At 45.8% G+C, this 141,960-nt stretch overlaps 7 protein-coding genes across 7 annotated transcripts in view; 2 read left to right on the top strand and 5 right to left on the bottom strand.

Annotated features, from left to right (window-relative positions):
• The first annotated feature begins 26,283 nt into the window (after positions 1–26,283).
• On the top strand, positions 26,284–49,140 carry LOC117040592 (keratin, type II cytoskeletal cochleal-like). Its single transcript, XM_033138439.1, has 9 exons — positions 26,284–26,942; positions 28,370–28,578; positions 37,256–37,316; positions 40,268–40,363; positions 42,450–42,614; positions 43,448–43,573; positions 46,492–46,712; positions 47,996–48,030; positions 48,903–49,140. The coding sequence occupies exons 1-9, from the start codon at positions 26,532–26,534 to the stop codon at positions 49,091–49,093; spliced, it is 1,515 nt and encodes a 504-aa protein (XP_032994330.1). The 5' UTR covers positions 26,284–26,531; the 3' UTR covers positions 49,094–49,140.
• An 11,928-nt stretch (positions 49,141–61,068) lies between these two features.
• On the bottom strand, positions 61,069–76,148 carry LOC117043017 (keratin, type II cuticular Hb5-like). The gene is made up of 8 exons (XM_033142641.1): positions 76,133–76,148; positions 75,184–75,245; positions 67,008–67,216; positions 66,086–66,146; positions 65,549–65,644; positions 63,622–63,786; positions 62,816–62,941; positions 61,069–61,293 (listed from the first exon to the last, which is right to left on the bottom strand). Exons 1-8 carry the CDS (start codon positions 76,146–76,148, stop codon positions 61,069–61,071), a joined length of 960 nt encoding a protein of 319 aa, XP_032998532.1.
• Positions 76,149–76,167: 19 nt separating this feature from the next.
• On the bottom strand, positions 76,168–90,703 carry LOC117040591 (keratin, type II cuticular Hb5-like). Its single transcript, XM_033138438.1, has 9 exons — positions 90,242–90,703; positions 85,219–85,427; positions 84,141–84,201; positions 83,401–83,496; positions 81,919–82,083; positions 80,315–80,440; positions 79,185–79,405; positions 76,849–76,880; positions 76,168–76,724 (listed from the first exon to the last, which is right to left on the bottom strand). Exons 1-9 carry the CDS (start codon positions 90,701–90,703, stop codon positions 76,465–76,467), a joined length of 1,632 nt encoding a protein of 543 aa, XP_032994329.1. The 3' UTR covers positions 76,168–76,464.
• A 3,683-nt stretch (positions 90,704–94,386) lies between these two features.
• Positions 94,387–107,003, top strand: LOC117043016 (keratin, type II cytoskeletal cochleal-like). The gene is made up of 9 exons (XM_033142640.1): positions 94,387–94,836; positions 98,108–98,316; positions 98,892–98,952; positions 99,540–99,635; positions 100,961–101,125; positions 101,378–101,503; positions 102,655–102,875; positions 104,492–104,523; positions 106,720–107,003. The coding sequence occupies exons 1-9, from the start codon at positions 94,387–94,389 to the stop codon at positions 107,001–107,003; spliced, it is 1,644 nt and encodes a 547-aa protein (XP_032998531.1).
• Positions 107,004–109,694: 2,691 nt separating this feature from the next.
• On the bottom strand, positions 109,695–121,705 carry LOC117040589 (keratin, type II cytoskeletal cochleal-like). The gene is made up of 10 exons (XM_033138435.1): positions 121,235–121,705; positions 118,217–118,425; positions 116,584–116,644; positions 115,179–115,274; positions 113,386–113,550; positions 112,813–112,938; positions 111,268–111,488; positions 110,785–110,819; positions 110,045–110,672; positions 109,695–109,782 (listed from the first exon to the last, which is right to left on the bottom strand). Exons 1-9 carry the CDS (start codon positions 121,703–121,705, stop codon positions 110,434–110,436), a joined length of 1,623 nt encoding a protein of 540 aa, XP_032994326.1. The 3' UTR covers positions 109,695–109,782; positions 110,045–110,433.
• A 3,910-nt stretch (positions 121,706–125,615) lies between these two features.
• On the bottom strand, positions 125,616–131,343 carry LOC117040590 (keratin, type II cytoskeletal 5-like). Its single transcript, XM_033138437.1, has 4 exons — positions 130,832–131,343; positions 128,938–129,146; positions 126,383–126,417; positions 125,616–125,795 (listed from the first exon to the last, which is right to left on the bottom strand). Exons 1-4 carry the CDS (start codon positions 131,267–131,269, stop codon positions 125,713–125,715), a joined length of 765 nt encoding a protein of 254 aa, XP_032994328.1. The 5' UTR covers positions 131,270–131,343; the 3' UTR covers positions 125,616–125,712.
• A 4,282-nt stretch (positions 131,344–135,625) lies between these two features.
• Positions 135,626–141,960, bottom strand: part of LOC117040588 (keratin, type II cytoskeletal 5-like) — a 21,087-nt gene continuing 14,752 nt past the window's right edge. The window contains exons 5-9 of the mRNA XM_033138434.1: positions 138,795–138,959; positions 138,240–138,365; positions 137,775–137,995; positions 136,551–136,585; positions 135,626–136,296 (exon numbers count right to left, since the gene is read on the bottom strand). Coding sequence (XP_032994325.1) covers positions 136,070–136,296; positions 136,551–136,585; positions 137,775–137,995; positions 138,240–138,365; positions 138,795–138,959 — 774 coding nt within the window. The 3' untranslated portion in view covers positions 135,626–136,069. The remainder of the gene's footprint in view (positions 136,297–136,550; positions 136,586–137,774; positions 137,996–138,239; positions 138,366–138,794; positions 138,960–141,960) is intronic.

Here is a 141,960-nt window from a genome sequence, read left to right as displayed (position 1 = left end):
AAAATATAGAAGCATCCATCTCTCTTTCCTAGTGGGGGGAAAGCAGCTGGGTGTGTGTGTGCTTTCTCACAGGAAACAGACTGCAAAGGGAAAAACATTGCAAAGTCTTCCACTATGTTGATCTTCTGCTTCCGACCAGGGGCTTCGCTGGGGGGGGGGCAACCCCAGGTTCCAGGGGAAGGGGGTGACTCTCAGCATGCCCACCCCACAACTCATAAGTTGCTCAGTGCAGCAGCTGGCTTACACAGCACAAACTTTGCTTTTTCCTTCCTGCAGGGAAGAGCCACAGAAGCACAGCTCTGCCCAGCCAGGGCTCCACCCAGCAGCATGGCACATTTCACCAGGGCACTGTCCTTTCAGGGGGCACAAAGGTGCCATCTTCAAGGGGTGATATTTGGCACCTCCACCTAGAGCCTCAAGCACAAGCCAGAGCAAATCCAGTGGTTTTGGGCTTAGGACACACCACAGCACTGCAAAAGCATTAGCTGTGCTTGCTTTACTCAGTCCACCTGGACCTGGTGTACCATCCGCCCACACCCCTTCAAGTCACAGTGAGCGTTTTGCGCCCCCCCCCACAATGCTTTGCGGCACCTGAGGTGCCGCAAAGCATTGTGGGGGGGTGCAAAACGCTCACTGTGACTTGAAGGGGTGTGGGTGGATGTGGGGGGTTGACAAAAAAAAATCCGCACCGGGTACCACTTGGGCCTGCTACGCCTCTGCTTCCGACTGCAGCCTTATCACTTCCACTTAATTCAGGCATGTCCAAAGTCCATTTTGGGGGGCCTAATCTGGCCCGATGGTCGATTTAATCTGGCCCCCATGGCAGTATATATCCTAGGGTAAAATCCTAAAAAAAAGCTCAAAAGCTCAAAAACTTTGGGGTAAACTTCAATCCTTAAAAAAGCTCAACAACTCTGTCTGGTTGGCCCTCACACATGTTCAGATCCTCAAATCTGGCCCTCTTTGAAAAAAGTTTGGGCACCCCTGAGCCTTAATTTAAGGGGGAAATGCTGTCAAAGGAATCACAGAGCTACACCTAAACATATTGTTCTGCCTTCAGGCTCAACCATGGGTGAGTCCAGAGGAGAAGGGAGTTTCACCATTGTGGGTCAACCACAAAGAACAGCTGAGTTGTCAACATACTTTCTCAACTGACGGACTAGATCTTGATGGGAGATAGGATCAGAGGAGCACATTGCCTCAAATAATAATAATAATAATAATAATAATAATAATAATAATAATTTATTATTATTTGTACCCTGCCCATCTGGGGGGCTTCCAACAAATATTAAAATATATTAAAATATCACAGATTAAAAACTTCCCTAAACAGGGCTGCCTTCAGATGTCTTCTGAATGTAAGGTACCAGTTGTTTATCTCCTTTACCTCTGATGGGAGGGCGTTCCACTGAGCCAGCGCCACTACCAAGAAGGCCCTCTGCCTGGTTCCCTGTAGCTTTGCTTCTTGCAGTGAGGGAACCGCTAGAAGACCCTTGGCACTGGATCTCAGTGTCTGGGCTGAACGATGGGGGTGGAGACGCTCCTTCAGGTATACAGGACCGAGGCTGTTTAGGGCTTTAAAGGTCAGCACCAACACTTTGAATTGTGCTCAGAAACGTACTGGGAGCCAATGTAGATCTCTCAGGACCGGTGTAAGGAGCACCCAGTGAACTCTCCATTCTGCAACCTAAAGCCGACAACCAAGATAGGGAATTGACCGACCACCTGGTGGCTATCATACGTATTTGTTGGTGTGTTGAGTCCTCAGTTATGTCACAACAGTCTTTATAACAAATTCACCATGTTTGTAAGGTACACAAGTAAATCAGTCCCATATGTGTTTAAGTGAAGTCTACCTTTTCAACAGAAGTGCTTTACTCATGCATGTTTGCAGAGATACTTCCAAGCATTCTGCTTGAGTTGTTGCAGTTGTGACGCTGGACTGGAGAGGGGGCAGAGGAAGGGAGGTTGCTGCTGCTTCTCCTGTTTTTCATTCATCCTTTTCCCTGTAGCAATCTATGGCGCAGCTCTTCAGCTGGTGGAAACTGGTGTAGCTCTCCTAAAGATTAGTAGCTAACAGGGGCTTTAAAGTTACACAATATCAAAAACATTGCCATGTGTCTTGCTAATGGTCTGTGCCGTCCAGGGCTGTTTTCTAACAATCAACATCTAGATTTCTCAGGTAGGGTCCAAGCAGGGCATACGTCCTTTTCCTTTGTCAAGCACCGCCATCAGGTGATCGGTGATATACTGCCTGTCTCTGCAAATGGAGGTTGTGCTTTTGGATATCACATTCATAAAAAAGGTAAAGGACTCCTGACTGTTAAGTCCAGTCACAGATGACTCTGTGGTTGCGGCGCTCATCTTGGTTTACTGGCCGAGGGAGCCGACGTTTGTCCGCAGACAGTTTTTTCTGGGTCATGTGGCCAGCATGACTAAGCCACTTCTGGCAAAACCAGAGCAGCACATTGAAACGCCGTTTACCTTCCCGCCAGAGCGGTACCTATTTATCTACTTGCACTTTGACATGCTTTCAAACTGCTAGATTGGCAGGAGCTGGGACCGAGCAACAGGAGCTCATCCCGTCGCAGGGATTTGAACCGCCGACCTTCCGATGGGCAAGCCCAAGTGGCTCAGTGGTTTAGACCACAGTGCCACCTGCATCCACATTCATACACCTGTGTTATTTAGGCACTCACCTAATCCTCTTTGTCAAAAGGCTTTTTACACTGGTGCATTGCAGCCATACTGCTTCAGTGTGTTAAAAGGTTCTGTCTCTAGGCTTGGTGCAGAGAATTGACACTGAAATTCTGCATAAAATGAAATCATAGGTAACTGTTAGGGTTTCTCCTTCCATAAAAGGAGAATTTTTTAGTAGAACTTCAAAGGAGGAGCATCCCACACATCATTCGGCATCTTCACCCTTGATAGTCTAAAGTATTGTTATACTGTTCTTTGTCTTTGTTACGATACTTTGAGATATTCAGAAAACAGAAAACATAAGTGCCTCAGACTTCCTGCTTTACACCCACCCTTTTCTGTAATATCCAAAGCCGAACTACTACCTGCTTCTAGTGTACATCTTTCCTACTTGACTATAAAAATGCCAGAAATCTCTAGTGGTGTTTTTCTACAAAAGAAGCTTGCTTTGTTTTTCTAAAAAGGAAACTCACCCTGCAAAAATTTCCCCACTCTGAGAAATAAGAGTGCAAAACAATAGCATCTTCTGGCAATTATGAATTCCATCATTTAATGTTGCATACATCTCAATCTCAATCTTGCCAAACCTGTATACGTAAATTGCAATCCTTGGCAATTATGGAGTTAGCATATATGTAATTTATGTGCACGTTTACAGGCAAGGGTATGTGCCATCCCAGTCATTCTCTTTGGGTAAAAGGCCTAACATCTTTCCCAAGAGTTCAGGATAGATTTGCTTGCCCTAAATAGGTTTACAGTCTGTATTAGGTAGGCAAGGATGCGGGTGGTGCTGTGGTCTAAACCACAGAGCCTCTTGGGCTTTCTGATTGGTAGGTTGGCGGTTCGAGTCCCCGCAACAGGGTGAGCTCACATTGCTCTGTCCCAGCTCCTGCCAACCTAGCAGTTTGAAAGCACACCAGTGCAAGTAGATAAATAGGTACTGCTGTGGTGGGAAGGTAAACAGCATTTCAGTGTGCTTTGGTTTCCGTCACGGTGTCCCATTGTGCCAGAAGTGGTTTAGTCATGCTGGCCACATGACCCAGAAAGCTGTCTGTGGACAAATGTTGGCTCCCTTGGTCTGAAAGCGAGATGAGCGGCACAACCCCATTTGACTGGACTTAACTGTCCAGGGCTCCTTTACCTTTTACCTGGACAAAGTAGGGATGTGTCAGGAGAAGAAGAGGGAGAAGAGGTTGGCTTGAGAAAGAGTTTAAGTTATGTAGAGAATCCAATGGTCCAGCATAGCTGGTTTCGACTCCAGGGCATCTTTCAAGACTGAAGGGTTCCGGGAGACAGAGGAAGGAGGAAGAAAGACAGTGTTTGGGGACCCCATGGGAGTGAGTTTACTTGTCTATTTAAAAAATATATATTTGCCCCTCTTCCACCTTGGCTCACACCATAAGCCATTTTTCTTAAAAACACATACACCATAAAATAACAAACTGCAACAGCAAAATGAAACAAACAAAAATAGCCACACACGAGTCAAGATAAATGAATAAAGCACGAACTTAAACTGCCGGGCAAAGGAAACATTTTTTATCTAGCACTAAATAAGAACAGCATCAGGTCTGAGCCTCTGTGAAGGGAATCTCACAAATGAAGCAGGACAGCTGAGAAGGCCTCATTTCCCCTTACCACTTGCCTAATGCCAGGGTCGGGCACAGCATGTCTTCTGAGACCAATCCCAATGACCAGACAGGATTATGATGGAGCAAACAGCCATCTCCCAAACCACATTCTCCTTGTTGATAAGCTGAGGTCACTTTTGCAACAACACCAATATAGGACCATCAGGAAAGTATTATTTTAGTCATCAATTTGAAGGGCTGTCAGAGGACTATCCTTTGTTCAAAGGGTTGTCCAATCTTAAGTCCACTTTAAAGGTAAAGAAGTTGCCCATCAACAGTTAGCAAGTGGGCAGCAGGCTGAGTAGACACACAGCTCACCTGGTCATAGTCTTGCCCACTATGGTGAGACATAGAATCATAGAATCATAGAGTTGGAAGAGAGCACAAGGGCCATCCAGTCCAACCCCCTGCCAAGCAGGAAACACCATCAAAGCATTCCTGACAGATGGCTGTCAAGCCTCTGCTTAAAGACCTCCAAAGAAGGAGACTCCACCACACTCCTTGGCAGCAAATTCCACTGCCGAACAGCTCTCACTGTCACGAAGTTCTTCCTAATGTTTAGGTGGAATCTTCTTTCTTGTATTTTGAATCCATTGCTCCGTGTCCGCTTCTCTCGAGCAGCAGAAAACAACCTTTCACCCGCCTCTATATGACATCCTTTTATATATTTGAACATGGCTATCATATCACCCCTTAACCTTCTCTTCTCCAGGCTAAACATATGCTGTATTTCTACTCTCCCCCACACCAATTTGCATGCAAACTTTCAAGCAACTCAGCATCCTCTTTTGTGATGTGTGAGTGGATACCCTACAGGAAATGAAGCCCAAATGCCCCAAGTCTTGTCCAGATAAGGAGGCAGGATGACACAGATGATGATATCAGGAGTTGCAGGAGAGGTAGGCAGCAAAGAGACACCACCTTGCCGACAAAGGTCCATTTAGTTAAAGCCATGGTTTTCCCAGTAGTGACGTATGGAAGTGAGAGCTGGACCATAAAGAAGGCTGATCGCCAAAGAATGGATGCTTTTGAATTATGGTGCTGGAGGAGACTTTTGAGAGTCCCATGGACTGCAAGAAGATCAAACCTATCCATTCTGAAGGAAATCAGCCCTGAGTGCTCACTGGAAGGACAGATCCTGAAGTTGAGGCTCCAGTACTTTGGCCACCTCATGAGAAGGGAAGACTCCCTAGAAAAGACCCTGATGCTGGGAACGATTGAGGGCACAAGGAGAAGGGGATGACAGTGGATGAGATGGTTGGATGGTGTTCTCGAAGTGACTAGCATGAGTTTGGCCAAACTGTGGGAGGCAGTGAAAGACAGGTGTTAGAATGGACCTATGTGGTGCCATGGGTAGTGGTAACTGAGCAGAAGCCTTTGGTCAACCAAATAAGCGCAAGGTGCCAGGATAATAGCATGTATGTCATTCCTTGTCTGAATAAACACTTGCAAAAGTGTCATGGACCAGAAACAGATGGATCTGTCCATCTGTAATTGTTACCTCTCCCTTGAGTGGTAGAAAGTTCCAGGAGTGTTCTCTTATGGGCAGTGGCATAGCATGGGTTGCCAACACCCAGATTCACATGGAGGCGGGTGGGAGGGAGGGAGGAGAATGGATGTACACATGCACATTCAACTGCTTAACTGTGTCTGCATCACCCAGGAGATCACAGCCGCAGAGATAAGAAAAGAAGAGTAATTCCATTCTCTGGAGCGGTCACTTCCTGATTCGCATGGAGAAGCCATTTTCAATGGAGCCCAGCAACAGAAGCACGCTGTTGTATTGAGGCAGCACTGGGTGTTGAAATTTTGCACCCCTAACAATTTTGTGCCCTAGACAAGAGCCCCTGTGCCCCTCCAATGCCACGCAACTGCTTATAGGACTTAATTCCTTGCAGTGAACGAGACCACTAGAGACTGATGGTGCCTTTGTAATATCTGCGGAAAGCTGATAAATAAAAAAGGCTTATGTTATAATTTTTTTTAAAAGGGAGCATGCATTTTTTAAGGGATCATGTGTTTTTAAAAGGCATGGACATGGTCCCACCTTGCTCCATTGAAGAGCCTCCTTTGCTTATGCATAAGCAAGCAGAGTATTTTGGGAGCATATTATTTTCAAAAAGCACCAGCGTGAGCTCTGCAGACCTCACCCTTGGGTTGTTTCATGTTGAACTAGCCTGAACCGAACTCCTAGCTCTCTGTCTGACTTATTGTCTATGTAAATTCAAGCTGCTTCCAGGTGTCTCACTGGGTCCTCTCCAATATCTGATGGGCATGTTATTACAAAGGCTGGAGAGAAACCATTCACATTGTTTACCATCAGCTGCAAGGTTTTGCAACAACATTGTTGTTGTTGTTGTTTAGTCATGTCCAACTCTTCATGACCCCATGGACCAGAGCACACCAGGCACTCCTGTCTTCCACTGCCTCCCGCAGTTTGGTCAAACTCATGTTGGTAGCTTCGAGAACACTGTCCAACCATCTCATCCTCTCTCGTCCCCTTCTCCTTGTGCCCTCCATCTTTCCCAACAGCAGAGTCTTTTCCAGGGAGTCTTCTCTTCTCATGAGGGGGCCAAAGTATTGGAGCTTCAGCTTCAAGATCTGTCCTTCTAGTGAGCACTCAGGCCTGATTTCCTTAAGAATGGATAGGTTTGATCCTTTTGCAGTCCATGGGACTCTCAAGAGTCTCCTCCAGCACCATAATTCAAAAGCATCAATTCTTCGGCGATCAGCCTTCTTTATGGTCCAGCTCCCACTTCCATACATCACTACTGAGAAAACCATAGCTTTAACTATTCGGACCTTTGTCGGCAAGGTGATGTCTCTGCTTTTTAAGATGCTGTCTAGGTTTGTCACTGCTTTTCTCCCAAGAAGCAGGCGTCTTTTAATTTCGTGACTGCTATCACCATCTGCAGTGATCATGGAGCCCAAGAAAGTAAAATCTCTCACTGCCTCCATTTCTTCCCCTTCTATTTGCCAGGAGGTGATGGGACCAGTGGCCATGATCTTAGTTTTTTCGATGTTGAGCTTCAGACCATATTTTGCGCTCTCCTCTTTCACCCTCATTAAAAGGTCCTTTAATTCCTCCTCACTTTCTGCCATCAAGGTTGTGTCATCTGCATATCTGATTAGCTAATTCACAATAATCTGGAAAGCCAAACCCATAACAGTGTATTTGTGACAAGGCTTACTCCCAAGAGATGAAGGGATCATAGAACTGTAGAGCTGGAAGGAACCATAAGGGTCATCTAGTCCACCCTCCTGCAATGCAGGAATCTTTTCTGACATGGGGTTCGAACCCATGACCGTGGGATTAAGAGTCTCGTGCTCTCCCAACTGAGGGTTTTGCCACCTCAACTACTGCTACAGAGGCCTAATAGGAGGCTGATTATGTAAATAAAGAACACTTCTGTTCTTATTCTACAGTGAAGGGAAACAACTGATCCCAGGTCAAACAAGTGGAGCTGTAAACAGAGACCAGATCTTCAAGTTTATTGCATTCCAGAGCCTCTCCCTCTGTACCACACACTGTGTTTGTTATGTCCCTATAATACCTGGGAAAACATTTCTGAGATCCACACGCCTCTGCATCCACCCATTTGCACAGGAAAATCCACAGTGGAATCTTGCAGCACCCAAATGGCTGTGCTTCCGACTCCAAGGAAAAGAAACAAGAACACTCCTATAAAATAAAAAATGAACACTGGGTCAAGAAGAGCAGCATGGGGGCAGGTTATGGCACAGACCTGGGTGCGCCATTCCCACATTTGGAGTTTACTTTGGAGGAAAGGGTAGTGAAATCTTCTGATATTTCTCTAATTGGGTAGGCTATTTACAGATCAAGAAGATATTAAGAGGAGTGCTGGGGCGAGCACAAAGGCAACACCATCATCATGGGTCCTCGAAATGCAAAAAATACTGGCCAGAGTGTACAGGAGAGAGATTCCTGGGGTGACTGCATTGTGTTCTGTTTCCTTATACTGCCAAAGTGATAACCAACAAAGGAGTGGTTGCCTAGAGTTCTGGGTCAAAACCTTGGAGTTGTATTCAGTGCTAATCCTACTCAGGGTAGACCTGGTCAAGTTAATAAAGGTAAAGCTCATTGTCCAAGTGTGGATTCTTGTGTCACAAAATCCCACCATCCCCTTCCGAGAGGGGAGATATCAGCAGGCTTGTGGGACCCCTAAGGTGTTTTAAACATCATTTAAAAAAACTATTTAGAAAAAACCCTGCAGCCAAACCTCCCCCCCCCCCCAGTCCAATAAGAAAATAAAAAAATTCCTTCCAGTAGCACTATAGAGACCAACTAAGTTTGTTCTTGGTATAAGCTATCGTGTTCAGGCACACTTCTTCAGATACTGGACAATTTTTTTAAAAAATTAAATATATATTTCGACTGCGTCAGACCAACACGGCTACCTACCTGAATCTAGTCCAATACGAATTAAGCATGCACACTCGACACACGATGCTGACTAATATTTTTTACTTAGGGAGAGCAGGCAGAGAACAGATAACCAGGAGGAGGAGGATGGTGGAATGGAGTATCCTGGAACTCTGGTCAGGAGTAAGTCATATTGCTTTGTTTTGCTTCAGGCCCCATTTGTATTTTTAAAGATTCATTTGTACTCTACGGGTAAATGAAAGATGTTGGTACTAGAGACTATCCATCTTTTTCCTGCTTGTGAGGCAGAGAAACCTCTTCAGAGAGATGGTCAAAGTAGAATGGCAACACTGTACCACATATATTATTGTCTAACCATCTGTGGTTCCCTTTCAAGCAAGGAAGACTCCATTTTGTTGCCCATCTGTGGATATGCTTCTGGGAGGGGAGTTTCCTCTGTGGGTGTCATTAGCTTCTGTTTTCAGAATTTGCTGCACAGGTAATGATGGTTTTCCACTTAGTTGAGACATCTAGAGTCCCGGAGGCCTGTACATCCATATATTAGAATTAATTATCTCTAATTACTGCCCTTGCTATCTTAACAGTAACCACATACACAGAGTTTCCTTCTCTACCCTAGTTCACCTTGTGTGGAGGAATATCACACCCACCTCGTCCAGGGAGAAATGTCATTCCTGTGAAGAATCCTGTAGGGATCCACCTGGATAATCTCACAGATTGCCCTGGAAAGACGCCAGACCAGATTTTCCCCATGGCACGTAATTAGCTAATAGACTTCTGTAACGGATGTGGAGATAATGACCATGATCTCAAGTGGTTAGAAAAGAGTTTGAGAAACTTGCAGAAGACAACAATCATCATCAGCAACAATCCATTATAGTTAATGCAATCTCTTTATTTATAAGCAGTATACCAGTGAATGCCAGATTCCATGGACAAAAAGTGAAGGAGGGGCATCCGTTTCATGGTATGCATGTGAGCCTTCCCATGTGACTTTGCTGGCCAGTAATGAAAACAGAAAGATTTGTACAAGCTTTGGTCAAACTAATGCATTAGGGCTGGGTTTTGTTTTTTATCCTGGGGTTTCCAGTGTGGTGTTCATGGGCACAATGCACCCTGGCAGCCACAAGGCCCCTCACACCTTTTCATCAGGCATTGGGGTGGTCACCTTTTACTGAAGAAGGAAGCTGGAAGAGTGATGGTCTTGCCAACCTCCTCTTTCCGCTCTTTAGGTTTCTCAAGGCTCAGATTGGCACTTGAGAAGCTGCCAGGCAGGGGTGCCGACTTGGAAGAGAGAATGAAATGCCAGAGAAAGAAAGATGGGGTGGAGAGATGCAGTGATGAGAGAATGGTGTGCCAAAGAGAAAGAGAATGTGCATATACAAGTTATACAATATTATGGGTTTGCAGTGGGTCAACGATCCTCTAGAATTCTCTCACACCAAGACGTGGCAAGCTGGCAGGTTTATTACTCTTAGATTTATTTAGTAATTACACAGCAGTTTCAGTCTGAGCCCTCCTGGCTCAATCCTCCCCTGATGAGGCAGTTGGACCCACTGGTTGACACTGTCGACGCCAGCAGGATATCCTCCACTGGTTGCCTCACCTCCTGCTAGGCTGGTGTTGTGGCTTTACTCTACTCTTCCACTGCCCCTCCTCCTCCTCTTCCTCTTGAGCCAAATCCAACAGCGGCTGTTCCTCTGAAGCAAGCTCTGCCTGCTCTGTGCTGTCTTGAGGATTTATAGCCTGCATTTCCGAACGGGAGGGGCTGGGATCACTCTCAATATGGGAAGGAATCAACCCTCTACTCCTCTCAGCCTGCCCCCCTTCTTCTCTTGAGTCTTTACTGTCGCTTTGGGAAGGGACGTTCCTGATACCCAGGCCCTTTGGAAAGGCAAATAATGGCGCACACTCTCTCTGTGTGTATGCATGTGTGGACATATGTGCACTTTGCCTTTTGAGAATGGGGGGAAATTGACCCTGGAAAGGTGTAAGGGGAGCATTCAGAGACATGGTGCCCAAAAGGTTGGCAACCCTAATTGCAGCACAGCACCCACTGAACAGTATAGTACCATCACTGTGAAGCCAGTTATAATGCAGAGGACTGGAACAGTCTTGCAACATCTTATACCTAGGCTTTGCATTCATTACTCCATAGCAGCAGTGCTCAGGTGTGATCTCCAGGCTCCCCTGCCATAGCATCGAGACACTGCAGCTCCACCTACAGACACCACAAAATTAAAGGGACAAAGTTTGCCACTGAACACAGCCAAGGAAGTAGGCTCACCGGCAGGGGCGTACCCAGGATCTAAACTAGGGGGGGGGGGGGGAGCCATGGTCGTTCAGGTTCAAAAACAAAAGCATCTTCAAAAAAACAAAAACAGCTTTAAAAAACAGAAACCCCCCCCCCCCGGAAACAGAAAGCCCCTAGTGGCTGAAAAACTCAGTTTCCCAGGATCCTCAGTCCTCGCAAAGGAACTACTCACCATGCAAGGGAACTCGGTTTGCCAAGCTCCCTTGCAACGTTGAATCCCGGCAACGATGAATTCGCCCCCTGACACTGCCCAAGTCTCAGCCTGCATCCCCATTTGACCAAGCAGGGTGCAGGCTAGGATCCGGTCTCTGATAGGCACGCCAGCTCTTTGTCGGCATGAGGGAGGGGGAAACAGCCGGCGCAACACACACACACACACACACACACACACAGAGTGGCCAACTGCCTCGGCAAGAGTGGAAGTGCTCAATTGTTATTGAGATTTTGGGAGGGGGAGAAAGACCAGTCTTGAGCTTTTATTTTCCTTTTAGGCTGCCGATAACCATTTAATTTTATTTTTTTTTTGCTTCTGGGAGGGGGCAGCTGCCCCCCCTGCCCCCCCCGGGTACGCCCATGCTCACTGGGGCCATAAATAGACAATGTTAGAGTACTTGCACGTCACCTAGAGACCTGAAATTTGGTACGCATATTGAACAAGAACCTGCAATGGCTAGGAAATGGTGTCTCTCTCCAACTTGGGAGACTCAAAATGCACCCCAAAATGGTTCTCATCTCCAGGTCCCTGGGAGACCTGAAAAGGCTCTACTTATTCAGGATATAGAATTACAGCCTAAATAAATTATTTCTTACTTCATCTTTATTCCTTTCCCATTCCCCTTTATTGCCTGTTTTTTTAATTATAAAAAAATCCATTATCTTTTTTCTTTTATTCCTTTTTAAAGCAAATCATGTTAGAAAGGATTCCCAAACCCTAAGACTGGCTGCTTTCCAAGATAGCTTATCTAACGTATTGTATTTTCCCCATCAGTTTTCCTCAGCACTCTGGGGTCACATATCTGCTAGTCATCTTTGGCTTTTAAATTCATGTTAAAGTCTTGGCTTTGATTTCAAAAGGAAAACATTTGTTGTTATAGATGTGGATGAAAGCTTGGAAAACGAGGAGCAGCATGCTTTAGCATTTCCAGGCATGTATTTCTTAACCACATCCAACATATCGTTTATCACTTTATGTACACAAGTTTGAATAGATATTTGGCAGGGATCGTAAGTGTTTGAGTTTCCACGGAATTTTGCCTGGAGTAAAATTTCCAAATGAAAGTGGTGGTCCTGTGCAGATGAAATGTCCGAGGAGAACCAGTGTGTTGCAATGGTTAGAGAGTTGGACTAGGATCAGGATTACCAGGGTTCAAATTCTCACTGAGCCATGAAGCTCCCAGGGGGACCTTGTGCCAGCAGAGAATTTCATAAAGTAATTTTGTGTTGTAGTAAAGCACTCTGCACGTACCCAGAGGCACTTTCACATAAGCGAAATCTAAGCATTGATGGTATTGAGTTCCAGGTCCAGGGGCCCTCAGCCCACTTAAGATCTTCCCTTAATACAAGTGCCTTTGTTTAAATGTGGGCACATCTTTTTCTGGTGGTTCCCTCACTGTGAGAAGTGGAAAATAATAAACAAGTTCGGCAAAGTTTCAGGATTCAAATTGAATTTAGATAAGACTAAATTATTAGTTAAAAATTTAACATCGGACGAAAAGCAAGAATTGGAAAAAATAACACAAATTAAAATCTACCCCAAAATTAGATACCTTGGACTATGGATAACATCAAAGAATATAAATTTATACGATAACTACTCAAAATTCTGGAATGAAATAAAAAACAACTAGAGACTTGGAATAGATTACACCTATCATTTTTAGGCCGTATTTCGGTAATTAAAATGAATGTTTTGCCTAAATTACTTTACTTGTTCCAAACATTGCCAATCATAGGTAAGACGAGTAATATTGACAAATGGCAAAAAGAAATTTCAAAATTCCTATGGAGTGGCAAAAGACCCAGAGTAAAACATAAGATATTAATTGACACATTAGATAGAGGTGGATATGGTCTCCCTGACTTGAAATTATATTATGAAGCCTCTTGCCTACTCTGGGTGAAAGAATGGTGCACATTACAGAACTGGGACGTCTTAGATCTGGAAGGGTATGACACCCGTTTTGGGTGGCATGCCTACCTTAATGATGGCAAAACAAAAGTCCATAAAAGCTTCTCAAATCATCTAATAAGAAACACACTATATTTGGTGTGGAGCAAATATAAAAGATATCTGGAACCCAAAACACCAAGATGGATCTCTCCCTTAGAAGCTACCGCGGTAAAAAAAACAAATAATATAAAAGAGAAGTGGATAACATACAACATATTGTTAAAAGAAATGGAAGATCAGTCCAAATTGAAAAAAATATGAGGAGATAAAAAATTATCTTTTTAGCTGGCTAGATTACTTCCAAATTAACGAAGTTTACAAACAAGATAAACAAGTGGGTTTCGAAATCGAACCCTCAAGATTTGAAAGGGAATTATTAAATTGTAAAACTAAACTAACTTCTCAAATGTATAAACTCCTCTTAGACTTGGAAGTAATGGATGAGACAGTCAAAGTCTCCATGATAAAGTGGGCACAAGATGTGGGACATCCAATTATGTTTAAAGATTGGGAATTATTATGGAAGGTGAATTTGAAATTCACCGCCAACTATAACATAAGAGAAAATATGCTAAAAATGGCCCACCGTTGGTATCTCACACATGCCAGCCTGTCCAAAATGTATAAAAGTGTAGCAAAGGTGTGTTGGAGATCTGGTAAGAATAATGGGGACATGATTCATATGTGGTGGCGATGTGCAAAGATTAAGGTCTTTGGGGGGAAAATATATGAGGAGCTAAAAAAGATGATGGGGATATCCTTTACTAAAAAATCTGAGACATTCCTACTAAGTATGGTGGATAAAGAAATCCCAACCAAGTCAAAGGAAGTGTTCTTATATGCAATAGCGGCAGCCTGAATTTTGGTAGCGAAAGGATGGAAAGATCAGGAACTCCCAAAAATTTCAGAATGGCAGACTAAACTACAGTGGTACCTCGCAAGACGAATGCCTCGCACAACGAAAAACTCACTAGACGAAAGGCATTCGCTAACGAAAGGGTGACTCGTAAGACGAATTTTTCTATGGTCGTGCTTCGCAAGATGAAAATTTCAAGGCATTCCTATGGGAATTAAATTCCTATGCATTCCTATGTATTCCTATGGTCGTGCTTCGCAAGACGAATTTTTCGCAATACGAAACAACTCGCAGAACGAATTAATTTCGTCTTGCGAGGCACCACTGTACAAGAATATGCTGAAATGGCCTGGTTAACTAACAATCTTAGAGGAAAGTCTAAGCAGCAATTTGTGGGGAAATGGGAGATGTACACGAGATATGTACAACAATACAATAACAGCTATGCTTCCATGCCAGCTTTTGAGTGTTAAATGAAGGAAGACGAGTTGGGAAATTTCAGAGGTATAAAGTGTTAAGAATGTACTGGGAAATATATAGATGAAAGTGTATTGTTTGGATCACATTCTGCAACAAGAAATGTAGATGCAAAGGGACTTGACAGGAGGTCAGATTTGTGGAATTATTTTTTATACTTCCCCCCCTTCTTTTGTGAACAGGAAGGTACGCATGTATTATATGCATATATATAGGAGTGTTAAGAGGTGCTTTGATGGTTCCTCCCCCTCTTTTCATTTTCATTTTCTTTTTCTCTTTTTTCTTTTTTTGGTAAGGGATCATTTAAGACATAAAAAGACTAATTATAGACAAGATAATGTTGTATGTAAAACTTTATTTTGTAATGTCATACAATATAGTTGGATTCAGATGCTTTTTCTTTTTTTAACTAAAATAATCAATACAAATTATTCAAGAGAGAGAGAGAGAGAGAGAGAGAAGTGAGGTTACAGAGAATCAGGCAGAGGGCCTTCTCAGCAGTGGCTCCTGCCCTGTGGAATGCCCTCTCATCATATATCAAGGAAGTAAACAACTACCTGACTTTTAGAAGACATCTGAAGGCAAGTTTTTAATGTTTGATGTCTTGTCTTATGTCTTTAATATTCTATTGTGAGCCACCCAGAGTGGCTGGGGAAACCCAGCCAGATGGGTGGGGTATTTAATTTAATTTAAACCCCCCCCCCGCTTGTCCGCTATTTTTTGGAAGCACACCTGGCAACCCTATTCCCAGCCCCCCCAGCCGGGGAGCTGGGTAAATTCAGAGTTATCCAGCATGTGTGGGGATTGGGCTAGCTCTGCAGAACATATGTTCAAGCAGATAGCCCCCCCCCCGCCGTTCGCCGCTGCTGGAGGAGGAGGACAACGACAACCTCTGACAACCATTGCCTCCCCTTAAGACCCCTCTAACAGGAACCCTGGTATCGCCGTCGCAATGGGGGCGGGGGGGGGGTCACCGCCCCACGCCCCTCCCCATTTAGGTAGATGACTAAAGGTTTCCACCCAAGGCCTGCAACCGCCAAAGTTGTGACGAATTGCTACGGGAAAGGCGAAACCTGCCAATGCAGGGAAATTCCTTTCCGGCCCTTCAACAGTGGCCTTGACACGCCTGCGTGCGTGTGCGCCTGTGGAAGAAATGTTATCCTGCAAAGTAAGCGTTAATTGAGGGAGTGGAGGGTGGGGAAGCTCTGGAGCCGACTGCCGCTTCCCAGGTATGTCTCAGGTATGTCTCACCTTCCATTGTGTGCACTGTGTGGTCCCTCCTCCTACCTGGCCAATCCCCCTGGCAACACCTCCCCAGCCCAGATTGGACGGCTGGCTGGGTAGGCGGAGACCACAGGTATTTGACCTGGGAAGGTGGTGCCATCCCGAACTACCATGTGCTGCCCTGGGATCAAAGGGGGCTGCGCGCGACCATGCAAAATACGCACCCCGTTTGATGTGGGGAACGGTCACTGTGAAGGATGCTGGCAACTGTAGTTCTGGGGGGGTCTTCTAACACCTCTCAGCATGCATAACAAACTACAGTTCCCAGAATTCTTTAGTGTTAGCCATGACTGTTCTATAAGAGTGCTTTAAACGTATGTTGTGGGTGTGACAAAGGAAATAAATGGTTTCGAAAGAGACTGTGCCTATTTGGTATGAATCCTGGGTAGTGTTGCCTGAGTCATGAATGAAAATTGCATAGAACAGCCATTTACAAAGTTTGGTGCCTTCAGGGAACATTTTCTACACCAACTGGTCTGCCCATAACCTTTCAGTATCTGCTATTGAACCTTTCAGTGTTACAGAAGATTCTGGGACATACCCGGTATTTTAGGGTACACATCCCATTCCATAATGATAATTTTACTATTTATACCCCACATCTGACTGGGTTACCCCAGCCACTCTGAGCAGCTGCCAGCACATATAAAAGCATACTAAAACATTAAAAAAAAATTAATTCCCTATACATGATTGCCTTCTGATGGCTCAGGGGTCGGATAACTCCATACCCTCCAACATTTCTCCATTGAAAATAGGGACATCCTAAGGAAAAGTGGGACATTCTGGGATCAAATCAGAAACCAGGAAGGCTTCTCTAAATCAGAAATGTCCCTGGAAAATAGGGGCATTTGGAGCATCAGTATTTCAGAGGGATACGTCATAGTATGGAAAAGCTATCTATCTAGAGATGATTATCTGCCATTACTGGGCTTCTCATTGAGGGACCCTGGACCTATGATAAGCTTTCAGAGTTCCCCTTAAGAGGTGTGGTTCTGAGACACAAGAATTTCTCTAGATAAAGGCCTTGTTACTGGTTAATCACAGGCGTATCTAGGAGTGTTTGCTCTTCTATGGCCAATAGAAAATATTCAGTGACTTTCTGCCGTAAACCAAGGGCCATGCAATAGGCTTTGTTTTTACAAGGCTGTAATCTTTAAACACTGTTGCGGATGACGCTTGGCTATTTCACGGTTGAACGTTGATTTACTACCAACAGTTTTTGCTCAGGCACCTTCCTTCCTTTGTTCTCAACACCTTACACTACATTTCTTAGGGAAAACACAATACAACAAAGCAGGTGTGCAAAGAAGCTAAGGGATTTTAGCGCATGCCAAAGGGCTACACCTACCGCCCAACCAGATTTTGCCCCCAGATAAAACTCCCGTTTTGCGGTGGAGCATAACAAAAATTGGGCTGTCTTGCACTGGGCTGTGTTAATGCAGAGATCTGCAGGGCCCAGACTTCAGCTTGAATGCCTTGGTGTTTGCTTTAGCCAAGGTTGTATTGTCTCAGAGAGAGTTCCTGTTTTCTTCCATCCTCTCCTCCCAAACTCTTATGTTCATGGAAGGAACTAGGTGAAGGTAAAGGTAAAGGACTCCTGGACAGTTAAGTCCAGTCAAAGGCAACTATGGGGTTGCGGCGCTCATTTCACTTTCAGGCGAAGAGAGCCGGCGTTTGTCCACAGACAGTTTTCCGGGTCATGTGGCCAGCATGACTAAACCGCTTCTGGCGCAACGAAACACCGTGACGGAAACCAGAGCACACGGAAACACCATTTACCTTCCCGCCGCAGCGGTACCTATTTATCTACTTGCACTGGTGTGCTTTTGAACTGCTAGGTTGGCAGGAGCTGGGACCGAGCAACAGGAACTCACCCCGTCACGGGGATTCACACTGCCGACCTTCCGATTGGCAAGCCCAAGAGCAGGGGTCCCCAAACTAAGGCCCAGGGGCCAGATGCGGCCCAATTGCCTTCTAAATCTGGCCTGCGGACGGTCCAGGAATCCGTGTGTTTTTACATGAGTAGAATGTGTGCTTTTATTTAAAATGCATCTCTGGGTTATTTGTGGGGCCTGCCTGGTGTTTTTACATGAGTAGAATGTGTGCTTTTATTTAAAATGCATCTCTGGGTTATTTGTGGGGCATAGGAATTTGTTCATATATTTTTTTTTTCCAAAATATAGTTCCAGCCCCTCACAAGGTCTGAGGGACAGCCCCCTGCTGAAAAGGTTTGCTGACCCCTGCCCAAGAGGCTCAGTGGTTTAGACCACAGCACCACCCGCATCCCTAGTAAGGAACTAGGACTACAGAGGCGCCGGGGTGATGGGGGAGACGACTTTGTACGTGTGACGTTGCAACATCCCAGCGTCATGAACAGTATACCAGGACACCAGGAGGAGCTCAATGTGACGGCCACATGGCTCAATGGCCAGCAGCCACTGGAAGCATGCCGAGCTTGGCTCTGCACTATGGCTCTGTGCTTTTAGGACATTGGGGGCCACTGGCCCCTGTGGGAATACATTGCGGCGCCTCCCCGCACGCGGCTGTTATCTCCCCGATCTTGTGCTGCCGCGCGCGGGGGAGAAAAGAGGATCCGGCCGGAGTCAGAGCCGGGATCCCTCCATGCCTCTGCAGGCGCGCCAATTTAGCCCCTGTTAACGGTTTCTGCTCTGTTTTCCCGCCCGGAAGGGCTTGCTTTATTGAATTGTTATTGGTTAAGCCTGTTTAATGACGTTGTTTAATTGCTAAATAAATGGCCTCTGCCACTGTTCAGGGGCAGTTGGGAGAGCTCACTACTAGTGACTAAACCTGAACCATTGACTGCAGTCTCTTTTGTTTGGCCTCTTTTCTGCTTTCGGCCGCACCTTCTCCTTTACTTCTTGCCTTGCCTATCCTTTCCTATCTGAAAACCTTCAGAACTCACGACAACTAAACCTTCAGAACCTTCAGGAACCTTCAGAACTCACAACAATCATCTCACGACCTTCAGGATCATAGCCAGCGGACCCTTTCACGACGCAGGAGCTGGTCGTCCCATCTGCTGGCTATCCCCACAGGCCCCTATCCCAAAAATATAGAGGGGGGAGCAAAAGGACTTGGCTCCTAGGAGACAGTGCTGCTGCTCGGTTATGTATGAAGATACCACACTGTGGGGCAAAGCACACCTTTGCAAAGACATTCAAAAAGCTGTTCCTATAGCTTTGATATCTTATCTAAGTAAGCATTACTCTCTGTCTTCCAGGAGGAAGAGGCCTGCAAGGTCACATCTGTGGGGTGCTCTACTGCACAGCAGAGTTACCATGGCTTCTAAACAACACAGAGAAACATTGCTTCTGATAATGCCATTGGCCTGAGACTTCCCAGGGCAAATTCCTGTCTGATTTTTTTAATCTACCCAAGTGAGAATGACTTGATTTATGAGAGGAATGCACTGCTACCACATTCCACCTAAAGCAGGCCCACATCAGCTCAACCTGTCTCCAGGTGGTCTCTATTTTGTGGGTGGGATTCAAGCATATGCCCGAAAGTTAGCTTTGCACAGTTAAAATAGATTAAAGGGCTCATTTGAAAACAGCTATTTTTTTGTGGTTTGGAAAGTGACAGGGAAATGCATTGAAAAGTATGGAATAAACCAATTGCAAACGGGAAGGGTTGTGAATTTCTGCGCAAGCGAATTGGGATGAATACAGACAAATGCTGGTTGTCATATAACCTCCCCAGAAACAAATCAGAATGAATGAACAATAAAGACCAGTTATAATCTCATCAAGGGACCCAGGTGGCGCTGTGGGTTAAACCACAGAGTCTAGGACTTGCTGATCAGAAGGTCGGCGGTTCGAATCCCTGCCATGGGGTGAGCTCCCGTTGCTCGGTCCCAGCTCCTGCCCACCTAGCAGTTCGAAAGCACATCAAAGTGCAAGTAGATAAATAGGGACCGCTCCAGCGGGAAGGTAAACGGTGTTTCCGTGCGCTGCTCTGGTTAGCCAGAAGCGGCTTTGTCATGCTGGCCACATGACCCGGAAGCTGTCTGCGGACAAATGCCGGCTCCCTCGGCCTATAGAGCGAGATGAGCGCCGCAACCCCAGAGTCGGACACGACTGGACCTGATGGTCAGGGGTCCCTTTATCTTTTTTATAATCTCATCACCAGGTATAATCTCTTCTCATGAGGTGGCCAGTACTTTGGCCACCTCATGAGAAGAGAAGACTCCCTGGAAAAGACCCTGATGTTGGGGAAAAGTGTAGGGCACAAGGAGAAGGGGATGACAGAGGATGAGATGGTTGGACAGTGTTCTCGAAGCGACTAGCATGAGTTTGGCCCAACTGTGGGAGGCAGTGAAAGATAGGAGTGCCTGGCGTGCTCTGGTCCATGGGGTTACGAAGAGTCGGACACGACTAAACAACTGAACAACAACAACATAATCTCATCTCCGCTTACGCAATGGTCAAGTAAATCAAGATGATTACTCAATAAACAGGTCATCTGGAGGCAGGGCAGAGGAAGGGGGTGCAGTGGGGGTGTCTTTGCTGAGGGGGGTGACATTTGGTGCACCACCTGCCCGCAATTCCCAAGCCTACCCCGAGCCGTCTGGGGAAGGGGGGAGCTGTGCCGCTTTGCCGGTGGCGTTTCCCCCTTCCCCCTTGATTTTGACAGCTCAGGGGAGGCTTGGGAGTCATGGGCGTGCGGTGTGCCGAATGTCTGCCATTGGCGGCTCACTCCGCCCCTGGCTGTACACCTGAGCGGCTATTCCGTACCTGGGAGGGCACCCTCCGTGCCCTGTGCCCCTTGGGAGTGCTCCATCCCCCTCGGGAGCACGCTCGCCCTGGGCAGCGTGGGCATATGCTCTCCCGCTGTCTGGAGGGACACTTACCAAGGCAAAGACAAGCCATGAGAAGTGCAGTGGTACCGCAGGTTACATACGCTTCAGGTTACAGACTCTGCTAACCCAGAAATAACGCTTCAGGTTAGGAACTTTGCTTCAGGATAAGAACAGAAATCGTGCTCTGGTGGCGCTGCGGCAGCGGGAGGTCCCATTAGCTAAAGTGGTGCTTCAGGTTAAGAACGGACCTCCGGAACGAATTAAGTTCTTAACCCGAGGTACCACTGTATGTGTGGAAAGGTTGCAGCATTTGGGACTTATTCGTTTAGATAAAAGGTGAGTAAGAGGTGACATGACGATGGAAGTTTATAGAAAGTAAATGGAGAAAGGTTTCTCTCATAACGCTAGAATTTGTGAACATCCCATCAAGTAAAATGTTGGAAGCTTCAGGACAAACAGAAAGCACATCTTCATACAGCACATATTTAAGCTGTTCAGCCCACCCCTACAAGGAGCAGTGATGGTGCAAACCTGGGTGTCTTTTAGAGAGGACTGGACAAATTCATAGAGGCTGTCAATGGCTACAAATCATGATGGCTGTGTTCTGCCTTCATGGCTGAGGGCATTAATACTTCTGAATCCTAGTTCCTAGAAATTACAGGAGAGGAAAATGTTCTTGTGCCCAGGTTCTGCTTGCCACATGCATCTGGCCAGCCACTGTGAGAAAAGGATGCTAGACTCATACCTCTCAATTGTCCCCGTTAAAACGGGACATCCCGTTTTTTTCTAATGATAGCACTGCAGCTATTTTGGGCACCATGATCTCGGGTGATTTCACACCACATGGGAAAAATGCTTTCGGTGGGGCTGTGACCTTGTGCAGCAGCCCAAAATGTGTGTGTTTGAGGTCCTGTATCCAAAAAGTGCTGGGGGGGGGGGTTGTGGGGTTTTTTTTTTTGTTTTGTTTGTTTTTGAAACATAGCACGAAGTTGTGCAAAATCGCAGCTCCCCAAATGGCCACTGTGCTCACATGAGAAAAAAAATGGGAAGATGCTGTCTTGGTTTTCCACTTCGAGGTATTAGAGGGTATTTAGTCTAGATGGGTCATTGGCCTGATTTTTTCATGCTCTGACATCCTTATGACTGCTGGGTGTTTGCAAATGTTGTCAAGTGATCAGGAAAAGAAACCCGGCCTTTTTCAATACCTTATAGGTTGTCTAAATCTAAAGTTGTTAAGTAGTGGGTGGACACAGCAGACGACACAGTGATTTTCAAGCAGCTCTTATTTATTCTCAGGCTGGAACAGAAGTGAGCTGAAGGGCTCAGCAGCCTGCTTATATAGAACTCAGCTACAAGCAACAGTAACAACTTTCTGTAGTTACCCAATCCCTGAACGTCACTTTCAACCCCTCATTTGCATGTGCGGACCTGAGTGAAAACTGCAGCAGAATGAACTATATACACACACACCCCTAGTGGCCTAGGGTGAGAACTTCAATACATAACAAAAGTTTATTGGTCAACCAACTTCTGATTATAGCCAAAAAGAAAAAGAAAAAGATTAAAGATTAAAAAACAAAACAAAAAGGAGCAACAGATTTTAACAGACATGCAAAAAACAGCATAATAAAAGTCATGTAATAAAACACATATAATACATAAAACCTGCATTAACACATGGTATATATTTCAGGTCACAAGGGTATAATAATAATAATAATAATAATAATAATAATAATAATAATAATTTATTTATACCCCGCCCATCTGGCCGGGTTATTTATTATTATTTTTTCATAAGATTTACCACAAACTTAGTTGTGATGTTTAGCTTATTTCTTAGTTCTTGCTTTGTTAGCAGTGTTTTATAATTGTTTCACTGAAGATTTGTAAATTATTCTACATGATTCATGCTGTATTTGTGACGTTGCATTACGTTCTATCGTGTTGTTGTTATTTATGGTTTGTAAGCTGCTTTAGGATTCACTTGAATGAAAAGTGCCATGGAAATAGAATAAATCAAATCAAATCATAGAATCCTAGAGTTGGAAGGGACACTGAGGATCATGTTGTCCAACCTTGTGCAATGCACGGATATGCAGCTGTCCCACACGGGGATTGAACCTGCAGCCTTGGCATTATCAGCACCACGCTCCAAACAACTGAGCTATCCTTGTCAAATCACTCAGCTCTAGGATTTTCTTTAAACAGTTTGCCCTTGGAATTTCATATAACTTCCAGTGTAGCATATAATGAATGATATCCCTTGGCACACGAGGGGGTGGGGAAGGACCTCTGCAAGATGAGGGGCAGGGTTAAAGATAGTCCCACAACTCCGTTGCTTAAAAGCACAGAAACAAAGACTTTTTATCAAAAGAAGTTGGCAACCCTGAGTGCATCACAGTTCCCCCTTGTCCCATTTTTGCAGTCTGAAGACTCATCCATACTTCCATTTATCTTGTGCCTAGAAATCCATGAGTCCAAGCGGTTTTCCGCTTGACTCATGCTTTCTAGCTGCGGGTCCAAGTAGTTCTGCCTTTGCTCCACTGCTTTCTATAAATAATAAATAAATAAATAAATAAATAAATCTGTTCTTTAGTGCTACATCGGAACAAATGACAATCCACAGAAAACCCACTTGCTGTTTATTCTGATTAAACGCTAAAGATTGGAATCTTTGGGGGAAGCCACATGCTTTGACTGTGTATTGGATGTCCTTCAAAGTTATGGCATGAATCTGCCCTAATAACACAAGGTGAGAAGTTTGAGCACAATGGTGGTGATTACTGTATTATTAGAGTGATCATTTGCAAACATTAGGTTTAAATGAGAACAGAATGTGGCCAGTAATTCCTTCGCTCTTCCTGGCACAGTGCTTAAAATACAGCTTGGAGGTTGGTACACTTATTTACATGTTTCAAATGGGAGATCTGGGACACATTTCTGGGATGTAAGCCTCAGAAAGCCTCCTGCAGGTTGAAAGCCCAGACATGAAAGGATGCAAGGCCCCCAGTTCAGCTGCACCAGAGCAGTTTTCCTGTTCCTTCTGTCTCAGCGTCGATCAGATACAAAGAGCTTCATTGTTCATGTTGGCTCTCACAGCCAGTGTACTATACTAGACCGGGTGTTTACATTTGGGGATCTAAGTTGCATTCTGGCTTGGTGGCTGTGGAAAAGGGAAAATCTCTCAGCCCAGCTTGCAGTGAGCAAAATGAAATAAAGACATGTTGACACCTGCCCATGGGATATAGCAGTAAAGGTAAAGGTAAAGGTAAAGGTAAAGGTACCCCTGACCAGTCGGTCCAGTGGCAGACGACTCTGGGGTTGCGGCGCTCATCTCGCTCTATAGGCCAAGGGAGCCGGCGTTTGTCCGCAAACAGCTTCCGGGTCATGTGGCCAGCATGACAAAGCCACTTCTGGCGAACCAGAGCAGTGCACGGAAACGCCGTTTACCTTCCCGCCAGAGCGGTACTTATTTATCTACTTTCACTTTGACGTGCTTCCGAACTGCTAGGTTGGCAGGAACAGGGACCGAGCAACGGGAGCTCACTCCATCGTGGGGATTCAAACCGCCGACCTTCTGATTGGCAAGCCCTAGGCTCTGTGGTTTAGACCACAGCGCCACCCGTGTCCCTTACAGAAGTAACTACATCCAAATGGTTAACTGTGAAGGTGGAAGAAGAAGAAGAAGAAGAAGAAGAAGAAGAAGAAGAAGAAGAAGAAGAAGAAGAAGAAGAAGAATTTGGATTTGATATCCTACTTTATCACTTACCTGAAGGAGTCTCAAAGCAGCTAACTGTGATGGCCTGGGAGTCAGACTCAGATGCTGAACCTGAGGGATCCCAGCCTGCACAGGAGTCCCCGCCTCCAGAACCAGCTGAGCCAGGGCTAGGGTTTGAGCCTGAAGGATCCCCACCTGTGCTGGATCCCCAGGTGCAGGCATCAGTGGAGTCTGCTCTGGCTCCTAATGGAAGGGAGAACCCATTGCCTGCAGGTGCTCCACTCCCAGCCTCATCAGAGGAAGCTGAGGCGGCCCCTGGGTCCAGTAACCCACCAGCCTCTCCTGAGCTGCAGTGGCTCAGGGCACAGAGGCAAAGAGAGGCCTGGAGGAGAGGCCAGTAACTCCAGAGGATCGGGGCCGCCCTAAGCATAGGGCCAGATAAAAGCTAGCCAGCCACAGCCCAAGTTGTGTGAGCAACTTAGCTGTTTACGTATGATTGACCTGCAACCTCATGCCTGCACCTGCCTTGGGCCTTGACCTACTCCCTGCCTTGCTCCCTGCCGGACTGACCTCCTTTGGACCCCTAATATTCCCAGCTAGACAAGGTACTGTTAGCACCTTGCCTTTGGGTCAGGGTGCAGTTGGTTGCTCTTCCTCAGGCGGCAAAATGCCTTGGATCAGCCCTGCTCAGGAGCAGAACCCAATGAATTCAATGGCACTAAGTCTGAAATTCTAAGCTGACTTGCTGAGCCCTATTGGACAAAGTAGGGCGTACCTCTGAGTGGGGTTGTGTAGCATGTCTGGGCCCAGGCAACAGAGCAAGGCGATAAAAACCCAAAGGTGAAAGGTTTTATCATTTACAGGTGGGTAGCCGTGTTGGTCTGCCATAGTCAAAACAAAATCGAAAATTCTTTCTAGTAGCACCTTAGAGACCAACTGAGTTTGTTCCTGGTATGAGCTTTCGTGTGCATGCACACTTCTTCAGATACGTGTGCATCTTCAGATACGTGTGAAGTGTGCATGCACACGAAAGCTCATACCAGGAACAAACTCAGTTGGTCTCTAAGGTGCTACTAGAAAGAATTTTCGATTAGGTTTTATCATGTCAGAGTGAAGAGATAAGAATTTGCATTCTCTGGATGTTCCCCAACATGAAGACAAGCAAACAATGGATTCCTTGTGATTAGAAAAATAACGCAGCAGGGAGGCAGAAGAGAGAGAAAATGTCTCCCCGATTCGCTGATTTTCTACCTGTAGAGAGGCTTGCTTGTTTCTAGGGGGAGGAGGCATTCAGAAAGATACCCTCCCCCTACTTGCCGGCCAAAGAGGGACATTTCAGAATTCCCCACACCCCCCCACACCCTCCAGCCAGTTTCCTTCTGCTTCGGTGTGGACATCGCCTCTTACTTCCTGGTAATTGTGCTTGGAATGGTAACCCTAATATATGACCTCTACAAGATAAGTGAATCCTCTTTTTTTAAAAAAAATAAAAATTAAATAGCAATAAGTGAAAGGGGAAATGTCAAATGTGAGGCTTCCCCTGCCCGTAACAACAATGAAATACGCCTCTCCCATCACATTTTGTCCATCTGTTTTTTTAGTCTCCCTCACCCACCCTGGCTTCGTCCGCTTTTTAATATTTTTGCTCTCCGCAAGAGGTTGACAAAAAATGTGCCATAACTGAGGCACCCTTCCCTGATTCCTACACAAACATGGACAAATCGAGGGGAGGGGGGAGGGAGAATGTCTTAAGGCTATGGAAGTATTCAGAGTGGAACCTGCTCTCTCTGCGCAGCAACAAAGGGCGAAAGCCGCCTCTGAGCAAAGGTGGGGCGAGTGCAAGGTGCAGGGAGCGGAGCCGGTAGGGTTTCTGTGGCCGTGTTTCTCCTGCTCCGCTGTATGCTCAGCAGGTTGAAGGCAAGCAGTGGGACAGCCGCCAGACACACCCAGTCCAGGCAGTAAAACGATCCCTGCTCTGCCCCCGAGCTCTTTCTAACGGATAAAAGGAGAGGAAGTGCCAGCCCACAGGTTCAGAGGGACTCTTCTCTCTTTAACTCCTACGAGCCTCACTTGCTGTTTCTTCCCACCCTGTACATTCGCCCCCCTCTCTCTCTCTCCAAAAGAAGGAAAACCCTGCTTGAATAGGCCATGTCGAAATTTGGTTACAGCTCCCGCTCAGCGGCCGGGTCCGGCGGGTTCACCCAGGTCAGAGTCAGCTCCGTCTCGTCATCTCGCGGAATCGGAGGGGGCGGCAGTTTCAGCAAGCCGGGGGGCTTTGGCAGCTCCAGCCTCTATAACTTGGGTTCTGGCGTCAGGCGGATTGCCCCTGTTGGCAGCTCCTACAGTGTCCAGTCTTCCTACGGTGCCCTTGGCTCCAGCAGACATGGAGGGATGTTTGGTGGTGGGTTTTCGCCTGCAGGCATTCAAGAGGTCACCATCAACCAGAACCTCTTGTCCCCCCTCAACCTGGAAATCGACCCCACCATCCAGAAGCTGCGCAAGGAGGAGAAGGAACAGATCAAGACCCTCAACAACAAGTTTGCAACCTTCATTGATAAGGTGAGCTAGACGTGGCTTATTCAGATCCTTCTCTAGTGTCCCAGCAATCAATAGCAGCTTCTCTATAGGCGTCACGGGGTCATGGCTGTGCTTTGCTTAGAAGCGTGGTCTTTTGTTGAAAGCTCAAAAACAGCCAGCGGCTCTGCTAGATGTTTTATTTGAAGCAGCACCTGGCCTTTGTTCTCTGCTTTTGATTTGTAACTCGGTGACCAGCATGACCCTGCCATTGCTTTCTTGGTGGCCTTCCTTATTAACTGCCTGGTTAACAGCAGGGTGTGTTGGCGTCACAGCTTTTGTTCCTTCATGTTTTGAAGACGGTGACCAGCACACCACACACTGGGGAAAGTGGAGTGGGAAGGGGATCCAAAGCAAAAACATACATACAGCTATCTTTTGCTTGCTGCAGCTTCAGTTCCCTGAACCTGACATTTGAAATTAAGGCAGTTAAAGGATTTGATAGGTTCAATAATATATATATATATTTTTAAAAAATCAATGAATCTGAAGCTTCATCTCTTTTAATGATTGATCAATAAATCTCTGTTAAATTGCACCACACTTTATAAGGTAAAAGAGGACAGATTGCAACCTCATGGAGATATAGTCGACCATCCATTTATTTATTTTTTAATAAACCTTTTATTACACCTGCTTCTAACTCCAGGACCACTTTTATTTTATTTTTTGTTCTCTCAGATACCTAGGAGTATCTTATTTGTTACCCTGTGGTATATCACAAGCATTCATTACCCGTAACCCTTATGGCACATTGCAATAGAGTTTGCATTACTTGCCCAAGAGGAAATGTGTTGAGTTTACACACACACACACACACACACACACACACACACACACAATGAGCCCCAGTAACTTTGTGTATTCGCATCCCTCCCCCATCGCAAGTGTGTTGCAGTCAGCAGGCTGTGAGTTTAGGCATGAGAGTCCTGGGGGCAGGGGGTGGAATCACTGATCAGTCACAGCCTTAACTGGGTTGTTTTGAGGGAGAAATGCAGTAAAACGTATAGTTAATCCATCTTGATGTAGATCAAAAGAAATCTAAATAAATATCAGAAGTCCAAAAGTTCTGCAAAACATGTACCTGAATCCAAGCTTCTGTTATTTACACTGTGCTCTGGATCTTACTCACCTGATAAATACATAAAAAGCTCCATTTTCAGCATAGTATTATCCAGAGTGTTGCAGTTTTAGCTTTTCCTCTCCCACAAATAATCAGTGAATCTCCTTCCTCCCACACCCTCATCTATCTACATTCCACAGAGGGCTCCTTCCCCCCAGCCCCATCTGCCCCCACATCTAACAGCTCATAGCCATGAAGGGTCATAATCTTCTACTGTTTTATGGTATTTCGAGTCCTGCTGGCAGAATGACAGGCTTTACGGAATTTGCCTCGGGGGGGCTTTTTTCAGGTCCGATTCCTTGAGCAGCAAAACAAGATGCTGGAGACCAAGTGGAACCTCCTGCAGGAGCAGAAGACCACACGGAGCAACATCCCTGCCTTCTTTGAAGCATACATCAGCAACCTGCGGAGGCAGCTGGATGCCCTGCTGAACGACAAGGGACGCCTGGAGGGAGAGCTGAAGAACATGCAGGATCTTGTCGAGGATTTCAAGAACAAGTAATGTATTCATATAACGGTTTTTTGCAGAGATGAGCAGGTTCAGGTGTCCCGTTCACAAAGCAGCACCTTGCTCCAATCTTAAAGCTCGAATCCTATGCGCATTTCTTTTGAGAGCAAATCCCATTGGTTTCAGTGGGGCCAACTCCCAGGCAACCGTAATTGTGCGCTGTGAGCCTCTGCACGTATACTCCAAAGTAAGTTCTGCAAGGCTTGTCAGGTGCAAAAAGAGAGGTCGGGATTCCTACACTTTTAATAGTTAATGCCAAAGAAAGAATTTCGGCAGATTTAGCTGGCACGGCAAGCTGCACCCGTTGAATCCCCCTATTCTAAGAGCACATACACAACATACGTTTATAGCACATGGCCCCCCCCCCCCCCGAGAATCCTGGGGACTGTAATTTATCCCACAGAGCTACAGTTCCCATCACTCTTAACAAACCACAGTTCCCAGGATCCCTCGGAGGAAGCCACATGCATTAAATGTGCATTATATCTGTGGTGTGGATGTGACCTAATGCAACCTGCAAAGGTGTAGGAGCCCTGTCCTCCTTTCCCCTCCTGGCTGCTGCAAGCCCCACTGAGTTTGGCAGAGGTTACTTTTAAGCAGGTGTGCGCAGAGATACCCTGAGATGACTCTCATGCTGTTCGCAGTGTGAGCATGCAAGTGTCTGCTCAAAACTACAAACTATTGAGTTCAATGGGACTTCCTCCCAGGTAAATGAGTGTAGAATTGCAACCTCAGTATGAGGTTTGCTGCATCTTCCAAAGCATGCAAAAGATGCACCAACTGCATTGGGTATCCAATAAACCTAGCACATGCAACATCAGACATACATAATCTTGGAGTGTTTTCAAGGGCCCAGGTAAGTGCAGCGGTGGGGAACCTTTCGCCTGTCAGCTGTTCCTGGACTACAGCTCCCATAATCCCTGTCTATTGGCCATGCTGGCTGGGGCTGATGGGAGCTGGAGTCCTGCAACATCTGGAGGGCCACAGGTTCTCCACCCTTGATTGAAAGCATCCAAGATCTGGTAGCCCTTTGTTGTTGTTGTTGTTCAGTCGTTCAGTCATGTCCGACTCTTTGTGACCCCATGGACCAGAGCACGCCAGGCACGCCTATCCTTCACTGCCTCTCGCAGTTTGGCCAAACTCATGTTAGTAGCTTCGAGAACACTGTCCAACCATCTCATCCTCTTTCGTCCCCTTCTCCTTGTGCCCTCCATCTTTCCCAACATCAGGGTCTTTTCTAGGGAGTCTTCTCTTCTCATGAGGTGGCCAAAGTACTGGAGCCTCAACTTCAGGTAGCCCTTTAGTGTCTGAATATATCTCGTTGTGATCCCCCTCCTTCCTGCATGGATGCCAGAAGCCTGTCTGCCTGGCACTGAGTGTCCCAAACTGAATATTCATGCAATGGTTTGATTGTAAGGTTGTTAGACACTTCTCATTGGAAACCACACACTGCATGGTCCATTACTGTACCTGCTCCTGTTCCCCATCCTTGGAGCAGGACCTCAGAGTGTATTCATGTGGACACATACTTTGCTTAAGATAAGGGTGTTACAGCAGCATGACTGCTTCAGCCAGTGTTGGGTACTTGCAGGACTTCAGTGTTTCTGAACTACATCATCCCTGACCATAGACCTTGTTGGCCAGAGTTATGGTTCATCAACATCTGGAGTTTGGAAAGGTTTACCACCCCAGCGCTTCTGTGTTCAGGGGAATCCGTGGTGGCTGCATCCACAGTTTTTATCTACATTAGTTCAAGGAAGAATGATTGAACAAACTTGTCCCCAACCTAGTTGAATTTTATTTATTTATTTTACTATAAAAATACTTATATACCACTCTACCACCAAAATGTATCAAAGCAGTTTACAAAAGTAATATTTTTTTAAAAAAGAAAAGTATTAGAATGCAGTAATATTATACATTGGCAATTGCTACGAAAAGTACAAGGAAAACACGTGGGCTGTATAACGCAAGGATAGGAAATCTGCAATCATTCAAGTATTGCTGGACTACAACTCCCATGATACCTAATCATTGGCCAATGGCTATACTTCCTGGGGCTGATGTTGCTGAGTAGGGAGTCCAACGACTTCTGGAAGGTCACAGGCTCCCCATCTGTGGTATAGCAGGTATTGGTTGGTCAGAAAGCAGGCTTTTACTTTCCTAGAATCTGGTCATGGAAATCTTCTGGGGTCGGTCTGAGATGGGCAGCAGGACTGTGCTGATAGAAACATATTTGTGATATCAAATTGAGAGGTATTTCTTATAAGGAGACATGAGAGAACTCTACAGCCACATAAGAAGCAGTAACATATCAGAGGAGAGACTTCAGATTCAGACTTACTGTTTTGTTAAAGTGCAAGAACACTAAACAGCAGCGGAAATGGTGTGGTTATGTGTCAAAAATTTAGAAAGAATATATGGTTTAATCCCAATGGGCTTGCATGTATGTCACATGAGAAATCATTAAGCTCTCCTGATTTGCCTTTTAAACATCAAGCCTTAGGTCTGATTTCCTCATGCCGAAATAGTACCTGGGCGTGGCACAGCCCACTATGGACTTCAACATTTCAGCCTGCGGAGCGGAAATCACATGTCTGAATGCTACCCTCACCCATACGCTACCCTCACCCACACCTGTAGCTCTCTGTGCATGAAAAGCAGTCCTGCTGGGCTAGGTTAAAGCCTTATTTCTCTGATCCTGCTAGCTTTTTTGGCATATGGCAGGAGAAGGAATTTCCAGCAGGTTTATGGGCTTAAACACCTCCATCTTCTAATAATTTCCTGGTACAGTATACATAACTTATTAGAGAGGTGCAGTGACCTTAATGTTAAAAGCTTGCTCATGTCCACCCTAGCAGCAGTTTTAACAAGATTTGGATTCTGGGTTCAGTTGTGGTCTGCAGATTGTTATGTGTGTGGTGATGGTTGTGATGATGTTTTACTTCCTTTTGCATTATATGCCTTTGGATTAGTTGCACAACTCTTCTGGGGCTGTTGTCACAGGTGCTCCCTCTCCCTCTCCCTCTCCCTCTCCTTCTCCCTCTCCCTCTCCCTCTCCCTCTCCCTCTCCCTCTCCAATCCTCCTCTCCAATATCCCTATCCCTCTCTAATCCCCCTCTCCAATCTCCCTCTCCCTCTCCAATCTCCCTCTCCTTCTCTCTCTCCCTCTCCAATCTCCCTCTCCCTCTCCCTCTCCAATCTCCCTCTCCTTCTCCCTCTCCCTCTCCAATCTCCCTCTCCAATCTCCCTCTCCTTCTCCCTCTCCCTCTCCAATCTCCCTCTCCTTCTCCCTCTCCCTCTCCAATCTCCCTCTCCCTCTCTCTCTCCAATCTCCCTCTCCCTCTCCAATCTCCCTCTTCCTCTTCCTCTTCCTCTCCCTCTCCCTCTCTCTGGTTTGGATTAGGAGGGTCAGGTGTCATCTGTGAGGTTGTGGATCAAAAGGTTTCCCCGCACAGTCACAACACAGGGTTGGGTTAGATAGCTTTTTGCCCCTGCCCTTCCAGCTTGGATGGTTTATTCCATTTGTAGCCACCCCCATTATTTGTCCCCTTAAGGTGGGCTAAGCCAAGAGAGAGTAACTGGCCCCAGTTTGCCCAGCCAGCTTCAAGGCTGAGTGAGGATTTTCACTCAGCTCTCCCCAGACCACTCCCCAGCCCTCTTAACTACTATGCCGCACCCAGAATCTACAGAACTTAAACCTCCAAGCTCCTGCTCTATCACATATCCAGTGTTTGAAAGCATTAGTAAATCAAGTTTCAGCTGTTACGCTTTCCTTATGTACCCATATGCTGTGTTCATGCATGGTCACACACTTAAAAAGCAGTGTGTGTGCATTTCGTGTCCTCTAACAATTGAGATTAGCTGCTTTGTGCAATTAATTCAAAGAGGAAAATTCAAGTGAGTGAAAGGTAGCTCCCCCCCCTCCCTGGCCTTCCCTCTCCCTTGGCAAAGAATTGCTACAAGGCACGGGGGGCGGGGCGGGGGCGGCGGCGGAGTTTAAACGTATCCGTCGACAAACTTTGCAGTTCACAAAGGAACACACCTGGTGTTATTAAAAAGAGTTCCATGGAGATGAGCGGAGCAAAGGTTGGCAGTTTGATCTTGTACAAGAGGTCCTCCATGCTCCTAGAGGAAGTCTCAATGGGAACCAACTCCTCACCCGAACCCCCGCCCCACCTACAGTGCTTTAAAATATATATGAGTTGGCAAACTGGCTCAGACCGGAACGGAAAGCAAACAGTGCTGATAAAACCCCAGGGTGTGACCCATAGAGGAGAAAAGTCAATAACTAGTAATCCTTCCCCAGGTGCAGCCGTAATATGCATAGCTGGGATAACTGGTGTGGAGGGGGGGGCGGTGCTGAGAGACAGTGACCCTGGGTAGGGCTTGTTAGGGTTGCTGTATTATTAATCATCTGAATTACCCCTTTGAAACAGCTGCCAATGCTTTGCAATCAAAGGGCGTTTTCCTGAACCAAGGGCATATCTATAATGCATATTTAAATTGGTATAAAAGTCATTCTTTTTCCAACAGTCAGCCCTGGGATACATAGTTTAGTGAGAAGGGTGCACTTGAGGATATGCAATGTAGAGAATTCTCAGCAGCCTCAGCAAAACTACAGTTCCCATGATGTTTTGGGGGAAGGAAGAGAGAGCCATGACAATGAGCATCCTATAAAAGTGATTTGTGGAGTAGTTTTTTTCCCCTGAGATAAGTGAATTTGACACGGTCTCATATTTCTTGCCTTGTGATTTCAAACAGGGACGATTCAAAGACCAAGTGTGAAGACAACTTTAGCTGTGCTCAGGCTGCCAGCAATATAGACATGGGTAATATCTAAAAAGAGAGGGGAGTAATTTGAATCAGTTTACGGTGAACTTCCCATATGTGTCGTTTACGAAATACAAACCGAAAGACAAAATTCGCACTTCTCCGAATTTGCCAATGCTGTTCCCCTGCCAAGTTACATCTTCAAAAATGCGCATACAAGTGTGCATAAAAATGGATGCATTTGTGAAAGTAACATACAGAAATGTCTTGCATTCGGGAAAACTGCTCTGCAGAAATGTGCCTCTTTGCAGAAATTCACACGGAAATGCTGATGAATTTTCATGAGGGCTTTCTTTGGAAATGTGCAGAAACCACAACTGACAGATTTGTCCACCTGCAGATGTGAGAGACCTAGTTTTTTCGAAGGGAGGTGCCTTTTACTCTTCCTCTCCCCTGCAGCATTCAGCACCTTTTCCCACATGGTGTGGGGAAGGAGGAATAGACAAAAATCACCTTATCCTATTCACCGGTGGGATGTGCCCTGAGGAGAACTAAGGGCCTGCTGCTTCCACTGAGAGTGAAGCCAAGATTCAGTCCATTTAATTTAGTACAATTTTATCACGCCTTATACCGAAGCTGCTCAGGGTAGGCTTTCTTTACTTTCAGGGGTGGGCAGAACAAAAAAAAAATAATAATCCTTCCAGTAGCACCTTAGAGACCAACTAAGTTTGTCCTTGTTATGAGCTTTCGTTTGCATGCACACTAAGATAGTGGGATCCACTTTGTTATTTGCTAGAGGGATAAGAAGCAAACATAGAATTAAAGAACAGGGTGCCCCTAAGCACATGATCCATCCAGGAATATGTTTTCAGGGCCAGAACTGAGTGTGCAGTCTGTTGACTCACAAATCCACTCCTGGTTTTCCCCTTAAGCTTTCTTCATTTCAACAGCCTAATTCAGAAGAGCGTATATATGTGAGAGAGGGAGTTGCTATTGTTTTAGCAGTTAGTAGTAGAAACCCTTAGTGATCTGCTGGAAATCACTCAGAGATCTACTAGTAAGCCCCTAATCTACCTTCTGTTCTCCCCCATCCCACCCTTGATCTCTTGAATTATTCACAGAATGCATATAAGGGTTGCCAAATTTTGATACCTGAGCATGACCTGCGCTCAGCTGATCAGTGACCCCATGGAAGAACATTTAGTTGTGAAAGTGCTGCTTCATATTTCAAAGAAATCCTGTTCACCAGATCACTTGTGTGCATGCAGCATCCGACAGCCTGTGGCCCAAGAGGCTGTTCTTCCCATGATAGCCACCATCTTGGATAGCTTTAAAGTAGGGTCAGACCAGTTCATGGAGGAGAAGACTACTAGCCATGCTGCCCGTGTTCTTCCTCCACCACCAGAGACCCTTTGCCTCCGAATACCAGTTGCTGAGGAGCACCAGTGGGGAGAGAGGTGTTGTGATCATGTGCCTCTTGTGGATTTCCCACAGGCATCTAGTTGGCCACTGTGAGATCAGGGTGCTGGACGAGAAGGGCCTTCAGTCTGAAGCTCCTTTTACATTCTAAGCAATGTTGAAGAGTTGTTCTTGAGACTAATATGTGCCACACAAGCTCCACAAAAGTAGTAGTAGTAGTAGTAGTAGTAGTAGTAGTAGTAGTAGTAGCAATTTATGAATTGCTTCCTGTGGGGCATCTCAAAGTGACTCACAATACACTAAAAACATATATAAGGCAATTGCATACATATAAAAACTTAAAATATTGCATATATAAAATCAGTTCTTTAAAAAATTGCAACGAGAATTGCATACATAAAATCAATTTAAAATCCAAGAAAGAGGCCAGATAGGATAACAATCTCCACGGAGAAGGCTTGTTGAAAGAGGAAAGCGTTCAACAAGCACCGGCAAGACAATAGAGAAGGGGATATGAAGTACTTTGAAGTCATGACGGCTGTGGAATAAAAGCAAAGTCCATTTACATGAATGCTGTAAATGACACAGAGGAAGGCCTGCCCTTAACTACACTATCTTTGCACACAGCCCTTTGAACTAACTCACTCTCTCTCTCTCTCTCTCTCTCTCTCTCTCTCTCTCTCTCTCCAATAACCTCATGAAAAGACACTGGCAGGCATCTGAAATGCAAACAGAAACAGCCCCACAAATGCAGCTCTGGCAGCACTGAAGAGGCAGAGAATATTATTGTTCTATCTTTTCGCTTTGGGGTTTTGCAACAGTATTGACCAACTGTGGAAACTGAAATTCAGTCCAGTCCTCTGGTATTTATGCTTAAGGGCCATTGCCAAACCAGTTATCCATCTTCAAGAGTGGAGAGAAGGGAGGGGACGACTGCTTCTTCTCTTTCTTTGAAACAGTGCCACATTCTTGACTCTTACAAAGCTGAAGGTCAACTCTAATCCTTAGATGCTTCTCAACAGGATGGTTGCCTGATTAGTTATCCATTTCATACCTGCTTGATCTTGTGTTTGTCACTGTGGGCTCTGAATAGCGTTTTTTCTCGGTTTAGAGCAGGAGAAGAAATTGTTGCCACTGCAAACTACAGCACTATTTTCAGGGGGTTGTTTTGCCCATGTCAGGAAACTTAGGGCATCTAATTTTCACAACGGTGTTTTTTAAATTGTTCATCATCACACTTTTTCCATTCCATCTTGCTCTTCCATCTTTTGCACACCCCCCCATGCTGTGAAATTGGTCTAGCTATGCAAAAGTGTTTCTTAGACCAACATCTTTCTCTCCCCCAGTCTCTCCCCCCCCCCCAACTTTCCAAATCCAAAATAACTGGCCCCCTAGATTTAGGTCACACCTTTGCAATTATGAACAGATCAGTTTTGCTCCTGAAAATGAAAAGTACAGATGTTAATATTTGGCAAGTTTGATCAAATTGTAGAACCAGAGAAAATAGGGGCTCCATTGAATGATTTTGACAGCCAAGTAACAAAGGCTAAACCAGAATGCTATATTGATGTTGCATTTTGCAGGTAATTGGTGCCTAGATTTTATTTGACTTAAGGACTAAGTGCTAAGACTGGTGGGCAGAGAAATTCAAAGGTAGTTTCACCCTAAGCCTTGCTGGACTCTCACAAGCAGGCTGGACGTGCTCTTGCAATTCTCTGTCCATTTCTCAGGGGTTTTCTAGTCTTTTTTTGTTTCATTGGGAACACCAGGAGGGAAATTCCCAAGAGAGATTTGGACCAACTCAGTGGGAACAACCAAGTTGTTTCCAAATCTCCCCCCAAAAACATCCCTGAACCACACCTAGCACACAACCATTTTGGCCATACCAATGTCAGAAATCTTACGTTTATTTGGGCCAGGTTGTTGTCAGTTTCCCTGGTGGCGGGGATGCTGGATCGAACATTCAGCGCTCCATCTCCAAGGTTGAAAAAGAAGCTCTGGTATTTCTTTCATCCCTGGGATGCTCTCCCAGGGGCCACAGGATTGCACCCTTTAAACTCTGCAGTCCAGCTTAATTAGTAGCTTTCAGGATCTTGAGAATCTGGTATGAAGGAATATTTCACAAGGTACAGTTGTTCTTCTCCAAAGGGAGGAGAGGGAGAGAGAGAAAGTTGGTTGTCATTGAAAGGGAAGGGGGATGAAATACAGTTAATGGTGTTGATTTGCTTGAGAACAGAACTGCACTCGGGAGTTTGTGTGCCATGATTTTTGCCTTGTTAGGTCAGTTGGTTAGACCATGGTGCTGATAACGCCAAGGTTGCAGGTTCGATCCATGTATGCGAGAGCTGCATATTCCTGCATTGCAGAGGGTTGTACTAGATGATCCTCAGGGTCCCTTCCAACTCTACAATTCTATGATTCTACTAGCCTACATGTACATTTAAACGATGTATTTTAAATCCCTTTTTCTAACAGATACGAAGATGAAATCAACAAGCGCACAACAGCAGAAAATGACTTCGTTGTGCTCAAGAAGGTGAGAAGCCCTAACTCTTTTTTTAGTCGCAGTGTCATTGGTAATCATATGTGTTCTGACTCAAAACCTATGGCTGGCTGGTTGTGTGCCTTGATGGCCACACTCAAGATGCTGATGCTGCAAGTTTTTCCAGTAGTATTTCTGCAGCTCTCTCTGAATTGAGATCTGCTAAAGTGAAGGAGGTGACAAAACTGTTTTGAGACAGTGCACTACAAAGTGGAGATGAGGGGTCACATATCTGAATGTTTGTCCCTATTGGAAAAGCCCACAATGTGCATAGAAAATTAGACTTGCCTTCTCCCTGATATGCTAGTTCCCCATATATAGGGTCTCCTTTATTACATCCCCCTTGCCCCATGAGAAGCATTCAGTGATGTTATCCCCACCTGCGATATAAAGTGGTACAGTTTTTGTATCACCGCTCCACTTGCTCTTTGTAGGAGCTAGAACTGAATGCAACGAAGATTCTGGAAAAAAACACCAACCTTAACAAATACTAGGCTTACGTTCATGGAGGGTGGGCGAGATAGGAAGGCTGGAGAATCATTTTTCAGAGCGATCAGCTTGCTGCAGACTTCTTCTAATACTGGGGGAAGGATGCTCTAACACCTTTGAAGATCATTTTCAGTAAAGAAAGACTTTGTTGGGCACCTCTGATGCAACTAATCACACTGAATATTGCACACGCTTCCTTGTTATTTGGGCTGGGCACCCAAAGCACAGTTTCCATTGTGCAGGCATGGCCTTTCTCTTCCCTTTGTTTACCAACCAAACAGACAAGATAGACAAGGGGAATAATAAAAGACACACAAAGAGGGAAGGTGACTTACCCAAAGTCAAACAGGCCATGGGCAATGTTGGAAACAAACTAGGGCAAAGGCAGCTAACATGGTGACTGTGGGCGCACATGTGCCCCCAGAGCCTTCCCTGGAGCCCACAGTGTCTCCTCCTCTGTCAGAATTTATGGTCTCCCTCTCACACCAAGAGATGGCAGGCTGACAGTTTTATGGTTTGTCAGATTTATTGGTATTTACACAGAAGCTCGGTCGGAGCACACAGTTCAATCATCACCACTCAAGGTTCCAGTTGAGCCCACTAAAGAGCGGGCTCTGCGCAAGCAGGAAATACGCCATTGACTCCTCCCCTTCTTGTGGGCTTGATGCCAAGCCTGCAGTCTGCCCCATCTATAAGAACTAGGGGATTCTGGAACAGACTGTCCAGCTCCCCCCTCCTCTCCCGAGAGCGTGTCTAAAAGCTGTGTCTGTTCTTCGTGCCTTGCATTTCCCTGTGAATTAACGATCTGCATTCCAGGGGAGGAGGGGCTTGCTTCCCCTTCTGCCTGTGAATAAAGCAAGGCTCCGTCTCTTCATAGCTGTCAACTTTTTCCTTTTTTTAAAGGGAAATTCCCTTATTCCGAATAGGATTCCTCTCAAGAAAGGGGAAAAGTTGACAGCTATGCGTCTCTTCCTGTCTACCCTCCTCCTAGCTCCTCTGATTCCTCGCTTTCACTCTGAGAATGAACACTCCTGACACCCTCCCACTGAAGTTAGTCTTGAAATTAACTGTTGTAACCAAAAGAATAGATGGCTGTGTGTGCTTGGTTGATGTGTGGTGTTGTGCCTAGGAGAATTTCTCCAGTTTGGAAATGTACCTACAGGCCCCAAAAAAGGTTGGCAACCCCTGGACTGGGACAGTTCATATTAAGAGCAGGCCACAATGGTTTTAAGTCCAAGGGTGTTAAACTCTGGATACATGAAGGTGGAATTCTCCATCAGTTGCACAAGGTGACAATAGTTTTCTCTTCATCATAGTTCTCACTCCAGTGAAATCTCTTTTTTTATAAGAATTTATTGGTTTTTCAAGAAAATTAACAAACGAATAAAAACAATACAAACATACAAATTACAAAAAAATATACAGACTACAAAAAATAAAACAAAGAAAAAACTCATACAAAACATAAAAAATTACATAAAACACCTAATTAACTATCTTAATCATATTTTGAATCTTGATTGGGGGGACTTCCTCACGCCCTCTCTTCTGCGTTCATTTCAAATATAGTTTAGTAACTTTGTAACTACTTTAAATCTTCTTTACAACTTATCTTAAACCTTATCTAACCTCATAAATGTAATACCTTATTCTTACCAAAATACAGAAAAAATTCAAATATATCACTAACTTAAGTTCTTATACACTCTATTAACCTAACATTGTAATGCTATTGCCTATAATGTCCACTGATTTCAATTTCAAATATCTAACTTTTCACGTTGTTTCAAATATTCTTTAAATTTCTTCCAATCTTCTTGCACCTTCTCCTCCCTCTGATCTCGGAGTTTTGCGGTCAGTTCTGCGAGTTCCATGTAGTCAACTCACTCCAGTGAAATCTCATTCAGTGTTCTTGGTTTTCTTTTATTTATTTAAGGAAGAACATATGCTTCAATAATACACAAGAATAATGAAATACAAGCAGAATTAAAATTATACATACACACAATACAAATGTGGGTAATTTTGTTCACAGTCCCTGGGGGAAATCATTATTATTTTATTTATAAGTATCAGGATATTTTCCTTGATGTATTATGACAGTTTCGCTTAAAACTGAAAAGTTAGTAATTCCTATTTTTCAGCCATAGCTATGGACCAGATTTGACTGTACCATAAATCCTTATTTGGTCCCTCTAAATATTTTCTTGCAATAACCATCCTGGCAAGCAAACAGTAATTAGAGAATCAATTCTTTATTCAAACCATCTTCATTTGGCCCCATCCCATATCCCCAGTAATGCTAACAAAAGGGTTGGTATCAATTCTTGCTTTGTTATTAGATTAACTGCTAGGAACACCATCTCTCCCAAAACTGCCAATGGGTGACACTCCCACCGTACATGTAAATATGTGCCTTTATGTTATCAAACTTGGCTTTCTGATTGTGTTTTTAGGATGTTGACGCATCCTACATGAACAAGGTGGAGTTGGAGGCCAGGGTGGATGGAATGACTGATGAGATAAACTTCCTGAGGGCACTCTATGAAAATGTAAGTAAACTTCTCTACGCCCTTTCCACCATTTAGGATATCCTTTTCCAATCTGGTGCCCTCCGGATGTTGTTGGATTCCAACTCGCATCAGCCTCCCAGCTAGCATGGCCAATGGTCAGGGGTGACAGGAGTTGTAGATCAAAATAGCTGGAGGGCACTAGGATGGTGGAGGTCTCTGCACTTCTCCAGAGTTTCACACAGTAGCCTTTCCTAGCTCTACCTGGAGATACCATGGATTGAACACTGGAAACTTCTGCAGATGAAGCAGGTGCCGTCTTCCTGAATTGAGCTTTTAAAATGGGAGGGACTATTTTTGCTCAGCCCTGACTTAAATATTCTAACATTGGTTAGGAAAAAGAAAAGAACATGGTTATGTTTGCATGTGTCCTTTCAAGGAACTAAATATACCCATCAATAAGGCATGAAAGAATGTTTGAAGACTTTAATGATCAAGAAGACTGATGCTCTTAAAGGCCAAATACAAATGTAACAAGTAGATATTGTTTCCTTTTTGAACCATGAAGGTAAAACCTAAATGCCCCAGGTGGGTGGGTAGACATTTTCAGCAGAAGCTTTGCTTGTTCTTCAAACAGCAGAAAACTATTTTAGACTTGTGGTTAGGGGCCATATTTTGCAGGATCATGGTTAATCCCACCATTTGGATAGGAGGACCAATGTACCATTTGCATGGGGCTGCATGCAAAGACACATGAAGGGCTAGGATTAAAGGGCTCTTGTGAACAGCAGCACTTTGTTCAAAATGAGGATGATCAAGAAATTTAGATTGGAAAATCCAGGTGCAATATATGTTGCTATATAAGCCACTGAATGCAAATGATGGTTATTTGTTCTCTGTGATGAAAGCAACAAACATTGAAGGCATATCATTCTAGTCGTCTGTATTTACTGGTACTTTTTGTTGTACTCACAACAAAAAAGTATTGTTAAGTAATGTATTGTGGCGAAGAAAATCATTAGCCCTTGCTTAGCATATCCGGTTGGTTTCCTCACGTGTTTCTCATCTGCAGCAGACGCAAGTCAAAAGGAGTTTGCAGGTGTTGTTGGTTTAATGAGTTAATGTTGATATTCTTGTGGCAGGATGAACTCAGTATAGGCCACGTTGCAGGAACAGGGGCAGATAATACTGAGCATGTACCAGTTGATAATTGAAACTGGTGTCTGGGCTTCAGTGGGACGTTTGTCCCCATTCTTCTCTGTGCATGGTAAGCCACATAACCAATTAAGATAGAATAATGGTTTATCTGGATATGATGTCCACCATTCTGCAGCAACTTTAAAATGTTGCGTGCAAGCAGCTATGTGGTGAACTGGATGGATGGATCATTCGGTTATCAGCACAAGTACCCCAAAAGGAAAGTTAAAGTTGGTGTGATGAAATTGACGCTGTGAGTTATATACATTTTGAGTTATAATTTGAATGAGAGGGTGTTCACAGTGTTGTTGGACTTCAACTCCCATCAACCTCAATCAGCATGGCTAATGGTCAGGGGTGATGGGAGTTGTAGCCCAGCAACATTTGGAGGACCCACCTGTACTTTAAGAGGTGGTTCTGGATTCTCCCCCAAGTGGAATCAGGATTACTGTGAAATATGGTGGGCTCCCAATCTGCTCCTGATACCATTCTGTGTCAATGAAACCTGGGTTAAATTGGCACACACGTTCACATGACCATTTATTCTGGCAAAAGCGGGGAACTATTCAGTGATTTGCATGGGCAAGGAAACTGGAGTAGCAGAGTGCCCTCCCTCCCTCCCTCCCTTTCAGTACTGCTGCTAAGAAGAAATATCCTTAAGACCTTAAATGCAAATTGAAAATAAGCCAATGGAGATGAAAATGATAGAGGATGGGATTCCCTTAACAAGTCCTGTCAACAGAAGCCTTGTGTAAGCTTCCCCCCTCACACTGCATGCCTGCTGAAATTGCCTGGGTTGTGTGTGTGTCTCCCTCTACCCGCCAGACTTTAATTTTGTTACTCATAAACCCTAACGGTTCCTGATCTGAAGGAAAGGCAGGATGTTAAGAAGGATAACAGACGATGAACGCGCATCTCTTTAATTTTCCAGGAACTGCGTGAGCTGCAGAACCAGATCTCCGATACTTCTGTGGTGCTTCAGATGGACAACAACCGAAACCTGGACTTGGATAGCATCATTGCCGAAGTCAAAGCTCAATATGAGGAGATTGCCAATAAGAGCAGGCTTGAGGCAGAAAGTTGGTATCAAAGCAAGGTGAGCCATGGTGGCAAAGATGAACTGTTTGGGGATATGAATAATATCCTCCCATAATGAACTGGTAACCAATTAGTCTTGACTAATGAGAAGTCAATGGCATTTCATATTTGCTCCATTCCCTGATTTGATCTTGTTGAGGAGCTGTGTTATCTGCAAAGGAGACCCCACCCCACTCCACCCACAATGATCACACCTACCTTTTAAAGCCTTCAGGACTTCTATAATGGGAGTGCATAGTTCCAAGCTCTCCGATCTGTCCTTTGTGATGTCGTAATTTCCAGCTTAACCAATTGTTCCTCATCCTCCTCTGCATTGTGTTACTGTGTGATGCCTGTTGGCTAATGCACTCAGGATAATTCACACAAATCATCAAAGAGACAGATGAACTGATGTTTGTAACAATGAAAGGGTAACGCCATTTTTGTTGCAATCTCTTTCTGTACTCATTTTCCTCTTTCTACAAACACACTAACTCTTCCTGAGTGCATACAATGGGTTGTGTTGTCCCAGAACCTAATTTTTATAACAATTGCATTCACTGCAGCAATAAGCAAAAAATTTCCATCAGTGCAAAGATTTCTCCTTGTGCAACAGAATGCTCTATCCCCCTCCTCCATCTGTGCCCGCCACCTAGACTTGGCAATAGTGCCGGGAGAAATCCTATTGCACTAGCACATTATTTAGTTAAATGCCGCCCTATAGGTACCACGTGTCTTTGGCACTGGCCCTGTCACCAGAAAGAGGAGCCTGTGGTGAGGAAGGGAGACTGTTTTGCCGCAACAAATCCCACCAGAACCTTCAACAGTATCTCTCCTCTCTGTTAATCTCAGTACGAAGCCCTGCAAGCGAGTGCTGGGAAGCATGGCGATGACCTGAGGAACACGAAGAACGAGATTGCCGAGATTAACCGCACAATCCTGAGACTGCAGGCTGAGATTGATAATGTGAAAAATCAGGTGAGTGGCTGGAAAGAACTCTTCATGGGGTTTTCTGAAATATACTCGGAGTCAAGTGTGAATTTCATGCTCTTTATTCAGCTCATAGTAGTGAGGAATGCAGTTTCCCCAAAACGTTTGCTTTATATACACTATTTACACAATGGGCCCCACGTGATTGGCTCATTCCGGGATACTCCTGTATGCCAATCGGAGTGCGGATTCACTTCCACCTGGAGCTGGATTGGGTGGCTCCTGCGGACCAATCAGACTGCTGCAATCTCAATCCTATTGTTCTGGGACCAATCAGACTGCTGCAATCTCAATCCTATTGTTCTAGGACCAATCAGACTGCTGCAGTTTGGATCCTATTCAACTCAGTACATAACATTTTCCATGATACAACACACACACACACACACACAGAGAGAGACTTAAATGAATTATGGGGGTGTTCCTGCATAGGCCAAACAGGCACCACTCCCCACACCTCTTGTGACTTTGTGCTTCTATAATTGCCAACTTGTATGTGTGACACACACACACACACACACACACACACACACACCCCTTTCCTCCAACCCTGGAAGAAACAGTTGCCCCTGCAGCTGATCTCCTGTATCATATTTGCTTTGACCCCCAAGAACAGGGGTCAGCAAACTTTTTCAGCAGTAGGCCGGTCCACTGTCCCTTAGACCTTGTGGGGGGCCGGACTATATTTTGGAAAAAAAAGGAACAAATTGCTATGCCCCACAAATAACCCAGAGATGCATTTTAAATAAAAGGACACATTCTACTCATGTAAAAAGATGCTGATTCCCGGACCATCCGTGGGCCGGATTTAGAAGGCGATTGGGCCGGATCCGGTCCCTGGGCCTTTGTTTGCCTACCCATGCTCAAGAACTATAATTGCGGTTCAAAGTTGTAGGTTTCTCATTAACAGGCATTGCATTGGCCACTGTGATAAGGTAGCCTATTGGCCTGATCCTGCAGGTCTCCTTTGAATGTTGGCTCCACGACAGTTCTGGCCAGGAAGTTTACTACTCTTTCCTTCTGTCTTCTGGCAATCATTGGCAGTTTGCTGAGTGATTGACATGTTGGTTTTTTGTATCTTTAAAAAAGCAATTGTGCTGATGAGTACCCGCAAGGGCTGGATATTTCATGATGAATTAACCAGAAAGCTTGCTTGCAACAAAAGCTGGAGAGATAAGCCATTGTGAATCACTCCCCATAGTGTTTGTTTGGTTTTAGGGCAGGGCGGCTCCAGCAAACATCCACACCGAAGCAAACATTGAGACCCAATTCGCCGCCTCTGAATAATGAATGGAAGCCCAGATGCTCGGCAATACGCCCTTCCTCTCCTTTGTATTTGCATTGCACGCTTTACATTGCATTACAGGAGAGTCTAGTACTGATAACAGAGCAATTGGAGCGCAAGAAATAAATGAGTCATTGGCAGCCTAGTCATCTTAGTCTCAGTCATCTTTGCTGCCTACAAGCAGCAATCTGATTGTAAGCAGTTGTTGCAGCATGGACGTGCATCCCCCTGCTGCAATGTATATTGTTACTAGCTGCCCCGGCCACGCGTTGCTGTGGGTTTTTTTGCTTTTTAAAATTCTGACCCCGAAATTATTCTGGAAGCTCCTGTTTTCGTTCTTCCCTGTCCCTCTAGAGCAGGGGTCAGCAACCTTTTTCAGCCGTGGGCCGGTCCACTGTCCCTCAGACCATGTGAATGAACGAATTCCTATGCCCCACAAATAACCCAGAGATGCATTTTACGTAAAAGAACACATTGGTCGGTGGTATTGATCACTTGGGACTGTGTGTGTTGAACATGCGAAGCTGCGGCGGCCATTTTAGGTGAGGGCACTTGGGAAATTTTAAAATGCCTGTGAGTGTGCAGCGGCCATTTTAGGTGAGGACACTCGGGAAATTTGTAAATGCCTGTGAGTGTGCAGCGGCCATTTTAGGTGAGGGCACTGGGCACCTTATGGAGGCCTACTGCGGGCTCTGATGATGTCAGCAGGCAATCCGCCTTTCTATTGGATGCTGTTGGAGTCTTCATTCCTTTTGCTGGTGAGGTATAATAGGCGCACCACTCCTCCCCTTTATCCTTTATTTTTGGTTTTTTAAATTTTTATTATGCCAGATCCTTCCTTGATGGTCAAGTGACGCTTTGTCCTAACTTGATGTTGTTTGGTGCAGTAGTTACGGAGAACATAGGTTTCCGGCGTACACGCAATGGGAACATTTTTATATAAATAGATGAACCAATTATCCAAGTATCAAAAGTCAATTAAGTCAGGACTGTGTGAGGTGTTAGCCTGGGGTAATGATGCCATGTGCGATTGGTGGGGAGCCGCCGATTGCGCTTGGCAGCCCCACGAGCCGCCTTTTCGCTCTGCAGCTTAAAAGGGGGCTGCGGAAGCAGCAGCGGCCCGCCGATGGAGTGCGCCTGCGCGACATTTTGCGCAGGCGCACTCCGCCGCGACATCATGATGTGACATCATGTCACCCCGCCCCCAGGGGCGTTTCCTTTAACCGCTCCGCATAGCGCGGAGCCTTCCTCTACCACTGCCACAGTCGTCCCTACAATGGTGAGCTGCATCGCAATTCTATTTTAAATACTGTTAGGAATGCAGCTATGCATACCAATTAGCACATGCAAAGGTTACGCCAATCCATGCCCTCTTTTCTCCTCATTCTATGCAGAGGCTTGTGTGCCCACCCTACTGGCAGTGGTCCTCCAGGGTCTCAGGCAGAGGGTCCTTCTGGTTACCTGATTACTGACCATTTTGACTGGAGATGTCACTGGGGGTTGAACCTTCTGCATGCAATTCATACCCCCTCCCATTTGAGCTGCTCTTTCTCCTTTGGGGGCAGAGAGGTGGAGAGGCAGAACTTCTGAACAATCTTATGCCTTGGTGTTTCCCCCCCAGCGTGCCAAGCTCGATGCTGCCATTGCTGAGGCAGAGGAACGTGGGGAGATGGCTATCAAAGATGCCAGGGCCAAACTAGCAGAGCTGGAGGCTGCTCTCAACAAAGCCAAACAAGAGATGGCCCGCCAGCTGAGGGAGTACCAGGAGCTGATGAACGTCAAGCTGGCCCTGGATATTGAGATTGCTACCTACAGGAAGCTGCTGGAAGGAGAGGAGAGCCGGTGAGTGCCAGATGCCATGCTCAGATCACCTGACCTCTTCACTAGGGCTGCAATGTTTGATCCATCGATTGGTTAGCCTCAGTTGGGCTGCATCCAGCTAGGTCCTACTCAACAGACCCATTCAAATGAGAAAACAGTAGGAGAACACTTCAATCTCCCAGGACATTGTATACAAGAGCTCAAAGTAAATGTCTTATTACAAAAGAATTTCAGAAATAGACTGGAAAGAGAAGTTGCTGAATTGCAACTTATTACCAAACTTAAAACCATGGAGACACCTGGTCTGAATAGAGACATTGGATTCTTATCTCATTATAAATGATAGAGCCATCTCACCCATTGCTTTTTCCTGTAAGACCAATTGCAGTCGTTAACAATCGTCAACAGGTTTACCACACCTATCAGCCAATCACCCATTCCCCCACCCTCCCACTATATATAAGGGTCTGGTGACTTCTGTTTCAGTGTATCTGAAGAAGTGTGCATGCACATGCAAGCTCATACCAAGAACAAACTTAATTGGTCTCTAAGGTGCTACTGGAAGGAATTTTTTTTTTTTTTTGAGTTAGTCACGGCCATTCGTGTTAATGGGTCTCCTCTGGATATTACTGTTATGGGGTAAATGTTCTTTACCCACTGTGCTTACACAGTTCACATGCCACTAAGTGACAGTGGTTGGTTGGAAAGGACTGTGTGCAAGCTGTTTCCAAACAGGGCAGGCCTGATTTGTTATTACTTCAGTTTTGCCTTTCAACTTGCAGGCCATTTGCCCAAGCCAGTGTGGTGTAGTGGTTAAGAGCGGTAGACTCGTAATCTGGTGAACCGGGTTCGCGTCTCCGCTCCTCCACATGCAGCTTCTGGGTGACCTTGGGCTAGTCACACTTCTCTGAAATCTCTCAGCCCCACTCACCTCACAGAGTGTTTGTTGTGGGGGAGGAGAATGTGAGCCGCTTTGAGACTCCTTCGGGTAGTGATAAAGCGGGATATCAAATCCAAACTCCTCCTCCTCCTCCTCCCAAGCTGGTTGGCAATGGAAAGAGAAGATTGCAGGGCTAAGTGGACTTGTAGCTTGGTCCAGCAGGGCGGTTCCAAATGGTTCTCCCCAGGACTGGAACGTGTCCAATATTTATCAGTCACTATTTAGAGGCACACAGCTGTCTCTTCTGAATATTTTATATACACAACAATTTATTTTGTGTTCCCTTTCTGTTGCCAAGATCTATAATCCTCCAGGCATTAAAAGTTAAGAACTAACAGGAGCTCTTTATTTCTTTTCTCAATAGGCTGGCTGGTGATGGAGCTGGTTCTATGAGCATGAGTAAGTTTGTTTTCCCCCACCTCCTCTCTCCCTTCAGTTCCCCTTCTACCACAATTGTTCAAAATACATCCGGACTATTTGGCAAGCACAGCCTATTTTAAGCACTGCTTAGCAGATGGAGAAGAGGTAGAATCTTAATGCATATTCAATATGTATGTATTAATATAAATATGCTGTGGGGAAAATATTACAGCATCAGGTCTGGCTCTTTTATACATATGACCATATAATTTTAATGCAAATTATTTTGTGTATAATTAAGTTGGGCAAACCAAACCAAAAATGCACAAGCTGTTTGGACATAAGCGGATGCTCAATATAAGAATTGACCCAATGTGAGCAAAGCTTGATCTGGTCAGAACCACCAAATTCTGTGTATAAAACTATTTAAAATAGATTCCTCCTCCATCATTAGAGGTTCTGCAATTGTGGAGGAGATACCCATATTCGCTACCTGGTAGGAGTGCCAGTTGGGGCCTGGATTGCTATTGAAACAAACAGTGTATGACCACAAGTGTTTTTGGTTTTGGATTGGTCGCATGGGTAATCCTAGTCACTCAAGGATCACCCAGCGAGCTGGGTAACAAATGCAGCGCTGTGTAGCCAGTCAGATTTGGCAAGATGGCGCCACCTCTTAGAAAAAGGAATATTAGCTGAATGTGGGGGAAAGATAGGGCAGTTGAAATGTTTTTGCAAAGAGTGCCCAAAAGCTCATAGAAAAGGTAACGGGCAGTTTCTGCTGAGCCCTAGTTAATAAACCCATTCCATGTTATTGGAAACAGCCCCTTGTTGTTGGAAATGCATTTCCCAAAAAAGAGACCATGCTGTTACTGTATCAAAGCTTAATACACGGTTTCCCTGGTGTGCTACAGCTGTGCTCAACTCCAGTTCTGGTGGCTCCTACGGCAGCGGAGGTGGCTATGGCTACGGAGGAGGAATCGGCTTTGGAAGTGGAATGGGCAGCGGCGGAGGCCTAAGCTTCTCCTCCGGAGGTGGCTCAGGTGGTGTGAAATCAGCGTACAGCGTGACAACAAGCACATCCAGAAGAAGTGTCAGGAACTAAGCTCAGAAGACCAAGGTCATCACTGCCTGAAAACATCTCCATTCCTTCCCCCCCCCCCCCTTTCCCCAGAACAGAGGTAGATAAAGAAGAGACAGGGAAGATGAGATCATTATCTCCCAAGAACCAAACTAGCTGCTAAACCCAGCAGTAATGAATGACATGATGGTGCCATATTCCGCAAGTGCATTATCCTTCCTCCCACATCAACAGCCTAAATCAGGGATGGAGAACCTCCAGCCAGATTTGGCCTATGAGACCCTTTTCCCCAAACCATGTCCACCTGCCCTACATCAGACATCATATGTGATGTCAGGTTTGGTGCAGGTAGCAACATGGCTGGCTCAGCTGCTCATGCAGCCTGTCCTTGCAGAAAGCAGGATTGAACTCCCCGTACACCAGCTGTTGCCCTTGAGTCCTGCTCGGTTCAAGTCTGCAAGAGGGTTCCCTATGGGCAACCATCTTGGACACCTGAACCCTGCATAAAGCAGGACTGAATTGCCCGCTCATCAGCTGATGTGCAGGGAGTTCCGTCCTGCTCTGTTGCTATCTTACCCCAAGTTCCACCAACTAACTTTGACAGGGAACACCCACCTGTCAAAGTTTGCCTGCAGGATGGTGGGAGGTAAAGATCTGGCCTGTTGAACCAAAATAGTTCTCCAGTCCTCTAGATCTTGTGGACTACATCTCCCATCAGCCTCAGCAAGTATAGCCAATGAATTCTAGAGAGTTCCCCATTCCTGCACTTTTGAAACAAGTATACTTAAAGTAGTGCACTGCTGTTATGGGGTGACTCCATAGGTTCCCCATCCCTGGCTTAAATTGTGGTGGTGCTCCCATTGAGATCAAGGCGAGTTTCACTGTTGGTTTAACTGAGAGCGAAGTATAATTGGAAAACGAAATTCCAAAGTATCCAGGCAATTTCCATGTCCTCTGTTTTGGATGCAGAAATTGATTACCACCCCCTCCTAATTTTCTGGGGGGGGGGGGAATGTGGAAGTCACAAAAAATAAAATCCTTCTCTGAATGATATTCTGTTTCGTGATGGCTTTTTTCTCCTACTCCACATTGTAGTCACAAACCATTTAAGAGTATCCAGTTCTCACATGGTACCACATGTTCTCACATTCTGCTTTTAAAAAATAATAATAATCATGGTTTTCAAGACACCATTTTAACTCATTATATGAATCACACAGTTGAGCTACAACTTTAGCGGGTGCTTGCAGTGGGGGGGGGTAAGCAGGGGAGTAGGGAGCTGCTTTGCCGCCCAGGGCGGGAAACGCGGGGCACCCCCGTGATGTCACGGCGCACGCACAGCATCCCAGGTGGGCTACGCATGTGTGGACATGTGCAGTCCACCCAAGATGGCGGGCGCAAGCGGCCGGCACCCCTTCTGTGCGGCGGCACAGCAAGTTTTAAGGCAGCCTTAAAACTTGCCGTGCCACCGCATGGTCGGAAGGGGTGCTGGCCGCTCGCGCCCGCCATCTTGGGTGGACTGCACATGTCCACCCAAGATGGCGGGCGCAAGCGGCCGGCACCCCTTCTGTGCGGTGGCACGGCAAGTTTTAAGGCTGCAGCGTGCGAACAGCAGCACAGACACTGTGCTGCTGTTTGCGTGCTACAGCCTTAAAACTTGCTGCGCCCCACGTGCGCTGGCTTTGGAGGCGCCAATCGCGGGGGTGGGGCACCGCCCTGAGTGTCACCCCCAGGGCGGTATCCGGGGTGGACCGCCCCCTACGCCCCCCTCGCTCCGCCCCTGGGGGTAAGTGAGAAATCAATTACTGTATTTTTCCATGTATAAGACTAGGTTTCCCCCCCAAAAAAATAATGTCAAAAATTAAGGGGCATCTTATACTCTGGGCCACCTCCCCCCATTTTCTTAAATTTGAGTCCCCCAAAATAGGGGGCGTCTTATACATGGGGGCATCTTATAGATGGAAAAATATGGTACCTTATTCAGAAATCTAGGGTTTGAGAGCTGGGGCAATGACTTCACTGAGAAAACGACAGAGAGGTCTGTTTCTGAAATTCATTACAAGATGATTCACACAGCACAGGGTTGCATTACTTCTGGAATTTCCCAGACATATCTGGAATACTGCTGTTTCTAGCAGTGTCCGGGGGGGAAATATAAAAATGTCAGGGAAAATTCAGACTCCCAGCATCCCTGACCCCTGGGCAAACTGCTTAGGGCTTATTATTATTATTATTATTATTATTATTATTATTACCCCACCCATCTGGCTGAGTTTCCCTAGCCACTCTGGGCGGCTCCCAATCGAGTGTTAAAAACAATAAATATTAAAAACTTCCCCAAACAGGGCTGCCTTCAGATGTCTTTTAAAAATAGGATAGCTGCTTATTTCCTTGACATCTGAAGGGAGGGCATTCCACAGGGCGGGTGCCACTACCGAGAAGACCCTGTGTCTGGTTCCCATAGAAACAGGACACTTTCCCATAGAAGGTAGTGCAAAATGTATTAATCTGTTCCAGACTTTTAAAAACAGCCCCTAAAACAGCAATTTAACATGAATTTTACTATATAACGAGACCGTGGATCCATAAAATGAAAGCAATACACAATGTACTGCAGTCACACAATCAATCAGTCGATGAACTGGCTTCCACACAGTCACAAAAACAAAACAAAAAGAGCCGCAGAAGCAAAAACGCAAAATAAATAGCAAAAACAGACAGACCTCAGCGTAACACTCAAAACGGAAGTGTGGCACTCAAAACGGAGCACGTTCGGCTTCTGAAAAAAGTTTGCAAACCAGAACACTTACTTCCGGGTTTGCAGTGTTTGGGTTCCAAGTTGTTTGAGTACCAAGGGGTTTGAGAACCAAGGTACCACTGTAATATCAAGCTTGCTACACGGTGTTAGAAGGATTTCAGGCTGGAGCACACCAGCTGGAGCACACCAACTTGTAAATTTGTTTTGCAGGCTCTAACATGCTAGGATCACTTCACCATCCTTACCTATGCCTCTTGCCTCTACCTGGGGGCCTGGGGATGTGGGGAGAATCGTGCTGATACTAATGATAATGCAATTATTACATTTAAAACTTGTGGGAAAGCTGGGAAAGGCAAATGAGATCATTTTTGTTGTCATCCTGCTTCTGCTGCCTCCACACCCTTCTTGGATAACCATAGAATGATAATAGAATCACAGAGTTGGAAGGGACCCCATCCAAACACACAGTACCCCATCCAATTTGAAACCATACTGCACCCTGCTTAGCTTTGCAAACGTGCTAGCAGTTTTACTGCCGCACCACTAGTGCTGGCGGCACATTTGGAAGCAGAAGTAGCCCCAACACCGGAGTTGACCACAGCTGTATGCCAGGATGCTGTCAGTAACTCCCAGCTGGTTGCTCAGGAAAGTATAAAGACAAGGGAAGGTTTCTTACCATCCTTTTTAATGTGATATTCACAGAGAGAGGCTATAGAAGCAAAATGGTTGCTTCAGTCTGTCTCACGGGTAGGTCTGCTCTGGCCATGCTATCTGGGGCTGATGGGAATTGTAGTCCAATTGGGCCTATTTACAGTGGTCATACAACAAGGACTGGGCAGGGGGAGGGGCAACACAACACCTCCCCCTGCCCAGTCCTTGTTGTATGCACTGGCGTATGAAGGGGGGAGGGGATTGCACCGCACCGGGACCATTTGGGGAAAAGGTGCCATCACGGCCACCCCCCAGGACACGCGCCACACACCGCACAACCCCAGATGTGCACCACGCCCCTGCGCCGCTTGCCATGCCCCCGTGGGTGCCACGCCACGCCCCTGCACCGCTTGCCACACCCCTGCAAGCGATGCGCCATGACCCCGGGACACGCACCAGCCCCGCCCCCGCCTGTTCTCTGCCCTGGGGGCTGCAGCATGTTGCTCCGCCACTGGTTGTATGACCACTGTAAATGCCCATCAGAGAACTGGCTAGGTCTCACCCAACTATGATTTAGAAGCAAACTGCTCTTGAACAAAGGTTGGAAATAATTTCAGGGACAGCAAATTGCTTTGGAGTCTCTGGACTTAGGGAGGGAGCCCAGGAGAGATAGCATGGATCATAGGTTGCAGCAGGGTCAGGAGTTGCTGAAATATATTTTTTAGGGCCAGATGTGTTTTTGGTCCTATTAGCAGGGCTCTTATGTCTAGAACCTGCTGGCTTCTTTGTTTGCCTCCAGGAGATCTCCTTTCCCACCCATATATGACAATCTCTGTTCCGAGACTGTGTGTGATATTTGGGTGAGAAAAGTTCCTAATTGCTACATGTGCCAGCATAACTCTCTACTTGGCACCATAGCTTTGCCCTTACTTGTTTCCTTTGTATTCCTGCCAAGAAAATCTGCAAGGCACCGAGTCAAAAGAAAATGAGAAAATCCCTCGGAAAACTGCTTCCCAGACCGGACGTGTTCTTCTTCCCCTCAGCCAGTTTCATTCCCATGATTTTAGCATAAGAGATCCTGATTTCATTCAACTGTGTAATTAGAAATGTTGACAAATTAACTATCGCTCAGCCAGTCGTTTTGGCTTCGGTATTTTGAGTCCGGGACTGGTAGATATTGTACACAACAAATTGTTCCACACATCGCAGTCTCCAAGCGGTGAAAAGCTCCAGGGGCTCCAGCTTTTATCCAGGGCTTCGTTTCCTTGGAATGAAAGTCATCAGAGACTGTGGTGTCTTCGGGATGTGTCATTTCATTTACACGTTAGGGGCTACCCCTCCTGCTTGCTCCACTCTAGTACAACCGCTAGAGGTCACACCTCTGAAATTTGGCCAGGCTTCAGAACACACAGGTCTTTTGTGATATTCACCTGCAGACTTCAGCCAGTGTCTGATAAAATGGTTCCAGTTACAGGTGGGTAGCCGTGTTGGTCTGCCATAGTCAAAACAAAATCGAAAATTCTTTCTAGTAGCACCTTAGAGACCAACTGAGTTTGTTCCTGGTATGAGCTTTCGTGTGCACACGAAAGCTCATACCAGGAACAAACTCAGTTGGTCTCTAAGGTGCTACTAGAAAGAATTTTCGATTTTGATAAAATGGTGGCTGCCCTAGAATCTCATTTCGACAAGGGGTTAAAAAAAAAAACCCAGATATTTCCTCTGACAGTCATGAAATATTTTTGCTCCCAGGACAAACTGCTCTGGATCGGCTCCAGAACATAAAACCAGGTACAATAATTAGAAAAGGCTACTAACATGAGTTTGGCCAAACTGCGAGAGGCAGTGAAGGATAGGCGTGCCTGTCGTGCTCTGGTCCATGGGGTCACGAAGAGTCGGACACGACTGAACGACTGAACAACAACAAATATTATATTAAGTTTCCAGTTGCATCTAATCTGACCTTTTCTCCTGTGAGGTCAGGCAGCATACATAGGAGTCATCAACACAAGAACCATGAGAGGTCAAGTGGGTCTAGTGAAACTATTATTTGATCAAGGCCTTCAGTGTATCTGAAGAAGTGTGCATGCACACGAAAGCTCAAACCAAGAACAAACTTAGTTGGTCTCTAAGGTGCTACTGGAAAGATATTTTTATTTTGTTTTGCATATTTCAAGAACTGCTAAAGAAGAGGGATTAGTAAGGGTCGGGGCAGCCCATGGGCGTAGCAAGATAAGTTGGTACCCGGGGGCAAAAAATTTTTTGTCACCCCCCCCCCCCAGGCATGGGAAGGTCAGGTGGTACCCAGTGCGGAAAATTTCTTGTCAACCCCCCCATTGATTCCCCCCCCCGCAAAAATGGTTTTATGTTATTTCATATTTTTGTACAAAGGAATAATAACAAGTAATAATAAAAAAAACCTTTTATTTATATCCCGCCCTCCCCGGCCAAAGTCGGGCTCAGGGTGGCTAACATCAGATACATAACATTGGTATGAAATCAAACAATAATTAAATTACCTCCTAAAAACATCTCAGAATCAAATGAAAGTCTAATTAGATGGCTTACCACAGGGTTAGGGTTGGGAACAGTAAGTGTTCTCTGAACTGAAATTTCAGCCTTCGTGACATAACAGCCAAGTGAACAGCTATTTTGGCGGAGGAGGGTCAAGATATTAACCGATATGAATGTAATTTCATATATAGCTATATAATCCCTAGTATAGTGAGATAAGACCTTCGGAGCAGACATTTTAAAAAAATTAAAAAAAAAAGTTCCTTGATAATTTGTCACCCCCTTCATTATGGAATCCGGGGCGGCCCACCCCCGCCCCCCTTGCTACGCCCCTGGGGCAGCCTGTAGCTTCCCAGATCTTCCTGGTCTACAACTCCCTCATCCCTGATTCTTAGTTATGTTGGCTGGGGCTGATGGGATCTCGATTTCAATCACATGTGAAGGTCCATAGGTATTACAACTCCGGATTAGATTTTCCTCTATTCTGCTTTTCTTTCTTCCTTGAATTCTTCGTTCTGTGAATTCAGATTTAACCAGGAAGAATTCTTAAAATAATTCAGGAACTGATGCATGTGTGGTTTGCTGCAGTGCTTGCTTGCTTCTCAGGTGGGATTCTGCACCTTCAATAGCTGTAGAATGGAGGCTATTTCAGCAGATGTTGCTTACATAACCATCACATTTTGTATCTGGCCGTCATATCTTCTTTGCATCCCCCCCCCCCTTCTGCAATAGCATCAAAATCCTCATTGTACCACATTCTACTCATGCAGAAATTCATACCTGCTTGCTAGTAAAACCCCAAGCCAAAAGAAGGTCATCTCATCAATAGGAGTTTTTGGCAGTGCTTTTTATCCAGGTCCACAAGCATACCTTAGGGCCCTTAGTGATTCTAAACAAATCACACTCACTTACACACACACACACACACACACACTTTATCCTTCCCTTTATAGGGTCAATAATCTGGCAATAATGAAGACGGGGGAAACATGGAATCCCTCAAACCATTTTTTATTTTTTTATTTTTATTTTTGCTCAGCACAATCCATTTATTAGAAACAGAATTCAAAAACAGGATGGAAAACACAAATGCAGGCAGAAATGTATCATACAGAAGCACTTAGGTCAGTCAGTTGGAGGTAGAACAGCTCACTTGCCTCATTATGCATACTAGAGGGCAGAGATAGAGAACCTGTAGCCCTCGAATTGTTACTGGACTCCGGTTCCCATCAGCCCCAGTGGGCAAAGACAATGGGAGCTGTAGTCCAGCAACATCTGGAAGGCCATAAGTTTATCCATCCTTGTTACAGGGAATGAAAATCGATCATTCTTCTATGTTAATGCCAGTTGGAATATTTAAGAAAAGAACATGTACGTTTTCACCCACACAGGAGTTTCTGGCCATCTTTATACTTAATCACAAGTATTATGTCCTGGGAAGACAGGCTCTTTGGTCAGGTTTGGGCTTCAAGTGATTATCTTGGTTGGTAGGAGTGCAGAGACTGAAACAACACAGCTGTAGTGACAGGTTACAGCCCTACTGACAGGTTAACGGAGGGAGACACTGCCTCCAACAGTAAGAAGAAGGTTGAAATTGCAAAGTAGCTCCCAGTATCCATAGAATAGATGATATGGACCTAAGCCAATTTACTATAGCTACCAAGAAGACACATTTGTGCTGCGACAGCCAAGTCATCAAGCAAAATTGGTAGTTCATACAGCTTGTAGAAATGTATGGTGGGAGCTATCACTTTAGTATTTCTGAATAAATATCAGGTTGACAGCAGGGCATTTGTAACATCTGCAAAGGGGTTTGTTGGTTTGTTTGGCAGATCTGCTGTTTTGAGTATTTGCTATTGGTGGGCAGTAGTTGGGGGAGGTCGTCATTATTGGTATTCTGCGGTGTCAGCTGCCTATTGACCTTCCTAGTATCTTCGTCCGCAGTAGCCAGTAGGTGCTACAAACTTGACGCTGGAGCCCCTGCCACTCCCACAACTAAAACCCCGTGGAGGGGGACATGGTTCTCCGCAAGGTGGGCCACAGAGAGGAACGCACGCCACCCCATCCCTGTAAGGATGCATGGCATCCACACACGAATCTCTGCCTAGCCCGCAGGTTGTCACTCGGGGGCCACAGGTTGTCGTGGTCTTGCCGCGGGGCCCACACACAGTTCGTGGGTCGGTGTCGCACACAACTGCACCCTGGCTCCTTCGCACAGCTGGTGTGGAAGAGGGAGAAAAGCAACATGGTGGTTAGAGGTCAACTCATAAGAACCTCGGTCCTGTATACCTGAAAGAGCGTCTCCACCCCCATCATTCAGCCCGGACACTGAGATCCAGCGCCGAGGGCCTTCTGGCGGTTCTCTCACTGCGAGAAGCAAAGCTACAGGGAACCAGGCAGAGGGCCTTCTCGGTAGTGGCGCCCGCCCTGTGGAACTCCCTCCCTTCAGATGTCAAAGAGATAGACAACTACCAGACATTTAGAGGACATCTGAAGGCAGCCCTGTTTAGGGAAGCTTTTAATGTGTGATATCTTAATGTATTTGATTTTTGTTGGAAGTCGCCCAGAGTGGCTGGGGAAATCCAGCCAGATGGGCGAGGTACAAATAATAATGATAATGATAATGATAATGATAATGATCATTATTAATTATTATTATTATTACTATTACTATTACTATTAGAATAGCCTGCTGGATCAGGCCGATGGCCCATCTAGGCAGAATCCTGTTCTTACAGTGGCCAACCATATGTCTGACCTCAAGCAGGATCTTTGCACAAGAGCCCTCTCCTTTCCTTTGGCTTCCAGCTATTGGTCTTCAGAAACATTACTGCCTCCAACTGTGGAGGCACAACCCCCCTAGCTAGTAGCCACTGGTAGCCCTATCCTCTATGAATTTGTCCAATCCTCCTTCGAAGCCCCCCAAGTTGGCGCCCATCACTCTCTTCCATTGAGTGAGTTCCGTAACTGTGTGAACTCACAAAACTGTCAGGAGCAGGTCAGCAATAAATCACGCGGCGTCATTGAAGTTAACCCTTTATTCAAGGAAACACAACAGCTGGAAAGACCATGCCCAGTGAGCAGAGCAACTCTTCCTGGTAGGTCTTACCCCAGTTAGGCAGTTGTGAGTACTGAAGTTCCCCACCTTCCTACAGTTCCTTAAGCCTCCTGCTCCCCTACGTGCTTCCCAAGCAATCTGAGACTTTGTAGCCTTGCCTGTGCTTGCTCTGCCCTCTTCATACCTCTACTGGTTCTAGGAGACCAGGGGGAGGGGACATCAGGGTCCCCACATTTTGGAGTAACATCTGATTATTTTGCTATTTAAGGGTGTGTATTTTGTATCTTCATATTTCTGAACTGCTCTAAGGTTTTCCTGTGAAGTGGGACACAGAAATGTCACAATGACAGTAAAATAAAATTAAAAAATGCACACTTCCCCTAACGAGGGGAGTCCTCCTATGTACCAACTAAACTAGGGCTTTAAAGCCCTATGCGGCTTAGGACCCTTGTACCTAAGGGACCGCCTCTCCTGGTATGTCCTGGGTAGGACCTTAAGGTCCTCAAATAATAATTTGTTGGAGGTCCCGAGCCACAAGGATGCTAGGTTGGCTTCAACTAGGGCCAGGGCCTTCTCAGTACTGGCCCCGACTTGGTGGAACAGTCTGGCACAAGAGACCAGGGCCCTGCGGGATTTGGCATCTTTCCGCAGGGCCTGCAAGACGGAGCTGTTCCACCTAGCCTTTGGGTTGGTTTCTGTTTAACCCTGATGTTTCGTTCTTTTGGTGCGATTGGTGGGCTACTTAAAAATGAGGCTGCAGTTTAGATTTAATTTTAAATTGTATTTTAATCTGTATTTTAATGAATTGTTTTATGTTTTTGTTGTGATTTTATTGGTGTTAGCCACTCTGAGCCCAGTTTGGCGGGGAAGGGCGGGGTATAAATAAAAATTTATTATTATTATTATTAAGAGCCCCCCATAAGACCACTATTCCAGAGTCTAAACTTATCTAATTGCACCACTGCCTGGCCTTCAACTCTCTGGCCTCACAGAAGTCATTTTCTCATAGCTTGGACCCCTGTCGCTTTTCCTTGCCCCCCCCCCAACCCCAATGCCCATGATGAAAACATGATCATATCTCACTTCTCTAATAACCATCATCCCCAATGTCACCCGAGAAGGGAGTTAGCAGAATACTTACAGATGTTCACAGCACATTCTCCCTCACCCAGCCTAAAAAGCAAAGAAGCAAATGGTAAATAAATGGGTTCTTTGCTAGGAAATCACCGCCACTGCTATGTATCATTTATCGACTGAAAAATCTTGGCCTGGTATCACACATGAAGGAAGTAGAACGGAACTGCCGGTTTGTTTCTCATCTCATGACCTCTCTCTGACAATGGCCACAAATGATTCGCCCAAAGCTTCTTCCTTCCATGGGGGCAGAGCTGGGAGTGTTGTAGCTCAATGGCAGAACACCTGCTTTGCTTGCAGAAGGCCCCAGGTTCGAATCCTGTCATCTCCACCTTGCCTTTCTTTTTCTTTTCTTTTTTAAAATTGAGTAGTATATAATACTGCTACTCAGGTATCGTCCTCCTGAGGCTCTCAAGAGCTGCTGCCAGTCAGAGTAGGCAAACAGTCTGATCTGGTATTAGGCAGCTGCTAGGTGCCACTGTCACTCTTCCTTGCTGGTTTCACTGGCAAGGAAGGATAATAATTGGGCAATGTATCCTCTCCCAGTGTCTAAATCCATTTCTACAAGACTGAAGTGACCCTAATGGGCCAGCCTCCACTGGACACACATTTGGCAAGGGTAGTGATAGGAAAACTTAGCCTGCTGTACTGCTGCATTGCAGATTGCTGTTAAAGGGACTAAAACAACTTTTAAAAGCAACCATTTAGACAAATCCACAAGGATTCAATAATGGTTTTGTAATTTCATCTGTTTCCTTCTCCTATGGAGACTTAACAGTGAATTCGAACAACTTCTGACCCATTGAGTCAAGCATGCCCCATACAACTATTCTTTATTGATAATATGTATTTATTTACTATACTTATATCAGTTGCCCAGTAAGTAACATATGCTCTCTGAGCACCATGCATTACGTTCTTCCAGGTGCTTCATATCCTCCTATCTTTGCAGTTGTGGGCGGGCACAAAAACCCCCCACAATGCATTTATCCAGCCTCATGTACACAAAACATAGTTAGTGTGCTACTTTTTGCTTGGTGACCAGGGGTCAGCAACCTAAGGCCTATGGGCCACAAGCGGCCCACGGGGGTCGTTTAACTGGCCCACAAGCCGCCCCCGAACCGAGCCCCTGCTTGGTTAGTCCCAGCACTAAACCAGTGCAGTGTGGCACAGGGATTCGCTTCCGCAGCACCAGAAATCGCACCTGCGCAGATGCAGACACCAGAAATCACGGGTGCGCGCTCAAGTACGCATGTGATCCAGCCCATGGTGGGGACTCCGCTGGACTGAACCGGCCCAGGCGAGGTAAACCTTGATGACCCCTGCTCTAGACTGTGCTGCAGTGCAGCTGGTGTGCTAATTCACCCAGTCCTAGCAATAACAAACCTAGACAGCATCTTAAAAAGCAGAGACATCACCTTGCCGACAAAGGTCCGTATTGTTAAAGCTATGGTTTTCCCAGTAGTGAGGTATGGAAGTGAGAGCTGGACCATAAAGAAGGCTGATCGCCGAAGAATGGATGCTTTTGAATTATGGTGCTGGAGGAGACTCTTGAGAGTCCCACAGACTGCAAGAAGATCAAACCTATCCATTCTGAAGGAAATCAGCCCTGAGTGCTCACTGGAAGGACAGATCCTGAAGCTGAGGCCCCAATACTTTGGCCACCTCATGAGATGAGAAGACAAAAGACCCTGATGTTGGGAAAGATGGAGGGCACAAGGAGAAGGGGGTGACAGAGGACAAGATGGCTGGACACTGTTCTTGAAGCTACTAACATGAGTTTGACCAAACTGCGGGAGGCAGTGGAAGACAGGAGTGCCTGGCGTGCTCTGGTCCATGGGGTCACAAAGAGTCGGACACGACTAAACGACCAAACAACAATGGTGCTCACCTGCATTCCTCTCCTTCCAGCAGCTTCCTGTAGGTGGCAATCTCGATATCCAGGGCCAGCTTGACATTCATCAGCTCCTGGTACTCTCGCAGCTGGCAGGCCATATCCTGCTTGGCCTTGTGCAAGGCATCTTCCAGCTCAGTCAACTTGCATTTGGCATCTTTCACAGCTATCTCCCCACGCTCCTCAGCTGCAGCCACCTCCTCTTCCAGTTTTGCCTTCTGTGGTGGCAAAGGCAACAGCATCACAACATCACATGAACTCAGCTATATTGGTCTCTGGACCGTAGTTTGCCTAGTTAATGTAATGCCTTATTTGCTGCAAACTCTAAAGAACTAGAAGGAGTGGTTCTGGGGGACACCAGTAATTTCTCTGCATATTCCACAACAATTCAGGAGTTCCCCTGGAGATTTTGTGAGCTGATGAAGTGATAGGTTAATTATTGCTTCATATATTCTTTCCCACACTGTGATCATTCCTTTTCAAAATGGTTAAACATAAGGGGGTGGGGGGAGAGAATACTTTGCTGGATCAGTCCACTGGTCCATCTAGTCTAATGTCCTATTCTTTGGTATGTTATGCATAAAAACTGAATAAATTTTCCACCCCTTCCTCTGCCTCTCATCAAAGAACAATGGCTTAATTCAGATCCGTGTTTCCTAACTAAAAGCTTAACACTCTTAGTTTCATTTAAAAGAATTCCCACCCCTACCCCCTTACTATTTATTCACATCAGATCTCCTACAAATTTACCTGGAATTGTTTTCAAGCAGTATTAAGGACTAAAAAATTGGAACATATTTTTTTTTTTAAAAAAAATATGAAAGTAGCATTTGTTCAGCATGCTGAACTCCATACCCAGTAGTGATCTGTTGTGATCAAAGAAGATTCCTGCTCAACTGAACTTGAAGCCACTTGTTTCCTTGGTAAGCAGCTGCAGGGGCGTTTCTAGCCCCTTGGCTGCCCGGGACGGGAAGCCAAGAGGCACCACTAGGGGCGAGGCATCGCGGCGTGTGCATGCGTCATGACGTCATGACGCACGCGCACAGTGTGACATCCCTACCCCGGGGATGCTGGGTGGTGGCTTCAGGAGTCTCTGCGGGCTGCAGAGACTCCCAAAGCTGCTGGCCGGCACCCCTTTGTGCTGTGCCTGCTCGTGCTGTGCCTGCTCGTGCTCCCTCGGCGGAGCACAAGTCGGAGCAGGGAGAGGGTCGGGCCAGTGAGGAGGGTGTCACCCCTCCTCATTGACCCCCCCCTCTCGATGCCCCAGCTCTGCAAGCCAGCCAGCAGCGGGAAAATCTGCTGAAAGGGGGGTGAAGGAAAGCAAAGCAGGCGCTTGAGAGTGCAGAGCGCAGCATAGAGGCAAGGGGCAGGCTAGCGAGGAGGGGGTGGCACGCCCCTTGCCTCCATGCCACGGCAAAAAAAAAAAGCCACTGGAAGGGGGGGCTATTTTCAGTGCTGCCGTGATGGAGCCGCAGGTGTCACCCCCCCTCCTCGCTGGCCACCCCTGCGGCTCCACCCCGGCAGTGCCAAAAATAGCCTTTAAAAATATTTTTTACAAAGCCCAGGGGAGCAACGGCCACCGCCTAAAGTGTCACCCCCAGCAGGGCGCTGCCTGGGCCGAACTGCCCCCCGCCCCCCTTGCTACGCCCCTGAGCAGCTGTGATACTTCAATTGCACTTTTCTAATCTGCAGCTAACCTCACAATTGTGACTTCCAAAAGTCAACACTGTCCCGTCTTACCTGGGCTTTGACATTTGAAACTTCTGCCTCCAGCCTGTGGACCATCCGGGTCAGCTCACTAAGTTCTTCCTTGACGCTACGCAGGTTGTCACAGTGTTTGGCCGCAGTTGTTTTCAACTCTTGATACTAAGGCGAAAGAGAAGACGTTGGGACCACTGGAAGCTGGGTGTGTGGTGGAGGAAGTCACACAATCACCCCCCTGTTACCCCTTCAGAAGCCCAGCTCTAGCCAATGTATGTGGCCTCAGTGGGAAGAGATAGACGCCAAGGAGAAGTGGATGGAAAGGCCCCGCCCTAAAGCAATCTAGAGAGGAGGCTGTGAATGAATATCAGGGCAAATACCTCCAGCAAAGGGAGATACTTCAAAACAATGGAAACTGAACAGCACCCCTATAGCATCCTTTGACATCCACCCATCCTTGAGGGAACTCCCTTCTCTAGATTGCTTCCCTTCCACAAGCCACTTCTATTTATACCACCATTCATTTTCCTTGTCTTATCTCGTGCTTCCCACCCACAGGAGAATCTGCTCTCCCTGCAGTGCCTCATTCTGCCAGGTCTCAGTGCCCAGTGATTCCTCCCAGCCACCAGTTGCTCTCCCTCCCCCTCCTTCTCCAGTGCATTGACACTGTACACATCTTTGCATGTGGGAAACACAGTTCTGTCTTAAATCCAGCAAAATGCAAAGGTCACAACTCTCCACTGCTGAAGGCAGAAGTGTGGAGGCTGTATGTCCACTTTATGGAATGAGAGAGGTTCCCCATTCCTGCCTTAAGGCATGCTAGATATTTCCACCACAGGGTTCACCTGGCAATGGCACCAAGCTTCAGCCTCAGCCCGGCTCCGAGAGGCAATATCTTCATACCGACGCCAGAATTCCTCAATGACACAGTCCATGTTCAGGCCCCGGCTGTTGTCCATCTGCACTGTGACACAGGTGTCCGAAATGCAAGACTGCAGCTCTCGGATTTCCTGCCAGAGGGACAATACACGGCCTGTCATACTATAGAGTTTTACTTTCATGAAATTGCTTCGAGATTTGGCCTGCACTTTTCACAGGAGATAGAAGAAGTCCTTTGAATATACCTGATTCCACACCCCACCCCATGTTCTCTAGCCAATATGGGAGGCTGCCTTTGATGGCCTGTTTGGGGCAGAGGTAACCAGCACCTTCCAGATGTTGTTGGACAGCCCTAGCCAGCAAGGCCAGCAGTCAGGGATGATGGGTGGTCAATAACAATTGGCCAGAACCAGGCCGGTTTTGAATCTTCAGCTGCCCTGATAAGAGTTGGTGGGAGTCTGTTGTGCTAAAGGTCAACCACCCATACTACTTTCCTATTATTCTGTGAGCATGATTTAAGGTGTGGGGGATTTGCACTAAAATGGCCATGTCATTTTAGTGCAAATTTATTTTGAATTATGGTGCTGGAGGAGACTCTTGAGAGTCCCATGGACTGCAAGAAGATCAAACCTATCCATTCTCAAAGAAATCAGCCCTGAATGCTCACTAGAAGGACAGATCCTGAAGTTGAGGCTCCAGTACTTTGGCCACCTCATGAGAAGAGAAGACTCCCTAGAAAAGATCCTGATGTTGGGAAAGATGGAGGGCACAAGGAGAAGGGGACGACAGAGGATGAGATGGTTGGACAGTGTTCTCGAAGCTACTAACATGAGTTTGGCCAAACTGCGGGAGGCAGTGAAGGATAGGCGTGCCTGGCGTGCTCTGGTCCATGGGGTCACGAAGAGTCGGACACGACTGAACGACTGAACAACAACGGCCATGTCATAAGCCCAACCCAGTCTAGAATGCCCCTTCCCACTTCTGCTTCTCTTTACCTCATAGTCTCCTCTAATCAATCACATTTTATTCCACCCAAGATGATGTACATGAAGTTGTCCCATGAACCTCTACAGAAGACCCTGGCCTAAGTCATCCACACCCACCATGCTGTTATCATCCACTGCTGCATCTGAATAGTTGGGGCCTCCACACAGCTGAAGAAATGTTTGATTTGCCTTCAGCATTGTGAGCTGGTTGAATACCATGGGCAGCGGTGGCAGTTGATGGTCTTGGCATCAAAAAAGAATCCAAATGTTCTCTCAGCTGTGTCGAGGCTCACACCAAAGCTTCTGCTTTCTGCCCGAGAGGTCAAGAATATCTCTGTCTGATCTAGTTCTAACATGGTTTTCTTTCTCAGCTCTTCCCCCAATTCAAAAACCTTTTCTTTGTGTTTGCCTTTTGGGCTGTCACAAGGGATAGGAGCTGTGGTCCAAAACCCCCACGGGTTTTCCACAATATACACTAGTTTATTTCCCTTAGAAAAGCTAGTATAGGTTGCAAGTGTAAAAATTTGAATATGAATGTAAGAATGGCAAATGTAAAATAATTAAAAGAATAGTTGATATGGAATTGATTAAATTAGCAAAAGGATAATAGCCAATGTGGAATAAACTGCTAAAGATGCTTTATAACGAAATTCAGAAGGAAGTGTTAGAGGGAAGTCACCTCAAGATGTTATAGAAACTAGATGAAGTTAAGAAGTAATTATGTGGCATTTCTTTTTGTTTCTTTTTTGTTTCTGTTGTTGTTTCTTTTCTTAGTTATTTGTATTGCTGTATTGTCGTATTGTTTACATTGTTGTATTTGTATCATTATTTCTTTCAAAATGAATAAAAATCATTAAAAAAAAACCACGAGTTTTCCATCTCTGTATGGGATGGGAGAGTGCCTTACCTCTTCAAAGGTAGCTCTGAAAAAGGAGATGTCTTTCATCAAGGCGTCCACTTTTGTCTCCTTTTCTGACTTGTCCATGAAAACACAATCCACCTCCTACAGGAACATGAGAATGAAATGGGGAAATATTGAGAAGAAGAAGAAGAAGAAGAAGAAGAAGAAGAAGAAGAAGAAGAAGAAGAAGAAGAGGAGGAGGAGGAGGAGGAGGAGGAGTTTGGATTTGATATCCCTCTTTTCACTACCCGAAGGAGTCTCAAAGCGGCTAACATTCTCCTTTCCCTTCCTCCCCCACAACAAACACTCTGTGAGGTGAGTGGGGCTGAGAGACTTCAGAGAAGTGTGACTAGCCCAAGGTCACCCAGCAGCTGCATGTGGAGGAGTGGAGACGCGAACCCGGTTCCCCAGATTACGAGTCTACCGCTCTTAACCACTACACCATAAGAAGCCATTACCATCCAAGGTGCTAGGACAAGAAGAGTGCTAAAACCCACTCAGGTCTAGAAACAAATGCCATATTTTGGAAGAGTTGCCACTTGCCTTTTTAATGGTCACATACTCATTTTCAGCACATGTGCGGCGGTGACACTCCTCTTCGAACCTGATGAGGTAAGTGAAACAGTTTGGCCTCACATCTGAATGTTTATTTTATTTATTATAAAACCATTTGTAGACTGCTTGATATTTTAAAAACCTCTAAACCATTTACGGTATAAAATAAAACAAGCAATGTCATTAAAACAAAAATAAAACCGAAAATCAATAAAATAGCAGCATAAAAACAAGTAGATGCATGCGAAAAGAAATGTAACAAAAATTCCGGGGACTTGGGCATCTGAAACAGGAGCTTAAAAGTAAAGGGGAAACCCAGACAAAGAGTGAAGTATTTACAGGACTTTATTTCAGGTGGTGCTTATCAGATGCTTTTTGCATATCTCATCCACAATTGTTCTACTCATGTTCATTTTGGGATGACCTTGGAAGACTGACTTTGCTTAATGCTGAGTGAACTCTAGGCTTGACAAATCACAAAAGAGAGAGCTGGCCTATAGGGTTAGTCAATGCAATGCCCTGCAGATGCTGATGGGCAACAGATCCCATCATCCCTGACTGGGACAGGTGGGAGTTGGATTCCAACAACATCTGGAGAGCCACAGGTTCCCTGTCTCTGCCCCAGAGCATTGGCACATGAGGCAGAGTTGTGGCTTCTCTTGCCCGTTCTGCCTTCCATCCCCTCCATGTCATCCACAATGAACAGGACTCCAGATGTGTCACACAGCTGGCAAGGAAGATTTCGCACAAGGCCAGAAGAGGCATGACCAGAGGTTGCCACCATTTACTGATCTGCTGGTGGGCCACCAAACATAGCTTATGACTGCATTTGGACTGTGCAGGTCTGTTTTGGGCTCTGCATTTCAGCATGTCCTTCCGCTAGCAGGCTAGGATGATGGATCTCACTCACTTTTTCCTGTTGCACTCCAGGGTTTCGCTCCAGTTTTTCATTTCCGCCTGCAGCTGTGCCCTCTCACATTCCAAGCACTCCAGCTCTTTCTTCAGGTTGGCAATGTACTCATTAAACATGGGCTCCATGTTACTTTTGCAGCACTTCCTCTCTTGCAAGAATTCCCATTTCGTCTTCAGCATCAGATTCTGCTGCTCTAAGAATCGGACCTGTCAATCAAAGGAAACAGTAATTCCTCCCACCAGGACAGGAGTGTTTTAATTTTAGGGCTGAATAAGAAACTGATTCCAATATGAAAGGCAAAGAGAAGGCCCAGGGGCCATTCCAGGGGTCCAGGTGCATGCCTGAGTCCCGTTAAGCTCAGTGGGTTTTGCAGAACTGTAAAATTGCACACATTCACCTCGCCATTGAAAGCAGAAGAAAAGCCCTGCTAGTGCAGAATGCAGTGGTGGAGGAAGCTGCTTGGCCGCCCGGGGCGGCAAACCCGGTGGCACCTGGCGGTGTGGCTTGCTCGGGGCCTGCTGGCGGCGTGGGCCAGCAGTGGCTGGGTCCCAGATGGGCCATGGGGCTGGATGGCCTCACTCTGTGGCTTGCTCGCAGGCCACCAAGCACGGTTGCGAGCGGGCTGTGGGACGAGGCTGCCTCGTTCTGCAACTCGCTCAGGGTTTTACCCAAGTGTCGCCCCGCAGGGTGGAACCCGGGGTGCCCCGCCCCCATCGCCCCCACCTTCCTACGCCACTGGCAGAATGACACCCATTTGCATAATATGTGCATGTGCTGAGTTATAGGTACAGATGCAAACTGAGAGACAATGACTATCATTTTAGTAGCAATACAACGGGTCTTCCCATAGAGGAGAAGATTGTGCCCAGCCGACTCGTGGCTCTACTCAATCTGCTATCCCAGTGCTAATTGTTGAAGAGCAACCTGGGTCAGATCAAATGCCCTGTCTAATCTACCAGGCTTAATTTAGCTACCATTATCCTCTGTATCAGGAATGGGGAGCCTGTAGCCCTCCAGATGTTGTTGTACTCCAGCTCCTATCAGCTCCAGCCAGCCTGCTCAATAGTCAGGGATGATGGGAGCTGTAGTCCAGCATCTGGAGGACATCAGGCTCTCCAGCCCTACTGTATGCAGAAGAATGACCGAAGTGCCATGTTGGGTGATCAGAACAAAGGCCTATTTGTTCCAACATTTTGCTTCCCGGTGACCAACCGGATACCTCTGGGAAACCTACATGAGTGCAACAGTGCTCTATTTTCTCTCCTCCTTTTGAAAAGACATATTGATCAATTTCCAACAACGCATTTTGTGGCACTGTCTTCACAATACACAGAGGAAGTTGATGAGATGCCACCTGCCTCCTCTACCCTGCCGCATGTAGCAGGCCAGCTTAGATTCAGATCATCTATGATGTGATGTTTGGCTGCTTCTGAAATATATCCAAAGAGTGATGCTTGATCTTCCAATCTCAGGTGTAAGCATTCTGCATACATTCCCTGCCAAACTCTTTGGAACATACCAGCCTTATGCAGAGTCAGACCATTTGTCGGGAGTGCGTGCAGGAGCCAGGCCCTGTGACTGGTAGGGCCTCGCAGGACTGGGGCCTTCCTGAGTTTGGCCTGGAAGGGCAAGGCATGGTCGCACAGGTGAGGCTTGACAGATGACTCGTAGCACCTGGTGGCAAGGCCCGGGAGGGGTATATAAGACCAGCATTTCCCTCTGAATCTTTGCCACAGCAACACGCTACCCACCTAGCTGTGCTTCAGCTTCCTGACTCCTGGTATCCTGACTTTTGGCTTCCTGACTCCTGGTTTCCTTACCCTTGGACTCTTGGCTTCCTGACTCCTGGTTTCCTAATTTGTGGACTCTTGGCTTCCTGACCCCTGGACTGCTGACCCTGGACTGCTGGTTCCTGCTTCCTGACCTCTACCCTGGTCCCGACATACCAAGCTGGGACTCCAACTGCCTGTAACCCAGACTGTGACACCATTGGTACAGCTAGGTCAGTACTGCAGTGTCTCTCTCTGAGGCAATGGACATTGCTGTCCTATGTGGGGATGCCAGGGATTGAAGCTAGGATGGACCTTCTGCACGCAAAGCAGATGCTCTACCACTGAGCTATAGCCCTTCCATGACTCACCTTGTCAATGAAGCAGGCAAACTTGCTGTTGAGGAACTGGAGCTCATTCTTCTCTTGACATTTTGCTGCTTGGGCTGTGGCATCGATCCCCAGGTTGAGAGGTTGAAGCAGCGTCTCGTTGCAAGTGACGGGGGTGATGCCAGGTGAATAGGGTGGGCAGACACCAGAGCGCCTGAAACCATAGCCGTATCCAGTGCCGCAGTAGCCGTATCCAGTGCCGGCACCATGACAGCTATATCCACACCGCGGAGGCAGGCAACTCCTGGGGCCACATGAACCGGCGCCACCCAGGCTCCTGCTACTAAAGTGACCTTCTCCTCCGTAGCTGATCTCGGTGACCTTAGCAGAGTGGGAAGTGCTCATCCGGGAATCGTGACCCGCAGGATGCAGGACAGCTGAGCAGGAGCTGAAATTCCTGGGGCCACATGCAGAGTTGGAGTGGCAAGACATGGTTTCGTAGGAGAGCAGAAGCTGGAAGAGTAAAGGGCGAAGCGAAACGGCAGAGCAGAAGAGGCCGAGGTAGTGTGGTTAACTGCGGGGAAACGCTCCCTTTATATCCATTTGGGACAGCTGGGTTTGGCCAGCATTGAAATGGAAGAGAAAGCAACTTCTCTGACATTTATTAGCTTGGGTCATTTAGGGAACCAACTCCCCATGTGCTCATCCGCACTGTTTGATGGCTGATCACCTGGTAGATGAAAAAGAGTTTCAGGGATTTCACAAAGGCCTTTTTTTTTTACAGCACCTACAATGCTGTATTAAAGGGCTGATTCCACCTTCCCCTTTTTATACATGGAGGAAACTAGACTTGTAATTATGACACGGATATCAAGAAGTTGGGGTTTGAAGTTGACACCCCTTCCTGGTTTTGTCAGCGGTTGGCTGTGTGACTTCTGCATCTCAGTTTATAGACCTCTTAGCAAAGATAATGAGGGGGTTCGACTAGATGACCCTTGGGTCCCTTCCAACTCTAAGATTCTATGATCTCCACACACACACACACACCCAAAAATGTTGGGTGGCTTAATTATCAGATGTGCTGCCTGGAGATGAAAGGTTGCTTTGATGTAGCAAAGTCATTGCTGCGCAACATAATGGGAGCTTTTGCAAAATCTCTCGAAGCTGCTGAAGAAGCAGAGTCTTTGTGAAGTGGAAACAGAATTAGGAATCCAATGACAGGCACGGGTTTCACACAGACTCCCCGAAAACTGTGGCCCTCAACACATCATGCTGCAGACTTAAGGAGTCACTCTCACTGGAGACCCCTCTCCACCCCCAATGAGTAGCTGGCAGATGTTGCCTGCACTGTATTAGTATCGTCTCTTACTGTATGCAGCATTTAACTTCCGCCTGCCTTCTCATTCCTCTTCAGCCTGGAGTCTAAATATGGGCCACCCTATGCTCTGCTTCAGGGATGTGGGTGGCGCTGTGGTCTAAACCACAGAGCCTAGGGCTTGCCGATCAGAAGGTCAGCGGTTCGAATCCCCGCGACAGGGTGAGCTCCCGTTGTTTGGTCCCTGCTCCTGCCAACCTAGCAGTTTGAAAGCACGTCAAGTGCAAGTAGATAAATAGGTACCACTTTGGCGGGAAGGTAAATGGCATTTCCGTGCGCTGCTCTGGTTCTCCAGAAGTGGTTTAGTCATGCTGGCCACATGACCTGGAAGCTGTCTGTGGACAAATGCCGGCTGCCTCAGCCAGTAAAGTGAGATGAGCACCGCAACCCCAGAGTCGTCCGTGACTGGACCTAACGGTCCGGGGTACCTTTACCTTTATGCTCTGCTTCACTGAAGCCAAATTCTCCTACCCCTTCAGGATTATTTAAGATGTGAGGGGAACTTGCCTTTCAGAAAGGGGTACAGGACTCCAGCATGTGGGTTCCAAGCCCAGTTCTTGGAGTTACTCCTTACCAGGCTTAAGGGTGATGGAGGGCAGAACTGTCTGAGTACATGTGATCTCTCTGTGTCCCAACAGATCTCTCCCTCCCTCCCTCCCTCCCTCCCTCTCTCTCTCTCTCTCTCTCTCTCCCCCCCTCCCCCCTCTCTGTATGTTTATGTGTAGTAGACTGGTAGCTGCCCCCCTGCCATTCTTCCTAAGCCCTCTGGCCATACTCTGCTGCTGGAAGTGTATGACATGCAGCCTGCCCTCTGTCCCCCCAAGCTAGACTGCTGCCCTCAGGTGCTGAAGGGCCCTGCCCTGCCGTCAGTGTTGAAGTATGATCTGACGATTGGTCGGTCAGTCTGCTTGTGTGTGTGTGTGTAGAATAGGGTGAGTGCCTTTTCATCCTCCACTCCAAGCAGCAAAACATCTTGGGTTGTGTTTGTGTATGTGCACTCAAGACCCAGTCTTCACAGCATAGTAGAACACCTGCTTTGCATGCAGAAGGTCGCAGGTTCTATCCCTGGCATCTCCAGTTAAAAGAATAAGGTTTCAGCTTATGGAAAAGACCTTTTAGCCCCAGGTCCTGGAGAGCCATGACAATACAGGTTGAGATGGACTCACAGCACGACGTCGTGGAAGGTAGCTTCCTATGTGCCTAATCCAATCTCTGCATTAGAGCCTTTAAATTGCAAGAGGGAATAGCCCATCACCGTTCAAAGGATGCCAAGTCAGATTGACCTTGAAAGATGCACACATCCCGAAGCCAGTTCCATCACTTCATCTGGAAGATGCTTTCAGGTCTCTCCTTATTGGTATATCTAGATCAGGCATAGGCAAACTCCTAAAGTTTGGGACTACAATTCCCATCATTCCTAGCTAACAGGATAAGTGGTCAGGGATGATGGGAATTGTAGTCCCAAACATCTGGAGGGCTGGAGTTTGCCTATGCCTGATCTAGATTGTTCACTTGCATCTGTTTTTATCTGAGCAATCTGTAATGACGTCCGTCTTTTAATCTCTAGATTAGTTGTGGAGAGAAGCCCCCTTCACACGTTTCTGTGGTCAGGAAACCCCCCCCCCATTTGCACAGCCCTCCTGATAGTGTTAAGCCCCTCTGCATGAGTAATTGTACATGCATACAGCACAGAGGCCAGGTTCTGAGGCTTAGCCAGCTACGTGGCATCAGGGGTGGGGTTACTGCAAAAGTCCCATTCTTTGCATAGCTGTCAGGTTTCAGATTTGAAAATAAGGGATCAGCAGCCTCACCTATCCCGGGGACAGTCACATGGCAGTGGTGGGCGGAGCCAGAAGCAAAAGTGGGCGGCACTGATGTGAACGCGCGCAGTAGGCTTACTGTATTTTGGAAATGCTGCCCATGGGCTATGATGCCTCGGCTGCTCAGCAAGCTCCGGATAAAAAGTTACAAAGCGCGGGCCGCTCCATCGTATTGTAACGTTTCAAAGCACCAGCCGCCCATTTTCAAAGGCAGCCAGGCTCCCCCCCCCCAGCTAACCCTATTGTCTAGCTGAAGGGCTCGGCGGCAGCTGATAGGGGCTGATGCAGGGGGCCAAATATGCCCCCCTGTAAGCGTGGGAAATAGCTCCCGCTTGCTTTGAGGCTGCAAGGAGGCGAGGTCTTCCCAGTCCCTGGCCAGCAGGGGGAGGGAGAGGAGCTGCTTCCTTTGAAAAAAACGGGAAATTAAAGGGATATAAAAAATAAGGGATAGCAGCGGGAAACTGCTTGAAATAAGGGAGATTCCCGGGGAAAACGGGATACTTGACAGCACTGCATTCTTTGCTCTATGCATGGACTGCATCTATAGCTAACATTGGTCAAGGGGCTAGAGTTGCCTGCGAATTTCATGTAATGGGCAATTTGAGAAAGTAAGACATCCACAGGAAATTTCCAAAAAAAAAAGCTTTAAAATATTTCAACAATATTGCCATTGAATTTCAGGAAAAGCAAAACTCAAGCACATGAAAGCTTTGCAGGGATTTCAAGGCAAAGGAAAAAAAAAGAGATTATTAGGGACTGATGGATCTGTCAATTTCTCTTTATGTCTGTTTCTCCCTTTTCCAATCTTAAATTCTCTCTGCTTTTTTCTTTTTCCACAGTAATCTTTGGATTTAATTGTTTTAATCCTTGTGAAAAACCGGCATCACTTTAGAGCACATTTCTCCCAATCCACATATTTTTTGCAAGCAATTTCCCTAATGCAATGCATTTTTGTATGCTATTTTCACTAATTACATAAATGTTTGCGTGCACTTTTCATTAACAAATATGCACATCGTTTCGTTGGAGAACTGCATTGTAAAACTCGGAGAAGTGTGCATTTCGATGGGTAGCTGTGTTTCGGTTCGTGTATTGGTTCGAGAAGCATGAATTGGGTAGTTTTTCATCAAAATGCAAACAAAATCAAGTCTGTCTCCCATCCCTAAACGTCAGCAAAATCTGCCTATACTTCTCATGTAGTCATAAGCATGATTGTAGCACCTCTCTCCTAACTATTAATGCATGTGATCTTGAGCAAACCCTCTTAGTTTCCATTGCTTTTTCTCCATCTTGGAGGACAGTATTGTGAAGCTGCGCCTCTCTGAATGCTTCATACATCACAGAAATTTAGTACTGCTGGGCTGGCAAGCAAGTTGCTAATGATGGCTAGAGGTGTTGATGTTGCAAGTGATACTGCCCTACTTAATGTTTTGCAATGATACTTGCACAACTTCAAGGCATTAACTTCTCCCATTGAAGTGCAATTGTGATATGACACATTCACCATAAAAATCTATAAAAGCCTGTTAGTTAGGGATGGTGGGAGTTGTAGTCCCAAAACATCTGGAGGGCTGAGTTTGCCCATGCCTGCATTAAGGTGATGTTTTTTGCAAGTAATCATTCAATCAAATAACAGACGTGCATATGGGAACCAGCTGCCTGTAGATTATCAAACAATTGGGTGCTCATCAATGGCTCCTCTTCATCCTGGAGAGAAGTGACTAGTGGTGTGCCACAGGGTTCTGTCTTGGGCCCAGTCTTATTCAGCATCTTCATCAATGACTTGGATGGTGGGCTTGAGGGCATCCTGATCAAGTTTGCAGATGACACCAAATTGGGAGGGGTGGCTAATACCCCCAGAGGACAGGATCACACTTCAAAATGACCTTAACAGATTAGACAACTGGGCCAAAGCAAACAAGATGAATTTTAACAAGGAGAAATGTAAAGTACTACACTTGGGCAAAAAAAATGAAAGGCACAAATACAGGATGGGTGACACCTGGCTTGAGAGCAGTACATGTGAAAAGGATCTAGGAGTCTTGGTAGACCACAAACTTGACATGAGTAAACAGTGTGATGCAGCAGCTAAAAAAGCCAATGCAATTCTGGGCTGCATCAATAGGAGTATAGCATCTAGATCAAGGGAAGTAATAGTACCACTATATTCTGCTCTGGTCAGACCTCACCTGGAATACTGTGTCCAGTTTTGGGCACCACAGTTCAAGAAGGATACTGACAAGCTGGAACGTGTCCAGAAGAGGGCAACCAAAATGGTCCAAGGCCTGGAAACAATGCCTTATGAGGAACGGCTTAGGGAGCTGGGTATGTTTAGCCAGGAGAAGAGAAGGTTAAGGGGTGATATGATAGCCATGTTCAAATATATAAAAGGATGTCTTGTAGAGGAGGGGAAAAGGTTGTTTTCTGCTGCTCCAGAGAAGCGGACACGGGGCAATGGATTCAAACTACAAGAAAGAAGATTCCACCTAAACATTAGGAAGAACTTCCTGACAGTAAGAGCTGTTCGGCAGTGGAATTTGCTACCAAGGAGTGTGGTGGAGTCTCCTTCTTTGGAGGTCTTTAAGCAGAGGCTTGGCAGCCATCTGTCAGGAATGCTTTGATGGTGTTTCCTGCTTGGCAGGGGGTTGGACTGGATGGCCCTTGTGGTCTCTTCCAACTCTATAATTCTATAAATCTTAAAACTGAAAAAATGCTATTCATACTGTAGCTCAACCATAGCATTCATTCTCTACTGCATGGTTAAAGCTAGTCTGGAGACTGGAGACTGGAGTCATTGCTTAACTGAATTGATTTATTTAAAATAGAAGTTCACATGCACACACAAAAGCAGAGGTTCACATTTTTTAAAAAGCAACCCACCAGAGGGTAAAAGGCATGCCCCAACCTGAAACAGCTTCCACTTTCTTGTTGGCTATTCTCTGCTACCAGTCATGCTGTGCTAAAGCTCTGTCACCGTGATATAATTTTGGCAGATACACAAGCAGCTGAAAAGCAACCCAACTCCCTTTCTCATTCCCCAAAGACTGGTGTATTCATCCTCATTTAGGCTGTCTGAATACCTTCACCTCGATCATTCACAGAAAGCACTCTGTCTCCTTTTGCAAACCGGTTTTGGTTATACGTACATTCTTGGCTTGCATGAACACACAGCTTTGTGCAAACCAGTGCCTAGATCAGGCATTTTAAAAGGGCTGGCAATGCAATTCTGTGTGTGTCTACTCAGAATCAAGTCCCACTGAATTCATTGAGGCTTAATCCCAGTCTCTGCCAAGGTAAGTGTGTACAGGACTGCAGCCCAAGAGAAATTCTTAGAAGATAGATGTCTCTGGCTATTAACTATGGCATCAAACTGCAGGTGCAGTATGTATTTAACTACTGCTGGACAAGCAATAAGGAAGGGCCATAATATGTTTTGTAAAATCAACAAGACATTGCTGGAATCAAAATATCAGTCCATATCCACACCTCCCTTCCAGGGAAAATACAGCAAGTTTTTTTTTTGTTTTTTTTTAAAGCTAACCTATGACCCATTTGAGATACATATATATGATCATTTACAGTATTAAGTCCCTGTCTGGAAGCACCCAAAGTTCGTCTTAAACAAGCAATTTCCCAGGACAAAACCGAAGGAGAGAAGCAAGAAAGGGCGCAAAAGTCTGGGTATTTGCAGGTAAGAAAAAGACAATATTTTCAGCAGGAAGCTACAGTGTATACTTATTTTTTTATCATCAGAATACACAGCATTACCAAATGAAATAAACCTTCCCTTTCACTACAGGTGTTGGAACTTGCTTTTGTAATCAGTTACCCTGAAATGACAACATCTTCTTAAAATCAGTGTTTTGGGTGATCAAGGGGTTCAACTGGAGCTGGAGGAAAGCCCCTGGGAGCTCCTGCCTTACCTCCGTTTGATCTCAGAATAAGGGACCACAAAAAGTAGTAACAGTCTTTATCCTGGTTATGCAGAAGTTGGTTGATACTCAGAATTCACTGTGAATTGAAAGTGACATAAGGTTAGGGAGCAAACAAAGGTGGATGGAGCTGTCCCCAAGGATTGTCCTGAAAAGTACAAGAATTGCTGAGTCAAGGTACAAATGCTGAATCAACAACTTCAGGCATACAGAAACCCGAAGCCTAGATTTAACCTCTTGATGCGCAAGGAGAAGCTGCTGCCACGTGTTTAGCGTTGGAGCTCTTCACACTTTGGGTGCTAAATCCTTCGGGAGGAGGGGTATGGCTGTCTCCACATGGGCGACCCGCATCTCCACAGGGAGCCATGCCTCTTTTGAAACCTGCAGGGCTGCAGGGATCTCTTCCATTTGTCATAATGTGTCCACCTCTTCCGGGTCCACAGTGGTGGTCAGGATGGCACACAACTGCCCCCTGGCTCCTCTGCACAGCTGTGGAGGGAAAGGGGAGGAAGGGACCACATGATGAGATACATAGAAAGGGTCCACCAAAACCAGAAAGAAATGGATTAAATTAGCAATGGCATTTCTGGAGGCATGTCTTGGAGGTACTTACAGATATTCACAGCACATTCTCCATCGCCCATCCTAGAAGGAATTAAATAGATTGAAATATCTCATTAGCTGAATATTAGGCCTAATTCACCAACAATTTCATAGCTAGAAATAGAAGAAGAAGAAGAAGAAGAAGAGTTTGGATTTGATATCCCGCTTTTCACTACCCAAAAGAGTCTCAGAGCGGCTAACATTCTCCTTTCCCTTCCTCCCCCACAACAAACACTCTGTGAGGTGAGTGGGGCTGAGAGACTTCAGAGAACTTTGACTAGCCCAAGGTTACCCAGCTGCTGCATGTGGAGAAGTGGAGGCACGAACCCGGTTCACCAGATTACGAGTCTACCGCTCTTAACCACTACACCACACTGGCTCTGGTTGTGCATGTACACGTGCATCTCTCTCTCTCCCTCTCTCTCCCTCTCTCTCTATCCGTCCGTCTGTCTGTCTGTCTGTCTGTATCTGTCTGTCTGTCTGTCTCTATCTATCTATCTATCTATCTATCTATCTATCTATCCGTCTGTCTCTATCTATCCCTCCGTCTGTCTGTCTGTCTGTCTGTCTGTCTGTCTGTCTTTCTAGGTATGGCCCTTTAAAGAAGCAATCCAAACTACCCAGACAGGGGGACAACAAACAGAAAAAAACCACAACTTGGCAAAGGCCAGCATTAAACAGCATCCACAGCAGTAAATTCTCAATGAGAAAAGGTCAAATGTAAAGGATCACTGGACGGTTAAGTCCAGTCAAAGGCGACTCTGGGGTTGCGGCGCTCATCTCACTTTCAGGCTGAGAGAGCCGGCATTTGTCCACAGACAGCTTTCCAGGTCATGTGGCCAGCGTGACGAAACCGCTTCTGGCGCAACGGAACACCATGATGGAAACCAGAGTGCATGGAAACGCCATTTACCTTCCCGCCGCAGTGGTACCTATTTATCTACTTGCACTAGTGTGCTTTTGAACTGCTAGGTTGGCAGGAGCTGGGACAGAGCAACGGGAGCTCAATGAGAAAGTCACCACCCAAGTGCAGGTGGGGAAAAGCCCGGGGAAAGTCAAACTAGCAGGTCCTTCGTGTTGTGAATGCTACCTGTCACCACCTGGGGGCATGTTTATCAGAAAATATTCTTGCTTGTAAAACTGGTGAGTTTTAATCCTCCTGTGTTAAATTTTCTCATTGTGCTGATTTTTTTTTAAGCATGTATGAAAAATAATCTGAGAACCTGGCTTGGCACAAGGTCACTGATTCCTTGTGCATAAGAAAAATGCACGCAGAACATATATACTTTGTTGTGTTTGCTTCTGTACTTTGTATGAAGCACTTTGCACATGAATAAATGTCAAGGAACCTCTGCATCTACGCTATGGAGCTTCTGTACATTGCAAAGGATTCTGGGGATTCTGGGGCATATTCTAGGTGTACATTCTAAGTGTTTGTGTGTGTTTGTTGCTACCATCTTAGATAGACTGAAAGCATAGCCTACACAACAGCTTCTCTGTTGCAGCTGCAAAGGAGGATAAATGATGGAGAACAAGCTGTGAATTTTGAATCATTACTGATTTCCTTATGGACCCTTATATGTGCAGTGCATGACTAACACTCTCATTGCCTTCTGATAGTTGCCTGCAAGGATTGGAATCTCCCTTGCCACACACCATAAGTATATGGCAGAGGTGGGGAACCTGTGACTCTCAAGATGTTGCCGTGCTGCAGCTCCTGGTTTTTGAGCTGAAAATTGTATCGCAGGATTTGGAGACGTGTGAGATCTGAAGGCCAATTACATCTCAAGCCAAGTATTAGTCTGGGAGATGTGAATTAAGTCAGTTCACTTAAAAATGTGGACCAAACAAAAACAACCTTCATCCGTATTTGTGATACAGTTCCCTGCCCCCCCCCCCAAAAAAACACCCACACATCAAGGTGCATTTTTAAAAGCATAGTTTGAAATTAAATGTATTTCGAAATCTAGTGATATAGGAATGTATGTTTGCAAAGAAAACATGTTTACAAATATGTATTCGTCTGGAAATTTCCTGTGCGGATCTTTTTTTATGCAGATTAATTCAGAAACAACACAATAAGGGTATTCACGTTTTACATTCAACAACTGTACAGTTTGCAAACCTGTGTACACCATAGGTAGATTTGTACTACACAAATGAACAAATGCACACACTTGTGCATCTGTAGAGGCAGAGCCTCGCGGAATGAACTAATGTGAAAGTAACATGGCTTCGAACTAGACTCAGCAATCCGTACCTAATATTGCAGTGAAACACTGACATTTGCTTTTCTGGAGGAGCTTTGCTAAAATAGACTTTCAAATGGGTCCAAAAGAGTCTCACCTGAACTCCTCTCCTTCCAGCAGTTTCCTGTAGGTGGCAATCTCAATATCCAGGGCCAACTTGAGGTTCATCAGGGCCTGATATTCCCGTAGCTGGCAAGCCATGTCCTGCTTGGCTTTGTGCAAGGCCTCCTCCAGACCTGCCAGTTTGCATTTGGCATCCTTCACCGCCATCTCCCCACGTTCCTCAGCTCCAGCTACCTCCTCTTCCAGTTTGCAGCGCTGTCGGCACAGAACACACAGAGGGAAGGTGAGAGACAAAGAAAAGAGCACATGACAACAAAGTTCCGTAGCACGAACAGTCTAAGATGAATCTCCATTTGTTTTCACATGACTATCAGATGGGTGGTGGCATGAGAAAAGTCCTTGAACAGCTTGTGAGTGGCTGTTCCCCAGGTTTGCAGCAAGCCAGTTATGCGCATCTCATACCATGCACAACATTCACCTTCTGGATATTGGGAAGCACCAGAAAGCTGCACAGGACTGGTGCACCACATGCTGGGAGTCACTGGGTGCAAATTTGCCCTTGTCCACTCTACACTCAGGTGCAGTGGCACAGATTCAAGGGGCAAAGGAGGAGGGAAGAGGGGGAAGTTCCATTGCAGAGTGGAACTCCTTGCACTTAGGGCATGTGTTAGTTAGTACCACCCAATGGACATCAAAGGGAACAAGACAGTTATCATCTGGAAGTTTAGGAGCACACATTCAACTCAATAAGGATTGCACATAATGAAACAAACCTGATCTCTTCTTCCAACACAGGCAGAATGGGTCTTGAATAACATATCCCCTTCTTAAGATGACAATGTGTTAATCACTGTTATGACACTCCTCAACAATAGTGAAGAAGAGTTTGGATTTGATATCCCACTTTTCACTACCCAAAGGAGTCTCAAAGCGGCTAACATTCTCCTTCCCCTTCCTCCCCCACAACAAACACTCTGTGAGGTGAGTGGGGCTGAGAGACTTCACAGAAGTGTGACTAGCCCAAGGTCACCCAGCAGCTGCATGTGGAAGAGCGGAGACGCGAACCCGGTTTCCCCAGATTACGAGACTACCGCTCTTAACCACTACACCACACTGGCTCTCGTGGTGTTCTTGTTGCAGCCAAGCTCCACTGGACATTCTCACCTGGGATTTGACATTTGAGATTTCAGCCTGCATTCGGTGAACCATCCGAGTCAGCTCACTAAGTTCATCCTTGACGTTGCGTAGATTGTCACAGTGCTTGGCAGCCGTTGTCCTCAGCTCCTGGTACTGCAAGGAGAGAAGTGATGTGGCTGAGCAAAATACCAATACATCTGAAACCCATATGGATAAGTTGAACCTGCTTGCCAAATACATACTCTCTCACTGAGCTATAGATGCTACCTATCACAGGCAAGTGTTCCTCTACACCCAGCTTCCTCCAACCTGAGGCCCTGTAGCTGTTGTTGCAACTACAGCTGCCATCGTCCCTGACCATTGACCACATGGCTCTGGCTGAAGGGAGTTGGAGTCCAACAATATCTGGAGGGCACCAGGCTGAGGAAGACTGGCCTGCATTATGAAGCCAATGAGGAGTCGACACAACGGAGCTGTTTTAGGTGGTCACCCCATGGCATGCAAACAAGGTGATTCCAGCCTTATTTTGTGTGTCACCCAGAAAACTATTGTCGCTAGGTGACTAATACACCAATGTGGTATAGTGGTTAAAGTGTCAGACTTTAAAGTTCCCAGTAGTGATGTACGGAAGTGAGAGCTGGACCATAAAGAAGGCTGATCGCCGAAGAATTGATGCTTTTGAATTATGGTGCTGGGGGAGACTCTTGAGAGTCCCATGGACTGCAAGAAGATCAAACCTATCCATTCTTAAAGAAATCAGCCCTGAGTGCTGACTAGAAGGACAGATCCTGAAGTTGAGGCTCCAGTACTTTGGCCACCTCATGAGAAGAGAAGACTCCCTGGAAAAGACCCTGATGTTGGGAAAGATGGAGGGCACAAGGAGAAGGGGACGACAGAGGATGAGATGGTTGGATAGTGTTCTCGAAGCTACTAACATGAGTTTGGCCAAACTGTGAGAGGCAGTGAAGGATAGGCGTGCCTGGCGTGCTCTGGTCCATGGGGTCATGAAGAGTCGGACACGACTGAACAACAACAACAGGACCTGGGTGGCCAGAGTTCAAATCTCCACTCAACTACAGAGCTCATTGGGTGACCTTGGGCCAGTCACTGACTCACTGCCTAATCTACCTCACAGATACAGGTAGGTAGCCGTGTTGGTCTGCCATAGTCAAAACAAAATAAAATAAAAAATTCCTTCCAGTAGCACCTTAGAGACCAACTAAGTTTGTTCTTGGTATGAGCTTTCGTGTGCATGCACACTTCTTCAGATACACTGAAAGGGAAGTCACCAGACCCTTAAACTACCTCACAGAGGTATTGTGGGGAATACCTTGGAGAAAAGGGAGGGATATCAATGCAACAAACAACCAGGGGGAGGAGGAGCTGGCCCATCTAGTCCAGCATCCTCCTGTAATCACAGTGGCCAACCAGAAGCCTTTGGGAATTTGATCACAAGAGTACTCTCCCTCTCCTGTGTTTTCCAGCAACTGGCATTGAGAAGCATTGCTGCCTCCAGCTATTTAGGTGGAGCATAGTCATAATGGCTAGTATGGGGTACACACACACACACACACACACACACACACACACACACACACACTGGAGATGTTCAAGAAGACAGATCAATGAACCTGACACTGGCACCAAGCCTCAGCTTCGGCTCGGCTCCGGGAGGCAATGTCTTCATATCGACGGTGGAACTCTTCAATGATGCAGCCCACATCCAGGCCTCGGCTGTTGTCCATTTTCACTGTGACACAAGTGTCTGAGATGCACGACTGCAACTCACATATTTCCTACAAATTACACAGAACACATTCAGCCTGTGGCTGTTGAATTTCCTTTTTTTTTAATGTCACAATCCTGAGTTGGATAGTAAATTGTTTTACTTGGGATAAGTTTTTTTTTTAAGTCTATAAAAAAGATGCCTGTACCTAGACCTTAAACATGTTTATGTCTACATAAAGTGGTGTTCACACATAATATTCAACAAGTATACAAACTGAGTGCTTGCGTACACAAATAGTTGAGGTGCATATTCATACAGCTGTTCAGGTGTGACAATGACCTTATGTACCTGTGTACATATAAGTTGAGCTGTACAAGTCAAGAAGGGTACATTTATTTCCACTTATTTCAGGGGCTGTTGGGATGACAGCCTTCATCTTAAATAAAAGGGGAGGATCCCCCCCCTCGACAGCATCCCGCTTCCTAGTCCGTGCGTGGCTGTGCTATGCCGACAGCTCCCCTCGCCCGGCGTCGGGGTGGGATCCAGAGGCCTGCCTAGCCAGAGATGACCGCGTGGCTGCTGTGCACCTGCTGTCCCCTCAGTGTCCGCATCCTCCTGGCACCTGCCTGTCTCCGTGGGTGCATCCTTCTCTTGCTCGCTCCTCCGGTTGCATTCCATCCATCCATCCCAGCGTGTCGCGGGCCCCCTTGGCCGCTCCCCGCGCGGGGAGCCGGGGCGGCTCCGCTCCCGCTCGCTCGCCCGCCCTCCCGCCCGCGGGTTCCCACCCGGCCGAGGGGCCGTCCCCGGGGCGCGGTGCGGCGCGGCGATGCCGACCCTCCCACCACGACGACCCGTCACCCGACGGTCGAGGGCGGCTACCTGGTTGATCCTGCCAGTAGCATATGCTTGTCTCAAAGATTAAGCCATGCATGTCTAAGTACACACGGGCGTTACAGTGAAACTGCGAATGGCTCATTAAATCAGTTATGGTTCCTTTGGTCGCTCCCACCGTTCCTTGGATAACTGTGGTAATTCTAGAGCTAATACATGCCAACGAGCGCTGACCTCCGGGGATGCGTGCATTTATCAGACCAAAACCAACCCGGGCTCGCCCGGCCGCTTTGGTGACTCTAGATAACCTCGGGCCGATCGCACGCCCCCGTGGCGGCGACGACGCATTCGAATGTCTGCCCTATCAACTTTCGATGGTACTTTCTGTGCCTACCATGGTGACCACGGGTAACGGGGAATCAGGGTTCGATTCCGGAGAGGGGAAAAAAAAAATAAGCTGGGAGGGGAGCCTCTGACCTTCCAGACGGGACCATGGGAACCATTTTGTGATGACAACCAACCAGCATGATCAAATATAAACATTCCTTGTTACCTCTTCAAATGTATTCCTGTAAAAGCAGATGTCTTGCATTAAAGTTTCCACCTTGGCTTCTTTCTGTGACTTGTCCATGAAGACACAATCCACTTCCTAGGAGAAGACAAAAAGGTACAGTGCTGAAGCCAAGTTTCATCACAGCTCCTACTACTTGGGTTGCCTAGACAGCTTGTTAGTGGGGAGTATTGTTGTACGTCTCTTGCATGTTAGAAGCTGATGCAACCGAGTGCTTTGTCAATAAAGAATTAAAAACCCAGTTGCTTATCCTCATTGTTCTGGTTGTGTTCAGGGCATTTATGAATAATTTGCACTTTCATAAAAAGCTGGTGTATGACATGCAAAGCTATAACAAAATCCGCAAAGGCATCCATGAAGGCATTATTTAAAATCAATAAAAAATAAAGAAATACTGATTTGCTTGAAGTGCTTCAAGCCAGGTCTCTTGAGTCTTCACCTAGACTGGGGAAGGAGAACCTGAGGCCTTTCAGATGGCGCTGGACTCCAGCTACCATCAGCCCCAGTCAGCATGGGCAATGGGGAAAGATGATGGAAATTGTAGTCCCTCGCCACAGATTAATCTCCTTTGGTCAAGTCACTACACTGCACTGGTTGTCCAGAACAAAGTGATCATATTCTTGTGATACTTCTCTACATTTGATCCATTCTGATACCATACCAAGAAACCACCAATAATTCTCTCACAGTCTTAAGAAGCAGAAATATGGCCCATCACTTGCCTTTTTAATGGCAACATATTCATTTTCAGCACAGGTCCTTCGACTGCATTCTTCCTCAAACCTGGGGAGGTTATAAAGACAGACTTTGTGCATTAGTGACTAATAATTAATATCACCATGTTGAACCACAAAGAAATGACTAGCTGATAGTGACTTGCTAAGGCTTGGGGTCTCATTGAAATAGTCCACTTATGGCTAGGCTGGACCACTTCCTAATCAAAGCTGGCCCCAACATTAGGCAGAGTGCTGGCAATGGCAAGGAGTGGCAACAAGTTGCTGGAAGACAGAGCAGTGAGTTTTGTGTGATCTGCCCTGCACTATCGAAGCTAGCCAGCTGTCCCATCACCAATGCCAAAATAAGGTTCAGCTGCCTGCCTGGCTGGTTTGTGTACACAGAATGGTGGTGGTGTTGGGAAGCCACCATCATTCCTTTGCATCGGGCAACAAAATGGATTTGGGCAGGCCCTGTTGTTCATATTCCAGGCTCAGGCTCCATGGCTCACATGACTCAAGGTGCCCCCATCATGCAGAGGTCCCTGCATATAGAAAATGAGCAAGTTTTGCCCACGTAGGCAGTTGGTGAAAAGTGGGGAATGAATGAATGCCAGACAGGAGTTTGGGCCATTGGTCATCATGACCCACTACCAGGTTGCAGCCTGGTCTGATGTGGGTCGCAACAGCAGCACAGCCACCATGCAAATATTCATTGGCACTGGGTCACCCAGTGCACGATTGGGTTAAAGGTGGGTGCCAGGTCTGAAAAAGTTGAAGGGTTCTCAATGTGAGCATGCAACCCTGCCAACACCCACCTGCTGCCAAGCAGTGCAACTCACACCACACGGCTTCCCACAAATAATCCTCGGAGCTGTAGTTCAACCGCCACAGAGCTACAGTTCCCAGCACCTTTAACAAGCTACCTCGAACCCAGATTTACCACTTCATTGAGGGAAACATGGTGGGCCTAATGCTATGGATAACCTGCAGAGAAGAACCCTGTGATTCAGCCATGCTGCTGTTGCGACCCACCTCAGACCAGGCCACTTAGAAGAAAAATGCTGAACCCAGCCCTGGAGTTCACCTCTTCTTGTTCCCTTCCATGCTTTCTCTCCAGTTGTTCATTTCGACCTTCAGCTGATTCCTCTCCCATTCCAGGCACTCCAGCTCCTTCCTCAGCCTGCTGATGTATTCGCTAAACAGGGGCTCCATGTGGCTTTTCTGGCGCTTCTTCTCCTTCAAGAAGTCCCACTTGGTCTTCAGCATCAGGTTGTGCTGCTCCAGGAACCGGACCTGAATGGAGAGCAAAAGAAGCTTAAGGGAGACCATTTTTAAAAACAACAACAACAACAACAGGGTGGTGTGTTGGTTGATCATGTTACTTTTCACATGCTATGTAAGAAACTAAACTGGAGAAAGAATGCCTGGCTGGAACGTTCAACTATCCAAATCCCCATGCAGTTTGAGCTGGTCCCCCGTGTGCACTGTGATACAGACCCAGGAAGGTCCTACATGTACTTCAGTTGAGAAGGCAGACAACGAAATGGAATTTCCATCCAGAGAGACCGCATACCTCTGAACATCAAGCGCTAAGGACAAATCAGGGAAATGCTATTACTTTCATGTGGTGTTTGCAGTAAGCTTCTCCATAGCATCTCACAAGTTCACTGTTCAGGGAGGATACTGGACTAGATGTGACTTGCCCAAGACAACAAACTGAAGCCTCACTTGATCCCCACAACCATTTCTGCTTCAGAAGGCAAATGTGCCAGACTTGGGAACAAGTGATTTGGCTGAGACCACAAATTTCTCTGCAAAACTAAACCATCAAAATATTCAAATCCCAAAACATTAAATTCTTATAACCCAAGCCCTAAAACTTTTATTTCCTTTCCATGTCTCCCCAAGATCAATTCACCCCCTCCCAAATTTTCTCAACAACAACAGCAACAAAAAGTGTCCCCCCCCCCAAAAAAAAAGAGTGGATCACCTTCAGCAGGTTTTTTGATTGCTGCTGGAAGTGTTTTATTCCATTCCCTGGCATTTCCCAAACTGTTAATTTCCACATTATACTTTAGCGTCAACATGATGTAAAAGCTGCTTTTGGAAAGCTAATGGAGTATAACTCATGTTTAGGGGTCATTTCTATGTTACATAATTTTTTGGGGGGGGGATTCCTATGCAGCCCCCTTAACCTGAAATTGTGAAAGTGGTGAAATTTGGGGCAGTATACCAGCATACAGCTGTTTCCATGGAAGGATCATGGGGAAACAAAATCACACATGTGCAGAAATTGTGGGAGAGTAGTGTGTCATTGGTGTGAGTGGAATTTAATGCAACACGCTGGTATATAAGTCGGGGGGGGGGGGAGAGAGAGAGACCACAGATCCATAATGCAACAGGCACTGAAGTGTGAAAGGAACATTAGCAAACATGAGAAAAGAACTAGCATTGTAATCAGGAAAAGCAACACAATATTTCCCACTGAATGAACCCACTGTTGGCACTTTTAAAACTGTTTTTATTGTATGCTGTGAATAGTCCTGCAATCAATCAATCAATCAATAATCAAAGAGCAACATGCAAAATGATCTCAGCAAAATAAAGAAAAAGAAAATTCCAATTTCTACCTCCCTTGTGATTACACTGCATCCTTTAGTATTCTCTTTGTTGTTGTTCAGTCGTTTAGTCATGTCCGACTCTTCGTGACGCCATGGACCAGAGCACGCCAGGCACCCCTATCCTCCACTGCCTCCCGCAGTTTGGCCAAACTCATGCTAGTCACTTCAAGAACACTGTCCAACCATCTCATCCTCTGTCGTCCCCTTCTCCTTGCGCCCTCCATCTTCCCCAACACCAGGGTCTTTTCCAGGGAGTCTTCTCTTCTCATGAGGTGGCCAAAGTACTGGAGCCTCAACTTCAGGATCTGTCCTTCCAGTGAGCACTCAGGCCTGATTTCTTTAAGGATGGATAAGTTTGATCTTTTTGCGGTCCATGGGACTCTCAAGAGCATTCTCTATCCACACACAAATACAGAGCCAATGACCTGTGATTTTCACACTGTTAATGCTCGGGTCAAACAGAATTCCCCCTTTGTCTTCAACCACATACAATTATCTGACCACTGCTTGATCAGATTGAAAGCCCATTCAGCTCAGCATCCTGTTTCCATAGTGGCTAACCAGACACCTCTTAGAAGCCCACAAACACGCTATGAGTGCTACACCGCTCTCCCCACTTGTTTTTCTGGACAATTTCTAATCTGGATTTTTCTGTTGATATTGGCATGCTGAAAAAGTTGCTTCAGGTGTGCACAGGTCATTCTTGATTCCACACATGGTTTCTAGCACCACAAATCCAATAAGCTCTAAACAGACCAGAATCTAGTAGAGAGGGAAAAGAAAACTCCCAAACCTTCTGCAAATAAGCTATAGGACGTGGGAAGCTGCCTTTTGCTAAGTCACACTACTGGTCCATCTAGCTTAGTATCGCAGGCATGGCCAAACTTGGCCCTCCAGCTGTTTTGGGACTACAACTCCCATCATCCCTAGCTAACAGGACCAGTGGTCAGGGATGATGGGAATTGTAGTCCCGAAACAGCTGGAGGGCCATGTTTGGCCATGCCTGGTTTACACTAACCACCACTAACTCTCCAGGGTTTCAAGCAGGGGGTACTCCCAGTCCTATCTGGGGGTGCCGGGGATTGAATTTTGGACCTTCTGCGTGCAAAGCAGATGCTCAACCAGTAAGCTGTGGTCCTTCCCATTTCACCCCCCTTTCTCCTTTCTGCATTTGATTTCTAGGGTAATCTGTTTAAAATACACCCCAGGAACTGGCCATTGAAACAAGCTGAAAAGGTGCTTCTCTTGCAGGGGGGGGGGGTGGACCATTCAGCTGATTTGGTTATCAGTACCAGCTGCTGTCTGGGTGCATCTCCCATATGCTTACGAAGCCGCCCCTCTTTGTTTTCAAAAGCCCAGCTTTCAAAATGTGTTTGGAACATGACTGAGTAACTTGGCAGTAAGGCCAAGAGAGCAGCTGGTGCCACCAGGGTAGGACTCCAGGGCAGAGGCCAAAGGCCTCACTCAGCAGAATGAGCAGGAAGGACCGTCAAATGCCTCAGGGGTGGCTTAAAGGTAAATAAAGGTAAAGGGACCCCTGACCATCAGGTCCAGTCGTGTCCGACTCTGGGGTTGCGGCGCTCATCTCGCTCTATAGGCCGAGGGAGCCAGCGTTTGTCCGCAGCTTCCGGGTCATGTGGCCAGCATGACAAAGCCGCTTTTGGCGAACCAGAGCAGCGCATGGAAACGCCGTTTACTTTCCCGCTGGAGCGGTCCCTATTTATCTACTTGCACTTTGAAGTGCTTTCGAACTGCTAGGTGGGCAGGAGCTGGGACCGAGCAACGGGAGCTCACCCCGTGGCAGGGATTCGAACCGCTGACCTTCTGATCTGCAAGCCCTAGGCTCTGTGGTTTAACCCACAGCGCCACCTGGGTCCCTCAGGGGTGGCTTACCAGATTTAAAAGTAAGTGAAGTATTCCATGTTGCAATCTAAAGGGGTTGCAGAGGACACAAGGCCATGAGGTTCGGAGTCTAAGATTACCAGTACCTAACTGCATTACTACCTTGGAGAGGAGCGAAGTCAGAATATGTACAAGAGAATCTCACACACTGGCCACTTCTTCTATGTAATAGCAGCTGTTGTCCGTGTGCTCTCAAAGTGAGTAAGGATGGTCAGACCAGTCCCTTCATGGTTTACGACACTTTCCCATGTGTTCAACCAGAAGTCTCCCCTGCCCCACAACAGCCACATGAAAACCCACATTTAAATATGTATTTAAAAAACATTTTCTCTCCAAATACGCATCTCTAAACATTCTTTTCTTACAAAATACACGTTTTTAAACGTATTCCAAAACTTTTTTGCATAGGAAACTGGATCGGAACACTTGGGAAGTGTTGAAGCCAGTGGACAACAAAGTTCCAATCTGCACATTGGTCCAAGAGATGCAGATCAGTTTAGTGTATATCGGAATTCTCAATGGTCAAGCGTCCCTAACGGTGAGCATCAGCTGGGAAGCGAGGGGGACAGAGAAAGGGCCTGTTCTCTCCTGAAGATGCCATTGCATTCACAGGAGAATCAGAAGCAGTTGGCATCTGTCTTTGGTGAGCAAAAGTCTCCCATCTCTGACATTTCCTTGCACAAGTCCATATTTTCCTATTTCAGTTTGCAGTTGGAATTTAGGGGCTTTGGGGCAAAGCGGGTCCTCCAAAAAAGAGGGCACGTGTTGCGGTGCAACCGGCTACCCGACCCAGTGTTGTGGGTGGTTAATTTGGAGATAGCCACAACCCCCGATAGGTCGGTCCCGTGTTGCTGGGGTGCAATCTGGCCAATGGGGTGTCATGAAAGAGCAGCAACGCGGGACCTATTTAAGCCCATGTGAGGCTACTGAGCTTTCTCTTTGGGCCAGTGCATCGGAACACCCACCCACCTCTCCCTATATTTAGGGCTTGCGCTTGACCTTGCTATGCCGCCGTGTGTTGTCTGCCGTTGGGACAGGGGCACGGCAGGAATTTCCCCCACTTGGCTGATTGGCTGGTGCCATTTGGGTTTCGCCTGCTGCGTAGCAAATCGTCACAACTTGTAAGTTGCGGATAGGCTCTGGTTCAGGTGATAGGCGTGGCACGTGAGGTGGCCATGCCTATGCAAATGCAGGATATTCCGGTAAAGGAATCCAGGGACTCATTGGTTTGGCATTCCCCGAATGGGGTCCTGCCTGCGCCCGAGTCCAGGGGACATCAGGGCGGCTGATTGGTACTCCTCCCAGCAGCTGTCCCTGGTATTCATCCTCGGCTGTCCTACGAATGTGGCTCTGGGACAGGTCTGCCTGCAACGGTGCAGGGAGCTAGTGGAACCAGAACCTATGCAACCACTCACTTGGTTGTAATCAATAAAGTTGTGGCCTAAATTCTGCCAAAAGCCAAACCAAATATCTGTCTCCAGTCTGTATTTGTTTGGGGAGGGCAAAAAGTCTAAACACGCAAATGACGTGTAAATGATTGGACAGCAGGCTTTAGTCAAATTGAATGCTGACCTCTTAACTCACCTTATCAATGAAACAGGCAAATTTGCTGTTCAGGCACTGGAGCTCGTTCTTCTCCTGGCATTTCATCGCTTGGGCTGCAGAGTTGATTTCCAGGTTGAGAGGTTGCAACAGAGACTCATTGCAAGTCACAGGAGTGATGAAAGGCGTCCCAGTTCCGCTGGCAATGGGTCGCCTAAACCCATATGAGCCATAAGGACTGTAACTGAATCCAGTGCCAAAATAGCCGACTCCCCGGTGGCCATATCTTGCAGAGTGGTAGCCACCACTGGAACTTCTGGATCTTCTTGAGCTGATGCCACCCAGACTTCTGCTGCTAAAGTAACCAGCTGCCCTGAACCCAGAGCTGGATCCCCTTGAAGGGCTGGGAGAGCTGATACGGTCTTTGCTCCCAATTGGCGGAAGGACAGCTGAGCAGGAACTAAAGCTGCTGGGTCCGTTTCCAGGGCTCGGTGGAGAAGACATTGCTTCTGAAGTTAAACACGTTCGAAAACGAAGAGAGTTAAAAATTGCAGGAAGGGCCCACACAAAACAGCCTGATTCACTCGGAAAAGAGCTTGGCCTTTATATCTCTTTGGAGAACTGGGTTTGGCAGTCTCATAATGGGGAGATCAGAACGTTTCCAGCATTTATGAGCTTGGAATGCTGTGCTTAATTAAAAAAAGCAAAGTGTGGCTTATTGAGCCTATAAAATATACACAGCTACTAGTCATTGTCCAGAATGCACAACCTACAAAACTGTATTCCCCCCCCCCACTCTCCCTGGTTTTTAGTTTTTTAGATTGTTCATGGCAGGGGTGCCAACTTGAATAAAATATTGTAAGCCCCGCCTCGCGTAACTGATTCCCCAGATGCTGCACACAGACTCCAAAATGCCCATCAACTTTGGGGGCAGCCCCCTTTCTTCTACACAAGTTGGAAAGCTAACGCTGAAAGCTGTTGAAATGAAAAGTGCAATAAATATAAATAGGGCATATTCATTAGTGTTAATGTCGTGTGTGTGTGTGTGTGTGTGTGTGTGTGTGTACTGTACATTTCCCCCCCACAAAGCATGTGCTCAAAGCAGCTTACAAATAAAAAACAAACAAAACAATGATGAGCCAACCATTAAAAGATGACGACTACTACTAAGGGACTACTACTAAGGGACCCAGGTGGCGCTGTGAGTTTAACCACAGAGTCTAGGGCTTGCTGATCAGAAGGTCGGCGGTTTGAATCCCTGCCACGGGATGAGCTCCCGTTGCTTGGTCCCAGCTCCTGCCCACCTAGCAGTTCGAAAGCACGTCAAAAGTGCAAGTAGATAAATAGGGACCGCTCCAGTGGGCAGTGCTGGAGGAGACTCTTGCGAGTCCCATGGACTGCAAGAAGATCAAACCTATCCATTCTCAAGGAAATCGGCCCTGAGTGCTCACTAGAAGGACAGATCCTGAAGTTGAGGCTCCAATATTTTGGCCACCTCATGAGAAGAGAAGACTCCCTGGAAAAGACCCTGATGTTGGGAAAGGTGGATGGCACAAGGAGAAGGGGACGACAGAGGATGAGATGGTTGGACAGTGTTCTCGAAGCTACTAACATGGCCAAACTGCGGGAGGCAGTGAAGGATGGGTGTGCCTGGCATGCTCTGGTCCATGGGGTCATGAAGAGTCGGACACGACTGAACGACTGAACAACAACAACCAGTGGGGAGGTAAACAGCGTTTCCGTGCGCTGCTCTGGTTCGCCAGAAGCAGCTTTGTCATGCTGGCCACATGACCCGGAAGCTGTCTGCGGACAAACGCCGGCTCCCTCGGCCTATAGAGTGAGATGAGTGCTGCAACGCCAGAGTCGGACACGACTGGACCTGATGGTCAGGGGTCCCTTTACCTTTACTTTTCCTACTACTACTAATAAGTCATACTCAGGATAGACATATTGAAACCAATAGACCAATATTTCAATGGATCTATTCTGAGTATGACTAATTGAAAATAACACGTGATAATATTGTTAAAATATGCAATAGCTTGTACAATATTATTTCCTGATATACCTACAGTGAATGAGTGAAAAGTGAAAAATGAGTGAAAAGTCTTTAGCATCTCAAGGAATGAAAATTTCAACTTGCACATTTCTTCAAATATTTTGACATTCAAATACAGCCAAACGCATCAATAAACACAGATAAAACTTGCATATATTTAGATAGATTTTCATAAATACATAAATTCACGTACATTTATGCTCTTCCCTGGATTATGATCACAAGGGGAAAGTGGACTGGCTCAATGAGAATTAGCCAATAGGTGTGGCAGGCAGGGGCACTATGCTCCATATCCACCAGCAGATGGCTAGACCTGCAAATCTACCAGATAACAAGAGGAGCAGGTTATGCTAAATGTGTTTTCTTCCACCCTTTTCTACGTTTGTAAAACTTTATTTTTGCAAAACGTTTTAAAGCATGCTTATGACTAAGTGTCTGCATGCATGTGCACCTCTTCCCTTAAAATCACCCCACCATCATTACAATGTCTCCTGTTCTATAGCAAATTGGGCCATAAATTTTGGTGGTGGTATCGCCCACTTCCATCTCTCTTTCTCCACTATGGGTCTTTCCTGCCAACTGGTAGGCAAATCTGTCAGTTTTGGTTTCTCTCACAAATTCAGTTCTCCATGTTTCCACATCATTTTGCAATTATTATTGTTCTTCTTCTTCTTCTTCTTCTTCTTCTTCTTCTTCTTCTTCTTCTTCTTCTTCTTCTTCTTCTTATTATTATTATTATTATTATTATTATTACTATTAGTCTTCATGCAAATTCACCAGTATGCAAATTTCTCCTAATACACCCTAATATACCCTATGTTGGTATGCAATTTTGCCTAACACAGAGATATGGTTACAAAGCAAACACATTTTTGTGTGTGTTCTTTTTGCTAATATATGAATTTATGTGTACATTTTATCCCAGTGTATGTATTTTACCAATTACGGTATTTCTTCGTGGAAGAACTGCATTACAAAATTCAGACAAGTGTGAATTTTGAAGGACAGCTTTGCTTTGCTTCACATATCATTTCAGAAAGTGAAATAGGTGAGCATGAGCAACATTGGTTCATTAATTCCAGTGGGACTTCTCTGAGTAGCAGTTAGTTGAATACAACCAATACAACCAATTGTGACCCAGATATTTTCCTCTCTTTACTGGTGGGCTTAGCTGACCCCCTCAGAAGACCTCAATAGGGAGGAGCTTGACAAAGTCCCAGAAGTCTGGGTTCACTATAGACTCCCAGATACCCCAAACAAAACAGTAATATAGCTGCTAGTTGTGGAGCAACCAGAGAAGAGAAAGAGAGAGAGAGAGACAGAGAGACAGAGAGACCAAAAGCTACTTATAATGATTAAGCAAGCCTTCAAAAGGGCGGCAGCAACAGATCCTATAATCATAGTTTTTATGGGTAGATGAAGCTGGGACGGCAACAAAAATACACAGTTAATTATGGCATCTGCTCGCTTCACTATCCCTCACAGGGGCCTAGATACCTGGCTTGAGCATCACGATGGTCATCGGTGTGCATGCTTGCCTGTTAAGCAAGCATCACGAAGCGTCCGCCACACTCAGGAATGTGCTTCTGGGGTGGTGATGACATTTCTGCAAAAGCTTCCATGGTGGTTAATGAATGTTTAGTACTCATGAGTCCTTCTTCCTGGATGTCTTCACTCACAATGAGCTAGTTAGCCAGCCTGCAGATTTTGCAATTAGGTTGCATGGAAAGGTTCAAAAAAAAAATGCCCCCTTTTAGGAGGACGGGCAACTGGAGTGGCGTTCTGCCTTGGCCTTGGCCTAATATTGTGTGACACAGATCCATGCCTGCTTTATAGGAGGCTCTTCACATATACACTCAGAAGGGGAGCTGCCAGTGTTTTGCCTGGTTATTAAGCCCATCACATGAGAAGCCTATTGCCCACATTTCCCAGCTCATAAATGCCTAGAAATTGCTATCCCTCCACAACGAAGCAGCCAAACCCAGCTTCCCAAATTGGATATAAAGGACGACTTGCCCTACTTAAACCCACAAAGCCTCTGCCTCTCCTCTCCCCCTCTCCTCCCCCCCTGGTGTGCACCTTTTGCAATTCCTTTCATCTGCTTCTGCACCGGTTCCTCCAGGCAGCAATGTCTTCCCACTCTGATCGCCCTGGTCCTGGATCGGATCCAAAAAATTACAGCTCTTATTCTGAGGTTCTGCCCAACAAAGGAAGCCAGGGCCTTATGAACCAAACTCTTTGCCCTCCGCTGGGTATTGGGATATATTACGGAGGAGCAGGTGGCTTTAGCAGCAAGAGTGTTGCCACTTATGGACCCAACCTTTCCGCCAGTAGCAGAAGTGGCCGTCGTGGTGTCGTTGCTGAGCATAGCTATCGTGGCACTGGATATAGCTGCAGCTTCATGGATGCTGGAAGCGTCACGACCGGTTCATCATGCGCCATCGCTCCTGTGATTTGCAACAAGTCCCTGCTGCAACCTCTGAACCTGGGGATTGACACCACAGCCCTAGCGGTGAAGTTTCAAGCAAAGAATGAGCTGCAGAGCCTGAATAGTAAATTGGCCTCTTTCATTGACAAGGTGAGCTGTGGGAGGGGTGGGTGTCAATCAGGATCTATCAGAGGGACACAGGTGAATGGTTATGGTGAAAGGGAGTCAGATTAGAATGAGATTCTTATGCTAAGTCTTAGTATAATAATAATAATAATAATAATAATAATAATAATAATAATAATAATAATAAATAATTTATTTATACCCCGCCCATCTGGCTGGGTCTCCCCGGCCACTCTGGGCGGCCTCCAACAAATACTAAAATACAATACAAAGTCACAGATTAAAAACTTCCCTAAACAGGGCTGCCTTCAGGTATTTTCTAAAAGACAGGTAGTTGTTTATCTCTCTGACCCCTGATGGGAGGGCGTTCCACAGGGCGGGCGCCACTACCGAGAAGGCCCTCTGTCTGGTTCCCTGTAGCTTTGCTTCTCGCAGTGAGGGAACCGCCAGAAGGCCCTCGGTGCTGGATCTCAGTGTCCGGGCTGAACGATGGGGGTGGAGACGCTCCTTCAGGTATACAGGACCGAGGCCTAGCAGAACAATCTGGAATAGCTTGACATTCTTGACCTTATCCTTGCAAATACTACTGGTGAAAAGGCCTTTATGTTCTCTCAGAGCAATTAAAAGGGAATTGGACAAATGTCTTGCACAAACATTGATCAAGGTTTCGTTATAGAAAAGTTTGTACCTGGACAGAAAAGTTGTTGACCTTTTTTTTTTTGGCCAAAGTTGTTGAGCGTTTCAGAGAGAAGTAGGCAAAAGCGACACTGGCGATATGGGCTGCCATACGTCCAGATTTTCCCAGATATTTCTGCAATATTTCGGCCCGGACACTGCTTGCGGCTACGGTTTTCTGGATATGCCTGCAAATTCTGGGTGTATGGCAATCCTATTTGGTCCAAGTCTGTGGCAAATGTACTGTACTGACCCTAGAGATAGCTGATGAGTGGGCCTTGTGTTACAGAATCTCCTTTTCTGGGGTTGCAACAGCAAGACTACCATGGGCACTTGTGGTTTCCAACAAGAACCTGCAATGCTCCTGCACAGGCCTGATGCCCAGAATTGTCTAAGGGATAGGATAGCCTCAATGGACCTATTTGAGTCTAGAGGAAAATTCTGTTTGGGTATAAGCTTTTTTCCAAGTGTGCCTCGAACACATTTCCCATATGGCAATTTCCTACATGACTATCGCCTTCATGTAGGAGGTCAGTATGTGGAGGACACTTGTTCACCACCATGATTCATAACAAATGCTCGCATGTCTATCCCACCTTTGACACATTCTCTCAGCTCTGTGAGAACTGCTTTGCCATGGGTTCACCCCAAAGCACTGCTATGGTGTTTAATGACCCACAACCACATGGGGAAAACCATTCACACAGGCCTTGCCCATGGAATCGACATCCTTCATCCCATCAGAGTGCTGAGTCAATGGGGGAAAGCACATATGAACAGTCTTGTTTTCATGGTTGCAAGCCTCTACTTGTGTATGTGCTATGTGTAGACACATTGAGATACTGTGGGAAGCCGTGGGGAAATGTTATTTGTTTGCTTGTTCCATGTATGTCCCACCATTCATCAGTTCCACTGATCCTAGGGCATGCTACATCTTTGCACACTCTATAATGACGCAATGCATCATTTTATATAAATAAAACATCACTATCCACTTCACCGCTTTGGGTCTTTAGAGCCTACCGACTTCCTTCCCTCCCACCTCATGGCTTTCAAAATTAACCTTTATATCATTGCATTTTGTACATTTCCCAATTCTAATTACACACATTACAAAATGGCTCAAAATTTAAATAAACAGAGAAAGATAGAAAATTTCTCGTTACAAGTCTTCAGACAACCCTGCTAGTTATGTTAATTGCTTACACTAATCTGGGTGAATCATTGTATTTTAATATTCTGTTGGAAGCCGCCCAGAGTGGCTGGGGAAACCCAGACATATGGGCGGGGTATAAATAAATAAATTTATTATTACTATTATTACTATTATTACAAATATCGTATAAATTTACTCCAGTCCTTTTGGAATACTTGATCATGCTGGTTTCGGATTTTTCCTGTCAGCTTCGCCAGTTCTGCAAAGTCCATCATCTTCATTGGCCACTCTTCTTTCATTGGGACTTCTTGTTTCCATTTTTGGGCTAAAAGAATTCTTGCTGTATTTGTTGCATACATAAACAGTCTTTTATCTTCCCATGGTATCTCTTCACCCACTATACCCAGTAAAAAGGCCTCTGGTTTTTTTAACAAAAGTATTTTCAATCATCTTCTTTAACTCATTATATACCATTTCCCACAAAGCCTTTATCTCTTTACAAGTCTACCACATGTGGTAGAAGATATCTTCTCTTTCTTTACATTTCCAGCACTCATTAGTTCTTGTTACAAGTAATATTATTGATGTGGTAGTAGGATTGCTCTAGACCAGGTATGTCCAACAGATAGATCATGATCTACTGGTAGATCACTTGATGTCTGCGGTAGATCACCGGTAGATCATTGGGTCCCCCCAAAGAAGCTGAACAACTGTGGCTCCTCTAAAAAAAGCTCAAGATTTTACCTCCTCCCTGAAAAAAACTCAACAACTTTGACCCAAACCCCCCAAAAGGGGGTAGATCACTGCCAGTTTTAAACTCTGTGAGTAGATTGCAGTCTCTTGGGAGTTGGCCACTCCTGCACGGTCAAGACTATCAATAGTGACTGGTGGAACATTTACAAAAGGCTGTGGTTTTAGGCTTCACTGAGAAACAACAATGGTGGTTGCCTTGTTTCAAGAAGGAGGGAATGCCACAACCAAGGTGCTACCACAGAGAAGGCTCTCTTTCGTGCCACCATGCCATGGGCCTCTCCTGGTGGTGAAAACGCTAGACGGGACTCTTCTACAAATATTAATGAATAGGCAGGCTGATATTGAACAACAGGTTGACACATGAGTAGTTGTCACGTCTGTGACAGTGCACATAGTCAGCACCCTAATCCTCACAGGAAATTGTTGTGTGTGAAGTGCTGCTTAAGTAACTTACAGATAGTTTGGCCGGCAGTGCAAAATTATGGAATGTTTACTCTGGTCGCCAGCTCACCCTTGTTTCTTACATCACCATTGTGGTGCACAGGCCTGTCGTCTCTGTGGTCCTACCCCATGGATTCTAGTAATATCTGGATGTAGGTAGGGATGTTGGAGAATTCTGAGGAAAATGGAAACGGAAGCAGAAATTGCTGGTGTTTGTTTTATTTGTCCCATGTCTGGAAGAGCCACAAACATTTTCCTTTCGGGATTCAGGTCCGACTACTGGAGCAGCACAATCTGATGCTGAAAAATAAGTGGGATTTTGTGCAACAAAAGAAACGTTGCAAGAGTAACATGGAGCCCCTCTTTAATGAACATGTCGGTCAACTCAAGAAGGAGCTGGAGAGTCTTGAGCATGAGAGAGAGAAGCTGCAGGCTGAGCGCAACACTTTGGAGCACACTGTGGAGGGCTATAAAGTGAGGTGAGCTCTAAAGATGTATCTAAAGATTTCAAATTCCATGTTATGTAGAGCACCTATAAATAAATAAGAAGGGGTGTGTGTGTGTGTGTGTGTGTGTGTGTGTGAGAGAGAGAGAGAGAGAGAGAGAGAGAGAGAGAGAGAGAGAGAGAGACATGCTGAGAGGCATGGAAAAAAACATTGTGGGGGAGAATTCAGATTTACCGTATGATGTAAAAATCACAACATGCACATGGATTTATACCCAGCTGAGGTCACAAGAAAAAAATCGTCTAGTACTTCCCTCATATTTCTATAAGCCTCACAAGAATCCTCTCGCTTTCTCCCTCATCATAATACCCTTCCCCAAAATGATCTCCTTCAGATGTTAGAATCCAACTCCCATCAGTTCCAGACAACATGGCCAGTGGTCAGGGTTGACGACAATTGTTACCCCAAAATATCTGGAGGTTGCAGAAGACTGCCATGAAGTGTTGTATGGTTATAGATAGATCATATCCTTTGAAAAGCTGTTTTCTTTGGTGTTTTGTTTTAACGTTTTTCATTGATTAAAAAAACATTTTCCCTTTTTGGATTAGGTACGAGGAGGAATGCAACAGGCGAACGTCTACAGAGAATGAGTTTGTGCTACTGAAAAAGGTTATGCACAGCAACATTTTTGTCAAAAGTTGCAATTTTTATCTTACTACCTATGTAATCTGAAGTGTATTTATATAATCTCTGTGTTTGCCCTGAATTATTGAGGGTGATCTGGGCCATGATTATTTCACTTTTCCAATTGGACCATTAAGAAGGCTTCTCAAGGCACACCAGGGATTCCCTAAGTTTCCTAGTGGCCATTGCTATCAATAACAAAATGCACAGCCATTCCCCTTGGGAAACAAAGCCAAGCTAACCAGGAAAATGCCCAGAGGTCATAACAGAAGGGGTGGATGTGTTGCGGGGGTCTCAGACAGGTCTAGCTTATAAAAACAGAGCAATATTTCACGAGAGCACCCCAATTAAAAACCGTGCTTGCTTTTCACATGTTTCTATTTCAAGGTAGAGATCTCCATTGTATCACTGCAAATACGTGGGTGAGGGGAGAAGCTAACCCACACCAATGACTCTTGGGGTCCTTGGGGACCAGTCACCACTTTTGCCTTTTGAGCTTCATGCCTCATCCCATTCCTTGTCCCAGGTGGTAAAATGTGGTACAAGTCACCGTGGTTTCCTTTCTTTTGCAGGATTTGGACTGTGTCTATTCACACAAGGCAGAACTGGAAGCCAAGGCAGAAAGTCATATGAAACAAATCAGCTTCTTGAAATGTGTATATAAACAGGTGATAAGATTTCCTGCTATTGTCGTGAAGCATTCTCACTCAGTTCTCTTAAAGAAAGGTCGAAAGCATTAAAACACAAAGTTCTCTTGGCTCCCAAGATGTTGCGCAGCAAGGTCCCCAACCACCCCTCAGAATAACTCACACTACAGACAGTAATTTAGGTTTTGGTTTTTGGCATAATTTTGGCCACAACTTTATTAAAATGCATAATATGTGAGTGGTTGCATAGGCATTGGTTTGGACTATCTGACCCACTAGGTACAGAACTGACGACCGTCAGTAAAGGGAAAACACTTTGGGGAGAGAATAGGAGCTGGGGGTCAGACCCAATGACTCTCCCCAAATGCCCTTGCCCCCGACCGGGGGATACAGACAAAAGTATGGTGAGCCCCTGCATTCCTTTAACGGAATTCCCCGTGCAGCAGCAGCATTGGAGGGGCAGCCACAGCCAATTGGAGGGGCAGCCACAGTTGTGACTACAGTGGTGCCCCGCTAGACGAAAATAATTCGTCCTGCGAAAATTTTCATCTAGCGGGTTTTTCGTCTAGCGAGGCATTCGTCTAGCGGGGCACCACTGTAATTGCTACGCAGTAGGCGAAAACCAGAAGGCACCAGCCAATCAGCCAACTGGGAAAATTCCTACCAGGCCCCTGCCACAAAAGCAGATGACCCCCATGACAGGCATAGCAAGGTCATACGCAGAGGCCTAATAATAGGGAGAGGGGAGGAAGGACGGGTGATCCGTTGCATGCAGCAAAGAGGAATATCCCAGGGTGTGCCAAGCATTTAAAACCCACTGGGCTGTCCATCAACACATTGCAACATAGAAATCTCTCCAACAACACCTTGGACCCAGTCGTAGCCACGGCCATCTGTACGCTCCCACCCAACTCTGGAGGGATGACTTGCTGGCCCCCACTGCAACACGTGCTCTCCATGAAGGAGAACACGCTTAACCAAGATATTTGCTATTGGAAGCAAAGGATATGATGGCACCCCGTCCAACCATTCCAGAAGCTGATTGGACTGGCAGGCCACATCTGCAGGGATAGATTTAAGGCACTATTATGCTTCAAAGGAAGGCCTAACATATTACAGAAGCTGTCTAGGCCTTGTGTTGTTTTGTGCCACTCCAGGCCCCTGAAATGCCCCTGCTTACCTAGGATTACCTACTAAATCTAATTTTGTTTGTTAGATTAATGCCAGTATGATTTGTTAAAACCCAGGTTTGGTCAAAAGTTTCTAAACATGAAGTTACTTAAGCACTTGTCTCAATTCCTGGTTACACATACATAACTGAGACATCACATACTTTGTCACTGCAGGAAATTTGTGAGCTCCAAAACTGCATTTCTGACACTTGTGTTATGGTGCAAATGGACAATAGCCGAGGCCTAGATATGGACCATGCGATTGAGGAGTTCCGGCGTCGATATGAAGCAATTGCTTCCAGAAGCCGAGCTGAGGCTGAGGCTTGGTTCCAGTGCAGGGTAAGGAATTGGACAGATTTGGCCCCAGTGATCCTTTCTCCTACATTAGTGGTGAGGAACCTGGAGCCCTTCAGATGTTGTTAGATTCCAGCTCCATCAGTCCCAGCCAGCATGACCAACTGTCAGGGGCGATAGGAATGATAGCCCTGCAACATCAGGAGAGCCACAGGTTCCTAACCCCTGTTCTTGGGAAACATGGCAGAATTGTCACCTACTCCACTTCTTAACCAGTGATTTTGTTTCCCATGGTAGTATGACGAGCTCAGGACAACAGCAGCGAAACGCAGTGACGATCTGCATAATGTCAAGGAAGAACTTCAGGCTCTGACCCGTGTTGCTCACAGGCTGGAGTCAGAAATTGCAAGTGTCAAGGCCCAGGTGAGTTTAATGCAGGGATGGTGAATTTGTGGTCACCCAGGTGTTGTTGGACCACAGCCCCCATCATTATCCCTGACCCTTGGCCACGTTGAATGGTGCTGATGAGAGTTGGAGTCCAGGAACAACTGGAAGGTGACAGGCTCCCCTCCTCAGGTCTATTGGCTTGTCCATTCAAAAGACAAGTTTGGGCAGCAAACCTGAATATCAAGTAATAGGAGGAGGAGGAGGAGGAAGAGGAAGTCGAAAAATGCGGAAGTCGAGTCGCTCGTAAGTCGAGGTACCACTGTATGTTACTTAAGGGATCATCTTACCTCATACGTTCTGACTTGATCACTTCAATCTGCAGAACTTGCACTTCTACAAGTGCCACACAATGTCCGTTTGCGTTTCTGAGGAGGCGTACCTTGCAACTCCCTGACCATAGGCAGGCATCATCACTGCATTCTTTTAGATACCTGCTGAAAACATTTCTGCTTCGGCAGACCTCTCCAGACAGGCGATTTGCTTATAATGTTTTATCGGGAGTTTTTAATAGATGTTTTGAACAGTTTTGAAATGTATTTTAAATGCATTTTATTTTATTCGTCGTCGTATTTATCTTATTTTTTAAAAAACAAAACAAAACTGAAGATATGTCTGCTGCCCTGAGCTTCTTTGGGAAGAAGGGTGGATAATGAGGAGGAGGAGGAGGAGGAGAAAGATGTTTCCCCAAAGTGTGTAAATTTAGATAAGGAAAATGTCACTGGGAAAGGATTTACCCCCTTTCCTCCCAGGGCAACTTTCCAATTCAGCTCATGTTTATTTATTTTATTAAAGTAATACCCCTCTGTTCAAATATATCACCAGGGGACCTTACAAAAAAAAAAAGAATGCAAAACTCCATAAAACAGTACATTGGAATCAGATACAAAGAGCAAATCTCTTTACTCTGTGTATCTACACAACTGCTTTTAAGTAGCAGTGAAGATGGCAGGAGAGCTGATATATAGTCTGGCCCTGATTTGGAAGTTTTAGGAATAATAGCGCATTGCAAAATATCATAGCTTGCCAATGGCTTTCTTCGTATGGAGCAAAAGTTGGCTTGGGTCAAACTTCCAAGCACACCAAGGAAGGTACATAGGAAAATGTCCTTGTGCATTTTGCCTCAACAGCGTCGCAAATTAGAAGAGGAGGTGTCTGGAGCTGAGGAACGTGGGGAGATGGCAGTGAAGGATGCCAAATGCAAACTGGCAGATCTGGAGAAGGCCCTGCACAAAGCCAAGCAGGACATGGCTTGCCAGCTACGGGAATACCAGGCCCTGATGAACATTAAGCTGGCTTTGGATATTGAGATTGCCACATACAGGAAGCTTCTGGAAGGAGAGGAAAGTTGGTGAGTGTAATTTAAGCTTGTTAAAAACATTCAGCGGGAAGAATCCCAAGCAATATGTCTTTTCCCAGTATGATTTCAACAAGGGCACTGGCTCCTGGTAGACAGATATTATTATTTTTTAGGGGGCTGGGCCCCCTCAGTGTTCAGAGGTCCCCCTGCATGATATCAGGTCATTGTGTCTGGAGAGCCAATGTGGTGTAATGGTTAAGAGTGGTAGACTCGTAATCTGGTGAACCGGGTTTGCGTCTCCACTCCTCCACATGCAGCTGCTGGGTGACCTTGGGCTAGTCACACTTCTCTGAAGTCTCTCAGCCCCACTCACCTCACAGAGTGTTTGTTGTGGGGGAGGAAGGGAAAGGAGAATGTTAGCTGCTTTGAGACTCCTTCGGGTAGTGATAAAGCAGGATATCAGATCCAAACTCTTCTTCTCTTCTTCTTCTCCTCAATCCTCTGGAGAAGGTGGCGCCTCTGCTTTCCAAACAATATGTTTGCTTTACTCCCTATGTTCAGATTAGAAATAAAGTTGTTTGCACAAAATTCAACATGTTGCAGTTGGGTTCAGGCATTTGAATTTTGAAATATCAAAATGAAAAGTTTCGTTATGGAAACTAAAGTTAGGTGCTACAATATGTGGGCTGCTTGTTCTCTTACTAAAACAGACTCCCACTCCAGAATTCATCTAGATTTCAGGCTTTGAAACTGGACATCGAAATATAGAATAGTTCCATTTTGAATGCTGCATCTTGACAAAATCTACAGATAATATCTGAAAGGGGGAGGGATGCATTTATAACAAGTATTTCACTTCTGGTTTGACTTCTAGACATTCAGGGTTTTTTATTTTCTTATTTTCTGGTATTGTACACATTATCCTTCCATATGCTCAGAAACAGAACGGATTATTTTTTTAAAAGCACTTTTAATACTTTGAAACAAACTGCAAAGGCTAATTCACATGTTGTCCACTCACTTATTGACTATATTTATCAAGAAGTGACTTGCATCTGTAAAACAGCCATCACAGGTTGGATATCTGCACAAGCTCATCGGGGGTGCCAACTTGAATAAAATATTGGGGGTCCCAGATGCACACACACCTTTTGAATGCCAATGCCCATCAACTTTGGGGAGGCCTGCCCCCCCTCAAATATTTTATTGGTGGGGTCAAAGTGACCTTGACCCCTAGGAGTTGGCTCCCATGAGGCCCATTATCAGCACCCAGCCTGGTAGGGCAAATGCTGTGGTCCATCGGCCCTGGACCGAAGCTGTGGCTGGTCACTGGCTGCAGCCTCACTCAACGATTTACTTAACAGTACCAGGCTGAGCACAACCTGTCTCCTTAGTAATATGGTTTTTTTTTAAGGGATTACGAGCAAAGGGCCCACCAGAGTGTCATTGGGGTGGTCTGGAGGGTACCTTGCTCAGGGTCCCCCCCCCCAATACCCGGCACCAGCCTTGCTTCTGCATGATGGTTTTCAATAGAGACATTTCAGTCATTTGAATTTGACTGTGAGTCATCAAGTGACAGGTCATCAGGGATGACCACTGACTTGTCAGTGAGCCCTAAGAGGGCATAGACAGAGATCTGAAATGGTTCTTTTTTCATTTCTCACTAGGTTGAATGAAGGGGAGTGTGCTGTGAACATCTGTAAGTAGCTTATAAACTGAGATAACTGTATGAAAAGTACTATGAGACTGTAGTCCACATCCTCTTGGTGGTTTAAAAAGGAGGGGTGCTACAGCACACACAGACCCTGATGTTGGGAAAGATGGAGGGCACAAGGAGAAGGGGACGACAGAGGATGAGATGGTTGGACAGTATTCTCGAAGCTACTAACATGAGTTTGGCCAAACTGCGGGAGGCAGTGAAGGATAGGCGTGCCTAGCATGCTCTGGTCCATGGGGTCACGAAGAGTCGGACACGACTGAACGACTGAACAACAACAACAACAGCACACACACACACACCCAAATCCAGGGTCATCTTACCCATAGGTGCTAGGGGTGCAGGGCACCCGGGCGCCAGACTCTCAGGGGCACCAGACCAAGAGTCTGGGGCCCAAGAGTTGAGTCCAGGGAAGAGCCCACCCGTCGGTTGGAGTGCTGCGGCAGGCTCTTCTGCTGTGGGCGGCTCTGCGCCGCAAGTTTGGGGGCGACTGAGCCAGGCAGATGCTGAGGCGGCTGGCTGGCTCTGCCTTCCTGTGTGCCTGGGACTGGGCAACCTGGGGGGGGGGGTTGCGCCGGGCAGATCTTTGCACCCTGGCGCCGCATATGCTTAAGACAACCCTGCCCAAATCCACATGTATTTGCAACCTAACCCCTTCCTGGACCCTCAAAGTATCCTTCCCAGGGCTAAAATTTTACTCAGTTGATTAATTAGACTAGTGGATTAAAAACCTTTTGACTGTTTAAAAACATGATACCGTTGGATCACTATTGCTTACTTCTTTAACAAGCTTTACCAGAGGCACTCCAGATTGCAGGCTCCATTTTAGAAGAGTGATTTCCCCTAAAGACTGACTCTTCTTCTAAGAGGGTGCCTTCGGTGATGTGTGCCATCTAAAAAATCCAGCATAATTTGTTTTCCTTCGGGAATATTGTTTTTACTCCAGTTGGAAGTTACACAGATTTCATTGATGTATTGATTGATCAAGTACACAGTCGAATCAAGTTCAGCATTTGAGTTTTAAAAGGAGATTTATGGATTGGGTGCACAGCACTAATCCCCATGCACCCACACCACAAAGAGGCAGTAAGTGTGAGACCAGCATAAACCAGCCACCTGCTTTGCCATCTTCAAAACAAAAAGTGCCTTGTTGCATCAGTTCAAAGCTTCATATTTTTCCCTGCATTCCATCTCCAGTGCTGGGCCTCCAGCTGCCTATAAGCTCATAGATCATAATGAGAACATGAGAAAATGCCTTATACTGAAATATATTTTTTAAAAAAAAATTAAAAAAATGTCCAGTAGCACCTTAGAGACCAACTAAGTTTGTTCTTGGTATGAGCTTTCATGTGCATGCACACTTCTTCAGATATAGTGAAACAGAAGTCACCAGACCCTTATAGATAGTAGTAGGGTAGGGTATGGTTTTTCTCAGGAGGGTAGTAGGAGATCGGCGATTGACTCAATGGGCACGGTGAACCTTTTGACGACTGTTGATGACTGCAATTAGTCCTACAGGAAAAAGCAAGGGATAGTATGCAGATGATTAGCATATGTAATGAGACAGGAATCCAATATCTCTGTTAAGACCAGGTCTCTCCATAGTTTGCAGTTTAGTGATAAGTTGTAATTCAGCAACTTCTCTGTTTCTGAAATTCTTTTGTAATAAGACAGCTGCTTTGAGATCCTGTATTGAATGTCTTGGGAGACTGAAGTGTTCTCCTACTGGCTTCTCTGTCTTGTCTTGCCTTATGCTGAGTAACACCACTGTCCACCTGGCTCCATGTGAACTAGTAGCAGCTCTCCACAGTTTCAGGCAAGATACATCACCAACTGCAGGTTTTTGGGACTGAACCTAGAATCTCCTGGATGCACAGCAGATGCTCTACCCCAAAGGGTCTTCAGCAGGACCAGGTGGCTATGGGCATCTCCTGTTGTTTGTCTCTAACATCTGCCATTGGAGGTATACTGCTTCTGAATATGGAAGTCCCATGCTTACCCATTAGTATGTCTTACAACTGGCCTTGATGGGTCTACCCTAGATGAATTCATCTTGGCTACCTGAGATCACGGAAAGCCAGGAAACTTCCGTAAGAAGTGTGTCCTTATTCTGGTAGGAAGCTAAGTCTAGATTCCCTAAGGAATGCAAATGTGCTCTTCTTTTTTCTTCCTCCTCAGCTGTTCAGAGATGTGAGGGGGCGATAGTGAGCGATGGTGGCCCCCACCGCGGAGCAGGAGGCACACATGGAAGCAGCCATAGAAGTGAAGGTGTTTGCAGCCGTGACAGGGCCACCTCTGGCAGCGGCACGACCACGAGGAGCATCCAGACAAGTGGCAAGGATGCTTGCAATTCTTCTTGCCCAGTGACACATGCCCCTGCTCAGGGCTTCAGTGGTGGAAGTACTAAGACCACCACATTGCGCTTTGTATCTGCTAGTTACTTATGTGGGCCACCACATTGAAGGGGTCCTGTGTAGAATGAAACACAAATGTTTCTCAGCTCCTGGAAGCAGAAAAAGAATGCCTGCTTCTGCAATCGCTGGGCAAGAAGCAGGGGCCACTTGTTGATGATTTGGGGGAACAAGAAGTGAGATATATAAATCTGCAAGTGGAAAAACAACACCACCTGTTTTCTCATTGTAGTCATTGTCTGACAAAAGGCCCTTTCTGATATCACCTCAGTAGAGTAGGAGGCTGCCGCCATCTGTCTCCCTCTGGGGCTGCTCTGATTAACACTGGAAGCCCAAAATTATTTGGGAGGAATCTACAACACTTTCCCATAGCACCACTGCCTCAGCTTCTGACCAGAGAAGGTTTCATTTGTCATATTTATTCTTATATTTAGATCCCTCCACCTTTCCTCCAAGGCAGGGGTCAGCAAACATTTTCAGCAGGGGGCCGGTCCACTGTCCCTCAGACCTTGTGGAGGGCCGGACTATATTTTTTTTTAAAAAAAAAAAAAATGATGCAAGAGCACCATGAGCCCCAGTAGCTGCTTATCTGTGTCTTGCAATCGGCAGGGGGTGGCGGCGGCAGAGGAATGATGAGCAGTGCACAAAAGGGCTCCAGAGAGGGGCTGCTTAAAAATGGCAGCCGCTCAAGCGCTGCTGCTGCTGGCACCAACAAAACCCAGCCCCGTTCCTCCTCTAGGCAGGGCGGGGAGAAGCCAGGAGGAGGGAGGAAGGAGGCGCCGCCACCGCCGTGTGAGGAAGAAGGAGGGAAAGGGAAAGAATGTGTGCGCTGGTGATCCACGCAGCGATTCCTGGACCATCTGTGGGCCAGATCCAGAAGGCAATTGGGCCTGATCCGGCCCGCAGGCCTTAGTTTGCCTACCTACGCTCCAAGGTGATTTACATGGTTCTTCTCCTTACTTCTTTATCCTCACACAACAACCCTCTGAGCTAGATTCAGCTAGATTCAGCTGAGAGAGAGTGGCTGGCCCAGGACCACGCTGTGAGCTTTATGGTTCATCTCCCAGGTCCTAGTCCAACAGTCCAACCACTATGGTACCTTGGCTTCAACCACATGGAGGCCTCTTGAGCTTCTCTGAATCTGGCAGGTGGTAAAAGGGGCTCACCTTATCTCTGATGGCTTGTGGGGCTGGAAATGGGTCGTGAGATCAGGTCCTTGGTAGGACTACCTGATTTCCTCCTGGAGGGTTCAGCACCTTGCCTCCTAACTTCCCCTTTGGCTGCTTCTCACCACTTCAGGACCTCGGCTTCCAGTACTCCAGTACCTACCTTGTCACTCTGCTGTCCTTCCAGTGTTGGAAGAAGTGGGCTGAGCTGTTACCTTTTGCATGCAAGACAAATAGTCTACCACTGGCCTACAGCCCCTCTCACAAGTGTGACTAGTGGCAAAGACACGGGGCAGAGTAGGGAGGGATGGCACACCTGGGCATGTGGGTTCTTGGACTTGGTTGTGGCACAGAATTGAATCCACCCACTTATCTGCCACCCAAAGTTACTTACCCCCCAAGTAGACCAGAAGCAAAACTATACCAGGCATGAGAGCAGTGAGAGGCTGCACACCAGTGTGACACTGTAGCCCCATAAAGACTGCCCTCCACTAAGCAGGTGTTTAGGATTTTTTCTAGCACAGAATCATGATATCAACAGCTCTGAATTGTTGTAAGAAAATGGCCGGTGACTAAAGAAAGGTGCACTCTGGTGCTGAAAGGGTGTAGAAGATTGGCAATGGTTACCTAAATTTGTGGGAGAAGAACTCTGCCTACCATGTGTTTTTAGAAACAGAAGCATTTCACATATTCAAAGCTTTGAAAAAGGTTGTTTGTAGATACTCAAAAGAGAATATGAAGAACCTACAACAAAATGTTGCAGTATGTTATGCTCCTGTTCAGAATGCCAGCCAGCCAGCCAGCCAAACTCTTTTTTTCCAGGATTCTCCCATTCAATTCTCCTCTACCCCTCCCCAACAGGCAATCAACACTGCATACCCACTATGCATGCATTGCTCAGTCCTTACAAAAAGGATTTTAGTCTCAACCCCCAAACTTGCTTTTTTGTACTTCTGCAAACCTTGGGATTTCCCCAAACCTGCAGATTACCTCCCTCTTGTGCATAGGTAATGCTATTTTGGTTACATTAAGATTCACACTTGAAGAATGAATTTGCTATTAGTATATATTATAGGATCTGGCTGGGACTCACATCACAAAAAATAATTATTATCATGGAGCCTTGCATCTTTTTCATAAAGCTAATATACCATCACACTGTAGGCCATGTGCTGCTGTATAGGTTTATTGGAAAATACAGAAATTAATCCAAGAGAAACACAAACCACGGGGACAGCAGGAGGAATAATAATCAGCAATGCCCCCACCTCTACTTGTACATTGAATAAAAGAATGCAGCTGCAAATCAGTGCAGCTAACTGACAGTGTGGCAAGCTGAAAAATGACAGTTTTTGCATGTGCAGTTGCCCCATTGGTGTGCATGAAATGATCTGAAGGAGTTAGCCACTACTTAGCATTCATCTATGCAAGACATCCCCACAAAATCAAATCCCTGCTTATTGCAAAAAACAATTGTTTACATACTCTGTTCTTGAGGAACCTCAGAGTTCCCCAGAAGCTTATCAAAAGCTTTCTCTCTCTCTCTCTCTCTCTCTCTCTCTCTCTCTCTCTCTCTCTCTCTCTCTCTCTCTCTGATTGGTAATGGTGGAAAACAGCTTGTCCACCAGGACCAAGTCAGCAAAGAAGTTTTGGGTGTCTGTTTTCTGCATTTTACTGTCAGTTGGGATCTTGTGAGTGGTAGGGGGGAAAGATGTGATTCTTTGCTGGAAGGCCCCAAAAAAGCAAAAAAAGCAGAGTGCATAATACTAGCACGCACTGTGCATATTTGACACAGTCCACATATATTTTGTAACTAGGTGATAGGGATTGGTCTCAGGTGCCCCCCCCCACACCCAAAGTTCAGTTCTTCCCATTTCTACACCAGTCTGCAACCCTTTTTTAAAAACAAAAAACAAAAAAGACCACCTGAAAATTAAGGTGCATTTTCATCTGCACTTCACCTAATATATAACCCCAAGGAATGAAGTTTTGTGTGCACTTTCCCATAACACGTGCTTTGTTGCATGCTTTTGGGTGTCATTTGTGTGAGTTGGAGAACAACATGCCAAGACTCAGAGAAGTGCAAATTTTAAGGACACCTGTGTTTTGATTCACATGTTGCTTCAAGAACTGTGAATTATGTAGGTGTGCATTTTAATGTGAACGAATGTCTCACCCATCCCTACCAGGTGTGCATACCTGGCTAAAGAAAGGAGAATGCAGAGTAGCCCTAAATGCTCTTCTAGAAGGCTTAGGTGTCCCCGCTGAAGCACTGAGTTCCCCCTTCAGAATGCTCCTTTTTTTGTTTTTTCGTTTTAATATTTTGTTCTAAAAGAAGTGGAAGTGGACACAAATTTGACATTAGAGCTCTTTGTACTTCCAGCACTGTGTCCCCCAACTGATAGGCAAGGGGCACCCAGTTCACTGCCACCAGCCATGATGCTTCTTCCAACAATCCCTCCACCTCGGACTATGGTCCTGCTGCTGGAAGCATATCCCCCTCCGATACAAGGATCAGAATCATACACAGCTCCTCCCTGGGTCCGACACACTGCTGCAACAATAGCAAGGAAACACAACACAGGCTTCGTTAGTTCAAAACTCAAGAGAAATCCACAGGCGACCCATAACAAAAGTGAAAATATAGAAAGCAAAGTACGACTTACAAATATTCACGGGGCAGACTCCTTCACCACACAACCTGTTCAGAGAGAATGGGAAAGTCTCATATTTCCGTTGTATCATGGATGTTGAATTCTGAACTGAAGTGACCCCCCCCCCTTCTCTTGGTTCATGTGGCTCACCACATGTTGCAGTTGAAATCAGTTTCCAAATGGTGGCCCTCAAGGGTTGGGTCATGCTGAGATAAGATCAGAGGTAGCCAACATGGCATTCTCCAGATGTTGCTGCATTACAGCTTGCCACCATCCCTGATCATTGGCCAGGCTTGCTGGGGCTGGTGGATGTAGGAGCCCAGCAACATCCAGAGGGCACCATGTTGGCTAGTCTGGCATAGACCTCAGGAAATCTATGGGACTTGTTAGTCATGACTAGCAAAAGTCCCAGTGACGTCAACGGGTCTATTCTACATGTGACTATCTCTGGATCCAACCCGGTGTGTGCACCTTGCATCGAAACAATCAACCCACCTGCTCTCCTCTCCTTCCAACAGCTTCCTGTAGGTGGCAATCTCAATATCCAGGGCCAACTTGACATTCATGAGCTCTTGGTATTCCCGCAGCTGTCGGGCCATGTCTCCTTTGGCCTTCATCAGGGCTTCTTCTAGCTCTGTTAGCTTGCACTTAGCATCTTTGAGGGCCATCTCTCCATGATCTTCTGCTTCCGCAATGGCAGCCTCCAGTTTGCTGCGCTGTAGAGGCAAAACCCAGAGACATATTCCCGACACGTTCTCATCCATTGGGCTGAACAATTTAAGCTACTATGGATAAACTGGACATTAGGGCTAAAGTTCTAAAGGAGACATTTCCAGCCTGAGGACCACATTTCCTTCTGGGAAACAGTGGTGGATGGAGACAGAGGCAAAATAAAGGGTTGTGCAAGGAGCACAAATTTTATCTCTGTACAGTTGGGTAGTTTCTCTATGCACATTCACACACCCCTCTGTATTCTCCATCCAAGCAACCAAAAGTTCAAGGACACATTCAAGTCAGGCCAAAAATATCTTAAGCAGGATGCAAAGCATAGTCAGGGGGCAGATGTGGCCTGGGGAAAGTCCTGAGGGCCAGATGGAGAAGGCTGGAGGGTCACTTTTGCCCTCCACCCACCTGAGGTTCCTCATCCCTGCTCTAGAGGGACTGTAATGAGAGTGACTGACAGTGGAACCTAAACTCTTCACATTGAAGTATAGTTATCAAATGAGTTCTGGAGAACCCAGGGAGGCAGCTATTGTATCATCTTTGTGAGAATTACACAATTCAAGTCAAGACTCTCTGTTGCACCAGGCAGATTCCTCTTCATTGATAAACTTTATAGCTGGAAACATGAAGATGCCTCCAAATCTTGCCTAGAGCAAAACTGGAAATTAATTCCGAGGATTCTGCTCAGGTGAAATATCTGTGGGAGGTTTCGGGGTAGTTAACAGAAAGTTGATCAGGCTTTTGCTAGGGTTTTTATTTTTTATTTTAATTAATTATATTTCTTCTTTCTGTCAATATAGCCCCAAATGTGTGATCTGAAAGTACGTGAAGCTGCAACCTTGCTGAAGTTAGGCAGCTCTGGATCTGTCCGGTGCCTGCTTATTAGCTAATAGACACTATGGCTCCTACTCCTTCCAGTCAGGAATGCTTTGATGGTGTTTCCTGCTTGGCAGGGGGTTGGACTGGATGGCCCTTGTGGTCTCTTCCAACTCTATGATTCTATGATTCAGTCCTCTTGCCTTCACCCTTTGCTTTCATCAATGTAAACAAACAACGGAGTTTCTTCAACATTAAGAGCTAGCTAAAAAAATTCCAAGAGGATTATTTATTGAGAAACGAATATCACATCCCATGCCAACAATATTCAGCAAAGCACACCCCTCAATTTTCCTGCCCGCAAGTAGCATGGGGAATTGGAGGGTGAAGTTGCCCGGCCTTCATTTCTTCCCTCAGCTCGCTTAGCACATCAGGAGTTTCTTCCAGGCACAAAATGGTATAATTGTGCCAGACACCCACACAAAAGTGGCCCAGAGTTACCTGCCCTTTGGCACTGTCAATTTCAGCCTTCAGTCTCTGTATCACGCGGTTCAACTCCATAATCTCGTTCTTTGTGTCACGTAGGTTGTCACAGTGCTTGCCAGCTGTTGCCCTCATCTCTTCATACTTAGAAAGAAAACACGGCAGGTGAAATACCTTCTGGAACAGTCAGACCTCATAATTATCCAAGCAACTCTTCCCTCTTAGAAATCCATGGTTTACTAAAGTTCACCGAAGCTTCAGTAATTTTCATGTTTGACGACAATTTACCCTAGATTGCATCTCATTTTTAAACACACCAATATTCCTATACATCCTTTTTTTAAAAACAAACAAACAAACACCAAGCTTTATTAAAACATCATATTTTTTTTAAAAAAAGTTTTCATTTAAACATCAACAATGCTATCAGTATCTATCTGACTGTACCTGTGAACAGCATTCTCTTAGCCATCAAGACAGAAAATGTTTCAACAATGCTCCAGGAGCAGCTTGTGATTTCAGTTGTGAACTTTCTCTGCTAACACATACAGTATCAACTATCCTTTCCTCCCAGAGAAATCTAAATCTCACCTTGCACTGATACCATGACTCTGCCTCAAAGCGGCTCCTGTTTGCGATGTCTTCATACTGGGCCTTGACCTCAGCAATAATGTCGTCCAAATCTAGGGCTCGGCTGTTATCCATTTGCACAATAACAGAGGTATCTGAGATGCAGGCATGAAGCTCCTGGAGTTCCTGTAAGAACCTAGGTATGAGATTCCACTCCCACCTGTTATTACAGACTCTCCAAGTGCCCCTAATTTGCACATGCAAGAAAATGCATGTGAGTGTGCGATGGGTACACCTCCCTCTTGACCACACCAACTGCTGGCATGTGCCCATCCTGACTTACGTTTGGCCATGGGTGGATGTGCTTCTTGGTCCCAGTACATTTCTGAGCACAATTCAAAGTGTTGGTGCTGACCTTTAAATCCCTAAATGGCCTCAGCCCAATATACCTGAAGGAGCATCTCCACCCCCATCGTTCAGCCCAGACACTGAGGTCCAACCCCGAGGGCCTTCTGGCGGTTCCCTCATTGCGAGAAATGAGGTTACAGGGAACCAGGCAGAGGGCCTTCTCGGTAGTGGCGCCAACCCTGTGGAACACCCTCCCATCAGATGTCAAGGAAATAAACAACCATCTGACTTTTAGAAGACATCTGAAGGCAGCCCTGTTTAGGGAAGTTTTTAATGTTTGGTGTTTTGTTGTATTTTTAATATTCTGTTGGGAGCTGCCCAGAGTGTCTGGGAAAACCCAGCCAGATGGGTGGGGTATAAATAATAATAATTATTATTAAAAGGTTCGCCACTGTTAAGTTCCTGAAAGGCCCCAGAAATACAGTAGATTGGTAAAGAGATTCTTTGCCATTGGGAAAGAGAGAGTAATGCAACCAAGCTGATGTGGAATACACAACAAGGCACAGGGCTGCATGAGAAAGGGGGTGGGGTGGGGTGGGGAAGAACACACACAAAAAATCTTCATCACACCTGAATTAAAAAGTAATGAAGTGATCAGAGGCCAGATAAAGCTCCACACCAGAGACCCCTTGCAGTGGGGGAACTTAGGTCTGGTGATGCCTCCATCCTCTGTACATGAGGAGGTAACCCTATCTCTCTTCTGACTCACATTATTTGCCCACAGAATGTCCTGCAGCTCTGGAGCCACCCCTCCATAAGGAAATTTCCCAGCTCCATTGGAGGAAGCAGTGCCTATCAGTTTTCCCTCAGGAGATGGAGTGTGAGGTACTCTCGAGGCAGCAAGGCCACTTAAAGCTTGAATTTTGCTACAGATTTATGCTAGGGAGACATTCCAAGTGCTCTGAGTATCAATTTGCCGGCATCCAGTTTGAACTTGTAATCAGGTACTGCAGTGGGCAATCTATGGTCCTGGCTGGCCTATCTTGGACTTCTTCCATGCTTGCCTGGGAGACTCCAGTAAACATAAGTGTCAAACAAGACAGACTGGATCTGGCCTGTGAGTTGCCAATTTCTCTCTCTCTCTCTCTCTCTCTCTCTCTCTCTCTCTCTCTCTCTCTCTGTGTGTGTGTGTGTGTGTGTGTGTAATCAGCTCCAGCGGCATAAGGTTGAATACTATGCATTGACTTAACATACCTGAAGTTTGGTTGTGCTTCTGAAAAATCAAATGGGCTCATCGGACATATGTCAAAATGCCTCTGTATGCTAGCTAATCTTAGACTTTCCCCCTCTTTTATTACCATACATTCTCATTGTTGCTGTTGCTGTTTAAAGGAATATAGACTTTCCCAAATTAATCAATAAAAAGTGGGCTACAATGCGTATTGCAGATTAGGAAATGTCATTACCGCCTCGTACAAGCATCTCAGAAAGTTGATCTCCTCAATTAAGCTTTCCACTTTCGCTCCCAGGTCAGCCTTGTTCATGTAGATGCAGTCAACATCCTAGGGATCAGTTAAACATATGGTAAGACAGGGTGTTTTTAAATTACAATTTCCCAGAACACAACAGTGGGCCATTGGTAGAGTACTTCGATAATGGCCCATACCCAGCATTTCATTCAGCAGAGCAGGAAGCCTGTTTGAAGCAGATGTAAGTGGGACCTCCGACAGTGTAGAGTGCTTGCTTTTTAGGATTTCAGCCACTCCGTTCCATTTTCCCCCTTCAATACCCAATCAACATCCCATGGCCACTGAGCATGCTCAGTTCTCACTAGAGAAAAGACCCTTGTTGGATCAGATCATTTTATGCAATTCAGTCTCCTCTTGTGCCATGGAGGAGACTGTCCTTTCACCAGTGCTGAAGTCAAATACACCTGCCAATCTGGTTGGCTCCTTGGGGAAGAGCCATCTCATTCTTCATGCTCAGGAAAGAAGAAGCTTTGGTTCAGCCCTTGAGTATCATCTTCTGTCTGGAGAGGGCTAGAATTGTATTATCCTTCCATGTCTCAACATGGCTTCGGTACCTTATTGGTTCCTTATGGCCTAGCTATGAATCATCACAGGTCTGTTTTCTTTTTTTAACCTGGCCAGCAGCTAGATTCTTGACTGTGTATCTCTTTAGATACTTCCCCTTTACCTGCACTTACCATCTTATTCTCCAATCTATTCGCCTGCCTGTATACTCAACATGCAATTCTGCTTCCCCTCTGCTGTACCCCAGGACTGGTCCCACCATTAGACAGACCGAGGAAGTCACCTCACAAAGTAGGTGCTGAGCATCCCAACATGGCTGGGCCCACTGCTTTTTTTTTCTTTAAAAAAATGTTTAGGGGTACTCTCATTTTCCTACCCATATTGCAATACTGCCCCTCAGTGAGGCCAAACTTAGATTCACAAAATGTTTAGGGGTATGAGTACCCCCAGGGGGAAAAGCACTGGCTGTGCTTGACTTATTCTTTCTCAAAAGCCTGCAAACCAATCTTTACAATGTTGAAACTTGGAAAGAGGACCTCCGGTCATATCTCTGCCTTTAGATAAACAACTAGTAAATGGACACTTTTTATATCCAACACCAGAAAGAAGAGATGTCACTGGATAAGGTCCATAGCAGAGTGCTAGAGCATCTTCAGAAGGTCCCAGGTCCAATCTACGGCATGATCTCCAGGTGGAGTTGGAAATGTCCTCTGCCTGAAACCCAAGGGCAGCTGTTGCCAGTCAGTGTAGACGACATGGGCCAATGGTTTGACCTGGAACAAGGCAGCTTCCTCTGCCTCCATTCTCATTTATTTCAATCAAGCTGTGCATCACTTACCTTTTTAAGTGTTACAAATTCATTCTCAGCACGGGTTCGTCCATTGCACTCCTCTTCATACCTAGTGAGAAAGTGGATCAGTTCTAGACAAGGCAACGTGTATGGAGCATTCACCCTGATCTGATTGCACAAGATTTGTGCACAGCTTATACGATTCCCACTGCGTAGTGACATTCATTCTGAGTTGTTTGCACTGAGGGTATATGACATCACTCAACATCGTCTTTATCCCACCTTTCCCAGTGCATTTTCCCATCAGTTTCCTTACTACATATTTTGTGTGAAGCAGATCTGTTGCCCAAGAGCACCAAATCCACTTTATTTCTGCAGAGAGATACAGGCGTAGTTTGGAGATATTTGGGGGGGGGGGGGTTGGTTCCAGACCACTGCAATACAGTGAATATTGCAATAAAGTCACACATATATTTTTTGTTTCCCATTGCATATAAAAGTTATGTTTACACTATACTGTAGTCTATTAAGTGGGTGGGCTGCCTGCAGCTACACCAGTGTCCTTGTAAGGTGCAGCAGGAGTCTCTGTGCGACAGGTACAGGTTCCTGCAGCCTCGTCTCCAACTCGGCAGCGACAGCAACAGCTCTTCCAGTCCTTCAACTTGTAAAAGAACACAATTTCTGCAAGGCTAAATAAATCAAGATGTACCAGTACTATGTTCTTTGGCAGAGCTATCATCTAATTTCTTGCACGAGACTGGGGATGTAGCTTTGGCTAAGGGTCTAGTTCTTTTACCTAGCATGGGAATATGGATCCTTTTTAGACTGGGGTTAAGAACCTATGGACCTCCAGAAGTAGTTGGACCACAACTCTCATCATCACTGACCATCGTCCATGCTGGAGTGCAACAGCTCATGGAGGACCACTGGTTCTTGAGTCAAGCTATCCCTGTAGTAAAGACAGGAAGAGGACAAGGCATGGAAGCGGGGAATGGGCCTCCTGAACCTCTCATCAGCACACAGGAGCCAGGGAGAAGGATCTATCACACTTATGTATTTAGTTTTCTTATTATCTTGCTTTCCATAGGCAGCAGCGATATGGTTTCCAGGTGGTCACCCAGACAGGTCTTCAGACCTGCTCAGCTTCAGCAAGGTGGTAATCTCATGAACCTACAGACCACACCCTGGAACTAAAATCTACAGACCCAACAGATATCTATGCTGCACTGCATAAGTCTTGCGTTGTGCATCGAATGCAGAACATCATAGGTCTTTGCAGAATGGAGTCCTGGAGGGAAGGGTTAAGTCTTTGCAGGATAGCTTAGTGCGTTTAGCCTCAGTGCATGCGGATCAATCAACTTTGCATGCAGAAACAGCGGCAGGTGGGGCTTATCTGAGGCCTTGAAAATGGCTGCTTCTGAGGGAATACTTCACAGAAGCAACACCTTCAAACTTTGCATAAGCAAAATCTGTGTTGACTCAGACTGGCAATAAAGAGATTTAATTTATTTCAATCAGCTATGTGTCACTAAACTTTTGAAGAGCTGCATATATTAAGGGCCTGTTTGTATGGTGTTCATGTGTAATAGAATACCCCACAAAAAAGGCTTTTTCTTCTTCAAGTGAAGCTTAGGCAACTTCAGAAAACATGCTGTGTCACAGATAAATATATGCCACTTACTTTCTCCTGTAATCCTCCAGTACATCTCTTGAGTTGGTCAGGTCAGTCTCCAGCTTACTTCGGTCGCATCCGAGTGCCTCCAGGTGCCTCCTCAGGTTATTGATAAAGGCATCAAACAAGGGCTCTACATTGCTCCTAACTCGTTTCTGCTCTTGCAGTAAGCTCCATTTCGTCTCCAGCACCTTGTTTTGTTGCTCCAAGAACCGGACCTAGCTCCCCCCGCCCACAAAACAACTGTTGTTATGATGAAACTTAGTAGACAAAACCCTGTGTATTTATCTGCACATGTCCTGTTTCAACAGCCCTTCTCCTTCCTACCACCATAGGTATATCTTCCTCCAGGATGGAGACAGGATAATGGAGTATATGGAACACTCAGACCCTACCTATTCAAACTTGGCTTTGCAGCCACATCTCAAATAACTTACTGAAGTTTGGTGTGTTGAGATGCTGCTAGAGTGGTTTAAGAATAAATCCCTCTTATTGATGATTTTATCTTGCCTTAATCTTTCTCCCTGAAGATTTTCTTTCTTTGCCTCCTTTTTCTTTCTTTTTTCCTTTTCTTTCTTCTCTTTTCCCCTCCTAACTTCCCTTCTTTTCTTCTTTCTCTTCGTTCTTTCCTTTTTTTCTTTTTTGTATTCCTTATCAATTATGTTTATTTTTTCTTTCATTTCTTTTTTTTCTTATGTAAGATATATGTGATGTTTTTTCTTTATATATATATATGTGTGTGTGTGTGTGTGTGTGTGTGTGTGTGCATTTGTATATGCATATGCTTCCATGTAAATATATTTTAATTGAACAATAAAGGAATTTAATATATAAAAAAGAATAAATCCCTCTTCCCAGGGAACTCTGGGAAATGTGAAGGGGAATAGGATTCTCCTGACAACTCTCAGCACCCATAACAAACATTTTTAGAGGAAGCCATGACTGTTAAAGTGGTATAAAGGTAAAGGTAAAGAGACCCCTGACCATTAGGTCCAGTCGCGAATGACTCTGGGGTTGCGGTGCTCATCTCAGTTTATTGGCCGAGGGAGCGGGCGTAGAGCTCCCAGGTCATGTGGCCAGCATGACTAAACTGCTTCTGGCGAACCAGAGCAGCACATGTAAATGCCGTTTACCTTCCTGCTGGAGTGGTACCTATTTATCTACTTGCACTTTGACGTGCTTTTGAACTGCTAGTTTGGTAGGAGCAGGGACCGAGCAATGGGAGCTCACCCCGTCGCGGGGATTCGAACCGCCGACCTTGTGATTGGCAAGCCCAAGTGGCTCAGTGGTTTAGACCACAGTGTAGTGCCCTAAATATATGATGTGGCCACAATAATCTCTTTTCTAAGTTAAGCATACCTAACTCCTTCAACTTTTCCTCATAGGACTTGGTCTACAGGCCCCATCCAAATGTTTCTTGCCCTCCCTTGGACATGCTCCAGTCAATGTCCTTAAACTGTGGTGCCCAGAACTATGCTGCATCATAACTGAGTGGGAATTTAGACCCCGGTCTTTGAGATCCTAGCCTGACATTTTATCACCACCTTTACTATGTTTATAGTTTACTGCTTGGGCATATTGAATTGCTGCAAGCCATAAATAAATAAATATTTTTTTAAAAAAAACTACTCCCCCTCATTCCTGATCTCCATGCCCAAAGCAATAGTTGCATGAGAACATTTCCCCCCTCACAATACTCCCTACCCACCAATCATTTGGAAAAGCTCTGTGTCTACCCATGGACAAAGTTGTACAGAATACTGCAATGTGTCCTCCAAATGTGTCGATTTGGGTGAGAGATTTCCAGCTTTCTTCCAGTGCTGTAGGATCTAATATTTTGGTCAGTGTGTACAGAAATCCAGTATTCTGAAATTGGGAGTTGGATTTGTTTGGCACTAAGTAGTCGAACCCATTCTACTACTTTGCGTACTGAAGACTCAAAGTTCAAGTTCCTCACATCTCTACTCTTGTGAAAATGCCATAGCTTTATGCTAAGGTTGCGTTGCACCCTTTGGAGGGTGGATCAAGGAGCCCCCTGGAACCATGGTCACTGGGAATACAGGTGTTAATTGTTTAGGCTTAACCTTTAGCAACCACTTGCACCCTAAGGCAATTGGACTACAACTGTTGCCACATGCTAACCTACCGCCCTATCAGCACCAACATGGAATGGGTGTCAGAGAAGACCAAGAGGGCCATACTACAAAACTACAGAAAGTAGAGGAGAGAGACTCTAGAACAACAGAAAGTAACAGTGGACCATAGCTCTGTAGTAGAGCAAGTGTTTTGTATGTGGCAGGTTTCAGGCTCAATTCCTGACATATCAATTTAAAAGATCATCCTCAGGTAAGCAAAGTGGGTAAAGAATTCTATCTGAGACCCTGGCAACACAGCAGGAACCTGTGGCCCTCCCTCCAGTTGTTGTTGGACTACAACTCCCATCATCCTTGACAATTGGTCTTGCTGGCTGGGGTCCAGCAGCCTCTGTTGGGTTCCAAAGCCCTGATTTACATGGATGAGGCCACTTAATGTTCTTCCTCCCAAAGGTGCTTTGAGAGTTGTTGCAGGTCTCAAACCACTGGAAGCAATTGGGGGCGTCCAAGCAATGCGTTGCTCGATAGAACCACTGAGCTAAGCTGGCTCGCTTTGAGAGTTTTAAAATAACCATCAGTCCAAAAGTAACATCCAATGTGTTTCAAGTCAGCAAGGCTACTTACTAGGGAATTATGAATTACCCAAAATATTCCCATGTCAAAATGTTTCTGCTGTAAAACATGGTTTCATTCTCTTCTCCCCATTGGGACATGCCTTGATGGTATTCAGATAAGTTTTCCTCAGAGTAGACCTGCTGAAATCAATAAGTTAGGTCCATTAACTTCATTGGGTATACTCTGAGTAAAACTTAGTTGAATACCACCAACCCCATGCTTTCTTTCTGAAGATTTTGGTTAATGAATAACTTTAACTCCATCCACTGAAATATCTATGCGAGTTGTTTAGAGCGGAGATCGCCATCTGATGACTCACCTTGTCAATGAATGAAGCGAATTTGTTGTTGAGGGTCTTCAGCTGCTCTTTCTCCTGTTGTTTCACCATTTGGATGTTGGGGTCTATGTCCAGGTGGAGAGGCTGGAGGAGGTGAGGGTTGACCGTGACAGGCGCAATGCCTGGTGAGCAAGTCCCGCTGACTCCACCAACCCTGTAGCCAAAGCTGGAAGTACCATAGCCATATCCAAGACCAGGGGCCCCCAGACCGTATCCATATCTCACTGGGCGGTAGCTGCCAACAGCAATTCTGGGCCTGCAGGACGCAACACCAGAAAGACTTCTGCTACCAAATCCTAGCCCTCGGGGGCCCACACTGCTGCCCCCTTTGTATGAGACGGTGCTAACGGCACTGTAGCGTTTCACATTCCTTGGTACCACAGCTGAGGATGAGCTGTAATTCCTGACTGCGCCACCCCCTCTAGTACTAGCACGGAATGACTGGCAAGACATATCAGCTGATGGATAGCGGATTGAAGGATGTGCCTCGTGTTTCTGTGTACCGGAGCAGGCAGGGAAGTTATCCACAGGCGGTACCCTCACTCTGAAACCAGAATTGGAACTTTCCCCTCTTTTTATCTGCACGCTGAGCAGCTCTCATCAGCCCCAAATCGCCATTTACATCCCGTTTATTAGCTTGGGGTGTTGGTTAACCAGTTCGCTTGCCCATTTTGCTGAGCAGAGATCTGAGCTACACTTAAAAGCACATCTCCCATAACTTCTAATTTAATGGCAGGGAAATCCAGTTCCATAAAAACTAGACTTGAAGGCCTCCCCTTTTTATAGTGATGATGAAAAGAGAAAAGCAAGAGAAAAGGACTCTTTTGATGTCCTCAGCATGTTCAGAGTTAGGAAAGAGGCGCTTGATTCATTTTACAGGTGAGAAAAAGCAAATGTTGATACGTGAGCCTGTGAGAATGCTTAGCTGGTGGTGAACCGATGTGGTCAAAATCTGAATTCAGATTATGCCAGTGTAACTCTGGAGCTCCTTGTTGTTTTACCTTGGGTCCAGGGCTTTCCCCCCCAGGGGGAACTCACAGGAACTCAGTTCTGGCACCTCCCAGGTGGCTTCTGGCACCTCTCCATTGCCATTCTAAGAGAGGTATTCATGGAGAGTTCTGGCACCTATTTTTCTAGAAAAAAGTAGCACTGCTTGGTCCCATTGAGCAAAGGAAGTGTGGTTGGAACTAGATGTCTGGGTTGACAGCCCCACATGAACACTGGCCCCACTGCACATCCTTGTCCCATGTAATTTTTGATAGAGCCAAACACATGCTGTGCCATCAAGCTGAAATTCTGATCATCCCTGCAAACAGCAGCCAATGAAGTGGAAAGGGCACTGAAAACTCACATTGCGATGGCATCATATTCTGATGGCATCATATTCCGTTCATTTATTTATTGGAAATATCTGTAAATTGCCTTTGGACCAAATGTCTCCAAGGTAGCTAACTTTTCAACTTCCCTTTTTCCAGTCCCCCCCCCCTATTTATTTTGCCACATTTCTGCATTAGTTTGTGATTAAAAACCTCACCATAATTCATCAGAATTTTAGTGTTTATTTCTCCATCCTGAATCCCTGTTTTGCTATTAGTTACCAGCCATCACAGGGACGCGGGTGGTGCTGTGGGTTAAACCACAGAGCCTAGGGCTTGCCGAACAGAAGGTCGGTGGTTCGAATCCCCGCGACAGGGTGAGCTCCCGTTGCTCGGTCCCTGCTCCTGCCAACCTAGCAGTTCGAAAGCATGCAGTGCAAGTAGATAAATAGGTACCTCTCTGGCGGGAAGGTAAACAGCGTTTCCGTGTGCTGCTCTGGTTCGCCAGAAGTGGCTTAGTCATGCTGGCCACATGACCTGGAAGCTGTACACCGGCTCCCTCAGCCAGTAAAGCAAGATGAGTGCCGCAACTCCAGAGTCATCCGCGACTTTACCTTTACCCCAGAGTCATCCACATCGCTTTACCTTACCAGCCATCACAAGATGAAAATGCAAGAGACAGAATAATATGCCTCCCTCAATGTTCTTGACTGAGAAGTCTTAACAATCCAAAACTAGGCTGGAACGGTAGGGCATTTTAATGCTCCAGCTGGCAACAAAACTTTCTTCACCACCATCCATTTGCTCAGCAGCCAACCCCAACTCTGTGATGAGCATACTCATATGGTGCACATGTTGTCAAATGCCTATTTCTCATATTCACACTTCACATTTTTAGGTGGACACTTTAACAAGAATCCTACATGTACATGTACAAACGTATAAATCATAGAATCATAGAGTTGGAAGAGACCACAAGGGCCATCCAGTCCATCCCCCTGCCAAACAGGAAACACCATCAAAGCATTCCTGACAGATGGCTGTCAAGCCTCCGCTTAAAGACCTCCAAAGAAGGAGACTCCACCACACTCCTTGGCAGCAAATTCCACTGTCGAACAGCTCTTACTGTCAGGAAGTTCTTCCTAATGAAGAGGTCCTGAGTTTCATGGTTTGTAGAAAAGACAAATTCTGAAACACAAACATTTAAATTTATGATGAATGGTGCCAAAAAGATGTGCAAACTGATATGGAAATGTGGTGAACTGAACTTAAGATTGGAAAAATGAGAAACGGAGAGAAATTGAAATTGACATTTCGCTCATCCTTACTGTCTGAGTGGCGTGTGTAATGACATGGTGCAGCTCTTGCAACTGAACCTTCCCACTTTATCAGAGGTAGATTTAGGGGAGCACTACCAGTTTGGTTGCACTGGGTGCAGAACCTCAGGGGCACTGCAATTATCCTTTGGAGTGGATTGTGAGAGCTTCCGGGTCATGTGGCCAGCATGACTAAGCCGCTTCTGGCGAACCAGAGCAGCGCACGGAAACGCCGTTTACCTTCCTGCTGGAGCGGTACCTATTGATCTACTTGCACTTCGTGCTTTCAAACTGCTAGGTTGGCAGGAGCAGGGACTGAGCAACGGGAGCTCACCCCCTCATGGGGATTTGAACCACCGACCTTCTGATCGGCAAGCCCTAGGCTCTGTGTTTTAACCCACAGCGCCACCCGCATCCCTGTGATGGCTGGTAACTAATAGCCAAACATGGATTCTGGATGGAGAAATAACACTAAAATTCTGATGAATTATGGCATTGTACAAGGCATTGTACACCGAATTTTGGCATTGTAAAAGGCGCTGCTGAAATTTGAGAGCCCAAGATCCGCCACTGTCTTTATTCCTTCTGTAGCTGGCAGTAGAATCAGAATTTGAGCTGCATTGTTTTAAAGGATTTCTTTGCACCAATTTTTCTCTGAGCATATCAAAGCACTTCCAACTGGAGGCATGGCAGGAAGCATTAAATGCCTGTTTGCATTCCATGTGCAGGTTTTGGAAATTGCATCAGGTGTAGGTGTGTGCATGTGTGATGATAACTAGTGTCATCAGAACAGGCACGGAGGGGAAATCAATTTTTTCCGCTGCTATCGACCAAAGGAAGGGCATTCTACACATTCTAAAAGACATGTTTGAATAAACAAAGCTTACTACTCCAGTTAGCACGCGGTCTATAGCTCTGCAGTAGAGGATCTGCTCTACATGCAGAAGATTCCAGGTTCAATTCTCAGCATCTTCCAGTAGGGCTGGGAAAGACTCCTGCCTGAAGCTCTGCACAGCTGCTGCCAGCCAATGACCTAGGTGAGGTATCTTCAGCCTTTTCAGACTCAGGACCAACATGCATTTGGGGACCCATATCTTTCACCAGAGGCAGATTTAGGAGAGCGCAGCTGGTTTGGTCTCACTGGACAAGGAACTGCAAGTATGATTTAGAATGGAGTGTGAGAGGCGGAGGGGCAGGAAAAAAAATGTCATTGAACATGGTACTGTTGAAATTTGAGACCCCAAGGCCCATCACTGACCATATATTTGCATGGTATTAGTGCTCCTGTTGCAATTCATCTTGGATCAGGCTGTACTCCACTAGTAGGTACTACCCCATCATTGAAAACCAGTGAGTTAGATGGACCAATGGTCTTAGTATAAGGCAATTTCCTTTGGATGGTATTCAACTAAGTTTTACTCAGAGTTGTTCAGTCGCCGCAACAAGGCAGTGATCCATGAAGGAGTTACTCAGAGTAGACCCAGTGAAATTAATAAGCATGACCAAGTTGGTTGAATAATATCTTATATTCATAGCAGTTCAGAGTTTAGCCTTCATGTTTCTTTTCCAAGGAGGTTGTAGAGCAGAACTTAGGGGAGCTCATAGACCGATTAAGGTCTCTTGTGCAAATGAAATTCTGCCTTAAAGCAAGTTGTATGAAGGGAGCCCCACACAGTCAGAATCGATGCACACAGCTTAGATCAACAGCAGTTTTATTTTGGAGATGGCATGAAATTGGAAAGATTCAACATAAACACAAAAGTCACAAGTGTTGTGGTAGTTTGATTACAATGCTGAGGCCTCCTCCGTAGCCAATGCTGAGGCCTCCTCAGTAGCCAAGGCCAACGCCACCTGCAAGGCCCATGGCACTTCCACCACCGTAGCTCATGCCTCCAGATGAATGGAACACAGCTGCAAAGGGACCAGAGGAGAAGCTCGGGATTCATGGATCAAAGCATTGAGGAACATCAAAGAAGGCATAAAGAATTCCACAACCTCATATTTCTGTATTGATACAATAACTATGCATTTCCCATGGATTGCAAGAAGATCAAAACTACCCATTCTTAAGGAAATCAGGCCTGAGTGCTCACTGGAAGGACAGATCCTGAAGCTGAGGCTCCAATACTTTGGCCACCTCATGAGAAGAGAAGACCCCCTCGAAAAGACCCTGGTGTTAGGAAAGATGGAGGGCACAAGGAGAAGGGAAGGACAGAGGATGAGATGGTTGGACAGTGTCCTCGAAGCTACTAACATGAGTTTGGCCAAACTGTGAGAGGCAGTGAAGGATAGGCGTGCCTGGAGTGCTCTGGTCTATGGGGTCACAAAGAGTCGGACACGGCTAAACGACTAAACAACAACAATGCATTTCCTTGGGTATTGTTGTGGTTGTTGTTGTTGCTGACAAAATATTTGATCCTTCATTTCTTTAGATCATTGGTGTGAGATAATTCATTAGAGGATTGTGAGTTTCTGTGATTCACCTGCTTATTACTTATGGATATTTATGGCGCCAACTCCCTCTTCAGCAAGCCTGTTAAATGAGAGAGAGAGCAAAGGAAGTTACTTTAATTGTTATGACCAGCAGCTTGGAAAAAAACAGCAGTGGTTCAAATGCAATTCTGCAGAGCTTAAGACTGCCAGTAAGGTCACTGTTCTACTCAAGAGCATTAAGGCATTGGCAAGGCTTTAGTTTTCTGTGCATAGAGAAATCCAATTGGAAGCTACAAACTTTTTCTCATTTACAAGTAGAATAAGGACAAGCATTCCTGTCTTTCCCCCATCACCACCACAACAAAGTGATAGAGCACAATGGTCATTGGAGCTGTGGTATCCCAAGGGTTGTGTCCAGAGTCAAGGGGCTATTTGGAAGAGAGTTGTTTGGTGGAGGCCCAGAAGCCACAGTTGCAGCTGCCACCTTCATTTTCCACACTACAGTGCCCAGGAAGTTCCATTTTCCAATGACGTGGGTTATGAGACCATGGTGGAGACCACAAACCCATGGCAGCATTCTTAGATTGCAGCTGCAAACTCCAGCTGGAACAGAGGCCTCAGCATCAGCAAGGGACACAGTGACAGTGGTAATGATAGGTCTTGGCACCCTCCTGCTAACTTCTCCTTTTCCCAGAAGGCTGGTCAAAAAGTTTGCTTTTTGACCAGCTTTTTGATCATAATAATGTAAATATTGTATCTGGGAGCACTGGTCAACAGAGGCCTATATTAGAAATGTGTGTTGTAGCAATGAATAGTTTTGACTGTTGTGGAGCGGTCCTCTAGATGTCATTGAACTAAAACTCCCATCATCCTTGACCACTAGTCAATCTGGTGGGGACTGATGGGAGTTAGAGTCCAATGACATCTGGAGGGCCACAGTTCCTCTATCCCTGGGCAATACCTTGGTAGGCAAGAAGCCTGGTGGAGATCAAAGAGGAGGATGGGGTCTGTCCACACCAAGACAGGGTCCTCTCAGCTCCGCGCCTTAGACCTACTCCCCGCGTGCACCTCGCACCACCCCGCCACCTCTTCCCTTCCCGGATGGTGAGCTGCGACTGCCTAGGCGCTGGAGTAGGGCCTAACGGCCCACTCATACAGGATCGAGGCCAGGGCCACGGGCTACTTGCAGCCTTCTCAGGGGTTGTACGTCGGAGTAAGGGTGTAGCTGGGGCCTCTCCTGTGTGGAACCGCTCAAGCTCCCCGGGCTGGGCTGCGCCGTCACGAGCACATCAAAGGCAGTGCTTCTGCTGCCTGAGCCGCCTGCTCTTCACGCCAGGAGCTGGGCTAGGCCGACCGGGCGGAGGAGGAGAAGAACTGGGCAAGGTGGAAAGGCGGCAGGTCTCTGGCATCCCTTCCCGCTGCAGTTGCCGCTCCTGCCACTGCCTATGATGCCTCCTCTGTTCGAGCTCCACGGTAAACTTGTGCTCCGGGCCGGGCCCAGACTTCTTCAACTCAGCGCTGGAGAGCGGAAGGGTGGTGACATAGGAGGAGGAGGAGGGGGCGTGGTGGGTGGGGTGTGGAGGTAAAATGACGTCCACTGAAGACCGCTATATTTTTTGCACAAAAACCACATTTTTACCTGTGAAAAATGTTTCATCTGTACAATGTAAGCATGTACAAACACTCCCATATGGCCATGGAAGGTTGTGTCCAAATTTGAACGGAATCGGTCAAGCGATTACGGAGAAGATCAATCGGTCACAAACATGCAGTTTTTACATTTTTATATACCGGTATATAGATTGTCTTAAGTTGGCCCTCTCTATGCCCTGCTCCCTCCCTCCATGAATCTACCTCCTCGTCATCTGTCAACACCTGCTCCTTCTGCCTCCCCATTGCTACCTACCACCCATTTGCTTTCCAGGCAAAGAGCCAATGAGCAAATAGACAGTGGCATCCACTGCTTCTCCCCTTCAGCATCACCACCACTGTTTGGTCCAGAGTGAAAGGTGGGTAAACGCTGGCAGGTTGCAATGCTGAGGAGGAGGAGGGGGGCTGCTGGAGTTTGGGTGCGCAGCAGATGCCCGGTAATATTTTTCATCTGACTGAGATTTTGCTTCATATTTAGAGCATCAGCAGTCAGCCAAGGAGATCGCTAGTAGGAGAAGACTGACAGACTCATTTTCATTTGTCCCTTTTACACTCTTTTGCCTTCAGTCAGATTGCTGCAGTATGTGCAAGTAACTTGAAGCAGGGGGTTTCAGTGTGGCTGCCCCTATTGTGGAACAGCTTCCCTCTTGAAAGACACCCACCACCTGCACTTTCCAGAAACAACTGTGTTCCAAGAGACTTCCCTAACTGGATAAACTGGTCTTTGTCCTGAGTGTCTAATTTGTATTGTCTTCTTTTAAATGTATCTCCTGTTTTTATGTTTTTAACTGGTTGGGGTTATTTTGTTTGCTCTTTTTAATTGCACCCCACCTTGAGACAATTGTGCAGAAGTTGATTTATAAATTAATTGTGGTTATCATAGAATTGTACATGAGGAAGGGATCACAAGGATTATCTAGTCTATCCCCCTACCATGCAATGATGATGATGATAATTTTACAGTACCCACCTCATCCTGAAGTCGTCTACAGTATCCTGCATGTTCTTCAGATCCGTGTCTAATTGTGGTCTCTGTCCCATAATATTATCCCGCTCTTTTCTTAGATTACTGATGTATGACTCAAATAATTCTTCAAGGTTAAGCCGGATGACCATTTGCTCCTGCAAGAGGCTCCATTTGGTCTCTAGCACTTGGTTCTGTTGCTCCAGGAAACGGACCTGAATCAATCCCATCCAGACAAAAATATGTTGAACGATGGCATCGTGTACAGACAAAACAGAATATGGGTTGGTAAGCTATACCACCATCGAAGGAGATGATCTTAACATCTTTTGCTTCTATTTTTAAATACATTGCAAGAAATTCTCACAGGAAATACCGTACTTTTCATAGAAAATGTTCCAGGGAGCTGGCAGGTTGTACCTAATGAGCTAGTATTAAGCGCAGCTCAAAGAGTGGTTAGTATCAAATGATTCAGAAGGTTCAGGAGCTTTGCAGATGGTGGACGAAAGGAAAGATATAGGAATGAAACCGGGAAGTGCTATCTTTTGACACATGCATCTAATTGTGTCTATTGGTTGCTTTAAAAAAAATAAAAGCATGGTGAATTTTCTATGGATAACAGGATCAATTGTGACTTTTATTTTTTAAAAGCAAGTTTAGGCTCTCAGTGTATGATCATAGTGGTCTTCACTTCTGCGTCCCTGAGGTCTACTTTCTACTTTTGGATGGAGAAAACCCAATGAGGAATTTCCTGGAAACCTTGTCGCTGAGGAAGCCCAATGGGAGAAACAAGGGTGTATCCTGAGAATTATTCTACCATTAGCTGTTAGGGAATCATGCATCTAATACTTAAATTTCTTCACAAATCAAATATATGTAAGGACATAAGAGGCTAACTCAAAAACACTCAAATGCAATTATTTGAGGGTGGTATGAATTCGCTAAAACCAGCCAATGAATGAAGGATAGCAATTTGGGGGGAAAGGGCCGATGTGGAGGAAATCCATGTTATTTATTTAAATTTAATTATAATAATATTTTTAATCATGTCATTCATAAAAAAATATCGAGGTGATGTACAATAAAATTATTAACACATCATACAACTATCACATTATCCAATTATAAATCTATTAAGTACAAAACAAATGATCAACACAGGAATGAGGGACTCTTGTCAATTTCAGCTTCTCTCCATTATTCCAAGCTTAAGTTCAAGTTGTACACATTTCTACATCATTTTGTGAATTTGTTTTTAAAATTGCCTCTTGAAAATCCATCAGCATATCAAAAAAAAAATTCTCTTTACGTATGCATTTTTTGTATGCTTGATAGACACATTTTGCAAATCCATATGTATTTAAGTGCACATTTTTGAACACATTTCAAAATGTGAAGGGCAACAGAGTTCCAGTTCATGTAACTGTTTCAGAAAGTGCAAATTAGGTACGTTTGCCATTAAATGCAAACTAAGTGGAAACACATAAGGAAACAAATGTAGAGGGGTACCTCGGTTTTTGAACATAATCTGTTATGCAAGACCATTTGAGTTCTGAAATGTTCAAAAACTGAAAAAGCAATATGATAGCCTCAATACGGAAAACTCAATACGGAAGGCGAGTGGCATGTTCAACTTCCAAGATGTGTTCGAAAACCGAAACATTTACTTACAGGTTTACGGCTTTCAAAAACTGAAATTTTCGTCAACAGAGATATTTGAAAACCGAGATAGCACCTTACCTATTTCTAGCAATGAAATGTTGGTAGGATATAGTAAGCAGGGAAAGAAAACAGCTGCCCTATATTGTCAGTAGAGCTTGTTTAAACAGTAGCAGGCAGGAACTTGTTTTAAAGTACTGTAGCTTAATGTTCTAAGGATGGCAGCCAGAGAGAATCTCACCTTATCAATGAAGGAGGCAAATTTGTTGTTGAGTGTCTTGATCTGCTCCTTCTCTTCCTTCCTCACCTTCTGGATGGTGGGGTCAATCTCCAAGTTCAGAGGCGCCAGGAGGTTTGGGTTGACGGTAACCTCATGGATGCCCCCAGCGCCCGCTCCATAGCCATAGCCGCCACCACCACCAATCCGGTACGCAACTCCTCCATGACCTAATCCATAACCATATCCAGATCTGGAAATAGTACGGTAGCCACCCATGGAGATTATTCTACTTGCTCCAAAGCCATGGAGGCTTCTGCTACCAATGGCACCACTGGCACGTCCAAATCCTGCACCACCTCCCCGGGAGACCGAAACCGTGCTGAAGCTAGTTCGGCCACCTGGGATAACAGCTGAAGAGGTGCTAAAATTCTTAGAGACTCTGACTGATTTTTGAGCCATTGTTCCTCCTCAGGGCAAGAAGGGGAAACAGAGAGAGACAGAGAGAGATGAGATGAGACTCCTGGACAGCTAAGGTGAAATGATCCTCCGGGAATCTCACGCGCTCCCCCTTTTTATCTCATTGGAGAGTTGGGTTTGGCAGCTGGAGATCACAGGTAATTGGCCTGAATTAATATCTTTGGTATGTCTGGCATGAGGCCTTTTCCATTATTTTCATCACTTTGTGTACCTAATGTAATGTCCTGATGACTTGTAAAAGCAAGTGGAATTTTCTAACCCTGTGTCTTGCCCAATGCAAGATGGTTCTTTTAAAATTAGATTCAGAAGCAATACAAATGCAAGTGGGTGAGAAGATTACAGCTTTTATTCTGAACAGTAAGTAAAATAAACATTACGAAGCAGCACTTAAATCTGCCAATGAAATGCCCTGAAGAAGTGCCAAAACGAACCCCAGGAAGCCTTTGATGCATAGCACTGTGTGCAACAGTCTAAGGTGAACTTCTGAATTTCTATGCTCCAAAACTAGATATAGATGCTGGCTCAGCTATGAGCCACCCTGCCCTACATCAAAGACACATACTGATCACTGCATGTTTTTAGCCATTTACCAACAGACCACACACCAAAGGCAACCATCAAAGACTTCTCACAAGGGATAGAATAGGGAGGTAATAAACATAGATAAAGGGACATGGGTGGTGCTGTCGTCCAAACCACTGAGACTCTTAGGCATGCCCATCAGAAGGTCAGCAGTTCAAATCCCCGTGACGGGGTGAGCTCCTCTTGCTCAGTCCCTGCTCCTGCCAACCTAGCAGTTCGAAATCAAGTCAAAGTGCAAGTAGATAAATAGGTACCGCTCCAGCGGGAAGGTAATAGGCGTTTCTGTGCGCTGCTCTGGTTCACCAAAAGCAGCTTGGTCATGCTGGCCACATGACCCAGAAGCTGTACGCCGGCTCCCTCGGCCAGTAAAATGAGATGAGGGCCACAACTCCAGAGTTGTCTGTGATTGGACCTTATGGTCAGGGGTCCCTTTACCTTTAAACATATATAAACAGAGCCAGGAAGAGATAGATAGGAAGAATTGACCATGTCGGATCATTATCTCCTCTGAATTCTTCCAGAATAATTTCCCCTCAGAAACCTGTAGTTTACAGTGCTGGAGTTTCCTAAAGGCATCGCTTTTAACTTCATATAAATTAACAAGTGACATTTTCGTCTTTGAACATGATGGGAATAGAGGCGGCTATCTGAAGCTTAGCGAGAGCTGCAGAGACAGTTCCCTTGAGAATGATTATCAACTAGTCACATTTTCTTTCTTTCTTTCTTTCTTACATTCCTGTGGTCTTCCTTCATCAGGTGCAACACCCATTGTGACATCAGTGATACCACAAGTGAGGACCCATATACTCAAGTTTGTCACTGGAGGAAACAGGAGGTGTTCATATTGCAATGTATTGATTACAGCAATGTGTTATACATAGGGCTCACTCTGAAGATGGTTTGGAAACTTTAGTTAGTGCAGAATTCAGCAGCCAGGTTGCACACTGGAGCAAGATGGTTCGAGCATATTCCACCGATCCTAGTCTGACTGCACTGGCTACCAATTAGTTTCCAGGCCCTGTTCAAACTGCTGGTATTAAGATATAGCATGTTCTCCTTCATGGAGAGCATGTGTTGTGGTCGGGGCTAGCAAGTCACCCCTCTGCTGCTGGGCGGGTTTGTATGGATGGCCACTACTGCGATTGGGCTCTGGCTGTCGTTGGGGAGATTTCTATGTTGCAACTTGTTGATGGACAGTCCAGAGCCTATAAATGACCCTGCACTCAGCATCGGAGCCCTCCTGGCTTCGTGCATCGGATCACCCACCCTCCCTCCCTGTTATTAGGCCTCTGCATTGACCTTGCTATGCCTGTCATGGGGTCGTCTGCTTTTGGAGCAGGGGCCTGGTAGGAATTTTTCCACTTGGCTGATTGGCTGGTGCCATTTGGTTTTCGCCTACTTCATAGCAATTAGTCACAACTTGTAAGGTTGGCGGTTAGGCATTGGTTATAAATTGGTTTAGGAGGGGCAGAGTTGGCTGTGGTTGCCCCTCCTATGCTGCGAAGGGGCAGGTTGGCTGTGGTTGCCCCTTCAAGGCTGCGGCGGCGAGGGGAATTCCGTTAAAGGAATCCAGGGGCTCACCATGCTTGTCCGTTTCCCCCCGGTCGGGGGACAGGGCCCACGCAAGAGCCCCTGGGAGCATTTGGGGAGAACGGGCGCACATTCTCTCCCCAAAGCGTTTTCCCCTATACTGACTCCACAGGCGGGTGGATGTCAGTTCTGTCCCCAGCGGGACAGATAGTCTTAACCAATGCCTAAGCAACCACTCACTTATTTTGTATTCAATAAAGTTGTGGCCAAATTAATGCCAAAACCTTAAAATTATATCTGGTGTGAAGTGTGTTTTACTTGAGGGGTGGATTGGGGACCTCGACACGCAAACTGCCTCTCTGCATTTGAACCTACCTGGGCCCTGAGATCATCCTCTGAGTCCCCTCTTCATGTGCCATTTCCATGAGAGGTTTGGAGGGTGGCAACACAAGAACGGTCCTTAAAGCAAGATGTATGAAAGGAGCCCCACACAGTCAGAATCAATGCACACAGCTTAGATCGACAGCGTTTTTATTATGGAGATGGCATGAAATTGGAAATACTTCAACATAAACACAAAAGTAACAAGTGTTGTGGTCATTTGATTACAATTATAGATGAGAAATACATCTCCTTTCCTTTCAAGGAGCCATCAGTCATGGAGCCAATAAACTGAAACGACCCTTTTGCTTATTCCAGGTGATTCTGCTGCATATTGATTATGCAAAGACCATTCTGGTGTTTACACTTGTTTCCAGGCTCTTATACATAATGGCATAACATTCTGGGGAAATTAATTCACCCAAGGCCAGGGTAAAGCTAGCTGAGCTGCAGATGTGTTATTGTTTTGAAAACAGCAACCAAGAACACAAAAGAATGCTACTATTTTTACTGCGAACACTGAAACAATGTCTTCGTTTTTTACTGATTTCTTATTCCTAATCCCAAAGGCTTGTTAGAAAACCCAGAATGTTTTCAGGGAACTGCTGAAAGACATTTGTCTTTTGAATAGGATTCAAATTTCCCAAATTGTATATAGATTGGGTTTGTGTTTTCTGCACTATACCACAGAAAAACCTTCCCCCAAAAATGTTCATGGACCCAATATGTTTTATGGAAACCAAAATTACAGATATTTCACATGGAAGATATTTCACATGGAAAGAATGACTGTCATCCCATGATGGTTGGCTTTTACGCAGCATTACCCAATCACTCTTAAGGGTAAAACCAAATATGGAAAGGGAAACCCACTACTTGATTTCTTGATTATATCTTTATGACTACATTGAGGGGGAACTGAATCAGGTTTACAGCGTTGAGGGAAGAGGTTTAAGCCTTTTGCCCTTAATATTTGCCCTGCAATTCCCCCCACCCCCCCCCCCGGCAAGAAAGTATTGTTAGCTATAGAAGGAAACACCACCACAGGTCCCCATCCCATTGAATTTGTGTGAAGAGACGTGCATAACGCTTTTGCAGAAACCAATGGTGCCAAAATGCCCTTAATTTTGGCTGGATTATGCCCATTATTTTCAGAAAGTAATGAATCGCTTTTCTTAGGGGACAATTAATGCATTTAAACTTCAATGTGTACTTTAGGGCAGATGTGAAAATTAAAAATGCACTTTAAAAAACATATGGTGAGCCAATGAAAAAGCATAGTAAGTGGTAATGGCAGAACTGCATGATGCACAGTGAAATATAGAATAGACAGCTGCCCTGTGTGTTTGTTCTCCAATCCTGATACCAATAGAGAACAGATCTCACATTTTTGATGGTCAGAATGGGAGGAAGAGTAAATGGCAGAGGTATTACATAACTATATCAGTGCAATGCATGAGTAGTGATGAAGTAACTAAGAATATCAGTTATATTTTCATATCGCAAATCTGAATTGACTACTGCATGGCAACCCTAGCAGATGCAGCCCCATCTGTTCTATTCATTTAATCAGTATTGTGCCACTGTAGATAGTCATGGCTTTCCACTCGAAACTGTGAGTTGTTAGGAGACACCTATTCTCCTCACATAGATACAATTACCAGAGGGTTTAACAAGCATTCCATCTTCCCAGGGAATTCAGGAAGTGACACAGCTCAGCGGTAGAGAGCAACGGCTTTCCATGCAGAAGATACCAGTTTCAACCCAGATAGGGCTGGGAATATCTCCTAACGGAAACTCTGGAACTGTGGATGTAAAATTTCCCATTGAGGAGCTGTAAATAAGCATTTTAGATCACCTGTAATGTCTGGTAAGAACTGCTGGATCAGGAAGATTCCACGATGAAAATGCAAGCGGTGTTCTCATTACTTTATCTCTCATGCACTGCATTGATACACTTGCGAAGATCTCTCTGTTTTCTCTCTGCATCCCACTCTGTATTTCTCCCTTCCAGCCTGTTCATGCTGTGCTTTAAACATGACTCTGCCCCAGACCCACACTTAACAGAATTGGAGTGGGAACAATCACTCTTATGTCTAGTTTTCTCCTGTGAGTCAGCCTTGCCTAATTTGACTTCATTCAGGGATGGGGAAACTGGTGGCCTTCCAGATGTTGTCAGCCTTCAACTCCCATCCACCCTCACTGGTGGCCATGCCGGATGGGAGTTGGAGTCTTACGACACCTGGAGGACCACAGGTATTTCCACCCCTGACTTAGCCATGGACGCCTTTAGTTCTGGTAGCTCTTTCTGGTTGTGGAGGTTTTTGACATAATCTTCATACTGGAACTGCTCCCCCGGGCTGAAGCCATGCTCCCAGATAGCGTCTTGCCACCAGCAGAGGTGAAGCTGCTTCCTCCAGTGCTGAGGCCTCCTCCGTAGCCAAGGCCAACGCCACCTGCAAGGCCCATGGCACTTCCACCGCCGTAGCTCATGCCTCCAGATGAATGGACCACAGCTGCAAAGGGAGCAGAGGAGAAGTTGAGGATTCATGGATCAAAACATCTGAGGAACATCAAAGAAGGCATCAAGAATTCGGCCAAGCTCATATTTCTGTTTTCATACAATAACTATGCATTTCCTTGGGTATTTGTTGTTGTTGTTGTTGTTGTTGCTGACAAAACATTTGATCCTTTATTTCTTTAGATCAGTGGTGTGAGATAATTCATTAGAGGACTGTGAGTTTCTGTGATTCACCTGCTTAGTACTTACAGATATTTACGGCGCCAACTCCCTCTCCAGCAAGCCTGTTAAATGAGAGAAAGAGCAAAGGAAGTTACTTTAATTGTTATGACCCAGCAGCTTGGAAAAAAATAGCAGTGGTTCAAATGCAATTCTGCAGAGCTTAAGACGGCCAGTAAGGTCACTGTTCTACTCAAGAGCATTAAGGCATTGGCAAGGCTTTAGTTTCCTGTGCATAGAGAAATCCAATTGGAAGCTACAAACCTTTTCTCATTTACAACTTGTTTTCCATGTGCAGGAAATGAACACTAGAATGAGGACAAGCATTCCTGTGTTCCCCCCATCATGACCACCACAACAACAAAGTGATAGATCAAAATGGACTTGGAGCTTTGGTATCCCAAGGGTTGTGCCCAGAGTCAAGGGGCTGCTTGGAAGAGAGTTGTCTGGTGGAGGCCCAGAAGCCACAGTTGCAGCTGCCATCTTCATCTGCAGTGCCCAGGAAGTTCCATTTTCCAATGACGTGGATTATAAGACCATGGTGGATACCACAAATCCATGGCAGCATTCTTAGATTGCAGCTGCAAACTCCAGCTGGAACGGAGGCCTCAGCATCAGAAAGGGACACAGTGAAACTGAGAAGATTCTAGGTGGTAATGATAGGCCTGGGTGCCCTCCTGCTAAACTTCTCCTCTTTCCAGAAGGCTGGTCAAAAAGTTTGCTTTAGCTTTCAGAGCCCATCATAATAATGTAAATATTGTATCTGGGAGCACTGGTCAACGGAAGCCTATATTAGATATGTGTATTGTAGCAATGAATAGTTTTGACTGCTGTGGAGTGGCCCTCTAGATCAGTGTTTTTCAGATGTTGCCTGCTGTGCCGTGGGAAAATTACTTTATATATAGTCAATATAGGCACAGAGTTAATTTTTTTAACATTTTCTAATGGTGGTGTGCCTCGTGATTTTTTTCATGAAACATGTGTGCCTTTGCCCCAAAAAGGTTGAAAAAAACTGCTCTAGATGTTGTTCAACTAAAACTCCATCATCCTTGACCACTAGTCAATCTGGTGGGGACAGATGTGAATTGGAGTCCAATGACATCTGGAGGACCACAGTTCCTCTATCCCTGGGCGATACCTTGGTAGGCAAGAAGCTTGGTGGAGATCAAAGAGGAGGATGGGGTCTGTCCACACCAAGACAGGGTCTAGCGGTGCATTTCACACATCACCCCAACCCACTTGAGTTCCACCAACCTGCTCTCCTCCCCTTCCAGCAGCTTCCTATAGGTGGCGATCTCAATATCCAGGGCCAGTTTGACGTTCATGAGCTCCTGGTAGTCCCGAAGCTGACGAGCCATGTCCGCCTTGGCCTTCATTAGAGCCTCCTCCAGTTCGGCCAACTTTATCCTGGCATCTTTAAGGGCAAGTTCTCCACGCTGCTCTGCATCAGCAATGGCTGCCTGCAGGCTGGCACACTAGGGGGGGGGGGAGAAAAGGCAATGTTCTCAGTTTGGAGCAACTTAGGATAATTCAATTAGAATTAAGTAAAATACTTACTTCAGCAAAACAAGGCATTTGAAGACTGGTACAAAATAAAGTTTATCTTTCTTCCCTCTAAGGCCCTCCCCCCATATAGCTCCCACTGCCCCTTGCCCCTTGCCAACTTTGCCATGTAATGCTCCTTTAGTTGAAATTTTCAACAGCCGTGCGTAACAGTACCTGTTTTTTCACATTGTCGATCTCAGAATGGAGTCGCTGGATCATGCGGTTCAGCTCAGAGATCTCAGTCTTTGTATTGCGCAGATCATCTCCGTGCCTTCCAGCGGAAAGCTGCAATTCTTCATACTGAGAGGCAAAAAAGGGGCAAATTTGTTTAGATTACTGAAGTGCAAACTTTGATGGAGGCAAACATAGGGGGCCACTTCTAAATTGCCAAAAAGAGAGGAAATGCATCACCCCTTCTTAAAAAAGAGAGAAAAAACTCCAAAGAGGAGAATGGAGGACACAGATTTGCATAAAATGTGCGCATGTATATTGATGTAAATTTAGAAATAATTTATACAGGTCAAATAGGCACACAATACATCTCCCCATATTGGGAAGGCTGTGAACAGGTGACCTTCATGTCTGCTCAGTCTGCTGCCCAGGTGCTCATTTTTCAATTCTTAGGGTTCTTTATCTTTAAATGGTCTTTCAAACAGTGGATGCCTTAAGGTATAGGAATATCCTCCAACAGCTCTTCAAATAGGGACACATCACTTAAGAACTGCTCACCTTGCTTTGATACCACGATTCTGCCTCAGCCCTGCTTCTGTTGGCAATGTCTTCATACTGAGCCTTGACCTCGGCAATGATGCTGTTCAGGTCCAGGTTTCGGTTGTTGTCCATTTGGAGAACGACAGAGGTGTCAGAAATGTGGGCCTGCAACTGGGCTAATTCCTACCGGGGGGGGGGGGGAGAGAGTTGACGAAAGAGAGCTTACTGAGATGAAAGACACCCACATCTCGACTTCCGGTTAGGTGCCGGTCAATGGCGGACGGGAGTCCGACGGCTCCGTCCTCCGACAGGCTTTAGGGACTTCCGTGCCTGCGCCACGGGTCCCTTAAAGCCACGGGAAGAGCGTCCCGTGGACCTGAGCTTCGTGGGTCCCAGACGTGCCGTCTCCGTTCCCGATTTACCCTCGTAAGGGGGAGAATCGGGCGAGCGGAGCGCCGGCACGGGACTGAAGAAGCGTCTGCCTGCGGAGGATCAAAGCAGCGATCCCGCCAGACTCGAGCACCCGGCACTTCCTGCATAGAGACTTCCAAAGAAACTCTGTAAGTTAAAAATTGGATCATTTTTACAAGATTTAAGAGCACTGCTTGCAGAGGAATTGTGAAAGGAAGCCTGTTCCCTTTAAACTGTTTGCGCGAGCTTGGTAGCGCTAAAAGATCAAAGCCGCGACTAACGGAAAAGTTTTGCGAACTTTTTAAAAGTTGATTAAAAGTTATTTAAAGGATGCTTAAAGACTTAAAAACAGTTGATATGGCAAAAGAAGATGCCCCTCACCCTCTGGATTAGGATTCCGGGTCAGTAGCGGGCTGTAATACATTGTTGCCATTTTTTCTTTGTTGGTGTTTCAGTGACTGTTTACCAGTGGAGACATTTGGACTTTTTTGTAACCAGTTACAAGCTACTTTGTGGACTTTGGTGGTAACACTGCAAGCTAGGAACTGTGACTGGCTTGGGCTATCTGAAAATAGACTCTTCTTGGCTTTAAGGAATTTATATTTTGGAAAATCAAAACTCTTTGCCTAAAAGTTGGACTTTCAGGACTGGTGTGGGCTCCTGGCTCAGCAGCCTCTTTGTTCTCAGGACTGAGCTGCTGGCCACCTGGTGTTTATCTTTGGGACTGTTGGCCTTCTGCTGTGAATGTCTGAGATTGTTACTACAGAAACTGGAGTGACCTTGAGATTACAGCTGCAGAGCCCACAAGGAATGGAACTTAGATCTAAAGGAACTGGCTCTGAAAAAAGAAAAGGCTCTGTTTCCCTTACTCTACAGGAACAAATGGAGAAACTAGTTGTCAGCGTTGCAGAGATTGCAGCAGGATTGAAAAGCGTGACTGATGGATTGAAGCAAACACAAGACCAAGTTTCTTCAGGAAATACAGCAGTGAATTCAGCAATAGAAAAATTACAAGCTGATATAAAAGCTGATATTAAAAATTCTACGCAGACCCTAGAAAAATCTATTGGACAAATTGAGGAGAACGTAAGGAAGAACAGAGAAGAGATTAATAGGATTGGGCAAGAGGTGGCCACCCTGAAAAAGGACTCAGAGGAAATTAAAGTGGTCAAGGAAAAAATAAAAAAGGTGGAGGAAAAACTAGACAACTTAGATTTGGAACAGATAGAGAATATTGGAACACGACAGAGGTCTGTGGAAGAGTCCCTTGCGTTTCTGCAACTACATCAAAGAGAGGGCAACATCCGCCTAAGAAATCTTCCAGAAGTGGAAGGGGAAGACTTAAAAGACTACATAGTGAAGCTATTCTCAGGATTTTGGGAGATAGAAGAAATTAACGTCTCAGCGCGCATAGTGAAGGCCTTCAGATTTGGTCCAAGAGGTTCCAGAGGAAAGAAAAGTAACAAAACAGTCAGTGACTGTTTGATTGTGTGCCACGATCGACACGATAGAGATTTCTTTCTGGATTGCCATTACAGAAATAACCTGGTGGTAGAGCAGAATAAAGTAATTTTTTATAAGGACATCCCCAGATTTTTCCTCGACAAAAGAATTCCTTACAACGACTTGACAACTGAGCTTAGAAAAAGGAAAATCCCCTTCAGTTGGGAATTCCCAGAAGGCCTGGCATTCACGTTTGAAGGAAAAAAGATAAGAATAAGGTCCCTGGCGGAGAAACAGAAGTTTTTGGACAAGCACCTGGAACAATTTAAAGGCACACCACTCGACCCAGCACAATTCTACAGGTTCCCAGAGGTACTTCCACCACCGCCGGGACCACCACCAAGTCTACCAAGTCCAGGCAAGGATCCAGAGGAAGGCAAGAAAGGAGAAGCAACTGGAGGAGAAGATTAGAGAAAGGAAAATGGCGCTCAAGTTGATGACATGGAATGTCCGGGGATTGAACCAGAGACCAAAGAGACGCAGAGTGTTTTATAGCATAGAAAAGAAGAATTTGGACATAATATGTTTACAGGAAACCCACATAGTTCGGCGTCACAGAAGATTGTTACAGAACAAAAAATTAGGCCAAGAATTTATATCATCGGACAAGGTCAAGAAGAGAGGAGTAGTGATTTATGCAAAGGAGAAATATAGCCCAAGACAGCTATTTAAAGATGAAGAAGGGAGATATATCGCAATTGAAATTAACGTACAAGGCGAAAAATTTTTAATTCTGGGACTCTATGCACCAAATGATGGAAAGTCAATTTTTTACAAAAAAATCCATGACTTGCTGTTGGATTATTTGGACTATAAGGTAGTTTGCCTTGGAGACTTTAATGGGGCAGTTTCCACATTAATGGACAGATCTCAAAGAACAAAATTAACAAATGATGGGAAACTCCCAAAGACTTTTTTTGAAATGGTGGACAATTTGAATCTGTTAGATGCTTGGAGATTAAAAAACCCCACAGAAACAGAGGCAACGTACTTTAGTGAATCTCAGCAGTCATGGTCGAGGATAGACTACGTCTGGATCTCGAATGAATTGGCTCCAAAATTACAAAAAGCAGAAATCGGTCCTAAAACGCTTTCAGATCACAATCCGGTACAGGTAAACCTAAAAATGATTTCCAAGGACTCTTTTAGGTGGAGAATGGATGATGCTTTGATGAGAGATACCAAGCTAGTAGAAAGAGCGGCGAAAAAGATGAAAGAATATTTTCAAATTAATTGGAACTCAGATGTGGAGAAAAGGACTGCCTGGGAT

The sequence above is a fragment of the Lacerta agilis genome, chromosome 2 (assembly GCF_009819535.1).
Source record: "Lacerta agilis isolate rLacAgi1 chromosome 2, rLacAgi1.pri, whole genome shotgun sequence".
Lineage (NCBI taxonomy): Eukaryota > Metazoa > Chordata > Lepidosauria > Squamata > Lacertidae > Lacerta > Lacerta agilis.
The sequence above is the reverse complement of the archived record's forward strand: the minus strand, read 5'-3'. Positions and strand labels throughout refer to the sequence as shown.

Coding starts and splice junctions, on each gene's coding strand:
- LOC117040592 (XM_033138439.1), top strand. CDS start 26,532: ATGTCGAAATTTGGTTACAGCTCCCGCTCAGCGGCCGGGTCCGGCGGG. Junction 26,943..28,369: donor TTGCAACCTTCATTGATAAG/GTGAGCTAGACG, acceptor GGCTTTTTTCAG/GTCCGATTCCTTGAGCAGCA. Junction 43,574..46,491: donor TTGATAATGTGAAAAATCAG/GTGAGTGGCTGG, acceptor TTTCCCCCCCAG/CGTGCCAAGCTCGATGCTGC.
- LOC117043017 (XM_033142641.1), bottom strand. Junction 67,217..75,183: donor GGCATGCCTTTTACCCTCTG/GTGGGTTGCTTT, acceptor TTTGATTGACAG/GTCCGATTCTTAGAGCAGCA. Junction 61,294..62,815: donor TTTCAAATGTCAAAGCCCAG/GTAAGACGGGAC, acceptor TTGCCACCACAG/AAGGCAAAACTGGAAGAGGA.
- LOC117040591 (XM_033138438.1), bottom strand. CDS start 90,703: ATGTCTTCTCCACCGAGCCCTGGAAACGGACCCAGCAGCTTTAGTTCC. Junction 80,441..81,918: donor AGGCTTGGTGCCAGTGTCAG/GTTCATTGATCT, acceptor CTCTCCTTGCAG/TACCAGGAGCTGAGGACAAC. Junction 79,406..80,314: donor TCTCAAATGTCAAATCCCAG/GTGAGAATGTCC, acceptor CTGTGCCGACAG/CGCTGCAAACTGGAAGAGGA.
- LOC117043016 (XM_033142640.1), top strand. CDS start 94,387: ATGTCTTCCCACTCTGATCGCCCTGGTCCTGGATCGGATCCAAAAAAT. Junction 98,317..98,891: donor GTGGAGGGCTATAAAGTGAG/GTGAGCTCTAAA, acceptor TTTTTGGATTAG/GTACGAGGAGGAATGCAACA. Junction 101,126..101,377: donor AGGCTTGGTTCCAGTGCAGG/GTAAGGAATTGG, acceptor TTCCCATGGTAG/TATGACGAGCTCAGGACAAC.
- LOC117040589 (XM_033138435.1), bottom strand. CDS start 121,705: ATGTCTTGCCAGTCATTCCGTGCTAGTACTAGAGGGGGTGGCGCAGTC. Junction 118,426..121,234: donor TCGCTTCATTCATTGACAAG/GTGAGTCATCAG, acceptor GGGGGGAGCTAG/GTCCGGTTCTTGGAGCAACA. Junction 112,939..113,385: donor AGTCATGGTATCAGTGCAAG/GTGAGATTTAGA, acceptor TTTCTTTCTAAG/TATGAAGAGATGAGGGCAAC.
- LOC117040590 (XM_033138437.1), bottom strand. CDS start 131,269: ATGGCTCAAAAATCAGTCAGAGTCTCTAAGAATTTTAGCACCTCTTCA. Junction 129,147..130,831: donor TTGCCTCCTTCATTGATAAG/GTGAGATTCTCT, acceptor GGATTGATTCAG/GTCCGTTTCCTGGAGCAACA. Junction 125,796..126,382: donor AGTTGGCGCCATAAATATCC/ATAAGTAATAAG, acceptor GTCCCTTTGCAG/CTGTGTTCCATTCATCTGGA.